At 54.1% G+C, this 125,553-nt stretch overlaps 23 protein-coding genes across 23 annotated transcripts; 12 read left to right on the forward strand and 11 right to left on the reverse strand.

The window, feature by feature from the left end:
* Positions 1-12,722: 12,722 nt before the first annotated feature.
* HRG_11293 (uncharacterized protein) lies at positions 12,723-13,442 on the forward strand (the record flags this gene model as incomplete). Its single annotated transcript, XM_044869763.1, has 1 exon — positions 12,723-13,442. One exon carries the CDS (start codon positions 12,723-12,725, stop codon positions 13,440-13,442), a length of 720 nt encoding a protein of 239 aa, XP_044715025.1.
* A 2,544-nt stretch (positions 13,443-15,986) lies between these two features.
* HRG_11294 (reverse transcriptase (RNA-dependent DNA polymerase) domain-containing protein) lies at positions 15,987-16,484 on the forward strand (the record flags this gene model as incomplete). The annotated part of the gene is made up of 3 exons (XM_044869764.1): positions 15,987-16,052; positions 16,230-16,350; positions 16,402-16,484. The coding sequence occupies 3 exons, from the start codon at positions 15,987-15,989 to the stop codon at positions 16,482-16,484; spliced, it is 270 nt and encodes an 89-aa protein (XP_044715026.1).
* A 4,455-nt stretch (positions 16,485-20,939) lies between these two features.
* HRG_11295 (uncharacterized protein) lies at positions 20,940-23,738 on the reverse strand (the record flags this gene model as incomplete). Its single annotated transcript, XM_044869765.1, has 7 exons — positions 20,940-20,982; positions 21,033-21,769; positions 21,830-22,470; positions 22,806-22,914; positions 22,963-23,267; positions 23,313-23,430; positions 23,655-23,738. The coding sequence occupies 7 exons, from the start codon at positions 23,736-23,738 to the stop codon at positions 20,940-20,942; spliced, it is 2,037 nt and encodes a 678-aa protein (XP_044715027.1).
* Positions 23,739-24,104: 366 nt separating this feature from the next.
* HRG_11296 (kinase) lies at positions 24,105-25,000 on the forward strand (the record flags this gene model as incomplete). Its single annotated transcript, XM_044869766.1, has 4 exons — positions 24,105-24,434; positions 24,489-24,588; positions 24,643-24,839; positions 24,890-25,000. The coding sequence occupies 4 exons, from the start codon at positions 24,105-24,107 to the stop codon at positions 24,998-25,000; spliced, it is 738 nt and encodes a 245-aa protein (XP_044715028.1).
* A 67-nt stretch (positions 25,001-25,067) lies between these two features.
* HRG_11297 (uncharacterized protein) lies at positions 25,068-26,441 on the reverse strand (the record flags this gene model as incomplete). Its single annotated transcript, XM_044869767.1, has 7 exons — positions 25,068-25,171; positions 25,217-25,400; positions 25,444-25,517; positions 25,566-25,597; positions 26,208-26,263; positions 26,329-26,382; positions 26,430-26,441. 7 exons carry the CDS (start codon positions 26,439-26,441, stop codon positions 25,068-25,070), a joined length of 516 nt encoding a protein of 171 aa, XP_044715029.1.
* Positions 26,442-27,970: 1,529 nt separating this feature from the next.
* On the forward strand, positions 27,971-28,378 carry HRG_11298 (PIF1-like helicase domain-containing protein; the record flags this gene model as incomplete). The annotated part of the gene is made up of 1 exon (XM_044869768.1): positions 27,971-28,378. The coding sequence occupies one exon, from the start codon at positions 27,971-27,973 to the stop codon at positions 28,376-28,378; it is 408 nt and encodes a 135-aa protein (XP_044715030.1).
* An 812-nt stretch (positions 28,379-29,190) lies between these two features.
* Positions 29,191-30,594, forward strand: HRG_11299 (reverse transcriptase (RNA-dependent DNA polymerase) domain-containing protein; the record flags this gene model as incomplete). Its single annotated transcript, XM_044869769.1, has 4 exons — positions 29,191-29,272; positions 29,354-29,865; positions 29,932-30,220; positions 30,374-30,594. 4 exons carry the CDS (start codon positions 29,191-29,193, stop codon positions 30,592-30,594), a joined length of 1,104 nt encoding a protein of 367 aa, XP_044715031.1.
* Positions 30,595-33,641: 3,047 nt separating this feature from the next.
* HRG_11300 (PIF1-like helicase domain-containing protein) lies at positions 33,642-35,899 on the forward strand (the record flags this gene model as incomplete). The annotated part of the gene is made up of 6 exons (XM_044869770.1): positions 33,642-33,778; positions 33,831-33,851; positions 34,131-34,270; positions 34,349-34,536; positions 34,617-35,774; positions 35,837-35,899. 6 exons carry the CDS (start codon positions 33,642-33,644, stop codon positions 35,897-35,899), a joined length of 1,707 nt encoding a protein of 568 aa, XP_044715032.1.
* Positions 35,900-48,460: 12,561 nt separating this feature from the next.
* On the reverse strand, positions 48,461-53,752 carry HRG_11301 (AAA domain-containing protein; the record flags this gene model as incomplete). The annotated part of the gene is made up of 11 exons (XM_044869771.1): positions 48,461-48,724; positions 48,799-49,347; positions 49,406-49,537; positions 49,605-49,895; positions 49,937-50,204; positions 50,252-50,665; positions 50,738-50,832; positions 51,032-51,826; positions 51,915-52,053; positions 52,106-52,740; positions 52,811-53,752. 11 exons carry the CDS (start codon positions 53,750-53,752, stop codon positions 48,461-48,463), a joined length of 4,524 nt encoding a protein of 1,507 aa, XP_044715033.1.
* A 5,094-nt stretch (positions 53,753-58,846) lies between these two features.
* HRG_11302 (PIF1 protein) lies at positions 58,847-59,817 on the reverse strand (the record flags this gene model as incomplete). The annotated part of the gene is made up of 2 exons (XM_044869772.1): positions 58,847-59,659; positions 59,746-59,817. The coding sequence occupies 2 exons, from the start codon at positions 59,815-59,817 to the stop codon at positions 58,847-58,849; spliced, it is 885 nt and encodes a 294-aa protein (XP_044715034.1).
* Positions 59,818-59,981: 164 nt separating this feature from the next.
* On the reverse strand, positions 59,982-64,536 carry HRG_11303 (ATP-dependent DNA helicase PIF1; the record flags this gene model as incomplete). Its single annotated transcript, XM_044869773.1, has 6 exons — positions 59,982-60,434; positions 60,517-60,958; positions 61,030-61,071; positions 61,124-62,118; positions 62,201-62,873; positions 62,930-64,536. The coding sequence occupies 6 exons, from the start codon at positions 64,534-64,536 to the stop codon at positions 59,982-59,984; spliced, it is 4,212 nt and encodes a 1,403-aa protein (XP_044715035.1).
* Positions 64,537-67,460: 2,924 nt separating this feature from the next.
* Positions 67,461-68,181, reverse strand: HRG_11304 (uncharacterized protein; the record flags this gene model as incomplete). The annotated part of the gene is made up of 2 exons (XM_044869774.1): positions 67,461-67,654; positions 67,737-68,181. 2 exons carry the CDS (start codon positions 68,179-68,181, stop codon positions 67,461-67,463), a joined length of 639 nt encoding a protein of 212 aa, XP_044715036.1.
* Positions 68,182-69,173: 992 nt separating this feature from the next.
* On the reverse strand, positions 69,174-70,496 carry HRG_11305 (DDE superfamily endonuclease domain-containing protein; the record flags this gene model as incomplete). The annotated part of the gene is made up of 3 exons (XM_044869775.1): positions 69,174-69,560; positions 69,636-70,243; positions 70,343-70,496. The coding sequence occupies 3 exons, from the start codon at positions 70,494-70,496 to the stop codon at positions 69,174-69,176; spliced, it is 1,149 nt and encodes a 382-aa protein (XP_044715037.1).
* Positions 70,497-71,004: 508 nt separating this feature from the next.
* HRG_11306 (kinase) lies at positions 71,005-73,299 on the forward strand (the record flags this gene model as incomplete). The annotated part of the gene is made up of 1 exon (XM_044869776.1): positions 71,005-73,299. The coding sequence occupies one exon, from the start codon at positions 71,005-71,007 to the stop codon at positions 73,297-73,299; it is 2,295 nt and encodes a 764-aa protein (XP_044715038.1).
* A 9,020-nt stretch (positions 73,300-82,319) lies between these two features.
* On the reverse strand, positions 82,320-82,974 carry HRG_11307 (uncharacterized protein; the record flags this gene model as incomplete). The annotated part of the gene is made up of 2 exons (XM_044869777.1): positions 82,320-82,458; positions 82,544-82,974. The coding sequence occupies 2 exons, from the start codon at positions 82,972-82,974 to the stop codon at positions 82,320-82,322; spliced, it is 570 nt and encodes a 189-aa protein (XP_044715039.1).
* Positions 82,975-84,192: 1,218 nt separating this feature from the next.
* Positions 84,193-85,048, forward strand: HRG_11308 (uncharacterized protein; the record flags this gene model as incomplete). Its single annotated transcript, XM_044869778.1, has 2 exons — positions 84,193-84,207; positions 84,290-85,048. The coding sequence occupies 2 exons, from the start codon at positions 84,193-84,195 to the stop codon at positions 85,046-85,048; spliced, it is 774 nt and encodes a 257-aa protein (XP_044715040.1).
* A 1,793-nt stretch (positions 85,049-86,841) lies between these two features.
* Positions 86,842-87,823, reverse strand: HRG_11309 (uncharacterized protein; the record flags this gene model as incomplete). Its single annotated transcript, XM_044869779.1, has 3 exons — positions 86,842-87,152; positions 87,208-87,737; positions 87,795-87,823. 3 exons carry the CDS (start codon positions 87,821-87,823, stop codon positions 86,842-86,844), a joined length of 870 nt encoding a protein of 289 aa, XP_044715041.1.
* Positions 87,824-89,646: 1,823 nt separating this feature from the next.
* On the reverse strand, positions 89,647-90,419 carry HRG_11310 (polyprotein; the record flags this gene model as incomplete). Its single annotated transcript, XM_044869780.1, has 2 exons — positions 89,647-89,863; positions 89,899-90,419. The coding sequence occupies 2 exons, from the start codon at positions 90,417-90,419 to the stop codon at positions 89,647-89,649; spliced, it is 738 nt and encodes a 245-aa protein (XP_044715042.1).
* A 5,545-nt stretch (positions 90,420-95,964) lies between these two features.
* Positions 95,965-96,378, forward strand: HRG_11311 (uncharacterized protein; the record flags this gene model as incomplete). Its single annotated transcript, XM_044869781.1, has 1 exon — positions 95,965-96,378. One exon carries the CDS (start codon positions 95,965-95,967, stop codon positions 96,376-96,378), a length of 414 nt encoding a protein of 137 aa, XP_044715043.1.
* Positions 96,379-107,614: 11,236 nt separating this feature from the next.
* Positions 107,615-109,860, forward strand: HRG_11312 (ATP dependent DNA ligase domain-containing protein; the record flags this gene model as incomplete). The annotated part of the gene is made up of 3 exons (XM_044869782.1): positions 107,615-108,202; positions 108,254-108,273; positions 108,936-109,860. 3 exons carry the CDS (start codon positions 107,615-107,617, stop codon positions 109,858-109,860), a joined length of 1,533 nt encoding a protein of 510 aa, XP_044715044.1.
* A 1,305-nt stretch (positions 109,861-111,165) lies between these two features.
* Positions 111,166-111,957, forward strand: HRG_11313 (Integrase, catalytic core; the record flags this gene model as incomplete). The annotated part of the gene is made up of 1 exon (XM_044869783.1): positions 111,166-111,957. One exon carries the CDS (start codon positions 111,166-111,168, stop codon positions 111,955-111,957), a length of 792 nt encoding a protein of 263 aa, XP_044715045.1.
* Positions 111,958-114,389: 2,432 nt separating this feature from the next.
* On the reverse strand, positions 114,390-115,635 carry HRG_11314 (PIF1 protein; the record flags this gene model as incomplete). The annotated part of the gene is made up of 2 exons (XM_044869784.1): positions 114,390-114,522; positions 114,671-115,635. 2 exons carry the CDS (start codon positions 115,633-115,635, stop codon positions 114,390-114,392), a joined length of 1,098 nt encoding a protein of 365 aa, XP_044715046.1.
* A 1,291-nt stretch (positions 115,636-116,926) lies between these two features.
* On the forward strand, positions 116,927-117,628 carry HRG_11315 (MYND finger domain-containing protein; the record flags this gene model as incomplete). Its single annotated transcript, XM_044869785.1, has 1 exon — positions 116,927-117,628. The coding sequence occupies one exon, from the start codon at positions 116,927-116,929 to the stop codon at positions 117,626-117,628; it is 702 nt and encodes a 233-aa protein (XP_044715047.1).
* Positions 117,629-125,553: the final 7,925 nt, after the last annotated feature.

The raw sequence follows: 125,553 nt of genomic DNA on the forward strand, positions 1-125,553 counted from the left end.
CCCTGCTAAAGACTCTGCTACGCGGGCTATATATTCCTTAGGGTATAGATGCCCCCGTTAAACTCCTCTATAATAAAGAATAAACGCCCTTATTTACTAGGTAAGTAAGTAGGTAGGTAATAGCTAAGGAATAAAGAAATAGATAAGTAGCTAAGCAGCTAAGTAGCTAAGCAGCTAAGCAGCTAAGCAGCTAAGCAGCTAAGCAGCTAAGCAGCTAAGTAGGTAAGAAATAGCGTAACGGGAGACTAAGGAATAAACTAAGCAGCGGGCTAAGAAATAGGCTAACTAAAGACTAACGGTAAGAAATAGTAATAGAGGGAAGAAAAAGAGATCCTTATAGGCAAAGGAAAGAAGAAGCTAACGAGGAAGGTAGAAGAAAGAAATCTTAAAGGAAAAGGGGAAAAAGTCCTTAGAGAAATACCTAGAAAAATCATTTAAAATTTAAAAATTATACCCTCTTTTCCCCTAGCGACTTTTACGTCTAGCTAGCTTTACCTAGGTAAATACCTATGCCTAGGAGGAGAATACTAAAGATTGCTATTCTTATCTTATTTATTTTAGGTATTTCGAAAAGGGGGGATTTTTTATACTTTCGTTAAGACTGCTTAAAGGTGCCTACCGCGTCGGCTACTACGGACCGTGCTAGGAAGTGCGGAAGGAAGGATCTCTTATATACTATTATTACTATCGGAAAAATATCCGCTGCTGCTACTTACGTAGGTGTCTTCCCTCTATAATAAAGACTAGACGTCCCCGTCTATAACTAAAGCAGCTACTATAGATAGAGCCTACCGGAGAGCTCTATCGAAAAAGAAAGCTCTACTTAGGAGGAAAGTTCGGTTCGTTAAAAAAAGAAAGTTCTATCTAGTATAAGGGACTCCGGCTAGGGCAAGGGACTTCGGCCGGGCAGGGGACTTCGGCTAGGATAGGGGCAGGGGATAGGGGCAGGGGCTATAGTCTAGGCTAACGGCTAGGCCACGGTCTAGGCTAACGGCTAGGCCAACGGCTAGGGGAAAAGAAAAAAAGTCGGTAAAATCTTTCCCTGCCTAGCGCTTATCTTAACGGGAAAGGTACGGTAGTACCGGCGTAGTTCGTTTAGCTCTGCCCTTTTTATATCTTCTTCCTCTTCTCGAGAGAAAGAGGGAGAGAGGGAAAGGGAAATAGAAGCTTTACGCCCTAAAGACTAGTTTTAATAGTAACTATAGTATATACCTAAAGATATACCTACGCTAACGGTAATAGTAGTAGCTAGATACCGAAGGACGAGGGGGTCTAAGGGGAACAAAGGAAACGAGAAAGCACTAAGTAAGGTAAGGCAAAGGTAAAGAGGGCTAAAAAGGTATATTAGCAGAGAAAAGATATAGAAGAAGATAATGCTAATCCTATTTACTAGCTAAGGAGGAAAAGAGACCTCTTTTATAGACCGAATTTTCCCTCTTTCTTCCTTAGATAAATAGGGGCTAAGGGATTATCTAATTAAGAAGAGGGCTAGCTAGAGACTCTACTAAAGATCCTACTAAGGACCCTGCTAAGGACCCTACTAAAGACTCTACTACGCGGGCTATATATTCCTTAGGGTATAGATGCCCCCGTTAAAATATATTCTTTGTCTGATCATTTGTACGATAGAGCGCACATCGCAGGAGGGTATCACGTGCGTCAGCAGGGAACAACGTTTACCCGACACGCGCACAACCTATCAAACCTCACAGCATGGTCTAGATAGCGAAGAATAACAAGAACAACACGATCATCGATCAAAGACCCAACTGAGCCTCAGTTAACCTATCCACACTGATCAGTTGTTACCTTGGCTGGTAACCTCAGAGCAGCAAGATAGAAGAGACTTCCTCAACGCATCCTCACGATCTGTGGCGCTCTGCGAAGAAAGAAGTGCTACAACGCGAGACTGACTACGAAGACCCGACCGGCGCCCACTCTATTCAGTCAACCGTGCCTAGTTGTTTGCCTCAGCCGCTGACCTCTTAGGCGTGCCCTATCGCACATACAAATCTCTGGTATCCCGCTTGATTATCAGCTTCATTGATCACTCTCGATCAATTTGACCTCTCTTGACACCTTCTTGCCCTATTCCTCGCAGATTTTCCTGTCAAGCCCCATCCGACATCATGAGCAGCAGCGCAAGCGGCACCAGCGCGAACGCGAACGCACCGGCGCTCGACATCAACGAATTCCTCGATATTGCTGAATTCAACCGTGGCCTCGCCACAATCTTCAACATGGACCTCTTCAACACCCCAGTCAACGAGACTTCCGATGAGATCCACTATAATACCTTCGTTCTCGCCCGCATCGTTGATTATAAAGTCTCCTCAACATGTCAAGGTCTCGAGCTGCTTGGATCATTCCAAGAAGACTTTGAGGATTGGGAGAAGACGACTCCGAGGGTCCGTAAGGTCCTACGGAATACCCTAAGGTTCAGAGGAATCTATACAGGAAAGCTGAACGCAAAGATCACGGCATTCCTAGTAAATCTGAAGAACCGTGACCGACTTCCTGAGTGGGATGAAGACGATCTTCGTGATGCCATCTTATACGAGAAAACGGCCGCCTACCGACGCCAACAAGAACTCCTCAGACGATCGCCATCGCTAGCAACAACCCCAGCACCAACCCCAGCACCAACCCCAGCACCAGTCACTCCCGATCTAAACCTCCCGCAAGACCCCCCCAATGACCAATCCCTACCCCTGTCACGATCGAATCAACAGCAGCAGGAACTTATGATCAGACCAGCTATCGACCGCGAAGCTTACCGGACCGTGCCCCCAGTCCAGGTCCCCAATGAAGACCTCGATCCTGCCATCGCCAACCAGTTTTCTAAGCTATGGGATCAAAGCTCAACTATTCAGGTGACGCCTACGATATCCTAGATGATAAGATCCGTTACTTTCTCGATGCCTGCCTCACAGCTAGCATCAAACCGTCACAATTCCACGCTTTGTTCTCAAATATCCTCACGAAGAGAGCAAAGAACTTCTTCGTGCATCAAGTCAGCCGCGATTCAACGTTCGCGGAGATGTATCAGAAGATGAAGCAGCACTTTGATACGGAAGTCAATAGGCAACAGTATCACACTGACTGGACCTCGATCAATTTCACACAGCTTCGGAAGGAATCTCCGAGAAGCCTCTCTGTGAAATCCTCCAGGCTCTTCTTGACAAATTGCAGCTATGCCAGAGAGCTCTTGGGAATAGCTATGGCGGCGAAGACCAGCTAATTTCAACGACAATTCGAGCATGCCGTGGCGTGCCTGAATTAGAATTCGCCCTCTTCGTGCCGGCTAAGACCTTCGAGGGACTATCTTCACAGCTAAGATCGTCACTCACAACCGTCAGCCAAAGACAGCCCGGACAGCCCAGTCAATATCTTCAAGATCAAGACCAATTCTTTACTGACCGCCGCTATCAGCACCCCGCTGACAAAAGGAAGAAGTGGACGAAGCGCTGCTACGTCTGCGGCAAAGAAGGCTGTTTTTCAACGAAGCATCCGGATGACGAGAGAAGAGGGCCAGGAAAGATATCTTCGAGAACGAGGATTTCACGGCCAGAAGTCATCTTCCCGTCCATTTACTACGTTCCTTGCCGATTACGAAGGGGACCCAGATGAAGATCAGACCTCTGATTCTGCTGACGATGACTCTGACGATCAAAGCGATAGCTTCTTTGCAGCTGCCTTCCTATCTAATAGAGCTTTTCGCCACCGCATTCACACCGTCGAGGAGAATCGATATGCGAGGAATCACAGCATTTCTTGCTCGATCGCTACAACCGGACCTCTTTCAAGGGATCCTGCCTGACACGGGTGCAGCGAAGATATCTACAGCTGGGATCGACCAATTCCGCGCGCTCCAACGAGAGATGCCGACGGTCCAGCTACGGAAGAATGCGACGATCGCAACGGTCAGATTCGGTGGAAACGAGCCGACGAACACGATCGGGATCACAACAGTCATTACCCCGATTGGAGAAGTCGTTTTCCACGTTATCAATATGTCAACGCCCTTCTTGCTATGCCTCAAGGATATGGACCGTCTCGGTGCCTATCTCAACAACGTCACGAACGAATTGATCTGCGGCGATAAGAGGATTCCGATCGTACGCAAATGGGGTCATCCGTGGTTCTTCCTACGGAAGGATGAAGCCGCTATTGCCTTCCTATCCGAAGCCGAGCTTCGGCGCCTACACACTCGCTTTGGCCACCCGTCAGTACACAAGCTACATAAGCTACTGACAAGCGCTGGGCATGATGTTGAATTCGAAGCAATCGCGATGATCCGAAAATTCTGTCATTTTGCCAGATCAAGGCAGACGCACCGCGCAGGTTCAAATTCACGTTAAAGGATAACTGCGATTTCAACTACGAATTGATCGTCGATGTAATGCATCTTGACAGCCGGCCAGTCCTTCATGCCGTTGACCTAGCAACCTCTTTCCAAGCCGGACGATTTCTTCAGAATATATCGGCTAAAGAGACGTGGGAAGCACTCAAATTGTGTTGGATTGACACATACCTAGGCCCTCCAGATGTTATCACGCACGACGCTGGTACGAATTTTGCCTCCTCTGAGTTCCAAGCAGAAGCGAAGCTGCTAGAATAACCTGTCACCAAGTGCCCGTCGAAGCCCACTGGTCAATTGGCAAGGTGGAGAGATATCACGCCCCGATTCGAAGGGCATACGAGATCTTGAAAGCCGAGCTAAAAACAGCATCAGCTGAGTCGTTGCTTCAAATGGCCTTCAAATCCGTCAATGATACCGCCGGACCTGACGGTCTAGTGCCCACACTACTAGTCTTTGGTACCTACCCTCGGATAACGATGGATTCGCCGCCTTCTGCTTCCGCGATCACACGTGCGAAAGCCGTGACGAAAGCTATGGCAGAGCTACGCAAGCTTGTAGCTAAAAGGAAGGTCAATGACGCCCTCAATGCCCGTAATGGGCCCAACACGATTGAGAAGATGCCACTATCATTGCCGCTTGGTAGTGAAGTTCGAGTATTTCGTGAGAAAGGAGGATGGAAAGGCCCATACAAGGTCCTAGCTGTGACAGACACAGAGGTCACAGTTGAGCTGACAACGGGCCAGCTAAATTTCGCAGCACGGCTGTCCAGCCCTACTTTCGCCACCCGGATTCGCAGCAGCAACGAAGTCACAATGTTCTACAGCAGCCACACGCTGACAATCAGACTGCTGACAATCAGGCTGATAGCATCAACGTTGAGACCGAAGTGCCTAAGCCATTCGAATATCCCGAGCCGGAGAGACCACGCAGACGCGGCAGACCAAGAAAAGTCCCTCGAGATCAGCAGCAATACGATACCTTCGTTCCTTCTAGTTATTTCCTTAGTCTTAGCCCTTTTTCGTTACCTCGATCTCAATTTTCACCCGCTAATATGTTTCTATCGCATAAGGAGTGCGCCGCCCTCGACCTTGCCGTAAAGTTACGTGCAGAGAAGAAAATCACTACCGCCGGACGACCGTTTGAAGCCTCTGATGACCTCGAAATCACGAACCTGCTAGGCGCAGGCGTCATCGTGCCCGAACGATACGATATGAATAAGCATGGAAAACACAGGCTATTCAAGTCACGAATGGTCCGGGAGGTCAAAGGCAAGAACACTGCTACACCGTACGAGAAGTCTCGTCTTGTGGTACAAGGATATGGTGACGACGAGAGCGTGAGATCCTCACGCAGGCTCCAACAATCTCCCGTCCTGCCCAGCGGGTAGTACTCGCTCTTTCCCCTTTCCTTTGCTCTTTGAAGATGTCTCTTGCTATCCGAGACATTACGATGGCCTATACGCAGGCATCGACCACTTTGAATCGCACTATCCTCATCTCTTTGCCACACGAATTAAAGAGAGATACCCAGGGGAACCATCCTTCGTGTGGTCAAGCCATTGTACGGAATCGCTGAAGCAGGCGCTCATTGGTTCAATACGTATCATGAGCATCACCGCATCAAGCTACAGATGGAGCCGTCAACGTTTGATCCATGTTTAATGATAACGACCGCAGAGATCAACGTCACGACCGCAGAGACCAACGCGGATACCGCACTTCAGGTTAATGCCTTCGGCGTTGCCGCGCTTCAGACTGATGATACGTTATTGGTAGGCACAACAACATTCCTGCAACGTGAAGACCGCGAGCTATGCTTCCAAGCCAAGCCAAAGAAGACCCTACGAGAAGGCGATACCTGTGATTTCAACGGCAGCCTCATTGCTCTAGAGAAGGGCTATCTTCTAGTCATGCAGAAAGGTCAGGTCAACAACCTCAAAATTATCGATCTATCCACGGAAGATCGGGCCCAACGATACGTGGAACAACGTGCCCGTGGCGCCTATATAGCCTCAATTTGTCAACCAGAGGCTAGCTTCGATTATTCAATCGCGGCACAATCACAAGATCCAACCGCGGAGGATTTTCAGGCGTTGAATAAACGGATCCAATGGCAGATCGACAATCCACAAAGAGGCCTTCGATTCGTCCCAATAGGTCTAGAAGCAGCAAAGGTCTTCGTCTTCACAGACGGATCATTCGCCAACAACAAGGACTTAAGCTCTCAGATCGGATTCGTTATAATCATTGCAACCGAGACTAAGTCAGATGAGTCATTCACGATCCACGGAAACCTGATCCATTGGAGCTCGACGAAGTGCAAGAGAGTCACCCGCAGCGTCTTGGCTTCTGAGATATATGGATTAGCTTCAGGCTTCGATTTGGCATATGTGGTTGCAGGGACGATCAACCAGATTACAAGCCGCCTTGGATTACCGCAAATCCCGCTCGTTGTGTGTACAGATTCGTACAGCCTGTACGAGTGCCTAGTGAAGCTTGGCACCACCACGGAGAAACGTCTGATGATCGATATCATGGCGTTGAGACAGGCCTACGAACAACGCGAAATCACCAACATCCGCTGGATCAACGGAGCGGATAACCCGGCCGATGCAATGACGAAGCTATCTCCAAACGGGGCCTTAACCCGATTCGTTAACGACAACGAGATCACGATCCGGCTCGAAGGCTGGGTTCAAAGGAAGGAAGATATGACCGCATGATTGACGATTTTGATTTAAGCTTGCTATCGATTGTTCCTTTGTGTTGAGATACCCGTTTTTACATGTTGTTTGGGTGTTACGTTTAGTGCGTTTTGTTCGATTCTTAAAGAGATGCCAGTGTCTGATCATTTGTACGATAGAGCGCACATCGCAGGAGGGTATCACGTGCGTCAGCAGGGAACAACGTTTACCCGACACGCGCACAACCTATCAAACCTCACAGCATGGTCTAGATAGCGAAGAATAACAAGAACAACACGATCATCGATCAAAGACCCAACTGAGCCTCAGTTAACCTATCCACATTCTTAGTCTTTTAAGCGTACTTAATATAGCCTTATATTCCCTCTTTATCGTATTATATTTAGTTCCTATTAATAACTATATTTTACTTTCGAACCTTATAAGGCGCTTCTTTTTATCGACGATTTATATTAAGACTACCCCTTAGTAAAGTAAACTAGTATTATATATTAAAGTAATATCTCTTCTTCCTAAGCTAATATTAAGGGATACTAGAAAAACTAGATTAATAATAGCTTCCTTAAGGGCAGCTATTGCTTTTACTTATTTATCTCCTTATTCTTAATAGACTTCTTTCTTTAGTAGGTCTATAAGGGGTTTTACTAAAATAGTAAACTATTTAATCTAGATTTAATATTATCTTATAATACTAAGGAAAGCTCTAATATATATTATATTAAGGTATCTTATTTATTCCTTAATTTTAATAACTTTAGCTTTTATAAAGTACTTTTTATTTATTTTATAGATATAACTAATAACTTTAGTTACTTACTAGTAGAATTTCGATTTAGCCCTTATAATTATATAACTAAAGAGTTTAACGTTAACTAGGACTTTATCGAGGTTAATAAGGTATTTAAAGATAAATCTCCTTACTTTTAGTACTACCTCTTTATTATTATATATTATATTAGGCCCCTTAATACCTATATTATTAAGGAAATTCTTATAGATATTTAATATAATGTCTTATAGGATTCTTTATATTATCCTTATAAATTAGCCGACTAAGTTTATAGCCTTTTAAAGGAGTATATATATATATAAGAGGCTAATAAGTATCGCGAATATTATTAAGTTATAGCTTTTAATATTAAAAGGGATCTAATTATAGCTTAAAAAAAGGTCTAGGAAGGAAAGGATCTTATATATTAAGAAGTAGTTACTAAACTTATCTATATTTAATAGTAGGTTTATATCTCTTATTATAATAGTAAAAGTCAAGACGGCTTGTCCGCCTCCGGAAATGGTGGTCTTGGCCCACCATATTCGGTGGTTGCCCCATCGGGCAATCTTCGGCCCCTCCGTCCCCCGCCGCTTCTGCGTCACCCATAAAAGCCCAGGTCCTGCCCAGGTATTCCTCATGTACCATTGATGTTCTTCCCTTTTTCATGTTGACTTAGTCATCCTTTTCAACTACTTTGTCCTTCGCCCATTCAGTCATTGCCACACGACGAGAATTACCCTCGCAACTACACTTGGGGAGGTTTTGTTCTTCATCCTCGCCATATCTGCCACAAAGCCACCAGCGACTCGAAACTTTTTCGCCCTATGGGCTTGCACGATGTCGGCTGCGCGACCGGCTCGCCCACCATCCTCCTTCTTGGCCGTACAACCAACGCCCCGACATCTCGCCAAAGGAAGAGCGCGGCGGATGTGATGCAACTAGACGCGCATTGGTTCGGCTGTTCAAAATTACTGGATCAGGCAAAACCATGCCACATGCAATGGCCAATTTCCTATGCGGATAAGAGTGGCTAGACACCGCGGACGCTGACTTCATGCTTCGATGTTAACGTTCCTCTACATATCGATTTTGCCTCTCTTGGAAATACGGGAGATACTCTTAAGAAGTCGAGAAGGTCCATCAATGCGAACGGACCCTGGAATAGGAAATGAGGGCGGAGTCTTGCTCACCCGCTGATGCTTGGTGCAGGAGTAGGGAGGCCTTATCGACATTTACATCAATCGTGGTGCGCAACCGCAAGGATTCTCCGAGAGAAATCGAGAGAGCGGGAACGCAGCCGGCCCCTAACGCCGACCCGAAATCACATAATCAACAGTTGACCGGGGTTTTTGGGAGACACCAGCGTCCCATCTCTTCTCGCCTCTCCCGATCGGCGTCTTGGGGCGGCACAGAAGCCTGCGCTGGGCAAGGTTTCTCCCGAATGGCAGGGATCTTCGTCAGTCCTACACCGAGTGACGTGTTCTGACGCATTGATGAATGGATCGTCTCTCCGAGCTTGATTCTCATTATGCAGCGGGGGAACCATCGGCTCGCCGGTTGTGCGGCAGGGATAAATCCCTACGGACTTTTGAGCGAACGCGTTGTTGACGGTGAGTATGACGAGGCAGAACTGAAAGAGGCTGGACTCGCAGTAGCCTACGTCCAAGCACGAGGCCCTGACTAACAATCTTGCTCATCAGGCCAAAACACCAACAGGACTTTCCGTTCGAGGGCGCGAGCCCACCACCGTGGGACAGACTCCCGAATCCTCCTAGCTATGAACTAAGATACAGCAACTTCGCAGCGCTGAGCCGATCACGTTTAACCCCAAATGTGGAAACTGTACCGAGGAGGATCTGGGTAGGACGCATATCATATCACATGCCCACCATCGGCGGGCTGGCAGTTTTCCACGGCACAAATCACCTTGAAGCGTCCTGCACAGCCTGCTTTGTTGGTACTGGACCGGACCGGGTCCTAGACGATCCTCCCGCCGCTAACCCGTCGTAAAGGGGGCCAGGATGGCACTGCAAAACCTGATCGGAGTGTGACTCAACCAGGCCTTCTATGGGTAAGCCCCCAGGATGCAATGGCCCTGCCCTGCGAGGGTGATATTCATGTTCGCACCATTGTGAAAGTGTTGGGACGTGAGCGGTCAGGGGTCCCAAGAGGTGCAACCAGCGGCGCCCATGGATTCTGCCTTGCGAATCGGTCGGCCCGAATCTCTCGTTTCGCCGGTCCTGCCAGTCCAAGTAGCTGCAGCGCTGCAGACTCCGCCGTTGGTCGTGCGTTGCAGCTGGAATCAGGCGGGAACGGGAGGTCGATTTAGTCCCCTGTCGTTCGAGCTGACCATCGTCGGAGCCAAATTGAGTAACCTTCAGGGACAGTGACAGAGGGGGATGACTGATATGGAACGGTCTCGATTCTGCGGCTCCTACCTCTCGGCGATGGAATTGTTTGCAGAACGACTTGTCCGACCTCAGCTCAAAGTCCCTTGCCGCTGGGTATCTGGTTGACCCGCCGCGAGAGGGTAACTGCCCCCCTCGATAAATAGGGAAGGCTTCCCACCTCAGCTTTCCTCTCCCCATTTCTCATACCTTTAGTACAGACTACGCACGCATCTGGTCTCCAAACATCATGGCCACTCCCCTGAAGTTCAAACCATATGTGCCCCTGCCGCAAAGGCAGCGAAAGAAAAACACCGGATCTCGCGCCCAAGGAACGTCGTCATGATGCCACGTTACTAGAAACTTGCGGTGAAGGCCAATATTCACAGCATAATGCAGAAGGCTTGTTGAAGATGAACGGTATGCCGCTGAAGGGAAATCGCACTGGAGATAAATTACTGCTGACATTTCAAAGACCAGGAAGTCGTGATGGCGCTCGATTGGTCCGGCCACGATTGGTCCGATGACATGCAGTTTGTCTCGCACCCCATGGACAGGTGTTACGCTTCCAATGCTGGTGGCGAAGAAGTCGATGAACACCTCGGCAGTGCGTTGAAGCCTGCGGCGGCTCAGCTTGCAGCGGACAATCCTCAGGCAATATCAGGTAGTCACCCCCTGCCACACTGTTCATTTCGCGGGACTGACAGAATTTTATTCAGGTTCCATCGTACGGGTGGAAGATATCCAGGAGGGGAATAGCAAGGCCACTGAGAAGTCTCCAACGCTGATGGACCCAGCCGCTCCGGCAGCGGTGATGGGCCCTACGGTAGATGTTGCCGATGACAATTTGATCCAGACAGCGTTGACCTGGCCCAAAGCCGGTACCGCCAAGCAGTCGGTGGATCTTTCAAGGCTCGGTATAGACCAACTCAGAGGTCCTCACTACCCCTTCCCTCTTTCCTTGCCGGGCTCGAGCGCATCTGCTCCTGCACCCGCCAATGCTGAGAGCCTCCCTCTGAAGAGCCCCCTTGATGACGATGCGGGCTTTCAGCATTGGCTGAATGCAGGTCAACAGCACGTCATCGCACCGATATCTAACAGGACGAAGCGATTACTGGGGGATAGCCATCATGGCAGTGGCGCTGATGATCAACAGGAAACAAAAGGTCTAAAGTTACCCTCCGCGGCTGAACGTCGCATTTTGTTGCATCAATCAGGTGTTTACGATATTGCCTCGATCCCAGTCGACGATGGGATTCATTCTCAAGACCAGGGCCCTCGACTATTGGAGACTCGTCGCATCAATGGCAGTCACGACGACAATCTCGATGACAATCGATCGGCTGTGAGGGCACTTGCCCGCTATCCCACGAGCGGCTCCCATCCAACCGCGGCTCATCAGGGCGGCCTTATCAGTTCTCCTGCAAGCTTTGGCTCTGACCCTATTGCTTTCTCTTCTGTAACGACGAGTCAACCTCCCCTAGACGGCACACAGCGGTCGCTGCAAAATGGGCCCCATTCGGCAATATCGTTCCGTGGAACGCAAGAGATGGAACAATCTGGACAATGTAAATCATGCGCGATTTTCGTGCAGCTCTCTTTGAAGCACTGTCCTTACTACCCAACCCATTGCTCAAGGATGTTTCGGGCAAGGCAAGGCATAGCCAACCCGTGAGCAACACCCTGAAGCGGCAGTACAACTTGCGCGGAAGGTCTACGGCTCCAGAGAGCAGTCGCAGAGTACCTGCCAACGCAGAGTCTCTGAGTCCTATCGACGAGAATCGCAATGGGAGTGATGATAGCATTTCTGGTAGCGACGACGAGGACGGTCCTCTAATCGTCAAAAGCGGTAAAAGGAAGGTGCTTGCCAAGCGCCGCCGGTGGTCAGCGCTAGAGGAACGTCGGCTAAGAGCATGGAAGAGGGAGAACAAGTCGGAGTCCTGGATCGCTTCCAAGCTCAATCGGACGGCGTCGGCGGTCAAACAACAGTGGCGCAAAATGAGTGAGGAATAATAGTGTACCGCATTTGTAACTATTGAGGGTCAACTCGCTCCTCCTACTTACAGCATGATGGGATTGTCGTGAAAACGGGTTAACGATCTAGGTCCGAAGGTTACCTAATCGGGCTGACTCTAGCAAAGGTGACTGAGAAGGATGAATAATGTTGTTGTTAAGCGGTGGTATCGAACCTTCTAGATGACAACGTCATCTAGGCGGCCTGGGTGGCGACATCGCCACCACAAGGCAGCCACAGGTGACAGAACTATAAGAAGTCACTTTTTGTTAGGGAGGAGGAAGGAAAAAAAGGACAAGCAACTTAATCAATTCATCACTTGCACCCTCTCTTCGCGAGAGTTATGAGCCCGGAGAAACAGTGTTTCTGTAACTTCCGGCTGCTGCATTCTTCCACAGCCGTTCTCGATTGAACTTATCGTCGATTAAGACACCTTATGCCCCCTTTCTCACTCCTTAATCCTTCTTTCTGCTTCAACCAAGATGTCGAAGGACACCATCCAGCGCACGATTCTTACGGAGCCTCAGGATTGGGATAAGTGGCTAAAGGAGCTTCGGGCCCGTGTGGACAAGACCATCCACAAGCTCATCTTCGAACATGACAAGACCCCCCTTGAACTACCTGAACGCCCCGAATTCAGTGATTTCAACGCTGAGGCTGAAAGATTTGCTGATCTGAATGCAGGCCAGCAGAAGGCTTATTCTGAAGCATCGAGGGATTACGAAGGTCGCCGAAAGGAATACCTCTACGAGACGAGGCTCGTCACAGCAGCCCGTACGACGATTACGGAAACGATTAGCAAAGCGAAGCTGACCTCCCTTCACGACGATGAGACTCTTCGCGAGTGGTTTGTAAAGCTCGAGGCCTCGACAGCCCCAACGAGGGGCTATATGATGGAACGTATCCGAGCCCAGTATACGATCCATCTTCGAGCTTTTCCGACGAAGAATATCTCTACCTGGCTCGCTAGATGGGAGGAAATCATGGGAGAAGCTGAACAGTACTTCCTCGTGGAGGCTGTGACTGGCCAATGGCTGCGAGACATAGCTAGCCTGATTAAGCCCCTTTCCGACGGCTTTTCGGCTATATTTATCCGCGGAAGCAAGAGGCTGACGAAGCCGCCGCCATCCAGTTCAAGATCTATCAAGCACATAGGCCAGGGCTTCATCGAGAACCTCCAAAGCGACAAAAACAATACCTAGAAGAAAGATGGACCTATCAGGAAGCAGCTCGCCAGATCAGGAAATCGTCGAATTGAACCAATAACGGCCCCTGGAACGGTCAAAGAGGAGCCGGCTTTCAGGCCAGTCCGAAAGAAGATTCCACGCCACGGAAGAAGAGGAAGGAAGCATCTGACAAAGACCGTTGCCCAGCGTGTGGTCTTGACAGTCACGAGCTTGAGGGTTGCTGGCAAGTCTTCGAGGAATTGCGGCCAGGCCATTTCAATCGATCTGAAAGGCTATGCAAGAAAGCCCAGAAAGCTGTCGAGGATAGTCCCGACCTACGGAAGAAGGTTGAAGATATCCGGGCAAGCCAGAAAGATTGGAAATAGCAACCAGCGACCCGGGTTCGAGGAAGGATGGTTGGAACGGCCAATCCGGCTTTCGTCTACCCAGCCGGGTCATCGGTGGCAGTGTCGGAATACCCGCTCCGCCTATCCGCGATCCTTGACTCAGGAGCTTCCCTTCACGTGTGTAACACACTCAGCCGATTCCGGTCATTCAGAAAGGCCCAGAAAGACTACCTAATCACAGGGAATCAGAAGTCCGGATTGAGGGGTACGGCAGGGTTAATTTCACGATGACCTTACCGGACGGATCATTCCAAATACTTCGGCTTAAAAAGGTAGCTTACTGCCCAAGCTTTTCAACGAGCCTGATTTCCTTCCAAGCCCTACGAGATGAAGGAATCTATTGGGACACCTTCTCGGAGCCTACGAGGCTAGTACGGCGGAATCAAACGATTGGGATTCTTCAAAGGAGATACCAACAATTCGTCCTGGAGTTCAGGCCAACAGCAGAAGCGGAGACCGTCAATTTCGACACAGTCTTCCAAGCAACAAAACCTCGAAGGGCCGGGACCAAAGACCCTCGCCCGGCCAGCCAAGGAGACGGCAACCTCTGGCACGCCCGCCTCGGTCACCCGGGCCCACTGGCCCTCCACAAGCTAGGCCTTCGGAACGGGGTTCGAATCAAGGGCCAAAGACTGTGGAGTGCGAATTCTGTGCTCAGGGAAGGCCAGGAAACAAATTTCCCGAGACCCCTGACCGGGAAAGAAATCGCCCTTGTCACGAGATTTGGATCGACTGGACCGACCTTTCTGCAGACCACGAAGACTTCGTCCGTGTGATGTTTATCACAGACGCCTTTACAGGAATGGTTTTCCCTATTTTATGCGGACCTACCAAGAGAAGCATAATTGGGCTGTGTTGAGGGATTTTGTCCATTGGATGAAAGACCGATACGGCTTCGAAGTGAAGATCGTACGCTCAGATGGGGAGCTCTTTACGAAGAAGATCACAGCATGGTTACGAAAGAAGGGCATTTCAGCGGAAAGATCGGCTTCAAACACCCAATCCCAGAATGGAGGGCCGAAAGATCGGGAGGCCTTTCTATAGAAAGAGGCAGGGTGATGAGAATCGCTTCAAGGCTCCTAACCTCTGGAAAGAGATCGTGGAAGCCGCATGTTATCTTCGAAATCGAACTCCAAGAGAGCCGAGGGTCCAAATCAACGCCGGGTCCGACGCTCCGGAGCCCGACGCGAAGCCAGGGGCCGAAGAAGAACTTGAATGGAAGTCCCCGATCGAGCTGTTCACAGGCAAGAATGCCCAACTGTCACATCTTCGGGCTTACGGTTGCAGGGCCTACGCGATGACTGCAAACGCCCAATTGAAAAGGGACAAACTGCGGAAGCTTGACCCGAGGGCTCACATTGGGTATCTAGTCGGTTATAATTCTACGAATATCTTCCGGATCTGGATTCCATATCTTAAGAGGGTTGTCTCGACAAGAGACGTTGTTTTCGACGAACATACCTTCTTCGACGGAAAGCTCGAGCAACAATCGCTGCTATCAGGCATCGAAGAGCTTATCCAGAAGATAGAGATCCCGGAGGATCAGAGAGGTAACCAAGAAGCTCTCGATGAAGAAACCGATGAAGAAACCGATATCGAAGACCTCGACGCAGAAAGCACTGCAGGAAGCACGATCGTCGTAATGACCCAAGAAGAAGAAGACCGAAGCGAAGAACAGGAAAAGGAAGACTACGAGAAGGCTAGAGCTCTCGAAGAAGCTGGCCTTCTTACGCCTCCCACAACAGCGGATCCAGAAGACGAACCAGAGGCAGTCTTTTCAGTCCATCTTCCTGTCGCTACCCCTGAGGGGGTGGGGGGAAAAGCCGCACTCCGTGAGGGTGGAAAAACCTCACTTTCCGGCCAATCCTACAGCGGCTGTTTTTTCGGCCCTGCTCTGCAAAGCCAAGGAAGCGTCTGATCAGACAGGGATAGGACAGGAAGACCCGTTTTCGACCGATTGGACCGATTTTCGGACTTTAATCCTACGCCCATCCAAGACGGATGCCGCGGAGCATTTACAGCAGGGAGGCTCTTCAGGCCACAAAAGAAGCCCACCAAGGTCCACAAGAGAGATCTCCCGGATCCCCCAGAAACCCAGAAACAACTCGAGAATCACCCTTATAGGGAGGAATTCGCCCAAGCCCAACAAGATCATCTTGCCTCACATGAGGAAATGGGCTCCTTTGAAGAGATTTCTTGGAAAAGGGTTGCCGGCCACCAGGTTCTCGGATGCAAGTGGGTATTCATCTATAAGACAGATAAGCACGGACTTCTTCAGAAGTGCAAAGCCCGGCTTGTCGTTTGCGGCAACCAACAGAAAAGGGGGGACCTTCCGACCCGGTCCACAACCTTAGCCGGGATGTCTTTTCGGACCCTCATGGCCATTGCCGCCGAGTATGACCTCGAGCTTGATCAGATGGATGCTGTCAACGCATTTGTCAATTGCCCCCTTGAAGAGGAAGAAATCGTCTTTATGAGGATGCCGCCGGGCTTCCAGAAACCCGGAAAGGTGCTACGGCTTCGGAAAGCTCTCTACGGTCTACGCCGATCCCCTTCTTTGGCAACAGCACCTCACAGGCTCCTCGAAGAGCTGGGGTTCAAGAAAGTCCCTCAGGAACCCTGTGTGATGATGAAGGGTGCCGTGACCGTCTTTTCTACGTGGACGACATGATCTGGGCCTACCGAAAGGAAGATGAAGGCTTAGCTAAGGAAGCCATACAAAGGCTCGAAGAACGCTATAAAATGAGCTTCCTAGGGAACCTAAATGGTTTCTAGGGATACACATCCTCCGGGATCGGCCCCATCGAACGATCTGGCTGACCCAGGATTCGTATATCGACAAGATAGCTCATAAGTACGTTCCCGAAAGCCTAGGCCCTTCGAAGCTCCCAGACACTCCGATGGTCACGAACGAAGAGCTCCTTCCGGCTTCTAGCCAAGCAAACCAAAGGGAGATACATCAATATCTCCAGAAGGTCGGATCTGTGCTCTTTTCAGCCATTTCCACGAGGCCGGATATTGCATTTGCAGTCTCCCGGCTAGCCCGCCACAACTAGAACCCGGACGAATCGCACCAACGAGCCGTAGACAGAGTCATCCTTTATCTCTACGGCACGCGTTCGTACGGCATAAGGCTTGGGGGCTCAAAGAAAGTCGAACTGTTTCTTTTGTTCGAGTGATGCATCATTTGCAGACAATTCTCTCGACAGAAAGAGCTCTCAAGGCTACGTTATGACCCTATTTAGGGGAACCATTGCGTGGAAAGCCTCGAAGCAAGCCACAGTCACAACGTCGAGCACAGAGGCAGAGCTCTAGCTCTTTCAGAAGCCTCAAAAGAAGCAATCTTCTTAAGCCGGTTGTTGACGTCTTTACGGATTCAGATCCTTGCCGTTGCTAGTAGAGTGTGATAACTCGCAGACAATCAGGCTCCTCGAAGAAGGAAGCGCGAAGCTATCTACAAGGCTAAGGCATGTCGATATCCATCAACACTGGCTACGTCAGGAATGCCAGGAAGGCCGAATCCGGGTCCGTTGGGTCCCCACGGCACATATGAGAGCCGATGGCTTGACCAAAGCTCTGCCAAAGCAGAAACTCTTCGAGTTCCAAAGGATGATTGGGCTCGAAGATCTCACGGAGCGGCTACGCCTAGAGGCCCGGTTAGAAGACCTCCGAGACCAGATCAAAGACCATAGGAAGCCTATGCCGCCCGGAAGGTAAAGCATTCGTATCTCCTATTCACACCGGTCGATCGGCCCTTCGATCGTTGCCCTTTAAAAGGCTGTTTAGCTACACCCGATCGGGATAGGCTATAGCTAAGGGGGTGTGTCGTGAAAACGGGTTAACGATCTAGGTCCGAAGGTTACCTAATCGGGCTGACTCTAGCAAAGGTGACTGAGAAGGATGAATAATGTTGTTGTTAAGCGGTGGTATCGAACCTTCTAGATGACAACGTCATCTAGGCGGCCTGGTGGCGACATCGCCACCACAAGGCAGCCACAGGTGACAGAACTATAAGAAGTCACTTTTGTTAGGGAGGAGGAAGGAAAAAGGACAAGCAACTTAATCAATTCATCACTTGCACCCTCTCTTCGCGAGAGGATAACATGGACAAATATTCATAGGGCGAACCAAGTAGTATTTTATAAAGCTACTTAAAGCACGCTCCTATCTTACCTCTTCCCGACAAAGCCGTCGTGCAGCCAATCTCGAGCACGAAAAGAGCTGGCAGCGAGAATCCCCCGAAGCTTCAGCATCATCCTTCGATATATCTCACCTACACAACACAGCAACCAGAATCTACCCCTCGGACCTCGGAAATTCACCTGCACATGCATTTTCCTGAGCACAGCCTGGGCTCCCTCGAAGCACCCTGAGCCGCCCTGAGCCGGTCCTGAGCCGGTCCTGAGCCGCCCTGGGCTGCCCTGATGACCTGAGCTGCCCTGAGCTGCCCTGAGCTGCCCTGAGCTGCCCTGAGCTGCCGGATCAGCACCTGAGGCCCTGGGCTGCCCTGAGTTGCCAGTAAACAGCGACAGGCTTTACCCAGCTTGCGTGCAGGGTATCGACTAAACCATTTATGACTAAGTTGCCACCATTTCTAGGACACTGATTTCACTCGTTCCCACGCCCAGTACTGAGCGGCTGAACATTATTGTTGCACTCAGGATACGTACCATTTGTACTTGACACATCACGGATCCTGTAACAGGACTATTTCCCTTTGCTTAAGCCACTACCCCTTTTCTTATGCATATCTGCAATCTGTCCTCATTAGTTTATGCGTCGTTCCCTGAACTCTTCTACTCTCCTTGAGTCATAAATAGGGTTCTTGCTCACTCCTTCTTAGATAGAACAGACGAACCTCAATTTACATGTTGACCCTTACCTTTCCAAATTACTTCCCTGCGAGAATCTGGGTCGGGGAGTTCGCGGCGGCTGGGTTGCCGGGGCCTGGTGTGTGTTTACTGTACATACTCACAAAGTTGCAGCATCGCTGACCAGAGACCATCATCCTTGGCGCGAGGCGCAGCAAACGGCGCCTATCAATTCTCCTTCTTCGATAGATTACCGGAGCTACGCTACTATATCATGCCCAAATACGTCCTAGGTGTGCAGCCATATTATCCCTGCAGTATAATATCTTGCGGAACGAGGCTAGGGAAGTAGAAGTGCATTTTGGCTGCAGTGTCGCGACTTGCAGAACGATGACATCTAAGCTGCCTGTGATGCAGGGGCGTGTCACGCTGCCATACATACTAGGGGGGGCTCAAAGTCCGCCAATCCCCGTGACTGTGGATGGCCGACTTTGAGGCCCCCGTAGTATGTACCACGGTATACCATAGAGTCTGACGGTCCGCCTGGAGTATGGCGCAGGGCAAGGCTCTGGGAGCTGCGCAGCGCCAATCGGCCGCAGCGTCCAAGCCCAGGAGTTGTGTGGTCGTGGATAAACTGTGCGAAATAGGGGCCAGACTGTTGGAGGCCGGTATTCCCTGTGTGTGACAAACCTCATTGGGCCCCCTGGCTACACGCGGCCGGTTGCGCACGTGAAGCTGCGTATGCAGCTCTCGATGTGTGCAGCAGCGAGTACGAGACTGGCCGCCTGCGGCGACACGCAGGTGCCAGCATGTGAGGAAGATCTCCAGCACACACACCGAAGGACACAGACAAATTCGCACTCGCCAGCAAAATCGCACACCAACATTCCTACGTTCAACTGCTAATGCAGAAGCTCCCATTGAGCAATTTTGCGCAGTGGAAGCGGCACCTAGGGACAGGACCGTCCGGACGAAGTCGGGGCTGGCCCTGCGCGAAGCAGAGATTCTGCGGACGATCCTAGGATGCCAGATGTATTGTTATGTGGGTGTGAGAATCACAAAGAAACATAGGGGCATGTATGTTAGGAGTCTGGTGATGCCCTCATGGGGCTCGTCGTGCTCGCGGTGTTGTGATGGGCTCGGCCCGTTATTAGTCCGACCCATTTGGTTAGTCAGCCTTCTCTGCGCCCTAGCCCTTAAGGCTAGGGACGCACACACAGCTCCTGCTGTGATTATTCTTATGCTTTCCTCCCATTTTTCCACAGTTGTAAAGCGTGCAAAGCTTACCTATCTTGTTCGAATGATTTAGTATCATCTCTGTAGCACCGCATAACCTTAGATTGCTCGTCTGCCAACTCACAACCAAAAGTTTTCAACATGGGACAGACGTTTAAGGTTAAGCTTCTGGCCCTCACGCCAGGCTAGCCAAGGAATATTGGAGGCAATGGAGAAATACTTTTTCACGGCTCCGCCAAGGCCCTCGTCAAGCTGCTCGCCGTCCCCGTTAGGCACACGATTGACCTGAAGCAAGCCCCAGTTGAGCCTCGGGCTGCATCACAAGGTGGCCTTTCCCCTGCCAGCGAGGTGACGGCAACCGTAGCCGTCAAACGCAAAGCTGACGCCGAACCATCGAAAAGCCCTCCGCGACTTCGGAAGAAGACAAAGTGCGGAAGCCACGCGCCGAATTCTCAACCGGCCACCTTGTCTGGCCTCCCTACCGAACTCCATCAACTCATATTCTTTCATATTGAGTACATTGAAGATGTTGTCAGCCTCGGATTTGTTAATCAGCGCCTCTACGATATCGCTCGAGAAGAGACCGAACAAGATACTGACCGCGAGGCCGAGGCAAAAGCACCATGGCGACATCAGCGCATTATTGCAACGCATCTGCTGGTGACTAGGGCGGGACAAGAACGGCGTGACGTTGTGGAATTTCTTCCACACCCAGTGCACCAGTGAACTGTATCGTTGAGCCCCCCCCTGGATACACGCAGCCGGTTGCGCACGTGAAGCTGCGTATGCAGCTCTCGAAGTGTGCAGCAGCGAGTGCGAGACTGGCCGCCTGCGACGACACGCAGGTGCCAGCATGTGAGGAAGATCTCCAGCACACACACCGAAGGACACAAACGAATTCGCACTCGCCAGCATAATCGCACACCAACATTCCTATGTCCGATTGCTGAAGCAGAAGCTCCCATGCCCATACTAACCCTTTCTTCTGTACTTTCTCGTTTGCTCTTCCTCGACGCCCATAATCCTCACTTTCCTGGCTGTGGTAGCAGCCTGGGATACGTCCCCTCAACACAATTGTGTTAGCCCCGCCCATCGTAGCCTTTTCGAAGCAGTTCTTGGGCGCTAGATTATTTCCATGCACATCATACAGGCAGAAGTTCTTCCTTACATACTTCCCCGCGAGCCGACGCACTGGTGATGGATCAGCAGGATCAACATCTAGAGTATCGACAACTTTCAACATGCCGCTCTGCTCGAGCAACTTGAACTCGATGCGAATGGTCTCTGGCAGGATGCCCCCGTCTTCTGCGCTTGCCATTCCCGTCCAAAGGCCGGACGGCGCGTCCTCAAGGAGCCTCCCGAAGGAAAACCGCGTTCGTCTGTTGGCCCGTCTTGATGCCACATTCATTCCCTTGGGGACTTGCTGGTTCTCGGTCCGTAACCTTTCATTCCCCCCGAGTTCCTCGGCCTCAGAGACGGGGTCATCCCGTAGCGCAAGAGCCATTTCTGTGCGCTGTCTCTCTTCTTCCTCCTGCACCCTTTTTGTCAAGCGATCCAGTTTGTTCTGTTGCTCCTGCTGCGTTTCTTCCAACTGTCGCAGCTTTGCGTGGTGTTCCTCCTCTCGTCTAGCGAGTAGTCCCAACAATGCTTCCTCCTCCTCGATCTTGGCGTGTAGTTCGTCCTCTTTCCCTGCGAGTAGTCCCAACAATGTTTCCTTGTCCTCGATCCTGGCGTGTTGTTCCTCATCTTGTCTAGCGAGCAGTCTCAGCAGCCTTTCCTTCTCCTCGATCTTGCTCTGCTCTGCGGCAAGCAGAATTTTGAGCTGAGCTAACTTTGTCTGCTCATTCTCAATGTCTCGCTGTAACTGTTGCAGCTTGGACCTATGGTCATCTACTCGATGCGAGTCGTCCTGTGGCGCGTCCAGCTCCATGTCAAGGGCACGTACAATAAGGGCCCTGCTCAACTCCACACGATTTGAGATCTCCAACGGTGAGGATGGCTGGTCAGGCATGGACAGATCTAGATTTGTCGTTTCGCGGACTGCAAGGCAGCCCTCGGTCGATGGAGGTAGTCCAAAGTAGGCCCAATACACCGACCTTCTGATGAACAACGAGCCCAGCTCTGTTTGATTCGATTCTGCTGCTTCGCCCAGCTTCGAAAGGAACAGCCGGGCTTTATCGCGTTCGTGATCCAGATGGTGGGGTATTCCGTATCGGTTTGGAGGTTGCACACGCACGGTAGTAGTATCCGCATGCTCCGATGCTTCAGCGTCAGACATTGGAACGGCCGTTGCGAATACGTCAACCACTTGTTGGATGCGCTGCTCGCGATTTGCGTACTGGAATCGCCCTGGCTTCCGAGCCGCGAGCAGTGCGTGTTCGGCGATGGCCCTGTCCGGTGACGCCTGCAATATCTTTCTCACTTTTTCCGACTCGAATCCAAGTCGCGAAGCAAGCGAGGCGAGGTCATAAAGTGCGCTTTCGTCTGGTTTCATTCGCGCTTTCGCCAAGCGTTCTTTCTTTCGCGCGTCGGTCGGCAGGTCTTGGTACATGCGGAATGCGGCCAGCCAGAGCTGCCGCATCCCCAAGTCAATTCTCAGCGCGACGTCTCCTGCAACAGTTCCAAAGCTCCCGTCCGAGATCTGAATCACGCATCGCTCCGCTCTCTTGGTTGACGTCTGTAAACATGTCTTCCAGGCGGCCTGCAATCGTATCTCGTGGTCCTGTATCCACGATTTTCTTCATGCACTCCGCAGCACATGCAAGAAACTTGCGGTCTTCGAAAAAAGGTGAACAATGACGGGATCAACTGTGTGCGAGATGTGCTGCAGACTTTGGGCCACATCGCCTCGCGCTGCAGCTCTGAAAAGTTGCCAAATATTTGCCCGCTTTTCAATCTCGCAACCAAGTCATCGTGATCTGTCCTGCAGGCTCCAGGAGCCCTACCCTGCAGAGCCTCGACGGTCGCACTGTCAATTTGGCACATGGTCTCGTGGCTGCCGCCGCAAAGTCCGCTCCACCATTTGCGGATATTCCTAAGGTAGACAATATTTGGCTATGTAGTGTTAGCTCCAATCCGATGAATGGTTCGTTGCTGTATCACCTCGTCACATTTCATCGGGATCATCTGGTGCACTACGCTAAGTCGCATCCCTCCCATCAGCGCCGGGATTTCCAGCAAGTCATCGAAGGCTGCGGCATACTTGCGGTGCCGACAAAGTTGGTCAAAGTTTTTCCGGCGGTTTTCCGACACCGCCAGCCGTCCCAGCCACAACCTCTCGAAGAAGTCGTTCTCTTGGCCGCCAATGCCTTGGTACTCCCGGATTTTGCGATACAACTCGCCATCGCTAGGGGCTTTCTGGTGGTCGTAGTCTTCAAGGAGCATCCGCTTCAGGTCGTCACTTAGGTCTGCTCCACGTCAGCATGGCACACGTCATCCACTTGATGACGAACCGTCGAGGAAGAGGTCCACCACCCAACGCTTGTTCGCGCCATCGAGGACGTCATCAGCCGCCGTAAGACGGTCACAACCCTGCACACATTCCAACTTGACTTCAGGGGGTAAATCAAGCTGCGGATAGGCAAAGTGTCAGCCCCCAGTCTCGCGACCGTAAGTTCCGTGCCAGCCAATGCCGCTTCTAGGTCTCGCTGGCTAATGATAGCCTTCGCATGATGGCGGATATCCTCCTGACGACAGCCACGTTCCTCCCGGAATATTCTCTTGAGCGAATCGGCATTTTTTTTGTGCGAACCCGCTTCCGTCTGCATCCGATTCCGGAACTGCAAAGAGGATACCCTGATGCTGGCCGTTCCGCAGTATTTTGCTCGTCGTTCGTCCTCGAGACGACGGTTCGCCTCTACGAAGGTGTTCCTGGCCATTGCGATTATGAGAAAAGGGAACTGCGGGGCGTCGAGCTCGCTGGCCTTGTGAGAGCCAAGAACGTTAAATGCTCTGAGTCACAGGCAAAAGACGGACGAAGAGGATAGCAACAGCCATTTGTGGCCCTCCAAGCCTGGCGCGCATCTCCGCCTTTAATCGCCCCCAACATCTTCACTTCCGAGCTCGACAGCCTCCATCAAATACTGTATTTTCATCAACTGCGCATGGAAATGGATAGCAGAAACATGGCTTCGAAGCCGCCCAACCGGCTACACAAACCACGTCCCCAGGGACACGCAGTAGATCCATCGGCCCGGGTCGAATATCTGAGGACTGTGGAGGCAATTCGAGACAGCAAGCGAGCGATGGAGACGATACCAATAAAGACGTGCCCGCCATGGGACACCTATGAGATCATCTACGCTCTGCACCTTGGAGACAACGGCCCCGTGGTCGTTGCAGAAAGAATTGGAATATCGTTCGACGTCGTCGACATTGGGTGCTTTGCGGCACTTGGGGACGATCAGATAGGAATGCTGAAGACCATTCAACATCCGAATTTCGTCACGGTGCACGAGATATACCGCATGGAAGACAACTGTTATGTAGCGTACGAGCATATGCCCCGATCTCTGGAAGAAGTAGCGGGAAACCCTTATCTCAACAGTGACAGGCTTGCCGCTATTGTAGGACAAGTATAACAACCGGTCTCAGCTTCGAGTACAGTAAAGGCCGCTAACTCGCAGCAGATCGTTACAGCATTGGGATATCTCGAACAGAAAGGACTGCAACACGGGCATCTGACTACTTCTCGAATCCTTCTGCACCCCAGTGGCAAAGTCAAGCTCGGTAGTGCATCCTTGTCCCTGGATGCGAAACACGACGCTAATGAGAACGCTCCAGGCAACCAGGAAGATTGCACGGTGAAGGTTTCGACCAAAGACATTAGAGATGTCGGATTCATTATGATGGAGTTAATGGAAGGCGACGCCAAGGATGGCACGACCATCGGTCTCGATAATCCTGATCGCTGGCACGAGAATGCCGTCGGGTTTCTCAGCGCAACAACATCGGCGTCGTCCGTCCGAGAGCTGCTCGAGGTACCGTACGCCCTTTGAGTTTCCTTAATTCAAGTACTGACTTGCTTCAGCACCCATTCCTTCGTTCATGGCAGAAGGAGAGGCTCAAAGGATTAACGTCGTTCGTGATGGCTTGGACCAGACCAGACTACGAGTATCTAGGGTGGCGAAACAAGCAGTAGCGCCTTTACAAGTGGATATGCCATATAAGAAAATAGGTTGCTTGTGATCTCTTTGTTACTGCTATAGCTATTCGTCTGGCTGGTAGTCCAGCTCTACCATCTCCACCTCTTTGGCTATATACCCTTGCACGACATCTTGCATTTTGATCCTGATTCCCGACGATGCAGAAACTACGCGTGTTAGCGGCGCCATCGTGGGAAACACTGAATTCTTACCTGTTACGATCATATTCTCTCTAGTCTTGGCTTCTTCTTGAACCCTCTTGATATGCTTTCCTGCTACCTCCTCCCTGACGATGGTGTCCCAATCCGGGACACCTTTGATGACGTTGGCGCGGGGACTTATTTTGTCATCTCGTTTCGCGTGCTCGACGTAAACCGATATCTGCAGTATCTTTGTCTACGGTGAGCAGACACTCCATTAGCGACGCACGTACACTCACATAACCATCATCCAGGGTGTCATCATCCAGAGCATTGTTGAGCAGCCGCTCGATTGCGAGGGGTAGTTCTAGATCTGTGAGAAGGCACGCTTGCACGCTCTAGTGCATAGTTCTCTACTCACCAAATGTCTTCAGTTTCCACACCAGATGGATCCTGCGCGTGCGTATTCTGCGACTATTGTACCCATGTAAGAGTTGTTTCAGATACGGCAGCTGGGCCGCTATGCCAAACCCGCTCGCAATCATCAAAACGACTCCGTACTCGCCAACCGGAACACTTATTCCGTACGGCCCGGTGAACATGGCTGGACAAGTAGAGTGCGGGTCTTTGCTGCTGCGAGCGAGAAGCTGCTGCGTGAGTCCCCGTCGAGGTTCAATAAGGAGGTCCAGGGAGGACTGAGGAGCGTCAGACCAAGATGCTATTACAAAAGGGTGGCTCTGAAACAGGGATCGAAAGCTCGTCGCTGGCATAAAAAGGCAGAGATTTATCTGCTGTCCGGCCTTTACAAGAAGCGGCCGTGACAAGGCTACAGTCACGATTATGGCGCCACGGGACTGCGTAATTGTAGCCCTGGGGAAGCCGCGGGACAAGACTGCATTTCGACGGAGCATCAGGAAGCCAATCCAGAGACCGGACAATCCACAGATGCCCAGGAGAGTAGAGATAGATGCGTGGGAGCAGCGGTTCATTGGTTAGATGCGTCCAGAGCCCGTAAACTAGCAGGATCGCCAGACCTTGGTGAAGACGCAGGAACAATTCGTACCACTTCCTCTTGAAGAATGGACCAGACAAGAGAAGTGCGCCCAGTGAAGACGAAGACTTGAATTCAACCAGTCAGAATATATGCAACGCGCCAGACATGGTTCTTCAACCAGATCACTCACTACAAGACCCCAGAGATTCTCCGGCTTATCCAAAGGAAACGGGTGACGATCAACCTGGACGCAAACTATGTGAAATACAAGTAGCAGCGAGGCCATCACACCAACTGAAGCATGCAGACGACGCACAGAGCGCCATCTCAGTCCCAGTGCATTTGACAGGAGTCAAGGTGCGGCGACGCGAACAGGAGCACCATGTGTATCAGGGAAAGGTTGGCTGCGCGCAGTCCTGCCGAGGCGATATCGTGACTATTGAAGCAAAGGCAGAAGATCGTCGCGGTCAGGTAGACAAGCCGTGTCAATATGTCCGCGCGGCTCCAATCTACGAGGATTCGGCTTCCGAGAGCCGGACGGTAGACAAGATGCTTTAAAACGGGGACGCGGATGAGGTCTCGAACCTTGCTCAGCTCTGAGCGGAAATGGACACAGGCAATGAATAATAACGCTGCACACAAAGCGAGCGAATACGCCACGACAATATTGGAACCGATGTCATGCATTGCGGCGTGATATGCGGAAGGAATGGCGGCCAGAGGAGAGAGGGGCACAGGGTTCTATTTATGCAACAGCGCTCGGCAGGCCTAACTATTGGCCGGACTCTGCTAAACCTAAAGTGGTGGCTGCTTGCAGCAAGCGATCGCAAGCCGCAACATGACAATTGCTACGGTATGTCGCCTCTCGCAACGAGTGGGCATGGAAGCGATCACAAAGGTCACCGGGGAAGATCCTCAGATAGAGCCGTGAACGATCAAGCTGAGCCATGAAACTTGATTCCTGAGGTTCAGATTGTCAGTGTTTAATGATCGAACTGTCCTCCGAGCTGGTCCAAATTCACAGTCCGGTCCGTAGAACGTCCTCCAATTCCGCTGGCAGCTTTTCCAGTCGAAATCGAGAGTTCTAGCGAAGTGTCGGCTTAGGGCTACTCCAGCCCTTCCGATCATCGATGGCGCTTTGCTGTAAAGTCGACAAACAGTCGAGTCCGGAGGGTGAGCCCAGGTGGCTTGCGTTCCATAACATGACACCAGGGTGAGCATAGACTAGACCTCCAAAATTGAGCCAATCATGTGGTGGGGATGACACTCCGCTAAATGAGTTGGCGTAATTGGGCGTGCTGAGCTGGACACCCTGGCAAATAGTGAACGCGCTACCTAGCGCCTTGTGGGGCTCAAAGTGTACACGAGTGCTACTGCAGATTTTTGCAAGGCAGAACAGGCTTACAAAAAACCGCGGCCTATTTGACACATGATTGCCAATAAACAGCCATTTCCAGCTAAGCGCCAAGTAGCTTGAGGTACCCTCCCACTCATGACAGGGTAGCCCGTGATGGGTCATTGATCATCTCTATCAGACCAGGTGTGGAAGATGCGACTTTTGGCTTTGTCTCCTACAGTCAAATGATGGCCATATGGTCCCCGTTGCACGCGTGGAAGAGTTGGTAAGTTAGAGCTAGAGCCAGATTGAGGCGACGACGGCCTGACCTTACAATCTGGCGCAGACAGCATCCATGAACTGTCAGCGTATGTGAATGTTAGACGCTGACCCCTGGTGAGTCCAAGCTTGAGAAGTCACTGCAATCTTATCGATGTGGAAGATAGCAGCGAACGATGACTGAGCGTGCTGCCAGGCAGGCGACGCAGAGGCGGGAATGCAGGTCCGATTTGGCCTATCAACCTCTTATTCTGCGGCGGGCAGAGAGTGGGCAACACGGCTGACGCTGAACAAAACGCAGTCGATCGCTTTCTCAATTATATGCCGCCAGCTCGATTTGATGCGACAAACCGACGGAGGCGATGTCGGCCAGCTCTGCCAGTTCGTCGGCGGCGAGGGCGGGACCGGCAAGTCGCAAATCATCGAGGCACTCGTCGAGTTGTTCAGTAGGAGGAGCCTTTCGAATCGCCTGCTGATCACGGCGACGTCGGGGACTGCCGCAGCGCGGATCAACAGTAGCACGATCCACTCCACCTGCAGGTTCTCCAAAGACCAAGGGGCGGCCGTGAACACGGCCAGAGATCTGGACGAGGACTGCCAAGCAAGCGGATCGGTTCGCCCATGACCAATTTCGGATAGATTGGCAGGAGAAAGACGCGCTGGTCATACCATGCGGAATCTTCGTCAGAACGTGTTTCCATGTTATACCGGTACGCTGGTCTGTGTGCGGAAAATTGTTGCAACCCCGCGGTAGAGTGATGGTGAAGTCAAGTGGTTGGCGGAGGGCTGGCATGACCAGATTACCAAGTGTTGTAGAGACGAGTTGCGGGGAACGGGCTGGGCGAGGAAACTCGGGTGTCACTCCTAGACCCTTCCGCTGCTGCCTGGTGGGGACAGCAATGTTACCAGACGGAAGCTCACTTTCTGGCCGCAGTAAAGACGATTTTGCTTATCATGAAGGGTTGCAGCCCATGCAGCCCAGTACTACCAAGCAGCCAGAAGCGAGGGTGCTGTCAGTCTCCCAAGACGAGGACTTGCTGCACTGTTGTGAAGCCAGAATCGGCCGCAGGTACGGTTTAACGGGAACCCAGGCACCCATGATGGGCGGAAGGGTCTAGGAGCGACACCCCGCGTTTTCTGTACCCAACCTTCTCCCCCGAACTTCTCTTGTGCGACAGCTGGTAATTTGACACGTTCAAAGGCTCGTACCGGCGGCACAATCACAACCACGGCCAGCCATGCCCCGGCGAGCAGAGTCCCCCTACCTGGCCGACCCTGCCAGAAGTATCGCTTCCCAGAAAATGAGGCAATAAACAACGACAATAACGACAACTTCGAAAGCGGTGTCGATACTAAGGCTGACAACCTGATGGCTCGGCCCCGTCTAACCTTGAAAGCACTCGCAGGGCGACGGCCTCGAACCGGCAAGCGGCAAAAATGGCCACTTACGAGGAGGTGTCAGACACTGACAGCCTCAGTGGCGCCGAAGGTGCAAACCCCTACATTATCCGACCAGCCAGTCACCCACAGCACTAAAGAAACTCTAGACGACGCTTCAAACGTCAACGAACGAGCTAAACGAGGCATTCATCTGCGAAAGCAAGGAATCGCGACAAGGTTTTTAGAATACGAAAGGAGGAGATCAGACAGGTTCGGGAGCGAGTCGAAGCCTTGACCACAGCGGCGACCTCGACTCAGAGCATCCCCGAGACTTCTTATGAACACATCGCCCAGACACTGCCCTCGAGTTCACCAACCAAGACGTGCAACGTGATCTCGATACAGGCAATAAGCTTGTCGGATATACAGAAGGTGCTTCGGCCGAAGCCGCCAGTCGATCCGAGAGAGAAGGTCCCGGCAGAAGTGTTGAAAGAATTCCGCGATCTATTCTCACCAGAAGAAGTAATGAAGCTGCCGCCACGTCGACCGGGTATGGACCATGAAGTCAATCTGCAGCCTGACAAGAACGGCAACAAGCCACCCCTTCCATGGGGCCCACTATACAACATGTCACGAGAAGAGCCGTTGGCCTTGCGAAAGACCCTGAAGGACCTGTTGGACAGAGGATTCATCCGAGCGAGTAGCTCAGCGACTGCCACACCGGTGCTGTTTGTGCGGAAGCCGAATGGAGGGCTGTGATTTTGTTGCAGCTATCGAGCGCTGAATGCAATCGCCAAGCGCGACCGATATCCACTGCCCCTCATCGCGGAGACCCTGCAGAATCTGGCCAAGGCCAAGTGGTTTACCAAATTGGACGTAGTAGCCGCTTTCCATAGGATCCGTATGGCTCCGAGACTTGAGTGGAAGATCGCATTTCGCACGAGGTTTGGGCTGTACGAGTGGCTCGTGTGCCCTTTCGGCCTGAGCGGCGCCCCGGCATCGTTCCAACGGTACATGAACGTACTGAGCTGCAACTACCGCAACCTACTTCTCCGGAAGCAAAATCGTCTTCACTGCAAGTCAGAAAGTAACTTACGCCTAGTGGCATCGCTGCGTCCCTCCAGGCAGCGGCGGAAAGGTCTAGGAGCGACACCCCGAGTTTCCTGCCCCCAACTTGTTCCTCTGTATCGCGTCTCTGCAACGGTTGGTAGTCTAGTCGTGCCAACCCTCCGCCAACGAGCTGATACGGCGCCGCACTCCGGCCGGCACGCACCTGAGTGCTATCGCTATCGCCTCGAGCTCGGCCGTGTAGAATTTCTCTTGCCGCCTCCCTATTGTAACGGAACATCTGGCTTCACATTCGTCGACGCCGTTCATTGCCGTGTTCCGAACGCAACCTCCCACGCCGACAAGGCCTCTTCTCTGCGACGAAGACGTGGCGATCAATATCCTCCATTCTGACCACCGCCTCCATGGCCTTTTCAGATTCTAGGCCATGCAATACGCGCATTCGGCTTTCACATGGCGCCAAAGGTGTACTGTTTAACCACCTCCAATTGATCGGTTACCAGGCCACCTTGCGTCTGCTCTTTTGCATGGGCGACACAAATCGCCGTTTCGCTCTGAAGAGGGCACACGGATCTACAGCCGAGGGCAGGGCGGAACAGGCCGAGGAGCTGCTGGTCACTTTCTTTCTGCCGCTGCCAACCAGTATCGGAATCGATGCTGAAGGGGAATGTCCAAGGCGGGTAGCAGTGCCCATGCCGGATCTGTTGAGTGCATAATCCTACAAATATATGACCGCATTCCAACAATATCCGATAAAGAGATCGCGGCGTCACGTTCTTGTGGGTGCCTACAAAGGACGAGTGCTTTGCACTGAGTCCGATAGCCAACCGGCTGCACAGAGAGCCACCGATCATGGACAGATTGCGGAAACAGCGACATATGTCTATAACCGTAAATCACCTAACGCAGGGGATCCTAGAGGGGATTCCCTCCGGGCATAATACAAAATTTTGCTATTTTAACAATAGTAATCGACGTCGTGATGTATATGACGTACTGGTCAGCTTTTGTCATCTGGCAAGCAATCCCTCCCTGCTGTATGCAAAGTCAGTGTGCGTCGCACTATTGTCGCAAATATTGAATCACCATCTGGGCTCATGGCAGCCAGTGTTGCAAGACAACTAGTTAGCCGCGAGATGTTTGAGTGCTGAAGTTAGATATCGGCAGCCATATCCAGCCTCAGATGCGTGACGAATAGCAGACGCGGGGAAGCGGCCGTAAGTCGTCAACGATCATCGCCCTCGAATTGGCCGCGGCATCACCACATCAGCCATCCACCACCCACCAATGAAATCACCCTTATCGGTGCTTTCTGGGAACTAATGCAAGCGAGTGATTGGTTGTTAAAGGCCATTCATTGTCGTCCATATCTAGACGACCTCAAGCTTGCGCCTTGTCGTCTTGCAAAGTTCTGCCACGGGTATTTCATTGCCAGCTGCCCGAATTCCAGCCAGATTCTACCTTTCGACAAATGTTCCACGAAGACCTAACCTCCCAATGCAACTCAGCCAGAAAAGGCTATCGAACGCCTCAGTCGATTCTTGCGCTATTTCGACCTGTGGCACAGCTCTCATTACTTACGCTGCACGCCGGTCGACAACCCGCCATAAAGCCCAAACGTGCTTTTACATTCGATTTACGCCTACGATATATATTTGAATGAAGGAAATCGGCTTACTTACAACGTAGGCGCAAACCTAGTAGTCTTATCTTTCCTCTATGCGTGGCACCATGAGCGACAGTATGGGCGACTCTACCACCGGTGACGGCATCTTGTGCTCGATATCAGACCAAGAGGGGATAAATATCATTGGTAAAGATATCGATGGCGGTATAGTGGTGGAAATCTTATCATCCGGCCGCATCTACCGCAGCATGAAGGTTATGCGTTATTTCACTGGGACGAATCAGGCAGAGAAATTGTCTTTTCTCCGACGCATTCGGCACCAGAGCTTCGTTAATGTCTACGCCATCCTCCCCCTCGGAGAAGTAGACGAGGCAATCGTCTATTTTGATATTATGCCCATAAAGGTTATTGACGTGTGTGCGCAAGCGTACGCCGAACTCAGCGAGCTAAACGTCGCAGCAATCCTGGGTCAGGTAGACTTCAGCATTCTAGCTGGCAAGGGACTTCGTTGACGGCCACAGGTGTTGCAAGGCGTAGTATTTCTCGAAAACAATGGGCTTCGGCATACAAGGTTCGACAAGTTCCAAGTGCTAGCCGACCTGGCTGGCAACATCAAGATTCGTACGTCCCGCGATGATGCAGCGTAGGCTTTTCTAACGTGCAACTAGGTGGCCAAGAATGGTGCAGTGTCGGTACCATCTATCCCGTCCTGAACGGCCTGATGTCTTTCACCTGCCACGTAATGTTTCCTTGGCGCTTCAATCATCAAGTGGAAAGCACCAGAAAATGGGGGAACCAGTCGCAGGTTATGAATTTCTTGAGTGAGCTGACTGCCGCTGCATCAACGAAGAACCTTGTCACGGTAACTGCACCCAATGCCCTCAAATGCATACATTCATTTTGACGGTATACAGCACCCGTTGTTACAGCTTCCTTGGAAAAAGGATCATGTGAAAGACTTGATTGTGGTTGCGGTGTGGAAAGCAAACATGGCCGCAGGTAGACTTTCGCGATCAGTGCAATCTGATGATGATGTTTCTTTTCCGCCCATGACGGAAGTCGGAGGCACTACATAAGAGTCGCTAAGCCTATTCTAGAATTGCCCAAAGCTTGGTTCCGAGCTAAAGGAAGCTGTCATCTGATGCCTGAATTCCTCTTATATCCTTCTGTCGGTGGACCGGGTAGCCCTGTTAGGAGGGACCCGGAGAAGGGATTCCTGGCCTATATAGCAGGAACGCATGAGGACTTCCTGAGTAAGGAAGGCAACCCCTTTTATGCGTGGGCACAGCCACGTATGCGTGGGTAGAGCCCATTACTCAGGAGGTCCCCAGAAGTCCGTAAGACCTCCTGTATAAATAGCCCCTTCAGACTGCCCCTTTAGACATAGAACATGCATCTTGAACCTTCGTGTGTGACCCCCTTCTTATTCCGATGTGTATTGGCATAACGTTCCACCAACAGATCCGATGGGAGTCTGACCCGCATCGCAAGGGCCATCTAATCGCGCAAGAAACCATTCAATCCTGTGGGAGAACATAAACTTTTTTGGTTCTTTTACCGCTTTCTTCCTACCTCCTCACCTCTAACCCCGGCTACCCTGCCGTCTCTTACCACCACGGGATCAAAGGTCTGCCTTCGTGGGTGCTCTAGACTTCTTCGGCCGACTTTTCCGTCCATAAGCATTCGAAACCATTATTAGATGTAACGACTAGATGTCATGATCGACTTCTTGCTCCCGGACCCCGGCGACAGACCGTTTGCCTCTTTCTCTTGCTTCCTCCTAGCACTCGTCCTCCCACCATCTCCGTTTACCATGCCACGAGAACAGGCAGCCACGGTCTCACCTGAAGCGCTTCGTCGCACCTCGGAGGGCCACCAGTACGCCGTCCCGATCTTCCAAGGATACATCAGCGACGACCATGAGGACGATCACCCAGTCTATATTAAGCGGTACGCTCTAACCCCCCGGCACCGTTTTGGCTCCGTCTGACACTCTCTGTAGAAACTCTGTCCTACATTTGGCGTTATTCGTCCCTTGGGAAAACTTCATTTCTGAGAGCCTAGGTGATATAACCGACATATGGACGACTCATCGGGCGGGCCTTTGTCCCCGTATCCGTTTCTACGTCTCTAACATTTGTCTTTTGAGAAAGTCTTGTCGAAGACGCGCGTAAGGACGCGAAGCTCTGGGCCAGTCGATCGGAGGGCGACGAGTCGACGACACAATTGACGTTGAGTACCCACTTGACGATGGCCGATACGAAGAAGAGTCTCCAGCACTGGCTCATCGTCAGGCCTACAGAGCTCTACTCCAGATTTTGCGAAATGCCGTGCAGGACACGGACGCCACAAAAGACTCCACCGTCCTTGGAGGTTTAATACACGATCTGTGCGAAGAGAACCTGACTGAGGAAGAGCAACCTTTTGTCCAACGTCAAGAGGGTCTGTACCGGAATATAGCCCATGATCAAGGTGACGGCTTGTGCCAATTCCCAATATCTCGAGACGATGTCCAAGCAGCGACCAAGGCCCAACAACTATTGCATCTTCGGATGCTAGACGACATTGAGAGTGGTTCTCAGGGGACCATGCTTTCCGCGGATGGCGCCGACATCGACGATACCCTAGCTCGCTACGGCGATACGGAACCCACCATTGCGCCGCCGGGAAGTGACCTCAATCAACAAGGGCCTCGAATGCTTGTCGACGTCAGTCCGATGGGCCGGTGGCTAGCTTCGCGGAGATGGGACACGCCACTGCGGCCACCTTCACTCTGAACTATCTACAGGCCATGGCCCTTCAACTTGTTTGCGCATTTCTGGACAGGTATACCGCTAATCAGGACTCAGCTGGTCAACATCTCCAGTATACCGGCGGGCCAGGCGGCACGGGAAAGTCGAGGATCATCGATGCCCTGAAGGACGTGTTCGCGGCGAGAAATCAGCCACACCTTCTGCAGATAACCGGCACATCAGGCAGTTCGGCGGCCCAGATTGGCGGCACGACCATCCACTCAGCGTGTGGGTTGGATTCCCATCGCGATCCAAACAAACCGCCTCCCCCTTTCAGGCCTTTCTCGGAGGCGAAGAAGTGGATATGGAAACAGAAGCTGGTACTCGTGATTGACGAGGTCAGCATGCTGGGAGGAGCCACTCTGCACAACGTCAGTCGTCACCTGCAGGTACTCCGTGACTGTCCGGACGAGCCGTTTGGTGGGATGCCTGTCGTTCTACTGATGGGAGACTTCTACCAGTTCGCCCCCGTGCGGGAAACAAGCCTACTGATCATCAGACCGCCGGACCGAACAGAGACCCCCCTGCGACAAGCGAGAATCTCTCACCACAGCGGCTGCAGATTGTGGCATCTGTTCAAAACCGTGGTGCTCCTCGAAGACCAAGTCCGCGCACGCAACGATCCCCAGCTCCGCGCACTCCTAGATCGAGTTCGTAACGGGCGCCAGACCCAGCAAGACCTCGACTTGCTCAACGCCAACATCGTAGGACGCTCCCAAATCACCTTCCACGATGGTTTGCGTGCTATAACGCCACTGAACCGCACCCGGTGGGCCCTCAACATGGAAGCTGTCGTGGGTTGGGCGCGCTTCAACAAGCAGCATATCCGTATCTTTGTCTCGACTCACACCTGGCGCAACGGCTCGCTTTCTCCAAACATCGTAGCGCGAACCATGGGAAAAGGTGACGACTCCGCCTGCAAGGTCCCCGGCGTCTTCTTCTATGCCCAGGGCATGCCTGTGGTTGTGAACAAGAACATCTACACTGGCTTGAAAGTTGTGAATGGGGCCGACTTTACTGCCGTTGACGTAATACTCGATCCCAATCACCCAGGATACTGCTTGGCAGATGACGTGACCATCCACTTCGGGCCGCCGCTCGGCATTCTTCTGCAGTCCGAGGAGACGAAGGCTTTGGCGATACCGTCCCTCCCGGTGGGGACGGTGCTCATCCGACCCATGTCACATACGCTCGATTCGACTAACTCTCACTTCAGATTCTTGTCCGCAAGATGCACGCGACGTGGATTGCCCGTTGTACCAGCGTTCGTTCTCACTGATTACAAAGCCCAGGGTAAAACGTTCGTGGAAGTACTGTTGGAGCTGCGTGGAAATTGTGTGACCAATGGTGAACCCTCCAAGTGCGATTTTACGAGCCTCTATGTGCAACTGTCCAGGTGCACCTCGCTTGGGGCATCAAGCTTCTTGGTCCCGTGAGGTACCATGATTTCATTGGCAATGGGCTGGATCAGGCCATACTTGATGGAATGCAGAGACTCAAGAACTTGGCCGCGGAAACGAGACGGTTATACGAGGACCAAGGTTTCGAAAAGTAGTGGCAGTATACTAGGTAGCCATCCTGATTGTTTGACCTTTCGTATGTCGAGCCACGATCGGCCAGCTTCTACTCGATCTGCGGTGCTGTCGACCAATCAAGCCTATCCCTTCACCGACCAAGCATGGCTGCTGACATGTCCATCATGTGCGACTCCATCCCCTCTGCTTTACCCTGCTCCATTGCGACCATCATTTGCCTCATCGCCGTCCCACTTGTCCCGCCCGGAGCTCGACCATACACGGACTCAGCAAACATCCGAAGCTGCATCGGGAATCGGGAATCCCCATATTGCTCGATGATATCGCTCTTTTCCACCGCGCTTCGTAGGTCGTGCCATTGCGATGGGGTCATACCGAGTGTCTCACACTCTTTCTTCTTCATTGCATCCCACCATGGCGGCAGTAAACCGGGACAACGCTCGACGCGCTCCAGGAAGCGCTTGAAGCCACGCAGCCCGTTGCCGGCACCACCATATATGCTATCCGCGTCTGCTTCGCCTTCAATGTTGTACATGTCCTCAGCGCGCAGTCGGTAAGCGTCGATCAGCAACCCGTAGACATCTCTTTCCGATCGATCATGGAGCCAAGTGCGATTTTCAAGACGCGTGAAGGGCCGGGCGACGCCCTGTTCCAACCCCTTCGGAGGCGACAAATTTGCCGTTGTAGGCCCATCTTGAAACGATGTCGTGGCATCGGCCTGTTTGCCACAAACCTTCTTATGGACCTTCCAGTCTGTCTTCTGGCAATCCCTGGAGCAGTACGGCGTGGTGGAACATTTCGCGCACCTCTTGAGGGCGACTTCAGGCGGCGACTTCTTGCAGCTATTGCACTCAAGGGCCATGGTGACCTAATTCCCATGACCAAATCGTGAAGATTGCGTTCTGAAAAAATGTCGAATCAATTTGAAGCTCATTTATGCCGCAGGGAGAAGATGAGGGGTAGCTTAGGCTTAAACGGATAGGTGCTGTAATGGGTCCAAGCAGCCGCACTCCCACCTCTCTTCTCCAACAGAACTTGTCTAAGAACCAACCCGAATTCTCGCGCTCGGTTATGCCCAACTCTCGTCCCGTTCCTCAAGGCATTGGCGGACCCTGAAAGGGGCCGGTCTCCTGTCTCCTGTGCCTTTCGTGCCTTGAGGAACGAAAGGCTCCTTCTTCCGCCCCCTCCGTAAGCTCGGACCACTTAGCGCCCCGTGCATTTTCCTGCCACTGCACCGCCACTGATGCCCGAGTCGTCAAGGCACAACGCCTTCTTCCCTCCCCGCACCGCAAAAAGCGCTGACCGCCCCGGCCCCACTACCCGGCCGACTGACCCTTCCGACTGACCCCCCCTCCGCCAGCTCCAGAGACCTATCGACAGCGCCTGGGAGGCAGCTCTTTCAACACCCCAAAGTCCTTTCCTTTCCTTCTTGCTGACGAACCTGACTGGGACTGAATTCTTCTTGTCTTTCTTCTTGAACAGAACCGGTTTTTCCTCCTCCGGGCACTCGATCTTAGTCATCCTCGATCGCAATGCCGCGAGAACAGACGGCCAGGGTTTCCCCCGAAGAGGTTCGCCGCACCCTGAAGGATCTTCAGTCGCAGCGCCGGCCACAGCCTGTCAGAGTTCCCAACGACGAGATTCTTCGTGTGTTACAGGATATGGACCGCCAGCGCGCTGAAGACCGAACCCGCCGCCGTGAGGCCCAATACCGATATACCGCACACACGCAGCCGCCAACCACTCCATCACCGAAACGACCTGGGCAAGAGCAAGCGCCTCCCACTCCACCGCCGACGGAGCCAAAGCGCTCCCCCAAAAGACCCCGGCCGATGCGAGAAACCGTTCAACTTCAACGAGACTCTGTCGAATCCATACTGCATCACTATAACGCCACTTTCCGCGTCAAGGAGCAGGCATCATCAACAAGATCCTGGTGCAACGATGTCCCCGTTGCCCTCCAGGTAGAGGCTGCTAAATCTTTCTACCAAGCGTTTACCGAAGAACGGACGTTGCCGATTTCCCACTGCGTCTTCTGCTATAGGAAGACACCGCCTTGCGAACTCGCCACCATGCAGTGGAGGGGTTTCTTGTCGCCCTCCATGCTGCGGGCGACCAGGACTATCCAAGAGTGTAGCGCGTGCCTTCCGTCACCAGAGGGCGCCAGAGTTGACGTGTGCCGTGAGTGTCGCGTCAGCTTCGACAGTGGACGGCTGCCTAAAGCCTGCTCGGTCAACAACATGGCCATCGGTTGCGAACATCGGTACCCCGACGAGCTTGATGACCTCTCTCCGGTTGAAGAGAGACTCATTGCCCTGCACGCACCTTTTGGCTATATCACCAAGTTCACGGTCGACAACAAGACCCGTTCGGGAATCAGCTACCGCAAGCACGTGAAAGGGCATATCGTCGTCTTTCCGAACAAGGTGGACGATCTTGTGGCCACGGTTCTTCCCTATCCTCTACTGCAGGCCATTGAAAACATTCACATCTCTTGGGATGTCGGCGCAATGGAAAGGCGCCATGTATTTGGTTAAGGAGCACCCCCGCCTATTTTCGTTCTCCTGCGTGTATGCGAGTCGCTATGGGCAGCCCCGGAAACGGTGTGATACGAGACGCAAATCCAGAAGCCCAAGCCATTCTCCGTCCGGCGTATCTGGCTACCATCTAGAGGCTAGCTCTAGACCGCGCCGTCACGTCGCAATTCATCACCGAGCAGACTTTTGAGCTGGCAGCCCTCCACCCGCGGCACTGACCGTTGTCCACGACCGGCTCGCCGCCATGCCGCCGTAGGCTCCGCCTAGCAAGCCTCCGGGCCGAGAGATGTACGATGAGGTGACAATGTGCTCAAGTCAGAAGCGTCTACGGCTTTGTAAAGCGGTATCAATCTGACTGACGACGGATCAGTGGATGAAGTCGTTTCCCAGACGTGGTGGCCGGTCCGCCTCAACATACACAGCTCGCGTGTGTTTGCCAGGTACCGGTATCGCTTTGTCTACCTTTTTCGAATATTTGCCAACTTTTGTGCTCAAATCATCCTCCGAGAAGCGCCTGCGGCTTTGTGAAGCTGTATCAATCTGACTGATGACGGATCAGTGGATGATGTCGTTTTCCAGACGTGGCGGCCGGTCCGGCTCAATGTCCGGTGGCGCCCACCTGGTGGTCCAATGGCCTGCGTGCTCCTCTGCACCCATGCCAGTATCGACAGATACTTACCGGTACCCCATTAGGGCCAACAGGCGTAATGAAGAGGCGATCATTCAGTGCGAGATGGCACGTATAATGGAACTTGTAAAGGCAAATATTGCTCCCGCTGATCGGTTGGAAAGCTCTATAGCCCCGCCAGGCAGTCGTCGTAACGCCTCCCATGTCTCCGCTTGTATTGGAAACGCAGCTGGGCTCGCGCGAGGTGTCATCGTCGTTCACCGGTGAATACAACTGCCTAACGCTTGCTGGTTCGTGCGAGGCTGTCGTCCTGCGAGAGCTTTCAAGCTTAGATGGGGTCGTGCCCTCGGGTTGTCAGCCTGAGTATCGACACCGCTTTCGAGGTCGTCGTTATTGTCGTTGTCATTGCCTCATTCTCTGGGAAGCAATACTTTTGGCAGGGGGCGGCCAGGCAGGGGGACTCTGCTCGCAGGGGCTTGGCTGGCCGCGGTTGTGATTGTGCCGCCGGTATGAGCCTTTGAACATGTGCCTTTGGACATCTAGTAGCGGTTCTATCCTATGGCGGAATAATGGTGAACTCAAGTGAGTGGTTGGCGGATGATTGGTACTGTAGGACAAAATTACCAGCTGTCGCACAGGAGAAGTTCGGGGGAGAAGGTTGGGTACAGAAAACGCGGGGTGTCACTCCTAGACCCTTCCGCTCATCATGGGTGCCTGTGATTCCCGTTACCGTACCTGCGGCCGATTCTGGCTTCACAACAGTGCAGCAAGTCCTCGTCTTGGGCGATTGACAACACCCTAGCTTCTGGCTGCTTGGTAGTACTGAGCTGCAAGGGCTGCAACCCCTTCATGATAAGGAAAATCGTCTTTACTGCGGCCAGAGTGAGCTGGCGTCGAGTAGCATTGCTGTCCCCACCAGGCAGCAGCGGAAGGGTCTAGGAGCGACACCCCGAGTTTCCTCGCCCAACCCGTTCCCCCGCAACTCGTCTCTACAACAGTTGGTAAGGTAGTCATGCCAGCCCGCCGCCAACAACTTAACTTCACCATCACTCTACCGCGGGGTTGCAACAATTCTCTGCTCACAGACCAGCGTACCGGTATATCATGGAGACACATTTTGATGAAGATAGCGCATGGTATGGCCAGCATGTCTTCCTCCTGCCAACCCATCCGAGATTGGCCATGGACGAGCCGATCCGCTTGCTTGGCAGTCGCACCTCGTCAAGATCTCTAGCCGTGTTCGCGGCTGGATCGTGCTACTATTAATCCGCGCTGCGGCAGTCCCTGACGTCGCCGTGATCAGCAGGCAATTCGAAAGCCTCCTCCAACGGAAAACTGGACGAGTGCCTCGATAATTCGCGACTTGCCGGTCCCGCCGTCGCCGCCGACGCCGTGGAGAGCTCCTGCGAGGCCTATGCCTGTACAACTACGTATCGCTCGTCAGACTCAAACGCAACAGCAACGACGGGATCTGTATGGCTTGTGGGGAGGTGCCTTTCGATGATGGGCGGGGAGCCAGGAAGACGCTGGGTTCAGGTGCTCAGGCGGCTGGGAACTTCTTGATCGTTTGGAAACTTCCCTGATGTGAAGCCAGTTACGTAACACTTTGTTTAACAGACTGGGCCCTCTCTTGCGAGCTGCCTCTTTCTGTATTCTGTTATGTCTTTTGCGCGACATTTCTTTTAATCGCGTGAACTTTGAGCTGTTCCAGTGAGATTCTTGTGATGCAGCCTGATATGGGCGCACTCGGCTTCCTAGAATTCAGGTACTTCCTCTTTGCCGAGGAAAAAGAGGAAATGTGAATCTTCGAGAGGTCGCGAGGCAGTGCAGCAACCTCGCGGCTCGTCCCGTGGTGACTGTGGTAAGGAGTAAAACATCAAAGCATTGGAGACAATCAATTCAATGCTCCCTTTTGCCGCATTTCCTAGCCAACATGAGTGTCCTCGTCGCATTTGACCATCAAGCACCAAAGTAGGCTGCGTCACACCATCCACATCATCACACCTGGCAAGCTAGCTCGCTCAGTCTTTCTTCACACCACCTTACCCAGGCATGATGCACCACCTAGTAAGGATTCTGAGGCATCGCTTCGCAAGCCGCCACATCCGTCCCAAACACTGTCCTCCTTCACACCCTCTGCCGAAGATGGCTGCCACACTTGAACGATTGAGGTTATGTCGAGAAAGCTCAGGACAGCAGGAGCGCATTCCGACTGAAGCGTGGCTGGAGCGTGCTTCGGCGGCTTCAAGTGGTGTGAAGCATAAGCAATATAAGCAATAAGTCTAGACCCTTGTCAGGTACGTATTACACCACTTGCCGGTATAGTGCGGGAGCAGTCAGGGGCATGTTTTGGCCGCTCTGGGTGTCACGAAGGGGAATCACATTTTTTTTGAGCGGTTGAGCGGTTGCAGAGCTTTCTTGTCCAAATGTCTAATTGCGCCTACACGAGCATCAGGCTCTCGACAATGCAGCAAATCCAAGACGGAGCTTCTTGGTGGCGAATGGTTCTTCCATTTTCACACTCTTCAGTACAAAAACAAAGGACGAGCAGATCGCGTGCCCTCGTTGAGCCGTATCAAAGTCTATGGCCCCCGCTTTTGGCCTTTTCTTGCTCTCTGCCGCTCTTTTCTTTCTTACATACCATATTTACTCCGAATTTGCTATGTCAGAATCGCGTCGAACTCAATTACCCCCTAACATGTTAGGTACTAGCGGTGTCAACTTCCCCCCCCAGCAATCGGGAAATTTTGCCTCGCAACAAACTGCCAACCCTCCTCCGCAACAGCCGTCTAATTGGCAACTTCAGGTACCTTCCAGCTATTCTCAACAGCATCTTCCGTACATGTCGCAGCAGCAACCGATTTTTCCTATTCAACAGCCTTCCAATTGGCCATACCAAACATACCAAACTCACCAGCCTCCTTCATTCGACCCGAATCCAAACCCTAGCTTTCAGTAATCTCTCGTCTTCTCCTGCAATTCTCTTTCATCACTAACAACCACATGAAAGGCACCAAGCTGTGAATTGTCTTAGCCGACCTCATGGCCCGACGGACCCTCTGCTCGGTCCTCAAGATGACCCGCAAGAGGAGCCTCGAGACAACTATCGAGAATCCAAGATGGTTAGTCAAACCCAGGGCAAACCACTGGGTCCTGCTCCCACGACTGGACATTCGCGCCGCGATAAGGGCAAGGCCGGGCTTCCAAGTATGAGACAATCAGCACAAGCCGGTCCACTGCGAGGACGATCCAGGTCCCCGTCTCTTGAGATAGAAGAAGATTCTGTTCACCCAGAAAATCCAAATATACTTACTCGGAGGCAGCGAACAAGGTACCAAACGCGAAACAGTGAAGCTGCTGGAGCATTGAGCCGCAATCCGATCAGATGTAAGCAAACTCGCGCAGTCGACTAAAATAGCTGCGCCATGGCTGATCACATCCAGATCGAGGCTCCTCCAGAGTATTCACGATACGCTAAAGTCTCAACACGAGGATTATATGAGAAAGTTCGCCGAGCTTCGAGAAAAGCAAATTGAGTTTGGGGAACATAACCGGTCGGTAAGAGACTAGTAAGGTTGAAAGAGCACATCAGATTGAGACATGGCTGACTTCTCGGATAGTGCAAGTGCCATGAAAGAAGGGTAAGCCATTACTGTTGCTTCTCATCAATGCTTTGACCGCCGCGTGGCTGATGGTTTCTGAAGCTTTGAAGCTCTGAAAAAGACGTGCGAATCCCACTATCCACTACATGCAAATTTGAGATATCTAAACGTCGTGGTAGATTCCGAGACCATCCAGAGAAATTTCGCGAGGCGTTAAATATAATGCAAGAGCCGGTTGCGGAAGAGGCACAAAATATCTGCTCGGTCGTCTGACTCGGCGAATTACCCTTTTCCTCAAATCTAATTGACTTGAGTGGGCGCAACTGTGGAGATGAGGTGTTCCGTCGAGAGGATATCAGATAGCATCTGTTACGGGGTCAGCACTGTTGGCATTGGCACAGGTGCTGGGCGTAATTGATGTAAATTGAGCTAAAATACTACGTCACACCTTGCACTTTAGGGCAGGGCTCTATTCGCGACATCGCTAAAACACGCGTTTCAACTTCAACTGGCCATAACTTTACCAATTTAGCCCGCAATGGGCCAACGACAGAATTATTCGCCTCATAAACGAACGAGGATTGTAATGATGTATAACTCGGGTACCCCAGCCCGCCTTATTGCCCTAAAAGAGGGTATATCCCCCGGAAGCGTCTCTGGCATCGCGTCGCGCTACGCGTCACAGATCAGTGCGAAGGATAACCCTCGCTCTGGACGTCCAAAGAAGCTATCAGACCGCGATAAAAGAGCTATCTTTCGATGCATCGCGAATGACCCTTTCATATCAGCCCGTCAGATTGTTATAGACACCGGGATTGACTGCGCACCGGTCACTTTAGTACGATACCTCAAACAAGAGGGCGTCATGCACTTCAAAGCACTCGGACGGCCTAAATTGACCCCAGAAGTGGCTGAAAAGAGGCTCCTCTTCGCGATACGCCATATCAACTTGCCCCTAGGGGCGTGGAAAAGCTGGGTCTTCTCAGATGAGACTTCAATTGCCCAAGGGGAAGGAGAGCGTCAAGCGTGGGTGTTCTGCAAATACGTACGCAATGCGCCAACCTTCCTCACACACCAGCTGATTAAGCCTAGGGGGAGAGACTTCAAGAGGCTAATGTACAGCCTCGGGGCAAGCCTAAGAGGAACACTCAAATGTTCTGGGGCGCTTTTTGCTACCACACGCGCACTTCTCTTATAGCCCTCCCGGGCGACCCGGCGGCAGCTCGTGGAGGCGTTACGGGCCGCGTTATCCAAGTCTGCCTGGAAGAGACCCTCCCAACGATTCTCGAGCCCGGTTATACCTTCATCCAAGATAATGCCCCTGTGCACACGAGCCGTGCGGTACAGAATTGGCTGCGTGACTTCCTTCGAGAAAACGGGGTCGCGCCCGTGGACTGGCCTCCGTACTCACCCGATCTTAATCCCATCGAAAATCTATGGAAATTGCTCAAAGAGCGGATCTGTAAGCAACACCCGATTCTCACATCATTGCCCTGCAATTTCCACACAAAAGAATTGCTTTGCCATGCCGCGATGGAGGTGTGGGAAGAGCTTGAAGTTGATGTGTTGAAAAGCCTTGTTCTGTCGATGCCCCGTAGGCTTCGGGCGGTGATTGACGCGAATGCCTTGTGCCTTGCCTTGAGGAACGTTAGTGCCTTGAGGAACGAAAGGACTTGCCTTGCCTTGAGGAACGAGGAACGAGTGACGAAAGGATTTTCTTGCCCTGCGAGCCACAACCCCCTTGCCTTGAGGAACGACGAAAGGCTCTTGCCTTGAGGAACGAAAGGACTTTATGCCTTGAGGAACGAAAGGACTTTATGCCTTGAGGAACGAAAGGACTTTATGCCCCCGGATTTTTTGTCCCCCCGGATTCGCGCCCCTGATTCGGTCCCCCGTCCGTTGCACTTCGGCTCGCGTCCGCGGTACTACTCGTTGTAGCGGCGACCGCTGCCCCGACGCACGACCCGCCCTCGCCAAAGGGGGGGATGTGCCCGGCCGCGTCCCTGATCTCTTTGGGCTGGATGGGTTGCGGCGAGTGCTGACTTGGCTCTCCCAGCGGATATCTCATCCTCTTTCTACTTGTCGGTCTCCCCCTCCCGTGTTTCCCCCCGGCGCCAGTTGTCCGCTCAACAAGACCCTTCAGAGTCAGCTGCATGCCACCGCTAGGTTGCCTAGGCCGAACGGTCTCGGGGCCATCTCCGGCCACAACGGAAGATCCCCTGACGCCTAGGCCTTCGTTTCGCCTGACCAAGACCCCTGGGGCGGATGGTGCTTGTAGAGCAACCCTTCTCCTCCAACACTGCGCCAACGGACGGCACAAAACCCCCCATGGCCGGCTCAGCACTTACCGGCCCTAATCTGACAGCGTCCGCTTCTATGATTAGAGGCATATCCCGCACGTTTGTCGATGCTGAGCGTCGCGCTCGCCCTCCCTTTGAGGAGGCACCATTGACATGCGTCGTCCTTCTCCGCGGCCGGCCGCCTCGCCGACTTCCTTGGGCAACGCTCTTTGAGCGCCTCTGCCTGCTCTCTTCGTGAGGCCTCGTCGGCCGCGGCGGCCGGCTTGGCCTCAATAGGCCGGAACGTGGGTGCCGCGTTTGCTTGACTTTTGTGGCCCGACGCCCGCTTCGGCCCTTCGTCCATTGCGCTCGATCTCGCCGCCGCAATCCTCCTCGTCGCGGCAGCGGCCGCTGCTGCTGCCCCTGTTTCGCACTCTCCTGCCACCGACCTTACCTCGCGGCTACGATTCTCCCCCATGATGGTGCTGTCTTATCGGCAGGGCTCTGCAAACGAACGATAGATTGGGAAGCCTTCGCCCGGGATATGCCCCGAAATTGTCTCGCTCCCTGGCAATGGCGTTCTGCCGTGTTGGCATTCTTCCTACTAACGGTTATATCCTTCCTTGTTGATATCCCCTTTCTGCATTAGACCTCTCCTCTCGGACCTGCCGGGCTTCCTTTGGAACCTATCGACAGGCCTATCTGCCGACGGCCCTAGTTTTCGGCATCCTATGCCGGTAGCCCTGCCGGACACCTTAATCCGCGTCGCCCTTGGTGCCCGATCAGTACCCAGCTCCGCAACACCACGACGCATCTCTTTGACGTCTGCTTACTTACAGCGGCAAGGCTCCTCGCTCTTCCCGGCGAATCCATACCACTATTGATCTACTATAAGTGCGTTTACGCTCGACTTCTTCCCTACTCCTTTCTTGACGCCGAGAACCCGTCCTTTAGTGCGTGCGACTGGCCTATCGACCTGCGCAGATACACTATGTCTTCCTCTCTACTTCCTACCGATATGCCCGCACCGCACCTTCGAAAGCCGCTCGATAGCCAAAGGGCGCCGGCGGTGAGATGTCTATGATGTCTTTTGTCCAGCCGGACTGTCCTGCTAGATTTTCCCACCAGGACGACCACCGCATTAGGGGTCTTAACGCCGAGGCCATGGCCCGCGTCTTCCTGCCTCCGCCCGCCTGGCTGCTCGCGACGGAATATGCGCCCCTCCGATCGGATGCCGCTGATTCCCGACATCCGTCTTTTTTAGCCTCAACCTCTCCATCTACGGCCAGCCTATTGATCCCTCCGACTGGACCGAAGAGTGGTTTTTCATGCATGCCCGCGTCCACCCCTACGCGCTCGCATGGGAGGTTGAGCAACGCGACGGCCTGGAGTCTGGCACGGGCCGCACCCTTCTCTATACGATGCCCGCCCTTGCCGTCCGCGATCAGGGCTACCAGCCGTAAGCCGTGCCCTGACCCTTCGCGAGTGCCGACGGAACGGTATATGGCTAAGATGGGCCTGAAGCGTTCTCCTAGGCTCTTTGCCTCTATGGGCGACTTCCCCTGCATCCCGCCTATTGTTTCCTTTACCGGCCTTGTCGTCGGCACCGGCCACTCCTCGCTGCGGCGGGACCTACTGCCCGGTCTAGACGCCGCCCAACTTAACTGTTGCGGCTTTGTCCGCCTTTCTACCTATGTCGCTCCTGGGATGCCCAATAAGGTCCCCTTCAAGGGCTTCCACCCGTTCCAGGTCTTCGTTATCTTCCCTATTCACGCTAACCCCTGGGCCGTCTTGTGTAGGAAGATGGCCGAGAGGCAGGACTCTCAATTTCAGCCTAACGTCCCCTTTACCTGCACAGGCAAGGTCGCTGGCCTGCTCCGGCATGACGTTATGCTCTACCCCCCGGGCTCTTACCGGGACAACGTCTTTATCGTCGTCCCAGATTCCTGGACTTTTCTCGACAAGGCCGCCGCCGCCGTCACCACGATGGCACCGCTTCTCTCTACGCCACAGAGGCAACAAGCTTCCTCCGCTTCCGCGGCCTTCCAGGACATGCGCGCTGCCTCTTTGTCTTTGATCACCCCTGGCACCCTCCCGCCCAGTCCTCCACCTTTGGCTTCGGCTTCGCCCTCGACCGGCCACCTTACGCCGCCCGGGAAACGATATTGCCCTGAGCCTGCCGATACGGCGACGAAGCGACCGTGTCTGCTGCATAAGGCCCCGGTGATCTCGTCTTCCCCTAAGCCCGCCTCCTCTGCCACCCAGTCGTTCTCTGTTTCGGCTGCCTCCGCCGCTCATGAGCCGGACAACCCTAAACCGGGTCCTGACCTACGGGACTCTTCCCTCGATTCCATTGTCGCCCATGGCTTGGGCTCGCCGGCCCGTCCCCTTCGAAACCGCCACCTATGCCTTGAGGAACGAGGAACGAGTGACGAAAGGTTCTTAGGGTGCCTTGAGGAACGAGGAACGAGTGACGAAAGGTTCTTAGGGTTCCTCCCCGGGGAGAAAAAAAATTCGCCATGCCTTGAGGAACGAGTGAGGAACGAGGAACGAGTGAGGAACGAGGAACGAGTGAGGAACGAGGAACGAGTGAGGAACGAGGAACGAGTGAGGAACGAGGAACGAGTGACGAAAGGTTCTTAGGGTTCCTCCCCGGGGAGAAAAAAAATTCGCCATCGATTTCCCCCCCGCAAATGCCGCCCTCTGATTCGCTGGCGTTCTCGCTTTTGATTCGTCGGTTGTTCTTTTCTCGCTTTTGATTCGTCGATGTTCTCGCTTTTCATTCGTTAATAAATAAAAATAAATAATGCCCTGCCCCCTTGCTGCCCCTTTTAGTTCCAGCTGCGCAGTTCGCTTCCAACGCCTCCGTAGACCATACGCCGCCGCAGACCACATAGAGGAAGGTGCCCAAGCCGGCCCGGCTTCTAACCCCGCCATAGACCACACGCCTCCACAGACCACCCCCTTCGCCCGTCCTCCTGGCCCTTAACCTACACTCCTTTTACGTCGGAAGTGTGGAAAATGCAGGGCGCCTGCGTTACCTGCGGAGCCAGTCGGCCGCCTCCTGTGTTGTCTGCCTGCTAAGCTCCTCTAGCCGGGCCTGCGCTGCCGTCATCTCCTCAGGCACCCGGTTCCCCACTAGGTCCCGCTCCGCACCTCTGATACGAGCATGATGCCGTCGAGCGTCGGGCACCGCGACAGCTGCACGTATAGGCTATACGGGTCGCACGACGACGGCACCGCCCTCCCTCGACCGTCGTCATCCTCGCCCCCGCAGCTCCAGCGCCACGCGCTCTAGCGTCCCGCCCTGCACCTTATAGTCGGTGCAGGCGAAGGCCGCGGCGCACGGCAGGCCCCTCCGGCTGACGTCGTTGCGCTGCCATGGCCGCTTCCGCTGCGCTGTGATCTTGACGCTGATGGGCGTTAGCAGGATCGTCCCGGCAGGCATCCCGACGAAGTGGAAGTCCTTGGTCGTCTCCGAGGCCAGCACGATGCCCGCCGGCGGCCCGAAGTGCATGATGAGCTCCGCCGAGACGCGGTGGCCGGGAAGGCGCGGTCGGGGATGACGTCCACCGCCGTGTACCCGGCCCCGTTCACAAGCTTCAGCCCCTGGTGCGTGTTCTGGTTCACGACGACCGGCATGCCTGGCACGAAGAGGAAGACGGCCGGCACCGGGGTCGCGCTGTCGTCGCCCTGGCCTAGCATTAGCACCGCCTCCTCTTCCGTCGGCACGCCGTCCCTCCACTTATGCTCGGAGAGGAAGACGCGCGCCGCCGTCCGCCGCCTCTCCCGGAACGCGAGCGCCGCCTCTAGGTTGAGGTTCCAGCGGTTCCGGTTGAGCGGCGTCACCACCGTCAGGCCCGTCTCCCACGGGATCCGCCTGCCCGGCCGGTAGCATCTCGAGTTGAGCAGCTCTAGGTCCGACCGGTCCTGCTCGCCCCGGCGGATCCGCCCGAGCAGCCGCCGCAGCTCCGGGTCGCCGGCGGCCCGCATCTGCTCGTCTAGCATGACGACCGTCGTGAAGCGCCGCCACAGCGCGTGCGCCTTGTCGTGCTGCCGCCGCTGCTCGGCCGCGAACGCCCCGTCCTCGTCCCACGCCACCGCCGCGCTCGGCAGCAGGATCGACCGTTCCTGCACCGGCCGGAACTGGTGGAAGTCGCCGCAGAGGATCACTACCGGGATGCCGCCGAAGTCCCGCGCCGACCCCCCGCAGCCGGCAGAGCTGCTCGTTGGCGGCGTGCAGCGTCCGCGCCCCGAGCATGCTGACCTCGTCGATCACCAGCACCTCCTTCTCCTGCCAGTCCATCCGCGACCGGCCGTCGACGAAGCGCTCGCCCTGGCCCGCCAGCCGTACGCCGTCAATGTCCCCTCGTCGCCCCTCCCGCCCGGCCGCCCTGGCCGACCGTAAGGCCGCAGGCCGAGTGCAGCGTGATGCCGTTGATCCGCGCTGCCGCCGTCCCCGACGTCGCCGTAACCAGTACCCGGCTCGATAGGTCCCTCCGGGCGAGCAGCTCGACGAGCGCCTCGATGACGCGCGACTTGCCGGTGCCGCCCTCGCCGCCGATGAATAGGCAGAGCTGGCCACCACCGTCGCCGCCTGCGTCGTCGCCCTGCCGGATTCGGTCGAGTTGCCGGCACACGATTAGGAGGGCGATGGCCTGCTTCTCGTTGAGCGTGAGCTGGCCCGCCAGCTCCTGCCGGCGGCGACGAACGAGCTCGACGGGCCGAGCCGCACGCGCATCCCCGCCGCCGTGCCTGCGTCTGCGTCGCCGTCGGCCGCCGTTACGTCGATGTCGTCCTCGCCGAAGCCCCCCATCACCCCGCGAAGGGCCGCGCCGCGGTCGGCCCCGACGCCCGCCGCCGCCCCGCCGCCCTGGATGCCCTGGATCGCCCGCTCCCGCTCCCGCGCCGCGCTCCTCTGCTGCGACTTGATGGCCCGCACCTCTTCTTGCCGCGGCAGTGCCGCCCCGACAGCGCCGAGCCCGGTAGGTTCACCCGCCTGCCTGCCCTCTCGTCCGCCACCACCGTCGCCGCGAGCTCGGCCGCCGACCCGAGCGCCGACTGCTGGAACCGGCAGAGCTGCTGCGTCATCGCTAGCAGCTCTGTTGACTGCGCCGTGACTTGTCCCGCGCTGGCGGCGTTCGGGACGACGTCGATGAGCCGAGCCGCGTCGCCCGCCCCGCCGGCGCGGTATGCCTCCTCGCCCCCTTCGGCCGCCCCCCTGCCTTCGTCGTCGGCCTGCGGCGCCGTCATACCGCCCTCCTCGGCCGTGGCGGCCCACTGCTTGGCGTCGCGCTTCGCGTCCTCCGCCGACCGCCGGAGGAGCTGCACGTTGTCTGCGAGCCGCGCGACCCTCGGCGCCAGCGACTCCCGCGCCCGTGCCCAGATGTTGTTAATGTCGCCTGCCTCCTCGCCGAGGAAGGACTCCCACGGCACGAATAGGGCCAGGTGCTGCACCGCCGCCCTAGATGCTGTTAGCCGATGCCCCTAGCTGCTCTGCCTTCCTCTTAGGCGCCCCCCGTCTTATAGTACGCACCTCCGGTGGCACGACTCGTCGTCTTCCTCGCTGAACTCCTTGCTGAGGTATCCGTCGACGCATACAGTCGCCCCGCAACCCGGCCGCCTAAGCGCCTGCACCCAGCCCTTCCCCGACGCCCAGCTCTCCGCGAAGGGTACCTCACCCCAGCCCGCCATACCGTCGGCGCCGCTGCCGTTTTGCTTTAACCTTACAAGCGATGCGTAGTCATAAAGGCAGAGGCCCGCAGGAGCTCGCCCCGGTGCCGGTAGGCCTCGATGAGAGGATCCTCAGGCCAGCCTCCTCGACGACGACCGTCTCGTCCGGCGCGTCGCCCGTCGCCTCGGCGCCGCTCGCCCGTCGGAGGTGCCGCCACCGGCGGAAGACGGCCCAGTAGAGCTGGTTTGCGTTTATATACGCCCACGCTGAGCCGCTGCTAAACTCCGCCGGGTACCCTAGGAGGTGCGCGATCACCTCGACCTGCGACAGCGGCCGCTCCGTAAAGACTCGATTCGCCGCCTTAAGCAGGAACGTTCTCGTCTTATTCCCCCCTACGGGGTCCGCCGCCGTCGCTACCCCTTCGGCCCCGCCCTCCCGGCCGGCGTCGCGGTCGGCGCCACTTCTGTTGCCCTCTCCCGTCGGCTCTAGCACAGGAAGGAACTCGGCCGCGGCGGCCACACGCTTCCACACGGGGTCCTCTACCTTCGTCGCATAGTTAGTAATATAGTAGATTAGGGCCATGGTCTTGCGCTGCGTCGCGATGAACGAGATGTCGTGGTTGTGTCGTAGCCCCACTGCCATCGCCCTGTTCCACCGGTTCACCATGCTATGCGTCCGCCGGATCTCGAGCACCCCGTCCGCCGTCAGCGCCGTCCTCTCCACCAACCTCCACGGCGCCTTAAACCGGCAGAGGTCCCCTTCCGCGCCCCCGCCGAGCGAGTATTTTACGCAGGTCGCGCTATGCGTATGGATCTGCGTCGCGCCCGCGCAGAAGTTGGCCTCCTCGTCGAAGGTGTCCGTGAAGCGCGCGACGTCGTCGAGCCGCGACGACATGTGCGCCGTGGCCGACCGCTCCGCCTGCATGGCACAGTAACCTTCTGCGTCTAGCTCCTGCGGCCTCGGTTCAGCTTAGGCCCCTCAGCCTGCCCCAGATAGGGGGCATCGGGGGGGGGGGTTTGTGTTAAGGCGGCCGCCTTACCTCAGAGAAGACGCTATCTACGTAGCGGACGATGCGCTCCCGGTACGCCGCCTGCTCCTCCGCGTCCGGGCCGGCGAGCGCGTCGCCAATGCCCGCGTTGCCCCAGCCAGAGGAGCCCGTGGATGTGGAGGGCGCCTCGCTCGTTGGTCTCTACCGCCCCGTAGTATGCGCCGACGTGGCCGAACACCGACTCCTCCCCGACGTTGACGTAGTGCTCGAAGAAGAGCGTCATCTCCCGGTGGAAGAAGACGGCCGAGCTCATCGGGTCCGATATGGCCAGCCGCGTCCGCTTATACGCGGTCCCTAGGTCACTTAGGAAGGCCTCGGCCTCGTCGGGGTCGCGGCCGCGGTGCGCCGCTAGCCGTAACTTTACTAGGTTCGTAATGTCGTTCGGGTTCAGCGTGAACCAGATAGCCGGCACCCCGTACCTAACGATGAGGGATAGTATCTTCTTCCGCATACTAAGGCGGCTCTCCCTCGACATTGGCTGCCGGTAGCCGAACACGGAGAGGGACCGGAGGAGCTCTTTTACCCCGTCGTCGCTAGTCTTACCTGTGGCCTCGAGCTCGGCCCTGGCCGCCTCGAGCCTCTGCGCCGTTAACGACTTTAGTAGGCCCTCGACCCTTGCGAAGTTCTTCCTCGCTACGCCTAGCATGCTGGCCTGGCGGTTCTTAGACCGCACGCCCATGTTAAAGACAAGGAAGGCGAAGATAGGGTGCGTCGCGAACCGGCCGCCGTGACGCCGCAGCACGACGTCGGCCCATGCCTGGAGCTTCATGTTCCGCGTCGACATAAGGCCCTCTGCAACCCGCTCCGCCTGGGCGCCCTGGTTCCCGACGCTAGGGCCCGCGCTCTCTCCGCGGCGTCCTCGTCGGCGAGCCTCGGCCCGCCTAAGCCAATGGGAACAGGGTCGGAAAGGCCTTTGCAAAGAAGGAGGCGTCCGCCGAGTCGGCGAAATCCTCGCCGCGTCGCACCTGTATGTACGGCTCGCCGTCGCCGCCGTCGCCCGCCGCCCCTCTGGCCGCCGTCCCTACCCACGTCCTCGGGCTGGCGCGCGCTCCCTCGGGCCCGACCGCGTCGCGGGCGAAGCGAATCTTCTCGGCGTCGGCCACATCTGGCGCCCCATCTAACGGGAACATGCCGGAAGACGTTACCTCATTGATTACGTCCCCGTCCTCTTCGGGCCTAGCGCCGTCCCTGTCGTCGTCCTCGCACGTGAGCCCGACGTCGCGGCTCCCCTCGGCGGGGTCCTGGCCCTGCCTTAGCATCGCGAGGACCTCCTCGATCTCGGCCGCGCCTCCGTCGTCCATGGCCCGCTCCGACGGCGGCACCACCTGCGCCGTCTGCGTCCTCTCCCGCGCCGACGGCTCGTTTCGCTCCAGCCGCTCGCACACCACCGGCGGCACCGTGCGGCGGCGCCCCCAGCTGGCTATCTCCGCCGCGTCGATCTCGACCTCGCCGTAGAGCGGGTTGTTCTCCTTGAGCCAGGCCAGCGCCCTCTCGACCGCCGACCGCCTTACCGACAGCAGGCCTGATAGGTCCCGCGGCCCGGGCCTCTCAGCGCCCTGCCACGAGACGTGGATCTCGTCCATGACCCGGACCAGCGGGTGCGGGAGCACCTTGGCAGCCAGGCCCTGCACGTCGTTCGGGAACACCGTGATATGGCCCTTGACGTGCCTCGGGTACCTCACGCTCTGCCTCTGGCCGCCGGGGATGCTATACTTCGTCACGAAGCCGTAGCACGAGTTGAGCGAGATGAGCTTCTCCTCGACCGGCGTGAGGTCCTTTAGCTCGTCGGGGTACGCGTGCTCGCAGCCGAGCCGCCCATGGAGGTGCATGGCCGGCGACGCCCCCCCTCAGCTCCCCCTTGGCCCGCTTCCGGTAGCATAGCGTGCAGGTCGCGATCGGCAGCGTGCCAGCGTCGTGGAACGCCCGGTAGAACTTCCGCACCGTCCTCACCTGCCTCTCGCGCGGCACCGGCGCACACCACGTCTGCTCGTGAGCCAGCCTCTCGCCCGCCTCGAACTCCTCGTCGAGGTGCCGCAGCGCGCTGGCTAGGTCCTCGGCCTGCAGCTCCCTTGGTCTCGGCACCCTTTCACCGACCCGGGCGCGTTTCCGCTCGGCCTGCCCACTACTAAGATGGCGTTTCCTCTTCTGCTCTTCCCTCGCCTGCCGTCTTATCGCCGATCTACCTGCGTCCGGTTAGCCATCACCGCTACACGCCTTTACCTCGCTCTACGACCGTACCTGCCGAGGCGCTATCTCTGCCGCCAACAAGCAGCCCGGCTGCGGCCGGAGTTGTGGCGGGGATCTCGGCCCTGCTGGCCGGCCGGGACTGGATGGCTCGCGGCGAGTGCTGGCTTCCGATCGAGACTACGGCCGAGCTAGTCCCGCTTGACGGCGGCGAAGGGCCGGCGGCCCTCCAAGTCGGTTGTGGCCGAATATCCCGCGGAACGTCCGAACTTCTCGTCGGCGGCGGCGAGGCCCGGCGGCCTCCACCGTCGGCAGAGGCCGGATTTCCCTCGGTGCGCGCTGGCTTTTCCTGAGGCCGAGACGGCGCTAGGCCCGCCTTGCGGCAGCCGGCGCCCTGCCGCCGTCGGTGTCGACAGAGCCTGGATATCCCGCGGCGCGTCCGAACTTCTCGTCGGCGGCGAAGGGCCGGCGGCCCTCCATGTCGGCTGTGGCCGAATGTCCCGCGGAACGTCCGAACTTCTCGTCGGCGGCGGCGAAGGACCGGCGGCCTCTACTGTCGGCAGAGGCCGGATTTCTCTTGGTGCGCGCTGGCTTTTCCCTGAGGCCGAGACGGCGCTGGGCACGCCTTGCGGCAGCCAGTGCCCTGCCGCCCTCGGTGTCGGCGGCAGCCAAGTTGCCGCCGCGCTTGGTGTCGGCCGAGGCTGGATATCCCGCGGCATGACTCGGCCTGCGCTGATCCTCCACCTCCCTAGTCCTGGCGGTCTTCCCCGCCCTCGCCTCGGAGGCGCCTCCCTTGACGCCTCTTCTTGCTCTCTCCGAGGGGCGCCGCTAGCAAGTGCCGGCGCTGCTGTGGTCGGCTGGAACTCTGGTCCTGTGTACGGCGCTGCGCAGGCTTCTGGCGCCGGGCTTGCCCCGTCCCCCGCTCCGGACTGGTCCCTTCCGTTGGCTGGCTTCATTGCGACACCGGTCTACCAAAGCCCCACGGACGTCTTGTCTTCCTCTTTGCACCTGCCCTCTTTGGCCCTGCCTACTTATGGTGCCACTAGGCCCTGGCGTAAATCCTCGTAAGTGTAATAACAGCGTATAAATCCTTGCCTCGATTATTCGCCCTGCACTTATCTTGCTGACTGGCACCCTCTTGCGCATATAGGATCCTCTACAAAAGTCTATATATCTTACTCGTAGCTCTCTACTATGTCTATATGCGTGCTGCTGCTCTTTGCATTATACCGGCGCCGCCTTTCTATTAAGCCCGCCCGCCATTGCCTGCTGCTATATGCGATAGGCTAGACGGCCTCGGCCGATCCTTATATGTACGTCGCCGCGACGGCTTCTTCTTGCCTATGCTTTGCATGCTACGCTTTTCCTTCTTGTCATCCAGCTCTTATCAGTCAAAGCTTCCGTATGCCCCTAGACACTTGCCCGCTGAAGTTTAAAACCATGTCTTACACGTGTTGCGAATAGGGCTGCCTGCTTCTCCTCAAATATAGCTTCGCGCGTCCTGCTTGTCTTAAAACTCTCAACATCTTACTAGACCGCCTTTTAAAGTTCTCCTTTTCTTATTGCACTCTCCTCTATACGCATCTTATAACCCTCTTTTACAAAGGCTCCTTATATAACCTACCACTAACGCCATGTTGCGTCTTTGTTTAGAATCCTTTGACTTCTCTTACACACCATCGCCACTGGCCCTTCTCTTTTACACTAAACTCGTAAGACGGTATATAGGTAGGGAGCACTCCTGCCTATCTTTCTCGCCGCTTTTAGCTTTGCCCCAGCAACGTTGCTCTTTTACTACACGGCCGAGCCATGTCTTCGTCTCCGTCGGCGGACAGCTCTGCCCCGCACCTCCGCAAGCCCCTTGGCTCTAGCAAGGGCGCGGGCAGCGATATGTCCATGATGTTCTTCGCCCAGCCCGACTGCCCCGCGAGGTTCGCCCACCACGACGAGCACCGCATTAGGGGCCTCAACGCTGAGGCAATCGCCCGCGTCCTCCTGCCGGTGCCCTCGTGGCTGCTCGAGGCCGACTACGCACCCCTCCGGGCCGAGGGCGACGACCTGGGCCCCTCTCTCTTCTTTAGCCTAAACCTCTCTATCTACGGCCAGCCAATCGTCGACACGGACTGGTCCGAGCAATGGTTCTTTATGAGCGGCCGCGTTCACCCCTACGCCCTCGCCTGGGAGGTGGAGCGCCGCGACGGTCTTGAGGCCGGCCCAGACGATACCGTCCTCTACACAGTGCCCGCCCTTATCGTCCGCGACCAAGGCTACCAGCCGTGCGCCCCCTTTTTTTTTGCCCTTCACCGGCCGCCTCGCTGACTTCTCTCCTAGCGTCCTCCCACGCTCCTTGGCCTCTGGCGGCCAGTTCCCGTCTACGCCTCCTGTTGTCTCCTTCCATGGCGTCATCGCCGGGCCTGGCCTTGACCTCCTGCGTGGAGACTTCCTGCCAGGTCTCGGGCCCGACCAGCTCCGCTGCTGCGGCTTCGTCCGGCTCACTACCTACATCACCCCTGGCCTGCCGGACCGGATTCCTTTAAGGGCTACCACCCCTTCCAGGTCTTTGTTATCTTTCCCATCTATGCTAACCCTTGGGCCGTGCTATGCAAGAAAATTGCTGAAAGGCCTAACTCTTCCTTCCTGCCCGGCGTCCCTTTACCTGCACTGGAAAGGTCGTCGGCCTTCTCGACCACCGTCTTATGCTCTGCCCCGGGCTCAGAGCGCGATTACGTCTTTATCGTCGTCCCGGACAGCTGGAACTTTGTCGACAGGCCCTCGGCGGCCGCCTCCGCCTCGGCTTCCCCTTGCTACGCCCCTTAAACGTCAGACCCTATCCGCCTCCTCTACCTTTGATTCCGTCCGCGCCGCCTTGTACTCCGTTGCTGCGCCGGCCTCGGCTGCGTCGGCTCCCCTTCCTTGGCCTCGGCCCCGACCGCCCTCGACCCCGTCACACCACCGCCTAAGCGCTCCCACCCGGCCCTTGCCGATACGCCCATGAAGAGGGCGCGCTTGCTGCAGCAGCAGAATTCGCCGCCTTCCTCGTCTTCGGACACCGTCAGCTCCGCCGCCCCCTCCTCTCCCCCGCCGGCCGCTTCTTCGTCTCGACCGAGCGGCGTCCCGCCCGTTCCCGCTCCGGCAGCCAAGCCGGGTTCCCTTCTTGACTCTATTGTCGCGAGCACCTCCGACCCGCCCGCTCGACCTATCCGCTATCGCATGCAGAAATGAGCTGCCTACTATAAACCTATCGCTCTCTTACGCCTCTTGCCTTTACTAAAATAAACCGTTCTCCCTCTCGAGATGCTATTCCTAACGAAATTTATCGCTGCAAAATTGCCATTACTCTACACATTACAACGTTTATCTCTTTTTTTGAAACAACAACTTTAGCTTGCGACCTATTTCTTACGATAGTGCCTGCCTCTATACGTTCTCTGTGACCTTGTTTATGTCCTGTGCGTTATGCCTTGTCCCTTTTATTTTCCTTCCCTCCCTTTCCCTCCTCTCCCTAGCTCCCTAGCTTGCCTTTGGCTTGCATCCCTTCTTGTGCACCTTCCAGTCCTCTTTTTGGTGTTGCCTGCTGCAGTACGCGACCGCCAGGCATCGGCTGCACCTCTTCGCCCCCACCATCTCTCCACAAACCCGGACCTTCCCTCTGTGCTCTGCAAATCCTGCCCTTGCATTTGCTTTGCGCCTATGCTTTCGTTCGCCTGCCCCGCCTCTGCCATCGTGTCCTGCATTTCCTGCCTCGCCCTAATTTCGCATCCTTCTTTGCCGCAGAACGACGAGACAACCACGAGGACATATGGCCTCTCTGCGTGTAGAAACGATATCGGGCTCTGTAGAATGTCCTTTGCGAGTCCGCCGCAGCTCTCGCAGCGCGCCCCTGCTGCCTTCCGACACACTGCCTCGTGCTCCTGTAGGATTGGCCTTATCCACTGTAGGAACTGTGCGCTGGCTTCGTTGTTTGGCCTCGCTGCCTGCATCACGAGCGTCTTCGGGATGGTATGCATGTACTTAAGCTCCCTGGCCCCGAATTCGCACCAGAACTCAGTAGTTGCTTCTGCTCTTCTCTCCTATTTATGCCTTAGTGCCTCTCTTATACTCCCTTCCTTTCTCTTACCACGCAAATGTTTATCGCCGCTCCACTTGCCTTCTTGCTTTTTTTGTCTCCTCCCCGCTGCGGGTTGGTACCCGAATGGCCGATTTCTTTGCCTACCTTTTTGCACGCTTTAGTTCCTAGCGCTACCGCCTGCTTGCGTTCTTTCTCTCGCCCTGTCTTTGTCTTGTCTTTGTCTTGATTGTCTCTCCAATCTTCAGTCTTCGTTCCTCAAGGCCCTTTGCGCAACCCGTGAGGGGTTGCCTTACCCGTATATGAAGTTTGCCTTGAGGAACGAAAGGCCTCTTCTTATCGCGCGACCACCCAACCCAATTTTTTCCCCCCCCAAACTCCCGTCCTCTGATTGGTCGGGTTCCTCCCTTTTGATTGGTCGGAAAGGAAATTATCATGGTTTGAAAGCTTCCCCGCAACCTCGACTGCTTACCGCTCCTTCCTCCGGCCTCCTTTTTTTCTGATGGAACGGCCCTGTTTCGTCCGCCCTCTCGGCCGCCTATCACTCCTAGCCGGGCCCTTTGCCTTTCTTTTGGGGTGTCTTGGAAGAAGACGTATAGAACTTGCCCCCGCCGAGGTTTTGTGAGAACGGTGGTTCTGCGGCTCGGGCCTAATGAGGAAATAGTTGGGCGTTCTATCTATTTATCCCCCCCCAGTCTCGTCTTGTCCCTCCCCGCGGCCCCGGCCGCTTCCGCTGGGCCTGGATCTTGACGCTGATGGGCGTCAGCAGGATCGTCCCGGACGGCATCCCCACGAAGTGGAAATCCTTGGTCGTCTCCGAGGCCAGCACCATGCCGACCGGCGGCCCGAAGTGCATTGTCAGCTCCGCCGAGACCCGGTGGCCGGGGAAGGCCCGGTCGGGTATGACGTCGACCGCCGTGTACCCGGCCCCGTTCACTAGCTTCAGCCCCTGGTGCGTGTTCTGGTTCACGACGACCGGCATGCCGGGCACGAAGAGGAAGACGGCCGGCACCGGAGTCGCGCTGTCGTCGCCCTGGCCTAGCATCAGCACCGCCTCCTCCTCCGTCGGCGTGCCGTCCCTCCACTTATGCTCGGAGACGAAGATGCGCGCCGCCGTCCGTTGCCGGGCCCGGAACGCGAGGGCCGCCTCTAGGTTGAGGTTCCAGCGATTCCTGTTAAGCGGCGTCACCACCGTCACCCCAGTCTCCCACGGTATCCGCCTGCCCGCCCGGTAGCACCTCGAGTTGAGGAGGTCTAGGTCCGACCGGTCCTGCTCCCCCCGCCGGATCCGCCCGAGCAGCCGCCGTAGCTCCGGGTCGCCGGCGGCGCGCATCTGCTCGTCGAGCATGACGACCGTCGTAAACTTCCTCCATAGCGCGTGCGCCTTATCGTGCTGCCGCCGCTGCTCGGCCGCGAACGCGCCGTCCGCGTCCCACGGCACCGCCGCGCTCGGCAGCAGGATCGACCGCTCCTGCACCGGCCGGAACTGATGGAAGTCGCCGCAGAGGATGACTACCGGGATGCCGCCGAAGTCCCGCGGCGAGCCCGCAGCCGGCAGAGCTGCTCGTTCGCCGCGTGCAGCGTGCGCGCCCCGAGCATGCTGACCTCGTCGATCACCAGCACCTCCTTCTCCTGCCAGTCCATCCGCGACCGGCCGTCGACGAAGCGTTCGCCCTGTCCCGGCAGCCGCACCGTCTACCTCCTCGCCGACCCCCCCGCCTGGCCGCCCTGGCCGACCAAGAGGCCGCAGGCCGAGTGCAGGGTGATGCCGTTGATCCGCGCCGCCGCCGTCCCCGATGTCGCCGTGATTAGTAGCTGGCTCGATAGGTCCTCTGGGCGAACAGCTCGACGAGCGCCTCAATGACGCGCGACTTGCCGGTACCGCCCTCGCCGCCGACGAATAGACAGAGCTGGCCGGCGTCGCCGCTGTCGCCGGCGTCGCCGCCCTGCCGGGCCTGATCGAGCTGGCGGCATATGATGCGGAGGGCGATCGACTGCTTCTCGTTAAGCGTTAGCCGGCCCGCTAGCTCCCTGCCGGCGGCGACAAACGAGCTCGACGGGCCGAGCCGCACACGCATCCCCGCGTCGGCGTCCGCTGCCGTCACCTCGACGTCGTCCTCGCCGAAGCCGCCCATCACCCCGCGTAGCGCCGCACCTCGGTCGGCCCCGGGCGCCGACGCCGCCGCGCCGCCCTGGATTCCTTGGATCGCCCGCTCCCGCTCCCGCGCGGCGCTCCTCTGCTGCGACTTGATGGCTCTTACCTGCTCTTGCCGCGGCAGCGCCGCCCCGGAGAGGTCGACCCGCGAGGATTACCCGCCTCGGCCCCGCCTCGCCCGCCACCACCGTCGCATCGAGCTCGGCCGCCGACGAGAGCGCCGACTGCTGAAACCGGCAGAGCTGCTGCGTCATCGCCAGCAGCTCCGCCGACCGCGCCGTTACCTGGCCCGCGCCGGCGGCGTTCCGGACAACGTCGATGAGCCGCGCCGCGTCGCCTGCGCCGCCGGCGCGGTACACCTGCCCGCCCCCCTCGGCCGCCTCCTCCGCGCCCTCGTTGGCGCGTGCCGCCGCCGCCGGCTCGCCCTCCTCGGTCGTAGCGGCCCATTGCCTGGCGTCGCGCTTGGCGTCCTCCGCCGACCGCCGGAGCAGCTGTACGTTGTCCGCGAGCCGCGCGATCCTCGGCGCCAGCGCCGCCCGCTCCCGCGCCCAGATATCGTTGATGTCGCCCGTCTCCTCGCAGACGAATGCCTCCCACGGCACGAACAGCGCTAGATGCTGCACCGCCGCCCTTTGCACCGTTAGCCGGGCCACGGGCCGCGTCGCCGTCCGACGGTACGCCCTCGGCTTTGCTATACGTACCTCCGATGACATGACTCCTCGTCTTCCTCGCCGAACTCCTTACTGAGGTACCCGTCTAGGCGTACGCTCGCCCCTTACCCGGCCGTCTGAGCACTTGCGCCCAGTCCTTCCCGGAGCCCAGCTCTCGTTAAAGGGTATCTCGCCCCAGGCCGCGCAGCCCTCGGCGCCTCCGCCATTCCGTTTCAGCCTTACGAGCGACGCGTAGTCGTAGAGACAGAGGCCCTGTAGGAGCCCGCCTCTATGCCGGTAGGCCTCGATGAAGGAGATCCTCGGCCCCGCCTCCTCGACGACGACCGTCTCGTCCGGCGCGTCGCTCGCCGTCGCCTCTACCCCGCTCGCCAGTCGGAGGTGCCGCCACTGGCGGAAGACGGCCCAGTAGAGCTGGTTCGTGTTCACGTACGCCCACGCCGCGCCGCTGCAAAACTCCGCGGGATACCCCAGGAGGTCGGCGATCACCTCGACCTGGGATAGCGGGCGCTCCGTGAAGATTCGGTTCGCCGCCTTTAGTAGGAATACCCTCGTCTTGTTCCCCATAGGGTCCGCCGCGGCCTCCTCTCCGGCTCCGTTCCCCCCGCTATCGTTGCGGTCGGCGCTGGGGATACTGCTCTCTGCTGTCGGCTCTAAGGTCGGGAGTAACTCGGCCGCGGCGGCCACCCGCTTCCACGTAGGGTCCTCTACCTTAGTCGCATAGTTGGTGATGTAGTAGATCAGGGCCATGGTCTTGCGCTGCGTCGCGATGAACGAGATGTCGTGGTTGTGCCACAGCCCTACCGCCATCGCCTTGTTCCACCGGTTCACCATGCTATGTGTCCGCCGGATCTCCAGCACGCCGTCCGCCGTGAGCGCCGTCCTCTCTACTAGCCTCCAGGGCGCCTTAAAACGGCAGAGGTCGCCCTTACGACCGGCCCCCGCGAGCGAGTACTTGACGCAGGTCGCGCTATGCGTGTGGACCTGCGTCGCGCCGGCGCAGAAGTTGGCCTCCTCGTCGAACGCGTCCGTAAAGCGCTCGACGTCGTCAAGCCACGACGACATGTGCGCCGTGATCGACCGCTCCGCCTGCACAGCGTGGTGCCCTTCTGCGTCTAGCTCCTACGGCCTAGGGTTAGTTTCGGCCCCTTTAGTCTGCGTTCGACGGAGCCGGAGGCTACGCCTCTGACGTCGTCCGCCTTACCTCGGAGAAGACGCTGTCTACGTAGCGGATTATTCGCTCCCGGTACGCTGCCTGCTCCTCGCCGCCGGCGCCGGCCAGCGCCTCGCCGAGGCGCGCATTGCCCTTTAGCCAGAGAAGCCCGTGGAGGTGGAGAGCACCTCGTTCGTTCGTCTCTACCGCCCCGTAGTACGCCCCGACGTGCCCGAACACCGACTCGTCCCCGACGTCGACGTAATGCTCGAAGAAGAGCTTTATCTCCCGGTGAAAGAAGACGGCCGCGCTCATCGGGTCCGCTATCGCCAGCCGCACCCGCTTATACGCAGTCCCTAGCTCTCTTAGGAAGGCCTCGGCCGCTTCGGGGTCGCGGGCGCGGTACGCCGCCAGCCGTAGCTTTACCGGGTTCGTAATATCGTTCGGGTTTAGCGTGAACCAAATGGCCGGCACCCCGTATCTGACGATGAGAGATAGTATCTTCTTCCGCATACTTAGGCGGCTCTCCCTCGACATCGGCTGCCGGTGGCCAAACACCGATAGGGACCGGAGGAGCTCCTTTACCCCGTCGTCGCCGGTCTTGCCCGTGGCCTCGAGCTCGACCCTCGCCGCCTCGAGCCTCTGCGTCGTTAACGACTTTAGTAGACCCTCGACCTTTGCGAAGTTCTTCCTCGTTACGCCTAGCATACTGGCCTGGCGGTTCCTAGACCGCACCCCATATTAAACACTAGGAAGGCGAAGATGGGATGCGTCGCGAACCGGCCGCCGTGGCGCCGTAGCACGACGTCGGCCCATGCTTGGAGGTTCATGTTCCGGGTCGACGTGAGGCCCTCCGCGACCCGCTCCGCCTCGGCAGCCCGGCCCCGCCACCCGGTAGTCTCGCTTCCACGGGTAGCGGCCTCGTCGGCGAGCCTCGGCCCCCCCACGCCAAAGGGAAATAGCGTCGGGAAGGTCTTGGCGAAGAAGGAGGCGTCCGCCGAGTCGGCGAACTCGTTGCCGCGCCGTACCTGGATATAGGGCTCGTACTTGTCGCCATCGCCGCCGCGCGCCGCCCCTCCGGCCGCCGCCCCCACCCACGTCCTCGGGCCTGCGCGGGCGCGCGCTCCGTCGGGCCCGACGGCGTCGCGGGCGAAGCGAATCTTCTCGGCGTCCGCCACCCCTGGCGGCTCGAGCGGGAACATGCCGGACGACGTCACCTCGTTGATTACTTCCCCGCCCTCTTCGGGCCTAGCGCCGTCCTCTTCGTCGTCGCACGTGGGCCTGACGTCGCGACTCCTCTCCGCGGGATCCCGCCCCTGGCTTAACATGACGAGGATCTCCTCGATCTCGACCGCGCCCTCGTCGTCCATGGCCCGCTCCGTCGGCGGCACCACCTGCGCGGTCCGCGTCCTCTCCCGCGCTGACGGCTCGTTTCGCTCCAGGCGCTCGCATACCACCGACGGCACCCCGTGCGGCGGCGCCCCCCAGCTCTCCATCTCCGCCACGTCGATCTCGACCTCGCCGTAGAGCGGGTTGTTCTCCTTAAGCCAGACGAGCGCCCTCTCGACCGCCCGCCGCCTTACCGACAGGAGGCCCGACAGGTCGCGTGGCCCCGGCTTCTCGGCCCCCTGCCACGAGACATGGATCTCGTCCATAACCCGGACTAGCGGGTGCGGGAGCACCTTGGTCACCAGCCCCTGCACGTCATTCGGGAATACCGTGATATGGCCCTTGACGTGCCTCGGATACCTCACGCTCTGCCTCTGCCCGCCGGGGATGCTATACCTCGTCACGAAGCCGTAGCACGAGTTGAGCGAGATCAGCTTCTCCTCGACCGGCGTGAGGCCCTTGAGCTCGTCGGGGTACGCGTGCTCGCAGCCGAGCCGGCCGTGGAGGTGCATGCCAGGCGAAGCCCTCTCACGCCCGAGGCACCGCGCGCACTCTGCGCATACCGGCACCGCCCGGCCCTCGGGGAAGCAGCTTCGGCACGCGAATAGAGACCGGCCGCCCTCCGTGACGGGGCTCCGCCATGGCCACCTCCCCCACGCCATTTCCCTTAGCTCCTCTCTTGACCGCTTCCGGTAACATACCTTGCAGGTCGAGACCGGTAGCGTGCCGGCGTCGTGGAACGCCCGGTAGAACCTCTGCACCGTTCGCACCTGCCTCGCGCGCGGCACCGGCATGCACCACGTCTGCTCGTCTGCGAGCCTCTCGCCCGCCGCGAACTCCTCCTCGAGGTGCTGCAGTACGCTGGCTAGGTCCTCGGCCTGCAGCTCCCTCCGTCTTGGGGTTTTCTGGCCCACCCGGACCCGGGAGCATTTCCCTTCGGCCTGCCCGCCGGGGGTGCGGCCCTTCCTCTTCCGCTCTCCCCCGGGCTGCCGATTCATTGTCCTGCCTGCGCCCCGTTAGCCGTCTTCATGCGCCTTGGCCTCGCTCTGCGACCGTACCGGCTTGTTGGCTGTCCGTGCTTCCGACGCTCGGTCCCGCCTCGGTGGGGGGCGCCGCGTGGACTCCCGCCCTCAGAACCGGCCGAGCCCGGATGTGCCGCGGCGCCTGCTGGCCTCTAGGCGGGCCGCCCTCGCTCGGCGGCGGTGTGAGACCGGCTGCGATCGGTGTCGGCCGGGGCTGGATACGCCGCAACACCTGCTGCCTTGCGTCGGCTTGGAGTCTCTGCTGCCTCGGTGGTCTTCCCGCCTGCGCTTCGCGCCCTCGTCGACACTCGGCTGCGGCGTGGTGTGGCCGTTCCACCCTATTCCCATGTCCGCTTCGCCCTGCCTAGGCTGGGCGATGTCGCCGCCGTTGGCAGTCGCACCTATCGGTCTCCAAGCGTCCCCGCCCGGACCGTCCTCGACCGGCGTCTCCAAGGCGCCACGCGGTCCGTGGGCTTCCTGCGCCGGGCTCGCGCCCCCCCCTGCTCCGCGCGGTCCCCCTCCAGCAGCTGACTCCATCGCGATACTGGCTGCCACTACCTTTATAAACCTCTCATCTACCTCGTGCTGCTATGCCCCTGACGTGGAGCCTCGTGAGTCGGACGTCGACGTATACGTCCTTTCCTGGGCTGCTCGTCTTGCGCTTATGTTGCTACTCGGCATGCAGCTTATGCGTAACGGACACTTTACATTTACAATGACCTATGTACTCTATATAGAGCTCCGTAGTACGTCTATAAGCATGCTGCTGCTCTTCACATTATACCGGCGCCGACTTTCCATTAAGCCTACCGGGAACTGCCTGCTGCTATCGCATGCAACGGCCTAGGCCGGTCTTTACATGTAAGTCGCTACGGCACCTTCCTCTTACTCGTGCTTTACATTCTACGCTCTCCTTGTTATCTGGAGCTATGTCGCTAAGCGCCTTGGTTCGAGGTTAGATGCTTGCATACTGGCTTTTAACCCCATGTCTTAAACGTGTCGCCAATGAAGCTGCCCTATTCTGTGACAATATGGCTTCCCGTATGTCGGTTGTCTTAAAAAACCCCTCTATCCCTAAGCAGACCGCCTTTTTGCCCTTTTCCCCTCGCTTCTCATAGCATTCTCTAGACAACGCTCTTTCCATGTTCTCCTAACCGCTAAAAATTTTCCCGTGTTTCCGTTAATATCTATGCTCGTGTTCTGTAAGGCGGCCCTGGCCCTTCACTTCCCCGCCGGTTTCTTCCAACGATACAAAAATAGGAAGAGTTCCTGCTCCTATTCTGCCCCGCTTAAACGATTCAAAACGGCAGCGTCGCTCTTACGCTATACAACCTCGCCATGTCTTCGTCCCCGTCTTCGGCCGCCTCTCCGCCGCATCTGAAGAGGCCCCTTAGTACTGGCAAGAGCGTCGACGGTGACATGTCTATGATGTTCTTCGCCCAGCCCGACTGCCCCTCGAGGTTCGCCCACTAAGACGAGCACCGCATCAAGAACCTTAACGCCGAAGGCTATCGCCCGTGTCTTCCTGCCCGTCCCCTCGTAGCTGCTCCCGGCCGAGTACGCGCCCCTCCGCGCGGAGCCGGATGCCGCCGACCCGGCTGTCTCTCTCTTCTTTAGCCTAGGTAAACCTCTCGATTTACGGCCAGCCGGTCGTCGACCCCGACCGGTCCGAGCATCGGTTCTTCGTTAACAGCCACGTCCACTCCCATGCCCTCCCCTTGGGGGTTCGAGTGCCGCGACGGTCTCCACGCCGGCCCGGGCGATACCGTCGTCTACAATTCCACGCTCGTCGTCCGCGACCACGGCTACCATCCATGCCCCCGCCCTGTATGCGTCTCCTCCCCTGCCGCGTCGCTGACTTCTCCTTGTGGCGTCCTCCCGCGCTCCTTGGCCTCCCGACGGCCACTTCCCCTCGGCCCCTCCCGTCGTCTCCTTCCACGGCGTCGTCGCCGGCGCCGGCCTCTCCCTCTTGCGACGGGACCTCCAGCCCGGTCTCGACGCCGTCCGTCTCCGCTGCCGGCCGGGTAGTCGACCGTGTCTTCGTTCCTCAAGGCTTTTGTGCGCAACCCAGGGGGTTGCCTTACCTCGTCGCCATTCATTCACAATTTGTATGAATGAATTGAATGAAGACTCCAGATTTTCTATTCGTCGAATTTGAAGACCTTACCCGATTCGGCTTCATTCAATTCAAGGGTCCTGAGGCCGATTCGACTTCAAAATCTTCAAATATCAGCCCTACCTCTTTTTAACCTAAACCTAAACTCCTTCACAGTCCGCGTGCGGGCAACAGCAAGTATCCCGGAGATCGTGCATGAGGGCGGCTCCGTCGCTCAAACGGGCGTAGGGATTAAGGCCGCTCAGCTCCACGGAGCCGCTGGTCACGCCGAAAAAAGCCCGTCGGATGGCAATGCCCTCGGCAGACGGTAGCAGATATGTCTGCCTGACCGCCTGATCCACATCGATGAACAGCCGTTCGTCAGTTCCCTCAGCACAGTCCGCCGAACCATGGTCGGGCCCGACAACAACATGTCGCCAAATACGGTCGACCAGACGGCTCAGCGTATGTGTCGTCGAATGAGGTACAGACCTGCCCGTCGATACACCTGCCAAGACAGTTTCAAATAGGTAACACCATTTTGCAGATAATGCCCGGAGGCTCTCTTGACTGACGAATGTGTCACAATCTGTCAGGACTGAACTGGCAACGGTAATGGAGCGGTGCATGACCTCCTGTCCCGCGCCATCAACCAGGCTTCTTCTTACGATCCTACGGGAGAGCCCATAGACCAAGCCTTGTTGATGGATATCGCGGCTCCGTGTATTGGTCCCTTCCCAGAGGGGTTGCCATGTCGTTGCATGCAGAGTATTCCCTGGTTTGAGGGAGATGTCCGCAACAGCCCTCAACCGTGTGCCTGGAGCAGGCCATGTGTAAGCTTCCCGCACCACGTCCACTGCGGCTGCGTAGCGTTGCAACTGCCTTCGTGCCATGTTTCGCGGTGCCAGCAAGTACCATAGACAGCAGCCCATAGCCAGTTCTGCAGCCTCGTCATGACCGTCAGCACCACAGGGGCACGCGAGCGTATCATCGGGAACTCTGGCAACAGCGTTTGCATAGCCACGGGCACCATTGCTGCCGCCCACCGCAATAGCCACGAGTAGCTCGTTGAAGCACTCACGATTGGTGTAGTCGGATACTATGTCAGCGATCTCGTTGTATCGAATTATGCTGTCGACTGCGCGTTTGATATTTCCACATGTATCGGCGATGCTGAACGTGCCGAGGTTGTCTGTCAGGTGCTTGTAGTGGCTGGTGCCCATGACGAGGCGGTGGTAAGGCACCATGGCGGCGTCCCACCAACGCGCGCGAAGGAACTCAATTGGGGTCACCCCACCGCCCCCCAGTCGGATGAATTCGTCGGTATTGGATATATCTCTGGCAGCTTCCGTCATCTCATCCTTGGCCACCATGAAGGAGTCTGCTATCACCATATCTCTCAGGGCTTGAGTTGCCGCCTTCCCGGCGAGACATGCGACTCCTTCGCTTGCTGCAGCCATGTAGGCATCGTGGCCGCCGCCGATGGGGTCGTCTCCGGCCCCGACGTAATCGATGGCAGTCGTCATGCACAATGCAGAACCACATAAGTCAAGAAGGCGCCCGTCGGTGCACCGGATGAACTGCCAGGCATATATGCTTGCAAAAAAGTCGCGCAATACCATAGGCACAGCAGAGTCTTGTACCTTCTCCTGACGCCGACGATATTCTCTAATCAGCAGAACGGCTTCACCTCCTTTCTTTGGGGCAATCGCTGCCACAACGGCCAATCCCCGCTCAACTTCACTCCCACGCCCAGGCCAAAGGCCCTCTCGCAGGGAAGCTGCTGTTATTAGTGCGGTAGCAGCCAGCGGACTCGCTTTCACACTTGAAGTGACCTCTTGGCAGAATACCAAGTCAAAAGCCTGGCGGCACATATCGTCGCCCGATCGGCAGCGTTTTACTTCAAAGGATTTGTAAGGCACGTATGATGGCTCTTGTTGCAGGTATGTGGCGGCGTTACCAGACACCCTTTGGCAGGAGCTGGAATATTTTGGATGTCCGACATTCTCGTCTGGGGCGTCCTCGGATCCCATCCAAAGTCCCGTCAGCCGACTGAGACTACGCTCATCTGTGAGTCCACAAGCACTGGCGTCCCACACGTTCGTCATGTGCAGTCCGCTCGTTCGAGCGACGCGTACTTGGTCGGAGTCGGTTTTAACGGATTCCTGCGGTGAGGCCATGAAAGCGGTTCCTAAGCCAAACAGCATCATTGTGTGCGTGAATGTCGTGCCAACCTTTTCACAATAGCTTGAGGTACTTCAGTGTTTCTGTAACAAGGCAGGCATGGGCGGCCATTGGGCGCCGCTCGTCTTTACTTATAGGTTCCCCAGGGGATAGCGTGCAGAGAATCTCACGGATCGGGGTGAATATTTCCCTATTAAGAACAGCATATACAATCCCCTGTTCTCAGCTAGATAAAAGCGGTATACTCGGGGTTCCGGAGAGGGGGGGCTAAGTCCCTTAGTCAACCCCCCGAGTAAGTCTTTGTCCTGCTGACAGAAAGAAATGTAAGGTAACGTTACCATATTGTGCCAGCGCACAAATGTGACGGAATGCCTTTGTGTAGTCGCCAGCGATACCTCGCAGCAAAGCCCTCAGTAAATGTCTCCCAGAACGACTCGAGGAAGTCTAGCCGTGTAAAGTGAAGTTCGCCAGTATTGACGAAGCGACGAAGAGCTTTCTGCTGGGTGTGCTTAAGGGGTTGGAAGACGCCGACGTCAAGGGGTTGGAGGAGGTGCGTTGAGTGTGGAGGGAACACAGCTATGAGGATATCGAATTTGATGCAATATTGTATGAAGTCGAGGCTTGTGTGGCCCGTGAAACCGTCGATGACGAGAAGACAATAGATTCGCTCGCTTTCTGGGATGACTCGCGGCTCGGCCTCACCTCCCTGCACTTCATACCACTGGTCAACGCCAAACCACTCTATAGGCGTCTTTCCGCTGCGTTGAGCGCGGGCAGAGTGCTTCCAAGACCATACGTTAAACTGATGGACCCAGTCTAGCGTTATCTCGGCGTTGCTAAAGCCCGTGTCAGAGCGGGCGAACCGAACGTCGGCAGGAGCATCAACCGCGGCCCAAGACTCGCTAGGGAACGTGTGGAATATAAGCCATGGAGGTATCGTGTCACCAGTAGCGTTGGCAGCAGCAATAAGCGTACAGAACTCGCGATTCCCAGGATCAGAGACCTCAGGGCGTTGATGGCGCGTTGTTCGTACGACGATAACGTGGACTCGATCGCGGAGGCTTCCAATACGGATACCGCACTCGTCTTCGTTCCATACCTCTGACGGCCCGATGCTATAGGTGGTGATGATCTCAGAGAGCCTCTTGAAGAAGTTCTCGACGTGGCAAACGTCGCTAGCCTCGAACGTTTTTCGTGACCGCTCTACCGCCTTAAGGTATGTGACCCGAAGCTCTGGGTGATCCTTAAGCCAGCGAGAATACCAGTGGTTTGACGGCGGCTGGCGGTAAGGATCACGGCGGTAGATGAACTTAAGGGCGGCAGCTTCAATCTGGTGCTTGCTTGCTGGGAAGCCGCTTTTCTGGAGCCAGAGAACATATGCGACGAGAGCGTCGTCTTCGTCGTCTGATAGTAGCCTCGGTCGACCGTTACGGCCAATATCGCCACCCCCACGATGCCTCGTAACGGCAGCCTGGACTGTTGATTTAGGCACGTCGAACATACGCGCTGCCTCACGTATAGATACGGGCTTCGGGGGCGGCCCGCGGGTCTGGCGGCGCCGCCCTTCCTCGAGGTCATCGTGAGACTCAATAACTAGCCTCGCCGCCTGGTCTGCGGCAGCTAGGCTAGCCATGGCATATTTGCGTCGTTGCGACATCGTTGCGACAGTGGAACCCTCTCTGACCACTAGGCGGGATGGCATTTAGGTAGGAATGCACACCAAATACGCGCCTGCCGTGGTAGTAAGGGCGTGTTCAGCCGTCCACGGGGCGGCTTTACGCGACACTTAAACGCCGCGCTATGACGCATAACGCGCGTTATTTCGTGTCTTTAGACGCTTCAATTTATTGCTTTAATCTGCCATACACGCTGGGTATCATAAAATGCGTTTAGACGCCTGTGGAATAGGTGCAGGCATATTTGGCTGCGTAGCACACCAAAATTAGTGTCCAGCGGTTTTGGCCCTGTCCAGAGGTTTTGGCGCCAACTTAGGGGTAGGGGCCCCAAGTTGGCTTACGGAGGTACGAAGGAACATGCCAACGGGTAAGCATGGTAACGTCGCTGCCCGCGACACGCACGTGATCGGTCGCGTGAATGATTTTTTTGTTTACCTCTCCCTTTCTTTCGCTTTACAGACAATTAGCAGAGCTCTACCCGACACCAGAATGACTCTTACGAAGCAACAAATCAAGGCTATCTCAGACCGCCCGTTTAACGATACACTTAATCACATTCGAGACAAGCTACGCAACTTCAATGAGTCCGACGACCTGCGGCAAGAAGATATTGCAAGCCTCTTGGGCGCTTTGGTCGCCTCTCCAGCCGCGTTCACCCTTCCGTCCCCAGACGGAAGCGGCAGCGTGGCAGTCAGGCTGCTCTCCATATTACAGCATGTTCGAGGAGACGGAGTAAAATCTGACCTATTCCGCCCTCTCGTTCGTCGCGTCATCGCCAGAGCTCCCGACATCGACACTTGGGAAGCTGTTTTCAATGTCATCGAATCTCTCAGCGCCCTCACTCCCCCGTCGAGCATCGCCCCAACCTACAAGGGAACACCCGTCAAGACCAGCTCGAGCCGACTTTCCGATAGCGAAACACGCGACATTGTCGAAGGGGAGCTCTTCTTCGAGATAAAAGATTGCACCTTTCGCAATGTGGGCGGATTCTGCGACAAGTTCTTTGACTCCAAGAGCTGGCGCAAAGAACAGAAAAATATGCTGAAGAGGATGATGGCAGCGCACGACGGAAAGGAATGGACGGACTTCCCGTCCAATCCCGACGAAAACCCGGTCTGGGCATGGCTCTGTGCGCTTGAAGAACGCTTCTTGATTGATGCACCACACAAATTGTACACCACACGAACCGCCAACCAGTTCAAGGAACGGAAAGGCCAGATGGACCTTTTCTTTCAGATGCCAGACAGGGAAGCTAACAGCACCTTTACCTACAAGGACGTCCTTGTCGTTGGAGAGCAAAAGAAGTCATACGATACAAGCAGGTTCAAGGCGGATATCCTCCAACTTACGCGCTATGTGCGAGGTGTCTTCGCCGACCAGCCGACTCGCCGATTTGTCCACGCGTTCTCCCTCTGCTCTTCAAAGATGGAGCTCTGGGTCTTCGATCGGTCTGGGCCGTATAGCTCGGGGTCATTCGATATTCACGACGAGCCGGACAAGTTCGCGCGAGCTCTTGTTGGATACGCTACGATGAGTGACGATGCGATGGGCCTGGATACGTTCATCGAACGAGAGGAGGGCCATCGCTATGCCACTCTGGAGGACGCAAGCAGCAACGAAACAAGAGTCAGGTTGGAGGAGCTGATAGTCAGGCAGTGCGCTATCGTGTGTCGTGGAACTACGTGCTATAAGACCCGAAATAGCCAGGTCGCGAAGTTCTCGTGGGTATCGGATAAGCGGAAGCTAGAGGTGGAGCAACTGAAGCTAGCGGAAGAACGGGGCGTCAAAGGAGTGGCCAGAATGGTGGCACATCGTCGAATCACCACCATTGGAGAGATGCGGGAGGGTCTGGAATTTCCGAAGCATCACCGGTTCCGGGATGAGGCCGTTCACTTTGAAGATCCGCCGTCGGCCGCAGGAACGTCGGGCCACAAACGCAACTCATCGTCCGATAACACGTCTGACAACATGTCTGGATCCAAGAGGCGGCGGTCCAACAGTCAGAAGTCGAAGTTGGCCACGGAGTTCAACGACCAGCTGTCGATCGGCAAGGCTAAGCCGAGCCTGTACAACCCTGGCGAGGACCTGTGGGAGAGCAGGATATATTCCTGTCTTGTCGTCTCACCAGCCGGCCGTGTCATCGGCGACTTCAAGACGATCAAGGAACTGCTGCAGTCGATGCGAGATGCAATCAGGGCGCACCAGTCTCTCTATGTGACTGGCAAGATTCTCCACCGCGACATCTCTTCAAATAACATCATAATTACGAAACCTGAGATGGCGGATGGCTTCAAGGGCATGCTCATCGACCTTGACCTGGCCAAAGTGAGAGACAGTGGCCCGAGCGGAGCGCGGCACCAAACCGGCACGATGCAGTTTATGGCAGTGGAGGTGCTGCGCAAGGCCGATCACACCTACCGCCATGATCTCGAGTCGTTCTTCTACGTTTTGCTTTGGATGTGTGCGCGCGAATCATGGACCAAGAAAAATTTTAGCCGCGGGGAGGAGCCGCCTAAGGAGAGCCTTCTTCGGAAATGGGAGATCGGAAGCTTCAAAGACATTGCTCGGATCAAAGCAGGTGACATGGCCATGGATGGGCTTGAAGGGATAATGAGCGAATTTCCAGAGGCGTTGGATGTTGTTAAGCCGCTCTGTCTCAGGATCAGGTCGATAATGTTTGGAGACATAGCGAGGTTGAGTTTTGGAACACCTGCAGGAGACCCAGACCAACTTTACAGGCCCATTATAGCCGCCTATGATGAGGCTGTAGGTAAGCTGAATTGAGATGTTTGAGATACGGGCGCTACAGTAGCGTCCCTGAGGGTTATCGGCTGAGGGTTAAAACTAATGACCTCCAAGCGAATGGAGAGAATCAGGTCGTCCGGATGCAGTGGCATGTACCGCATGCCGCCTGCCGTTGGATTTTGCCGCTGAAAGTTCAGCTCCCTGTACGACGCCCATGCGAGACATTTCGCGGCAGAGACATGCTCTTATCCTTCTCTTTGTCGCAAACTGTCACGAAAAATCAAGGTGACAAGCTCAATTGAACATCAAATCTCACAAGCAACGCTCCAATCGACTACCACCCTTTGAACAAGGGATCGCGTTGCGCCTTGTCATAACCTCGGCTATTCTTTGGGCCGCAAACAGCCGGAGTGGTGCCTAAACTCGACTTATCGCGGGATTGCTATCACATGCTCCCCCACTTCTCGTTTATCTCCAACAAGAGAGCCAGCAATCACCTCGCTTTCGTAAAGCTCAAGACACTTCGGGCCAATGTGCTCGTGTTGACAACCAAGTCGGGCAGATCAGTCCGCCTCGCTCCATACTCGAGCGAAACGCAGGCGGCCATATCACACATGCAGCCGGTGATTACCTGCTGAACTCCGTTGTAATGCCCGAGGTACGATTAGTCGTTGAGTGTCGCTTGGCAGTTGTTAATATCATGGCAGGCCGAGCAAACGGTTAATGGTGCCTACGAAATCATCGCATATTATTACTTCCCGCCGGTAGACTATCCAAGGATCATGTACTGGCGTGCTGGTGGCAGCAGCATCGCTGTAGGTCCCCCAGACGGTGTTGTACCTGAAAAGACGGCCACAGAGAATTCCAAGGGCAGGGATCTTCAAAGCGGAATGGGTGTATATGTCATAGACACGGAATTTAAGTTGATACGGGCTTCAAGTTAGTAGTATAGTGCATCGAAAAGTGGCTTTCCAACTTCAAAGCCAACATATAACAAGACGACATAGTCCTCCCCGTCGCGGAGGATCGTCATAGCGTCCGTGCAAGTAGACTTTCCCGTCGCCTTTTCTTGCTGCCTTAAGAGGCTAGACTTCACGCCACCGAACAATACATCCCCCAACATGTCAACCAATTCATCAAATGGTCCAGTCCGAGTAGCCGAAATGTGCCTGCCAACTTCGGCACAAACCCATATCTGCAACACGAAATCTGCTCCACCCCATGGAGCCATCCGTAAATTCACCGCCGCCGTGTGCTGCAGCATGTTCTCGGCCTTCTCGCGACTCCTTTTGTCGCTCCGGTTCAACCCTACGAAAAGATAGTTCTGAACAACAGATTTTGCCCCACTCACAGTTGCTAGCACTCTCACCTTGTTCCCGTAAGCCACAAGCGGCGGCTCATGCGGTCCACCGCTGGCTGATGAAATAAGCGGGCGAGAGATGGATTGTACGACGGCAGAAGTCTGCAGTTTACTTCCATAGAGATGAACAAAAACCTCTTGGTCCAGTCAGCATAGCCAACGACACGGATGGTTGACTTACCAGAAAGGTACAAATGCCCTAGCCTTGAGTCCTCTTTGGCGACGTCGTCATGATAATCTTGCCAAAACTTGGGGAGTTGGAATTCTTGAGTCATCTCCCGAACGCTATCTGGGATTCCGTTGTTGTCGAGAGACTTCAGGAGTCCCATGGACAGAAAACGGACGAGAACTGTGAACCCGACCACATCGACAGATTGGGTACTGAGACCAGAGGTTCCGGAGCCATCAGTATAGCGAATCCGTGCCGTTGCGATGGCGTTTTTTGAGGCAAAGCGGTACCGAAAGCCAGCGCCTTTATCACGTGAATTTTGTAGCATGAAAGTGACGTCGCTTTGCAGTTTGTCCAACAACGCCCCTGCCTTTCTCTTCACGCCCTTCGCGACTGATGATATCTCAGTACCCATAAGTTCGTGCAGGGTCGTTTTGCGATTGGTTGACAACTCAAGTCTTTGTGCATGAGGTTGAGGGATGAAAGACGTTAAGGAGTGCAAGTGATTGCAAAAGTACTAGTCGTGCAATTGCGAGCGATTATTGCAAGTGGTTGCAGAGTGCGAGCGGTTGCGGTATTTATGTGTCTTCATATGCATGTGTAACCCTGCCAGATAAGGTATATGACCAGGGGTCGGCGGGGCGCTCAAACCAGCAATATAGCACGAATCTGAAAGAGTGTTCCCCCGTTCCCTTCCCTCCTGCAGCACCTGCCCGATGAGGAATTACTAGCAGTCTTCAAGGACCTGTGCACCGTCGACCTGCAGCGCGATTTTCGTTATCGAACGGAATGGTATCATGCGTCAGCCCCCAACGTGAGAACGCCGAACAGGTTCATCCGCTCCCCGTCTTCGGTGCAATGGTCAACCCTCGTTCAAGTAGAATGCAAGCCGCTATGGAGTGCAAACCGTTGCAGAATGCAAGCCGTTGCAGAGTGCAAGCCGTTGCAGAGTGCAAGCCGTTGCAGAATGCAAGCCAGTGCAGAATGCAAGCCAGTGCAGAATGCAAGCCAGTGCAGAATGTAAGCTAGTGCAGAGTGCTACCCTTGAAGCCATTGGCTCCGCAGCCCTCTGGACGCCAGCTTAGTGTATGGCAGGTAACCTTATTGCTCAGGGAGGATCTCGACCACTTAAAGCCCAAAGCTAATCAGTACATGAGTTGCCAGCTGTCTTGTGTGATATGAATTGTACCGCCATCCCCGTCCCCTACATCAGAGTACATTGCCCGCGTAACATTTTACACTGCTTTCTAAGCCGATAGAGGTGATAGAAAGCAGGGGGCAGCTTAAGACCTTTGAAGGGATGTACGAAATGCGCAAGCCATCGTTTCTCATGATGCAGGTGGGGGTAGGCTGAACTTCCTTAGAGATACAGAGCAAGTGCGCAGCACTTCTGTCAACCTACCAATGGGCGCCTTAATCCATGGTTGGTGGCTTGTCCGAACCGAATCGGTGTGGGAGCTTGCAGTAGTCTCTCCGCGGCAGCGCGTAACTAGTCTTGACTGATCAATCTAGTACCGGGCTGCCGCTCTGCATGTGCGCCGCAGGTGACACGGCCAAACGACGTAGCATTACTAGCATAGTTCTGCGACAGCTTCTTGTCGAAGTCATAGCTCTTCTTCACAACTTAGGTGTAGAAAAGGTGCTGGCAGCCATGGGGCTGGATTTCTGACATATAAGGCATTGAATGGCGCATACATGGACAAATTCATCACCATCACGAGTCTTCCGCGACCCAAAAAGGCACTGTCAAACTACCGGCAGAAATAAAAGATGGCATCACATATTGCCACACAAGGCTCGATTAGGTGCGGCCACCTCAACGAGGTTGATCAGAAGAAATGCACCCATCACCAGCCGTGCCGACTTGGAGTCCAACCCTTTCAGATCATCACCGAAACGTGCAAGACGTGCGTGCAGGACAAAGGACTCCGCGAAAATTTCCACAACCTCAAAGATGAACTATCTTTACTCCGCTACTGGTACTGCCGAAGGCTCAGTGAAGATAGAAACTTTTGGGGGCCTTTCAGGTTGGGTGCGGGAGTGCGCATCCCTGTTCCGAAGAGCATCAGCGCCGAGATGGAAAGAAGTATGCGCGGAATATGGCAGGAAGACTTCAGAAGATTTGTCAAATTAACAAGTTGCGGTGCGAGCGTGGTTTTCATTGAAGGTCAGGGAACTTCCGACCTCCCTAGTCAAGGCGAGCATAAACGCATGCAAGCCAAAGTGCATGAACCAGGTTGTATGCAGTGCTAGTGATGCCGATCTACTGGATGGCCTCATAACCGGGGGCCGACCACATTGACCAGTTGAAGACGTGCCGTTCCGCCCACCCTACTTTGACCAGGCCGCTTCAATGTGGAGGAAGCTCACCCGCCTCATGTATGTAAATCATATCAACTATAGCCCAGTCTCAAGGCAATGACAATATAACCTTACTATGACAAAGTACCCATTACCACCTCACTTTGAGTATGCATGCTCATTTGCAAAGCGGCTAGACAACGTCCTGCGGCTCTCTTCATCTAAGCGTTACTTTCCAAGTACCAAAATTCGCTTTTATGACTTAGCCTTAAAGCACGTCTCGTTCCGAGTAAACCCCGTGCTCATATTCTCATTACTTTACGTCCGAATTCCGCTCTCTTCATCATTCAAGATTGCTGCATTTCGACATGGATGACGAGATTACCGTCAAGGAGATCATCGAGGCTGGTGTCGTGTTTGCCGTGACCACGGTCTTTCTGGCCCCTTACCTGTACTGGATGATTAGAGTCAAGCCACGAGAAGCTTCGCGTAAGCGAACTTGGGCGTTGATTCCCACAGCATGTCTCTTCTTGGGTGCCGGACTAATAGTCGCCGTTTTGTTCGGCAGTGCGAAAAATGCACTCCTACCAGGCGCCCTTGCCTACCCCTTCTTCATGGCCTGGAAAGGGGTCACCATGTTGTGCGTCGACATCATCGAGGTACTACCCATTCAGGCCCGCCTAGTTATCTCCCCAATATACTCATTGGTTTACAGCTTATTCAAGTTGTCGATCCCTTGATTGACGCCTATTTTTCTCACGCCGTCAATCGGGCGAGAATCATCATTTTTGGACTGGTATTGGTCTTTCACCTTCCCTTTATTGGGGCGATCGTCTGGCAATTCAGGCGACCTGACGTCGAATACTGGTGGGCTGCTCCAATGGTGTCTCACTTGACTACCGTTATTATGGTTATGGCGATATGGAGGAAGACACAGTGTTTCCGTCGTTTTGACCGGTGCTCTAACCAGCCTCAGCCAGAGCAGCCGACGGCAAACCAGGGGATGCCGTGGCTTGGAGCAGTAAGCGGATTGGTATTCTTAGCGTCATCTGTGCTCCTAGTATGTTCTGTAACTGGTTGGGTGAGACACCAGTTTGGAGGTCAGTGTGGGCTTTGTTTGGCGATTTTATTTATGCCAGCAGTACCTCTAGACAGTATGATAAGAGATCACCAGAGGAAACGGGTAGATAGAGAGATGGAGATGCAACTGTCTGTAGTGGTAAAATCTGGCACGGAACGGTCGACAGAGCACCTGGTATCATTCTGAGGGCACTCAATCAGAGCGACAGTAATTTACACCACTGTCACCCTCTGCCTACGACTACTTCCTTTAATTCGAGCATCCCAAGTTTGGGCAGCGCGCAGATGCCGCGTTCAGGTCGACGCGACCGCTCTACGTAATCTTTTGTCAGACATTTGGCTCCACACGGGTCAGAGATGGCATCAGGCAATTGATGAGAATTATCTAAAGAACAAGAAGTGAATGAACGAAAGCACGGAGTTGTGCAGCTCTTTATACACAAATGAAAGGTCCGTCGCGTGATTACGCAGTAGCGGTTGCCTAGCAGGCAACAGCGGCGTTGCGAGTAACATCGCCACTTCATGAATAATCATCCTAGGCAGGCTTGATATGCGACATCTTTCCATATTTGAAAGTGCGACGCAAAGGTGCCTCCCAAAGTATTAAAGGAACCCTTGTCCTCCGCATATATTATCTCATATATATGACCTTCAGTTCGGCGACAATCTCCTTGACCGACGTGCCCAATTAGTTCACGCAAATTCCCACCAGTCGTCTGAGAAACATGCCCCAGAGAAGGACTTCCTTTGACTCGAAGAAGGGCTTGCTCAAGAGAAGCGGCTCGCCTGGCTCCGGCCTCCACGTTATAGAAAATGTTCAGGAGTCCAGCTGTGCCCTGCCCACATGCCCGAATGAAGCATCAATTCTATCTGAAAATGGGGGGGACGACGAGTGGACTGCCGGCGACTACAGTTCTGATGAGAGTGGCGAGCCGACCATGGATTGGCAGCTGTTCCAGCGTACTGTACCCCATCCTGGGACAAGGCAGCGACAATCACTCATCACACTTATGCTGGAGAGTGAAAGAACGCACAGGCAATCTCTGACAAGCGCAGCAGCGAGGCGCCTCGGTCCAACGTTTAAAACACTCTAGCTACATGCGACCGTGGGAAGGCCACGACACCTCCATCGCCACGAGCGATTGTCGTGGCATGCTCAGTTGCTCACGGCCGAGTTGAGTGACACTCTCCGAATTGGGCTTCGTCCGGGGAAGGCAGCAAGGAACATTCGCAACCGACACCGCGATCAATCATCAGCACGTACCGGAATCGCAAGATTCGCTGAATTCAAGACAATTTCCAAAAAGTCTTACATGAAGGCAAGCGAAGTTAACGCTGGCTCGTGGAACACATATCTATTGGAGGAGGCATTTGGGACGATTACCATTCCAGGGGCTGGTGAAGACTCACAATTAGAAATCAATACGTTCATCTTGCAAGGCCCCTTCATTGTTCCTTCGAGACCTATAGACTCGTTGCCTTTTGCGCCCCTATCCAGGAGATTGCCATCTTCGCTCAGGCGCTTGAAATTCCGCACACATCCTCCGGGAGATTTGGTCATGGAACTTCTGCTCGCGTTGCCTGGTGTGTCGTGAAGACCCTCGAGGAGAATACTGACAGAATCTCATGGTGATATTGACTGAACTGCGATGAGGGAGAGTGAAATCCAGTTCAACTTTTTCGTCCTGTCCGCCATCGATGGAGCCGTGGGCCTCTACTCGATGGCAGGCACTGAACAAAGTGACCTGGAATGCAAGCCCAGGAGAACAGTTCTCCTTCCCGTCGCTACGAGAGGAAGAGTGATCAGCCTCTCGAAGATCGCTTGGTGCCAGTGTCAGCTGCGTGTCGGTTGTAGGTGACTCTGCAATCTCATCTTGCGCACGTTTGTCGCCACGGCTCGTGTCTTTATATTGGGTCACGGTCTCTAAAACCTCTGGTGTTGGCGATTCAGAACATAGAAGCCTGCCGAGAGCACGCAGTTGGCCAGTTTGTCCACATGCAATCGACTCCGTATCCGTATACTCCTGGATCGTCGAGAGGGAGTCAGTCGACATGGCAGGCAGGAGGTTCTTCGTGGGATTCTTGCCGTTCATTGGCCTTCTGAGATTGCAAGAATACGAGAATGATGGGGGACCGGAGAAACGGGGTGGACCGGTGCTTAAGTGTCTCTATCCTCCACGCGACTGCGAACGAGCTGTCTTAGTTGAGCTTTTCCGTGACTCCTAATGTAGGCTCCAGCAAATCGTCCCGTACATTCTCTGCAGTGCAACTTTGGCCACCCCATGGCATCTTTCGGCTAGCTGTCCTTTGAGCCTTATTACTCTTTCGGGACGGTAGTTCGCTGTTGCTTGGCTGATGCCTGTGAGCCACCCCTGGAATGAATGTCTACCGTAACAGTCAGCCCGAGTACTTGCCTAGGCAGGACGCCTCCAGCTTCTGCATCTACGCGCCGATAATATCCGCGGTTTCTTCACATCCATCAGCAGCCGACCTCCGAATAGGCACTAGGACGAAGAGTGACTGGGCGGACCGTCTCATCCGCATGATGCAGACCGGCCCGCAGCTCTCCTGCAGCGGGGGTCAGGGAGTGAGCGTGACGCAGGACTCTGCCTGTTGATTTCTCTTCCCTTGGCTGGCCCCAAGTGGCAATATGTATTCATATGCATGGGAAGGTCGGGAGGTGGCAAAGCTTTCAGCGTACGAAGCCTCAGGACAAGGGACGGTTGCCCTCCTCGGCATCAGCTCTGGAAGAAGAAGGTAACCTCTGTAAGACCTGCATCGGAGTGAGCAGCTCCCAGGACGTGGTACAACTCACCAACCAACTCGCCACCCCTCCTGTTGGGAAAACTTGGTACGGTGGCATAAGGTCAATTTGCTTTGCAGGCTTGGACCCGTTACATGGGCTGTTGGTGATGCTTCCGCCCGTAGCAAGGGTACAAGGAGAGCCTTCTGGTTCACACCATAGGATGGGAAATGCGAAATGTCGCGATACTTCCAAGCTCCTTTCAAGTAACTCGATTCATCAATTATGTCAACTTGCAATCGATATTTTGTCCCCATACCTCGTCTCCGAGAAACCACAAAATGTATGGACTCGGTGAAGGCGATTCGGTTCCATCACGGCGGTTCCTGGTTTCAACGATGTCCTATCTCGACGTTGCGGCCTCCTGCGCAAGGGGCAATTGACCACTTATCAACGGCGACTACTGGGAGAAGTGGGCTGGTGGATGGGAATACAACCTAGGCGTCCCAAGCTTTGCTACAGCTTCCGAATCGACAGATCGCATCATGGCCCAACTTCGCAGCTCACGGTCTAACCGTCTAAGGTCATGTCTATCCTCGCAAAGATCAGTCTTTTTGCGACATCAGTCCGCTCTGGACTTGACGACCAGCGAAAGGCAATCACGTACGGGGACCTTAAGTATGAGATTGCAAATTGGCATCAAGTCGTACCTCCTATATGCCTCAGTCTGGAAAAGCTGAACCACATGCCGGGATATGAGACTGATGAAAACGATGAGGCCATCGAAGCTCTAACGGCAGCAGCATGCGTACAGTGTTATGGTCCAGCATGCACCATCTATCTCGAAAGAATTACCACAAAAAGGATTGGAAGCGCTGCCTTTAACACTGAAGTAAAGACCGCTGCCGATCGAATCATCACATTGATGGGCCGCTTTACGACGGGTATCGACCAACTGGCAACGTTGTGGCCACTCCTCACTGTACGCATTGCTACCGTCGACCCATACCAGCAAAATGCCTTGCGTCAGCGGCTGGTTGGAATGGAATGCTTCGGATTAACGGTAAGGACGATTTACCTTACGCTGTGGCCTTTGCTTACCGAATGTCCAGTATGTAAGCCGTGTCCTAGAGGCACTACAGTATTCGTGGAGTGATGGGGCATGTTATGCGGAGCTTGAGCCGATGCTGTTATCGAACCTTGTTCCTTGAATGCACGGTAACTGTAAATAAAGGCAGCAGGGGGCATTTACAGGTTACGACGGATTGAACTATCAGCACACATCGCATGAATCGCCAATACAAGGCAGTTCCCCGACAAGTCTTGTATGAAGACGACCGAGGATGTTGATACTAGCTTGTGGAATCAATGTTTCATGGAGGAGGCATCAAGGGACCACCCCCATTCTAAGGCTGGTAAAGATACTCAAATTCAACACTCTTCCACGGCCGGTCGCCTGCTCCTTCGAAATTTCTGAGCGCGCTGCCTCTTGTGCCTTTGCCTAGGAGCTTGCCATCTTTGCTCAGGCGATCGAAGCCATGCATCCTTCCTCCCGGTGATTTCATCATGGCTCCTCCGCTCGCGCTGTCTGGTGCATCGTGACGAGCCTGGAGGAGAACACTGGGAGAACCTCAAGGTGATTTGAACAGGCTTGCGAAGAGGGAAGCCGAACTTCAGTTCAATTTGTTCGTCTTGTCCGCTATCGATGGATCCGTTGGCCTCTACTCGATGGCAAGTGTCGGATACGGCGACCTGAAATACAAGTCCAGGAGGACGATTCTCCTTCCCGTCGCTGCAGGAGGAAGAGTCATGAAGATGGCTAGGTGCGAGCACCGGATGTGCCTCTGCTGTAGGTGACTCTGCAATCTCGCCTTGCGCCTGTTCATCGCGACGTCCTGCGCCGTTGTATTGAGTTTCGGTGTCCCAAATCTCCGAGGTTGGCGAGGCAGGACGTAGAAGCCTATCAAGGGCACGGAGATGACCAGTTTGTCCACAGGAAACCGACTTAGTGTCAAGGGGACTCTCATCCTCCTGAGTCGTCGAGGCAGAGTCAGTCGACATGGCGGGCAGAAGGGCCTTCGTTAGATCGTCCGCCGCTCGTTGGCCCTAGGAGAGGTGCAATAACAAGAAGAGTGATAGAGAAGAAGAATATCTGCTTTCCGCACGAGTGTGGAATGGGCTTCCCGGGTCGAGCTTGTCTGTAACCCCTGATGCAAGCTCCAGCAAATTATCCCGCAAGTCCTCCGCAATGTGACCTTGGCCACTTCGTGCCAGCTTTCAGCCGGGTTGGCTCATGCACCTTCCTCATGTTTCGGGGTTGTGGTCCGCTGTTGCTTGGCTGATGCCTGTGAGCCACCCTTTGGGGGGACGTCTACCAGTCAGCCTAAGTCTTCAACCATCCCTTGCATCAAATGGTCCGTGTATCCCTGACCAGGACACCTCCAGCTTCTGCATCTACGCGTCGATCACATCCCAAATCCACCAGCAGCCAACTTCCAAATAGGCACCGGGACGAATCTCTAGAGTCTAGGGTGACTGGGCGGACCGCCTCTTCCGAACCATGCATGCAGACTGGCCCTTAGCTCTCCTGCAGTGGGAGTCAGGGGGTGAGCGTGACGCAGGATTCTGCCTGTTGATTTCTCTTCCCTCGTCCTGGCATGGGAAGTGCTGGGTGGCGAAGCTCGCAGGGATGGAAGCCTCGTGACAAGGGAAGGGCTGCCCACGTCGGCATCCACCTCGGAAGAAGAAGGTAGCCTCTGTGAGACCTGCGTCCGCGGCTGCCGAGGTACGGATGTTCTGCAATACTGGTTGGATATGACAGTTATGAAATATTGGCAAACAGGCAGGGGCTCTAAAGCGAGCGGCTCCCAAGACTCGGTCCAGCTAACCAACCGACTCATCACGTTTACCCAGGGGGGAGTGTTCCATTTCCCACCAACACGGGGCAAATGTGACCCGTAAAATGCAAATCAGACTGTCCTTTGTCCCAGCCCCTGGGAAGACTGCAAGGGCTACGCCATGACCAGCACGCGGCCAGGCAAAGAAGGTGTGAAGCTGCTGTAGCTATCTTACTTGTTCTTTCCCCAAGTACCTCCCTTGCCAGAGATCTAACAAGTTTTGTCCATTTCCTCGTTTTTCCTTTTGCCAACCCCCATTCTTTCGCGACACCCAGCATTGGGCCGATACTCTACTTACGGGACTATTCGCCTGATTTTTATTTTTATTTTACTTTCCTCCTTCACTGGCCAAAAAGAGTCTATAGACAAGTCTACAAGCTAAATGTCAGCCCCCGCAGTAAGTGACATAAACCCAGGTGATGCCATCGACAGGAATGGCCATTTCTAACACGAAACTCCGTCTCTCTTCTCTGCTCTAGCAGAAGAACAGCTTAGTCCGAATTCGAGACAACCAAAGGAGATCGCGCGCCCGACGGAGAGAGTATGTCCAGGAGCTCGAACAGCGACTGAGGGTATGCGAGCTCCAGGGCATCGAGGCTTCGACCGAGATCCAGATGGCCGCAAGGACAGTTGCCGAGGAGAACAAGAAGCTACGGGAGTTTCTCAACAAGCATGGCTTTAGTGACGGCCATGTTGCCCATTTCTTGCAGTCGGGCACTTTCGTGCCACTTGATGCCGACCAAGACCATCCTTTTCCCGCCGGCGACCCTGGGGCCGCCGTCCAGTCGCTGGAACAGCTCCTGGTGCCGCGTCGACTAGCCATTCTAGATCAAGACTTCTACCTCTCTTTGCCGAGACAGTCATGTCGGGATCCCTCCACTGCCAGCGGGTCGACGACAAGGTCGTCCATCTTGGAGTCGTCGCAGCTTACGACGTCCTCCTACGGCTATCAACATCACATGGCCATGGCTACCGCAGTCAGGGGCTTGGAGGTTCAATCCAAATACCCACTAATAACCCCGTTAAGTCGTGCGAGCACCACGCGACAAGGCAGTGTTCATTGTGAGCATCCGTCTCCGTCGATGCTGGACAGTCCCGGCCAACCCATGGCCACAACACAGGCTATGTTTATGGGCGACCGTTCGGCAATTCACTTGCAACGCTCTCTACCGACATATACATATTCAGACTCGACGATACCACATTACGGTCCTCCAGGGAGCACCTCCGACGGTTGATTCCCATGCTCGTCCAGCGGTGACAGCAGAAATGTACATGTTGATGGTGGGAATTGCCTGTAAATACAAACATTCCCTTCAAAGCTGTCACCTGTTCTATGACTGTATTTCATAGAAGCCCAGAGATCAAGGTGGTAGTCATTGGCTCCACAAGCCTGTAGTTGATCAGAAACTGCAAATCCGTTATCGTAGCGAACGTCAGCCGAGTGCGCGTAAGCGAACATGATATGGCGAGGCATTCAAGCGTACAGGGCCCAGATCTGTCTTGCAACCCGCAGTCTCAGTGGTTACGCGAACGTAAGACTCCGACCATTGCCTGTTGGTTCCGCTGCTGCCTTGAGAGGTCCAGCTGCCTGGTCCAGAGGGAAGAGCTACTTCAGGAGCCATAGTCTTTCTAGGGGTGATATACGAAGGTGAATTTTTTGAAGATTTTGAATGAAGGATGAATCAAATGAATTGAATTTTTGGGATCTCGATTCAAAATCTTCAAGCTCCAATTTTCGCGATTCAAGTTGGGTTTGGGCCAATTCAGGCCATTCATGAATGGTTTGAAGGGATCCCCTAAACGAAGTGAATTTGGTGTGTACCTAAGCGATTGCAAAAATACCTCAAAACTCCAATAAGTAGTATATAGTTTTATAGCCCTCTGAGAAGTGTCTTGATAATCCCGAATACCACAAAAATTAACTTACATAAATACTGATCCGCATGTCCTAGGCAAATCGCTGAAAATATGCACTTTCAAAAGCTCTGCCGAATCCTCAAAATGCGTCGGTACAACGCGTTCGAATCGCCATTGTGCACGGTTACACACTCGTAGAGCCTCAATCCTCCGAAGCCTCCATTGTACCTAGACAAGGGGTTGATATCGCAGACTTATTGGCTTGGGAAGCAAGAGGTTTGGGGGTGGGAGGTTCGGTGGGAGCCTCGGTAGGACCCTCGGTGGGAACTTCCGCCGGAGCAGGGGGTTTAGGAGGAGGATTCTCGCCTGAACGCAGATTAGCATTATACACAAACAATGAGGGTATATTCATACCATTTACCAGCATTCCCGGAATGTGGTCTGGTCTCCAAATAATACTATTAGCGAAGGGCAAGATGTCATACTCCATGGCCGCCTTGATCAACGCCTGATCGATCTTATCTTCCTGAGTATAAGCACTCCGTAGAAGTGTTAGTACTCGCGCTGTATCTGCCTTCAAAGCGTGACGGCGGATACCGAATTCGTCTCTACAACCACTGAAGAGGCGTTCCACGTCAACTTCAGAGCCAGGGACAGAGAGGAGATCACGCGCCGCCGCAGCCAAAGTGGCCACTCCTCCTTGTGTTCTTTCCACCACTTCCGTAAGAAGTCTGGAGACTTTGCAATAGACTCGTCGAACTCTATTCGGGAAGTTGCAAACCACCGTTCAAGCTCCGAAATAGGGATCGCCGCGCCCGCCTCCGCCTCCTTCGCCTTCTTCATTTGGATGGCTCTCCACTGCGCAATGGAGACTCCTTGAGGACGCTCAGCTGGTCTGGATTGGCTCATAGATGAGTTTGTGGCATCCAATGTTGCTAGCTCCGGCCACTCCGTTCTGAAATACTTCTTGACTTTAGCCATAATCTCAGAGTATTGATCCGGTATCATCATTTCTAGTTGGTGAGCTTTATACCGCGGATCCAGGATGTGAGCTGCGAATAGCATCATTTGATCGTCAAGCTTCTTCATATATGTAACGTGTTTTGCTTTGCCCTTCGAGAAGGCGTTTCGAATGGACATATCAAGGTCTGAAAAGTCGCCAACCCTTCGACTACATCATCAAGAGAGCTTCCAAATCCCAATAGATATCGAGACTTTGTGAGATCTGCGGCATAGCTTCGGAGACTTTCAGAGTGTGGTCTTTAAACGGCTTCAGAACCTTCCGTAGTTGATAGAGCGCGACAATCTCTTCCGATAAGGGCAGGAGGCACTTGACTTGCTGGTGAGTATCAACGAACTCGGTATATTCTGCCTCAAGCTCCAGGAATTGGTCAATCATGTCGTAGGTCGAATTCCAACGAGTGTCGACATCGTAGGTTGGCTTCCGATGGTGCGTGCGGGCATGCTTTTGAAGTCTTGCTCCTAGGCCCGGATCTCAGCATCCAGAGATTGAGGAGGCGGATTTTGGCAATCCCACTTCGACTAGAGTCTCCCGGAACGGTGTAGTTGTTGCTTTTATTCTCTTCGTCCCACTTATCCAGCATCTTCTTGGCTTCCTTCGCTGTGCCTGCCTTGAGATCTTGCAGGACGCCCTCGCAAATGAGTGAGGTAATGTGAGCTAGACAGCGGATCCAACTCTTCCTGCCGTGAAAGCGCATGCGGGGCCTCCCTATTGGGCTCACCTTGTCGTCGAACTTGATCTTGAGAGAATCGTACAGAGACTGACAGAGCGTGCCGTTGTTGGCGGCGTTGTCTCCCGTAATGGCGAGAAGCTTGGGCTTGAGCCTGAGCTCCTCAAGTGTCTTCTCAACTATCTCAGCTAGTTGTTTGCCAGTGTGCGATCCTTTGAGCTCGATAAACTCAATAACCTCTTCTCTCTCCTCAAACTCCGGCGTAATCCAGTGCGCAATAATGGCGAAAATAGGCACCCGATTCGGTGCTGTCCAGATATCAAGGGTGAGCGAGATGGTAGCACAATTGTACTCAAGCTCAATCTTCAGCTTCTCTCTGCGTTCGACAAAGTCTGTGTAGATATGATTGCGTAAAGTTATACGACTCCTGTACACACAGGTTGTATTGTGAGCCAAGAACATCTCTTGGAAAGCAGGGGTCTCAACAACAGAGAAGGGTTGTCGGTGTTTTACAAACCACTGGCGGATAGACTCCTTTGCCGTGAGCCTTGCTCTTTGCCGGGGTCGACCGCTCCATGCATCTGCCTCTGTATAATCTCCTCCGCCAATGGCGCGGCCGTATCCATTGATTCGAGCGTGGTGAGACTCCTTCGTAATATTGTGGGATTTTAAATGGTCTCCCATGCCAGAGGTAACCCCTCGGCGGTTCGATTCAAGGACCTGGAATATCTTCCGAAGAGTAGAAGGATTTTGAAGGCACTCTATACAAGTCCACCGGAACTCTTGGAATATCTTCGGTCCATACTTGTACTCCGAGTAAAAGCTCCTGTCAATGGCTTCCCTCTGCATGTACCAATAAACGTGGCTGTTCTTGTCTCTCTTCTTGCGAACATGCTTCTGTTTGTTGTCGGCCCACTTCTTGATAAGTCCGGCTTTCTCTGCGAGCGTCATATGACTACCGGTACTGTTCAATGGCGGCTCTGGTGTATCCGCGTCGGGCATGTCATCATCTGACTCACAGTCAGGATGGCCCGGAGGGGCGCAGACAATTGTATCTTCGCCAGTCGGAAGAGGGGACGAAGGAGCCGGAGCTGTGCTAGGATCAGGGCGCGCGCGCGGATTCTGAGGTTGAATTGAGGACGTTCGATGCGGGCATAGTTCTGCGTTGGCAATTTACGCCGGGTCCTAGGAGCAAAGAAACTTGCTGCGGCAGATGTTTTCGATTCAGCAAGGGCCATACTATGTATCATGTTATAATTAGCTATTCACTCGTAAAGTGATTAAATAAGAGGGGGAGGTTGGAGGGTCATGAAGTTTTACCCGGTCTTGGCTAAAGGGCTCGAGAATACCAAATAAACCACAATAGAGTATAAAGGAGTCGAGGTTGAACGGGTAGGATAGGTCGTCGGGCAGGGCGTTGATTCGGGGGTCGACCCGAAGCCGCTGTCGGAAATATCGAAGCAGGAATTAGGCGAGATCGTCGTAAAATAATGTCGTGGAAGTTGTCGCGAAGACCGTTGCTCAATGCAGGCAAAAAAAGGTGGGATGGGCTGGCCGTGTCTTTCCGACAGCAGTAGGATTAACAGGTGGTCAATTGAGCGCGAATAACGCGTCTAAACCCAGCTGGTTGGCACAATATATCCTTATCATGCAGATGTTTCGGTACTTTCTCATCGGGCTAGCTTGTGTGGACAAACAAGTAGCAGTCATATTGGGCTCGAGGAGTAGATAAGTCCCTAGCAGCCTCTTAATCGCGAGATGACGCAATTCGTGTCACCTCCAATTGTTCGCGCAGTATTGAGATGTTGAGGGATCTGAACGCGTTTTTCGAATTAGCTTGCCGGAGGCTGTTTAGCGGTATAAGTCCTGTATTGTGGGTAGGCACCTGCGGCAGCTGCTGCAATGAGACGGTACTAGGGTTAACCTGTGATGTTGTATTCGTCTTGTTCTCTATCTAAGGAGGCAGAGGCCAGCGTGGAGAAAGGGGGCACGCTGCCCTCAGCCGCACACGTGACCGTACGGGTCACGTGCCAACCATGGTTGGTCACACCACTAGATAGATACATTCCTACACAGGCAACTCTTCTTTTGCTGAGAAGCACAGCAACACCTTGAACAGGTCTAAAGGATAGTAGCGTTAAGGCCGTGAAGGAATGTGCCGTGAGGGCGTGTGTCATTATTGCGAAAAAGTGGGTCCGACGTCTTGTTCTTAGCTGTAGATATCGGGAAGAAGTGAAGGGTCTTCCTGATAGGAGCAATCATTTGATCATAGGGATAAGGAGCGGTTAGGAACGTTGTACGTATCCTTCGACTCGAATTGTCAGACTATTGGTATCGATGAAGCGTTCCAGGGCTCGGTTTGGTGATGCTTTCGTCATTGCATCTGCTGGGTTGTCTGCGCCGTTGATCCAACGAATATCTGTTATCTCTCTCTTCTCGTATGACTGGCGAAGGGCCATGATATCAATCATCAATCGTTTTCCTTCGTCGTACCGAGCTTGACTAGGCATTCGTAGAGAGTACGAATCCGTACAGACGATGAGAGGATAGGAGGAAGGTTGAGTCGTTCCGTAATTATCTTCATAGTCATCGCAAGGGAGATGCCTATGTCGAATCCGTTGGCCATACCGTAGATCTCTGATGCTAGGACGCTACGGGTAACACGTTTGCACTTTGTTGAACTCCAGTGTACGATGTTACCACTAATCTCGAACTGTTTTTCTTTGTGGTTTGTCTCGTTAACGAGGGCAATGACGAATCCTAGTTGGGAGGATAAGTCCTTGTTGTTTGCGAAAGAACCATCGGTGAAAACCATCAGCTTTGCAGTAGCTAGATCAATTGGTTTGTACGTGAGGCCACGTAGTTGGTGATCCATTTGCCATTGCAGTCGCTTGTTCAAAATTGCGTAATCTTTATCCTCAGGGGTCTGTACTTGGGCGGCGACTGAAACATCGAAAGAAGCTTCCGGTTGAGCAATTGAAGCAATGTATGAGGCTCGCGCTCGTTCCTCAACGTAGCGCTGGTGACGATCAATTGCTTTAGGGTCAATGGTGGTCATTTTGCTGCTTGTCCCTTCTGTTGAAGTAAAGGGATCCTTTCTTAAGGGGTTATTATTCAGCAACGTCAGTCTTGCACCATTAAAGTCAACCGTTGTTCCGTATGTGATGTCAGTCTTGGGCTTGGAACGAAATTCTGCCTTTGTAGCTCTTCTTCTTCACGGGTAGAAAAGTTGTTCGTTCCAAGGATGAGGGTGTCATCAGTTTGCATTCCAACAATACCGAGCGTGTCAGGGCCAGTATTCGAAATCAGTAGGCAGGAGTCATAGGTGGAGGTAGACATATCCAGCTTTTCGAGGTGATGCTGCTGATATGTGCGGAACCAATGGACTCCGGCTTCTGCGATACCGTACAGGGCTTAATAACACGAATAATTGTTCCGTTAGGGTATTTGCCTTGTAGTTCCGTGGGCAAATACGTAAGAATGGTCCGGAAAGCTTGGTCTGGGATTGCGGGTATGCCTGAGTGATATCACGGAGGAGAGGGTTATGCCGTAGTTTTGAAGAAGTCCGGGGCAATAGCGAGGATGAGTCTCTGGCTAACGCGTTGAATTGTCGGAGATTGCGTCAGGAGGGTGGTCTTCTCAAAGTCGTTATGTCCTTGAATAACAAGTCGAGACTTTTCGTAGGGCTTAGTGTTGATTCCTTTGACTTCACGAACCATTCGAGAGCGAAAGATTCTATAGTTTCCATGACTCATTTGATCGTATCGTTCAAATTGGAATACACCGCGGCCAACGAGGTCAGTAATCTCTTTGTTATCGGATTCTTCGAAGGGTCACCAGGAGAGGTGATTATGCCATCAGACCGTAGCTTGAGGGAAAGAGCTTGTGCATCTTCCTCCTTTTGGGTCAAGAAGCTCTGGTCTACGGCAGGCCATCATGATCAAATCCTTTGGCTTGTTCTTTGATCCTGGTGGGCGTCCTCTCTGCGGGGGCGGGGTTCGGGTCGGGCAGGCAGGTCCGTTAGGGTCTTAACGGGGTCTTGAGCCGGTTGTTCATTAAGATCTGAACGAATGCCTGAGGGTCTGTGTCGTGTGTAGGGTCGGAAAGAGTGGTATCATCACGCAGATACGGTTGTACAAGGGTCGATCGAAAGACTTGGGGCCGTTGACTGTGTCAATGGTGATGTTATGGGTATCAATCGATGCAATCTTGAAGGGTCCTTGCCAACCGTCTTTCTCTCTCAAACGCGAACTTCACTTTGCAGCGGGAGGATAGCACTTCTGTCGTGCTCGGGCCGTTGCGTGCATGGAGGGCATCCTTAACTCGTCTTTCTGCCGAGAGTTGGCGGAGCATTTTCATCGCTTTCTGCATAGCTTCCGATCTTTTGAGGGTAGAAGCGGAAGGGGCGAGTCTGTAGATACGCGAGGGTATGCGCCGAAAACAAGCAACGTAGGCACAAGACCGTCAGGTCCTGCCGTATCATTGATTGCTTTAACAGCCATTTGAAGGACTGTTTCGGCGGAAGTGGTGTGGCCAATCTCAGCATGGAGGATGTTAAAGGCGCGTCGGAGGGTGCGTGATAGCGTTCAATCTTTCCAATGGACCAATGCGTCTCAACAGGTACTTGAGAGCATTTGATTCCCATAATCTTTGCTTCGTTCCGGAATTCGAGAGAAGCAAAGTTAGTTCCTGCATCATGACGGAGGGTATCAGGAGGTCCAAGATACGTGTCGATCCAGAGGGTCCGGAGGGTCTCCCATGTATCTTTAGCTGACATTGACGGTAAAAATCTGGCTCCTTGGAAAGCAGTAGCTGAGTCCACAACGTGTAGAACAGGGCGTTGTGGTGTTCCTAGGTGCATCACATCAACGATGATTTCGTAGTTGAACTCTTGATCATCGTTAAGGGTGAACTTGAAGCGGCGTGGGGCTTGTGAGTGCATTTGACAGTGGTGACAGAACTTAGAGATAGTCTCTAATGTGTCTATCGAGACGTCACTGTGCCCGGCTTGCTTCAAGAGGTGATGGAGCCTAGGGACTGCTGGGTGTCCAAAGCGTCGGTGAAGTGTACGAATCTCTGTTTCCGTAAGAAACGAGATGGACTCTTCATCTTTCGTAAGGAAGAACCAGGGATGTCCCCATTTGCGTACGACTGGAATGCTTGTAGGGCGATTAGTACAATGATTAGTACAATTGATGGTATCTGTGATGTTGTTGAAATAGATACCAAGCCGGTCCATATCAGCAAGGCAGAGCAAAAGGAGTTGGGGTTTGAAGGACGTGGAACGTGATCCTTCCGAGGGGTGTGTTAAGGGCGACTGTGCCGAGGAGTGGATGGCGTCGCTGTTGCCGAATTTGATGGAGGCCTGGCCGGATGTGGAGCTGTCGAGAGCTACAGAAGGGTCTTCTCGTTGTAGGGCGATGTACTGAGAGTATCCTGCTGTGGAAAATGTTGCTGCACCTGTGTCGATCATGATACCTTGGAATCTATCCCTTGAATAGCGATCTTCAATAATAAATTGCGAGGCTGGAACAACGGTTTGATCCGTCTGATAGACGTCTTCTCCTGTGATCAAATGATTGAATGCCTGTTGACAGAGCATTTGGCTTGCTTGCCATTGTTCCGGGTGATCGTTGGTGCTATTGTCATGTTCTTCCCATGTATCTTCAGTGTCATCAAAGCTGCTCATCTCATGACCTTCGTAGTCTAGAATATAGCCTCCGATGTCCGTGAGTTGTACACCTATGAAGTGACATTGAGTGATATGTTGGTCCTTGGCCTTTGCCGTTCATCCGTAGAGTGTTTAGTTGACCAACAGCCTTCTTGTCCACAAACAAAACACTTCTTCGTCCAGTTTCGGTTACTGTAGCTATGATTGTAGTTACTACGGCTTTGAGGCCGGTAGTTTCCACGGTTGTAGCTTTGTCTGTATCCGCGGCTGGGTCGTTGACCTGAATATCCGTATCTACCTCGAGAGCGGTTGTTATTGTATCGACGGTCGAGGTAGTACTGATGGTGTGGATCGTTATGATCAAATGATCCAGCAAAGTCAAGGGAAATTGAGAAGTTGTTATGAGGGCAAGATGGGTTTCAACGGATGCACGAAGATCTGCAAGAAGGTGCTCGACGTTATCGGCGGATTTGAAAGAGCGTATTGGAGTTCGGGTACTCCACGGCATGCTTTCATAAGCGTTGTACGCAGTTGGAGGTCTCCTGCGTACTCCTGCCAAGGGCTCGTTGGCAGAGCTGAAGCTTATCAAAGAGGATTTGAAGCACTTCGTGGGGTCTTCGAAGCATCTTGGGCACGGATGGAGTTGAAGGTTATTGTTGTCCAGTCAGTATGGTAGTGGACATGGTTGACTTCCGTGTCAAAGTGTTGTTTGAAGATATCATACGCTTGTCGGAACGTCGTAGCCCATGTGATCTTATCAAGATAGAATCTTTGGGCTCTTCCATCAAGGATCCGGGAAAGAGTGCGTGAAATTGTGATGGTTTCACTGGGATATGAGAGCAGTTGCTTAAGAAGAGGCGGAGCTTATCATCAAGGAGATCGTACGGCTCTCCTGTGTAGTTCCGATCTTTGTTCCAGGTCTTCATAAACTTCTGCTGGATGTCGCTATCGACGATAGCGTTCGGGATGTTATCCGGGGGGAGTTTCATGTATTCTCCAAAGGTTGCAGGGCCGGATAAGTGTTCGGGGATGGAGTTGGTGACGGGTTGGACGAGATCGGGGTTCTGGAAGCGGTAGGAAGTCGGATGAATAGTAAGAGAGGTCGGAGCAGGTTTATCTTGGATAGTCGGAGCAGGAGTAGGTGCGTTAGGAGGGCTCGTTAGGGTCTTAATAGGTTGTGGTTCGTTAAGACCTTGATGAGGTGCTGCTAAGGGCGTAACTGATGGTGAAGGAGGTTGAGACGGATGGGGATTAGTGGAAGCATTTGATCCTAGTAATGCTGTCTGCCTCCTGAAGGCAGCAGTCCTCTCATCAAACACCATCTCCGTAAACTCCTGCTCTGGCCAGGTTTGTGGGTTCTCGATAGTTTGTAATATGAGAAATTGTGTTGCGAATTTCCCCCTTTGTGAACCTGTGTAGATACCTCTTTTCCTTAGTAGTTTCCTGAGGGCTCTCTTGTATTCATTCGGGGCGCGGTCCCATGTGTCTTCGGTCCATTCTTCAAAATGCTGTTGGAAGTAACCAAGGAGGTCGTATCCTTGATCACTGCCAGATTGAACGATGAATATGAACTTTGCCACATATGTCGTTACTGCGATCTTGTCCTTTTCGTCGTGTGTGATATCGTTGTCCCAAAGGTCGATATTAATTTGTCGGAATGCGGATGCTTGGATGTCTAGTGCCTGCATCTGGTCGCATATTTCTTCGAGCTGGGCTTCTGGGGACATAGCTCGGGCGGTCGGGGCTATCGTGATCAAATGAATGAGACGATGTGGGGTTCGTATTGGTCTCTTCGTATACGAGTTGTCGCTAATAGGAGGTCGAGCGTCGCGTACTAAGTAGGTCGTTCGCGGCCAGACTGAACTGACGGGGATCTTGCTGCTTAACGTCAAGGGTCGAACGTTCTTACTAGTTGTTTGCGATGTGGTCGCCTGTCGATTCCGGTGCTCACGGCTAGGCAAACTAGCGGGCGATCGTAATCAACAGTTGGAAGGACTCTCGCGCGGCTGGGCAAACCAGCGGGAGATTCCTTGTTCTTAGCACAAATAACCTTCTTCTGAGCGCTACTCAGGGCCACAGTAAAGTGACGCGGACTATAGCACCTTCGAAGGTTGAGGAATTTGTCTCTTCTACTTAGCTGTCTGTGACGGGCGTGGGCCGGTCACTGATCAGTGTGGTAGGCACCTGCGGCAGCTGCTGCAATGAGACGGTACTAGGGTTAACCTGTGATGTTGTATTCGTCTTGTTCTCTATCTAAGGAGGCAGAGGCCAGCGTGGAGAAAGGGGGCACGCTGCCCTCAGCCGCACACGTGACCGTACGGGTCACGTGCCAACCATGGTTGGTCACACCACTAGATAGATACATTCCTACATGTATTCTATTTTAAAAATTTGGACTGCCGAGCTTAATATGTGCTTGAAATGTAGTTTTGCAACTACTCGTCCCACAGACCCACGTAAAGTGGGTCCTCACCACCTGTCTGTGTCAACCACCTGGCTGTGTCACTTCACCGCTTCAAGCCTCTATCTTGACCTCAACAACGGCACATTATGAAGAATAAAGAGCTTACGCTTGAAATGCGCGTAGCCGAGGCTATTAAAGCCATTGAGGCAAATCCCAATATGTCCCTTCGCGCTGCGGCTAAGGAATTTGGGGTTCCACGCGAACGACTCCGCTTGCGATTTCACGGCATCCAACCTCGCAGCGGCCATAAAGCAACGCATACGAGGCTATCGCCAGCTCAAGAGGACTCAATCGATCTGTATATCGATCGTCTTGAGCGTATAGGACTTGCGGTGCGGAAGGACTTATTACGCGATGCAGCAAATCGGGTTCGGCCCTGATGGTACCCGCAACGAACCCTTCGACTCCCAATGCTTTGTTGGCAAAAACTGAATATCCCGTTTTATTAAACGCAAGGGATATCATATTATGAAGCAAAAGGTACTCGATAACCAACGCAAGCTTGCCGAATCAGTCCCGCACGTTACCGAGTACTTCAAGAAGCTCCACGAGACGATTGCCTCGTACGGGATTAACCCGGCTGATATCTGGAATATGGACGAGACGGGCTTCCGTATTGGTATTGGCAGGGACCAAGTTGTCGTCACGAAATCAAGGCGATCGCAATACTTTGGTATTGAGGAAAACAGGGAGTCGGCAACAGCCGTTGAAGCGATTTCTGCCGATGGTCGATACATCCCTGCGTTTTTGATCCTATCCGGCAAGGTCCACCTCGAACAGTGGTACGGCATCAAGGAGCTAGATGGCGATACCCTTATTGGTGTTACGGAAAGGATTTACGAACGATCAGCTCAATCTAGCGTGGATTCAACATTTCGATAAGCATGCAAAGAGCAAAGGTGCTTGGAGGCTATTGCTCCTGACGGCCACGGCTCCCACCATACCCTTGACCTTATCGAGTACGCTGAAGCCCATAATATTGTGCTCTTTGCATTGCCTCCGCATCTTACGCATCTCCTTCAACCGCTTGACGTCGTGGTATTTCAGCCGTATAAACATTACCACAGTCGGGCAGTCGATTTTGCTATTCGCAGTGGTGCGAGTAAAATCACCAAGCTGGAGTTCCTCGCTATGATCCAATCAATCCGCGTCAAAGCTTTCAAGGAGTCTACAATCCTCTCGGCATTCAAAAAAACAGGAATCCACCCATTCAATCCAAAGCCAATCCTCTAGAGACTCAAAGAGAGGGCAGGACCAGACGCCGCCGACAGAGCTACCTGCAGAGCCGTATTCATCCCCTTTGGTACCCCATACCGTACGGAAGTTTGAATCAGTTGGCCAACGTCTCCTTGAGTTTGACCCAATTGATGATATTGAGAAGGAGGTCTTCGTACATAACCTTCAACGCTACGTTAAAGGTGCAATCTCCCAAGGCCACGAGTTAAAGCAAACGATGGTCGATCTGTACAATACCAAGCTTGCCGAGCAGCAACGCCAAGGCCGGAAGAAATACAAGAACCGCCACCTTCAAAGCGGTGGAGTACTGACTGTAGACGAAGGGAGGCTATTGCGAAGTCAAAGGAAGATATTCGCATTGCAAAAGCAGAAAAGTTGGTACTGGCGAAGCAAAGGGGAGAAAAGGGCGATTGAGCTCGAGGAGCGACGGGCAGCCCGGGCGGCTAAGAAAGCTGAAAAAGAAGCCCAACGATCAGCTTTATAAGCTACAAAAGTCAAAAATAGGTAGACTATTGCGGCCAGTATTCAATTATCGTATGCATCAATTTTTAACTTTTTTTGCCGTTTTATTATTAAATTAAGTTGGCGTTGAAGCCGTAAAGTGACACAGCCAGGTGGTTGACACAGACAGGTGGTGAGGACCCACTTTACGTGGGTCTGTGGGACGAGTAGAAAATGATTGATCTAGGGACTAGTTATATGCACAACAGGTTACGCTATGTGCACAGCAAAAAGTGGAGTGGTGTGGCTTGGTGGCGCAGGAGCGCCGATACCGCAAATTTGAACTGGCTCTTCCACCTCTGCGAAGTACGTATCGCATCTTAGTGCGATTTTTGCCCTCAAAACACCACGTGTTGCAACCGGCGTCGCTTCCACCGCCAGTATTATGGAGTCGGTTTATTACCGCGAATTCGATACCAAAGAGGCTGCCCAAGCTGCCTGCCACGCCGTCGCCAAGGCCCAAGGCTTCGCCTTAGTCATACGATCGGGGGAGGGCCAGCGCCTGCTATATGACTTGCTCAAAGGCAGGCGAGTATCGCGATAACACTGACCCGGGCGCCCACAAGACGAAAAGCCGGCCTAATCAGTCTACGCAGAGGTCAGGATGCCCCTTCCGCCTAACCGTTAAGAAGCGCCGTACTAGTGGCGCCTGGACCCCAGTGCCGTCTCCCTCCTCACGCGACCACGACCACCCTTTTACGCCTGCTGTCACGCACAGTGGTTATCGCGCAGAGCTCATCGCCGAGCATCACGGTCATATCGTTGGCCTCTATAATACTGGTCTCAAGCCGTTCCAAATTGCTACCCACCTGCGCGGCCTAGCCCTCATCAAGAACCCCGACCTTAAGTTCATAACGGGGCAGCATATCCGCAACGCTATTGCTGCCTACCGCGTCAGGGAGCTCGCTGGCCGCACGCCCCTTCAATTCCTCTACGATCAGCTCAAGGACTTATCCCTCGGCTTCTTCTTCCGCGATACACGCGACCAGGAAGGGCGGCTGACCGGCCTCTTCATCGCACCGCGCACCGGCATTGAGCTTTGGCGGCGTTTTCCAAATATTCTCCTTTTGGACTGCACGTACAAGACCAATAGGTTCAAGATGCCTCTTCTCAATACGTGTGGACCAACAGCATCAGTCAGACGAGATCCTCAATTTACAGCAGGCGGCTATACATAAGGTATCAACTTCTACCCTTCAGCCGATCTTTGCGAAAATCCGGCCAAATCTCTCTTCCTGGGCGGTACGGAAAATAGGGATCGAATTCCGTGCTGTGGGCAGAAACGTTGCTACAGATGACCGGGCACAGCAGCCGCCGCCTGGCAGTTGTGATCCTCTCCATCACTGTAGCTTTAAGTCCAGCCTTGGCTTGCCATGCCGTCACGATATCTTCAAGCGGCTCAAGGATGCCCGTGGCGCCGGCGTTGGTGCCCGTGGCGCTATTCCTTTCGAAATGACCGACGTTGACGAGTTCTGGCATCGCGAGCGGCAGCTTCGGGGCTCGAGCCCTAACGACGCTCCACTCGATCCACTACCCGTACGCGGTAAAGGCCGGCCAAAGGGTTCATCCAACCTCGAGAAAGGTGCCTGCAGCACAAGGCGTAAACCCTCTGCACATGAGATCGTTGAGAGGATCGAGCGTGCCGAGGCTATAAGGCTACCGCTGTCAACAGCGCCGGCGGCACTCACAAGCACGAAAAAACACGAGGCTGACAGCAAGGCTGGCGGCAAAGGCAGGGGCAGGGGCAGCAGCACCGCTGTTAACGCCGCCGATGTGACGAGGCAGGCGTTGGAATACATTTACGCTAATGGCGACTCATACGAGCCAGGCACAGAGATGCCACGGGCATATCAGCGGCACCGCACGCCTGACTCTGACAATGAGCTTGCCGGCGCAGGCGAGACGCAGGGCACAATTCACTGTTATCAGGCCACGCAGCAGGCTACGCAGTGGAATACGCAGCGGATTACGATGCCTTCAACCCATCGCGGTCACAAAGAAGAGGATACAGAGGATGAAGATGACCCGCTAGCCGATTTTGATATGATGGACGAGGAGATGGAGGAAGAGGAGTGTTTAAGGGAGGAATTACATAAGGAAGGCCTCTTATAGCTACCGTCATTGCCATCGCCTTTTAATTGACGAAAGGACGCTCCGTACGACTCTAAGAATGTGCCTCTACTGTATGTATTGATGCATCTCGGCCAGCTTCAATTTGCCGCATCAACTTACAGCTGGCCTTGCTTGAGCGCGCCTTTAGGTCACGGTTGGGAATTTGCGGTATCGGCGCTCCTGCGCCACCAAGCCACACCACTCCACTTTTTGCTGTGCACATAGCGTAACCTGTTGTGCATATAACTAGTCCCTTGATCTATTGATTGACTTGAGGATGATGTGGCATTTATGGAGCAAATGTTAAGCACAGATATCGAGAGTTATATCACCCGAACGAGAAAATCCAGAACATTCGAGTGGCACTACATTTAAATGGTGTGCATTATAAAATGTCACTGTTCACGAGCTTCATGGTGTTTTTGATACTCCGTATAGGGTGGCAAGATTGCTGAAACGGCGGGCGTATCACTCACTGTTAGGGTCGTTATACCAACATATATGGACGCCAACTACCCCACTTCCAACCCACTGGGATTTTGCCAGTGGAGTGTCGACGACGGAATCCAACTGAAACACGCACAACATAATTTTAAATACGCAGAATGTCATCGCAAGGGCGGCCGATTTCGAAGTTACCATGTCCGCGCGGGGCGAACCCCTGCTCCTGTCAGAACGGTGGTTCTGTGGCGTGCCTAATGGGGAAAGTGCATTGTGGAATATATTGGTATGATGGGGTCAAAGCAGCTCGTTTCTGTTGCGAAGACCATTGCGCCATGCAGGCAAAAGTGGAACGCGCTCCTACAGGTGCGCTGCAATTGACACATATCTGATGTCTGTCTTTCTTCCCGATAGTTTCTTGATGTGTACGTGTGTGTCTGCTCCGAAAGAAAAGGGAGGCCCTTGGTGGGTGGCTTTGGGCATTAGCCTTTTCCTCCCCTGCATGCCCCTTGGCTGGCAGCTGCGAAGCGGGGTGATCCTTTTTTTTCACCGTATATTTCGACCATATCGCCATTCATTCAAGATTTGATGAATGAATTGAATAAAGACTCCTGATTTTCGATTCGTCGAATTTGAAGACCTTACCCGATTCCGCTTCATTCAATTCAAGGGTCCCGAGGCCGATTCGACTTCAAAATCTTCAAATATCAGCCCTAGCTTCGAGGAGGTCGATGTCGAAATGGCGATGGCCGACTTCGACGAGACCGCAGACGACGTAGAGGCGGGAATGCAGGCTTGGCGGGCAGAGAGTTGGCAACACGGCCGACGCTGAACAAAACGCAGTCGATCGCTTTCCCAATCATATGCTGCCAGCTCGATTTGATGCGACAAAACGACGGAGGCGAAGTCGGCCAACTCTGCCAGTTCGTCGGTGGCGAGGGCAGGACTGGCAAGTCGCGAATCATCGAGGCATTCGTCGAGTTGTTCAGTAGGAGGAGCCTTTCGAATCGCCTGCTGATCACGGCGACATCAGGGACTGCCGCAGCGCTCATCAACAGTATCACGATCCACTTCCACCTGCGGGTTCTCCAAAGACTAAGGGGCGGCCGCGAACACGGCCAGAGATCTTGTCGAGGTGTGACTGCCAACCAAGCGGACCGGCTCGTCCATGGCCAGTCTCGGATGGATTGGCGGGAGAAAGACGCACTGGTCCTACCATGCGCCATCTTCGTCAGAACATATTTCCATGTTATACCGGGACGCTGATCTATGAGCGGAGAATTGTTGCAACGCCGTGGTAGAGTGATGGTGAAGTCAAGAGGTTGGCGGAGGACTGGCATGACTAGATCACCAACTGTTGTAGAGGCGAGTGGCGGGGAACGGGTTGGTCGAGGAAACTCGGGGTGTCGCTCCTAGACCCTTCCGCTGCTGCCTGGTGCTCGGCGCCAGCTCACTTTCTGGCTGCAGTGAAGACGATTTTGCTTACCAAGAAGGGGTTGCAGTCCTTACAGCTCAGTACTACCAAGCAGCCAGAAGCTAGGATGCTGTCAATCGCCCAAGACGAGGACTTGCTGCACTGTTGTGAAGCCAGAATCGGCCGCAGGTACGGTAACGGGAATCCAGGCACCCATGATGGGCGGAAGGGTCTAGGAGCGACACCCCGCGTTTTCTGTACCCAGCCTTCTCCCCCGAACTTCTCTTTTGCGACAGCTGGTAATTTTGTCCTACAGTACCAATCATCCGCCAACCACTCACTTGAGTTCACCATTATTCCGCCATAGGATAGAGCCGCTACTAGATGTCCAAAGGCACATGTTCAAAGGCTCATACCGGCGGCACAATCACAACCGCGGCCAGCCAAGTCCCTGCGAGCAGAGTCCCCCTGCCTGGCCGACCCCTGCCAGAAGTATCGCTTCCCAGAAAATGAGGCAATGACAATGACAATAACGACGACTTCGAAAGCGGTGTCGATACTCAGGCTGACAACCCGAGGGCACGACCCCATCTAAGCTTGAAAGCTCTCACAGGACGACAGCCTCGCACAAACCAGCAAGCGTCAGGCAGTTGTATTCACCGGCGAACGACGATGACACCTCGCGCGAGCCCAGCTGCGTTTCCACTACAAGCGGAGACATGGGAGGCGTTACAATGACTGCCTGGCGGGGCTATAGAGCTTTCCAACCGATCAGCGGGAGCAATATTTGCCTTTACAAGTTCCATTATACGTGCTATCTCGCACTGAATGATCGCCTCTTCATTACGCCTGTTGGCCCTAACGGGGCAAGTATCTCTCGATACTGGCATGGGTGCAGAGGAGCACGCAGGCCATTGGACCATAGACCGGCCGCCACGTCTGGGAAACGACTTCATCCACTGATCCATCATCAGTCAGATTGATACCGCTTCACAAAGCCGCAGACGCTTCTGATTGGAGCACATTGTCACCTCATCGTACATCTCTCGGCCCGGAGGCTTGCTAGGCGGAGCCTACGGCGGTATGGCGGCGAGCCAGTCGTGGACAGCAGTCAGTGCGGCGGGTGGAGGGCTGCCAGCTCAAAGGTCTGCTCGGCGATGAATTGCGACGTGACGGCGCGGTCTAGAGCTAGCCTCTAGATGGTAGCCAGATACCCCGGACGGAGAATGGCTTGGGCTTCTGGATTTGCGTCTCGTATCACACCGTTTCCGGGCTGCCCACAGCGACTCGCATACCCGCAGGAGAACGAAAATAGGCGGAGGTGCCCCCTAACCACATACATGGCGAAGTTCCATTGCGCCGACATCACAGGAACGACATCCGTGTAGGAGAAGATCACGAGATGTCCTTAGGCGAGGGTTTGCCTATAAAGACCATACATTCCGACTCCATGTGTCTTCGTCTCCTCATCCTACCTCTACACTATCCTCGTCACGTATTTCCATCCTTCTCCACTCTCTCCCCGTCCACAGCGCCATGGCAAGTAAAGAAGCAAATAGCGACAAACTCACCGGCTGGTCAGCCTGGGGCGGAGAGGGTCAATCCGGGCCGAAATATATTCGCGAATACAATGTCGACGACTCCAGTTGTGATCCCGTTTTCGAAGGTCACATCGAATTGGAAGAACTTACCTATGTGAACGAGGCACTTAAATCCTGCCACATGCCAGCAGACAGTGGAATCGATCATGTCGGCTGTAATGAAACTGTCGCTGCGAGCACTACTTGTACCATGCCCCACCCCCCTTTCGGTAACACCCACCTTTCGGTAGCGCAATTGAAAAAAACTCCACCAAAAGTCTACCATTTCACTTACACCGATTGCAGCCAACTTTAAAGATATTCGCAAGCAGTCACTTGGAGCGGATAGAGAATTGACCGAATTCCAGTTTTTGGTAGTTAAATATTTCTACAGGGCGCTGTGTTCTGTGTGAATGTTGCGCGCGAAATTACCATTCAGCCGCGTAATCTTCCTCTCCCTCCCGACGATGATTATTCTCATTATTCCTCCACCACATGTCCAAAAAGACCTCAAAACGGCCTTGACGTGTCTACGTTGAGGCTAAAAACGCAACTGTCATATAGTAAATCACAAACAACGTCTTGTCACAGTATCGCGCCGCTCAAAAAGTACGACATACCTCGGCAGCATGATTCTGACTGACAAAAGTCCAAGCAGCCCTGGTTGATCAGATCCAGGCTCGCAAACACTTGAGAAAGAATCATAAGGCTCGGTTTGTCTCCTATATCATCTGTCAAGAGTCTCTTGGCTCTGCTCCCTCCAATAGACCGATCCACGCCTGCGTGGAGACTCTAAAACGCAACTGAACAACAAGCGGACAGCAGGCCGCAGCCGGTCCACCAAATTCATCAATCGCCATCCGGAGATCAAAAACAAGCGTGAAAGACGTCAGGAAGCTAACAGGTTTAACACTTTCACGCCTCGGGCGGTTCACTGGTACTGCGATATCAGGGACAAGGGGTATGGGCGGATTAAACCGGAGAATATCGTGAATGTCGCCGAGGGCGGTATGATGTTGGCTTTGGTGAGCGTTTGACTTGCCGTTCATTATTCCAACTAACCAGCGTCTTTTCTCCAGGTTTGGAAAGTCTTGTGGTTTGCAGTACAGACCCAAAACGGAAGGCCCTGCTGAAGGGACCACAGTCCCGCAACTAGACCTCATTTATCGAAGCCATCACTGCGGATGGCCGTGCCCTTACTCCTGGTATCATTTTCAAGGGCAAAGAACTCCAGAAAGAGTGGTTCGTGACGGAATTCGGCAAAATTGCCGACCGGAATTACATTACCTCGCCGAACGGATGGATGGACCACCTGTCGCTATTGAGTGGCTTGAGAGAGTCTATTTGCCTGAGACGCAGCCTGCCGATGAGTCGGTGCTAGGCTGATCATATTAAATGGACATGAAAGCCATGAAACGGTGCGTTTCCGTATTTATCTCCTAGAAATCACTATTAACCGGGACCAGGATGCATGGATGGCCACGTGCGTTTTGAACAACGTCTACTGCTGTTACCTTCCTTCCCACTGCTCTCATGGCCTTCAGCCACTGAATAACGGTGTTTTCAAGGCTTTCAAAGCGGCGCATCGGAAATAACTTCAGAATTTAACTTGTCTGACGGATTCTGCCCCCGTTGATAAGGTCAAGTTTATATGCGCCCATGCCAAAGCACGTGAGGTCGGAATGACAGCAAAGAATATGTTGTCCAGCTGGAGGGTCACTGGAAATTGGCCAATCTCACGATCCGAGGCATTCCGGCATGCAGATATTCACGCAGATCCGGTAGAGACATCTACAAATTCTGCGCCGCTTTGGCTCCTGATGATACACCCAAGAACCAGCCGCCAGATTCGCGATTTCGAAAGAACAAGGCTCCTAGCACTCGGATGAGTTACGCTGTGATCACTAGAGGCTCTGAAGCCCAAGAACAAACGGTTGCTGAGCACAGCAACAGAATTGCGAAGCTGGAGGCAGAAGTGGCCCGGCTGCAGAGAAGCAAGAAGAGGAGAGCGAATCAGAACGCGAACAGACGTTTTATGACTCTTAGTGAAGCTTTTGTGGCCCAGGAAGCCATTCCCCAAAGTAGAAGTCAAGAGATGCCCGTTGTGCCGAATTCTGCGATCGAGGAGGAGGTGGTCTCGGAGGTGGAGTCAGCTTCAGTGATGGAAGTCAGGACGGCACCTGAGGCCCTTTGTCACCACCAGATCCGGGAGAGTGGTAAAAAAAGCGCGGTGCAGATAGGAGCGTCCATTTATCTACGGAATGATATATTTTTGGTGTTTATAATCTCGAGTTCTGGTCATATTTCATGTAGTTCAAATGGTAGACTTTTGGTGGAGTTTTTTTCAATTGCGCTACCGAAAGGTGGGTGTTACCGAAAGGGGGGTGGGGCATGGTACATGTGGCAGCCTCTTTGCTGTGACGGACCGCAAGATCAGAGACCTTTGCTACAACGAGCACTGCGAAATTCGAAATCAGCTGGCCGACATCAGCTCTCGTCTCGGCGCCTTAGAAGCTCAACTTGCCAATACCAATCCCGTCTGTCAGGAGTGCCACAGCACCAAGGATCGCAAACAGCATGCCAAACAGGACCCGCAGCAGCAGCGAGACCAGCCACCTCATGGGCCCGCAGAGCAGGCGCTGGATGACGAACCACGCGCGCGTCGCCGAAGCGGTGGAAGGCATCGGAAGACTTGCCCAGAGGGGGCGAGCGGAGCCGCGAAAACAGTGAACAAAGTCAAGCTCTCACGGGTCTGGCTCGGAAATAACCAAGGGAGTGCCCGCCATGAGTATACGTTGAAAGGCCCAAGAGAGCATGGTGGAGGGGCCGGAGGGCTCTGGAGGTCTGAAACAATCGGGGCCGATACCACGCTGGAAGGAGTACATTTTGCGCTGATGACGGACGTTCTTTTCTTGAAGTCGAGATTAACGGCGGCAGCCACTTTCCCATAACACTGCAATGGAATGACGAGACCGAAGCCTTCGAGGGCAGGATATGCTGAGGAAATGAATCTCCTCATCGGTTACGACGAGATGTTTGAGATGCTCTGCAACCCCTATCAGGCGTGTAGGGATTGGCGGGTTTGTCAAGTATGAGTACAACGGATCACAATAGTCTGCTAGAGCCTAGTCGTACTGTACGGTTTGCAACGAGACGCAGCATTTGTTGCAGGTACGAGTGGGATACTACTTTCTGGAAATAGCGCTGGGGCAGAGATCAAGTGACAATATACATGCGCCGGTTGCCGTGAAGCCGTTTTGGGTTGGCACAGGATGCCAAGGAGGTCGCATTCGAGCGTCCAGCCGTGAACATGTTTTGCCGTTCATGGCTATTGCGCTGCGAGGTCAGTAGTCCCACCCTAACCTTCGAACTAGAGGTGCCGAATCCAGTCACGACAAATAACTTGGCAAGGCAGAATGGGTACTTATGTCGCAAGGGCTGTCAGCCGCAGCGACGAGATTCACGACGTCGTCATTAGACGGAGCAACCCACCCGCATGCTACAAGTCTGAGTTCGCCTCGAGGGCCATAGATTCAGTGGAAATGGAGCAGGGGAGGACATCGTTTATAAGTTGGATTACGACTCCCCTCCGCTCATCCCAGAGCTTGTGCTAAGACTCATTCCGTCATACATTCGCCATCCTCTGGTTGAACAGCCCTGGACTACAAATATTCAGCCAATATGCCATTTCCGTTGCATCTCTTATGTGAACTCCTCAGTGAACTCGAAAGAAATCACACGAGGTCTTTCAGTATTCAGAAGACCCAGGACTTCGATGTGCGCAGTCTTGTTGGCTGGTTCGACAAACATGATACAGCCATCCCACGTCTAGGGTCAGAAGCCGTGGCATTCTTGTCATGCCTCTTTCCCGAACGCAGGCCGGACCGAGTTTTTGGCTTGTCAAAATTTCAGCTTGAAAGGATTGTCCAACAAGCACAATGTCTTGGATCGTCCCGAATGAAGGAGCTACAGATATGGCAAACCAGGAACGGCCCGGACTTCGCAACTTGTGTTGAGCGCGTTATGGCTATAACGGACTGCGAACCAAGGATGGGTCGAAAGTGACTCTGCAAGAACTTGACGACGTGCTCGATCGGATTGCAGCCTTCTCACCTTTCTCGTCCGCTGATCTGCGAGAAGAAACTGAGCGGAAATACCGTCAACCCTGCAGCAGCTCGGACGATCTGCTCATCAGTTTGTTCCGAAGATTGAACAGCTTTGAGGCCAAATGGCTGGTTCGCATGCTATCCAAAACTACAATCCGGCCTCTGTCCCAGAAAGACTGGCGATGGGCAGATTTCATCCGTTTTGTGGAATCTCCTCCGTTTTCAGAATTCAATCCAAGTTGCCGTAAGTATCCTAGGGGACTTGAGATCCGGAATACACCCTACAGGCCGTGGTAAATCCCTGGGAAGAGTTGAGGAAAGTCCTACAGCCGCAGGTTGGAGTCATGATTGAACGGCCAGCTTATGCGAAAGCAAGGAGCATCAAGCATTGCTGCCACTTGGCTGGCTCAAGACTAATGAGCGTGGGCGGAAATACGATGGAGAATACTGTCAACTTCATGTTGACTTAAGCAAACCGGAGCCTGCATCAAAATATTCTCCAAGAGTGGGAGGACTCTACCATCGACCGCATTGGCCTTCATCGCGCGTTACGAGAAAGCCTCGACCTTGGCACGGCAGGCTGCAGGATCAAGAAACAATGCATACTGGAGGGCGAGCTGCTGGTATGGAACGACGACAGTAGGGTAATCGAGCCCTTCCACAAAATTCGTAAACACGTCAGACGATCAGGACGGCTCCTTGGAGCGGCCCAAGACCCCCCATTCAATATGAATGAACATCTCATGATTATGTTCTACGATCTTCTGTTGCTGGACGACACGGTCTGCGCTAGAAAAAGCCATGCTAAGCGGCGACGACTACTTCGGTCTCTGGTTCGCCGGATCCCTGGTCTTGCCGAGGTCGGGTTCCGCGAAGTGGTTGCATTCTCCTCAGCCAATGCTGCTGAGCGGCTCACTGAACTATTCGCACGAGCCATTACACAACGGTGGGAGGGACTGGTGCTGAAAGGTTGCAACGACCCTTACTTCACCTCCGATTGCGACAAGTCATCCATCAAACTCAAGAAAGACTACATTCCAGGCCTCGGTGACTCTGCCGACTTCACTATTGTCGGTGGCAACCATAGCGCGGAGGACGAACAAGAGATTGGAATTGGCAAGCTCTGGTGGACGTCGTTTTTTATCGGATGCATGGAAAATAAAGATGAGGTCTGCCGTTATAATTCTAAGCCAAGACTTCGCATCATCGACATCATCGACAAACATGGCATCCCGAAAGACCATATGCAATATCTCAACCGACATGGATATTTCACACAAATACCCTTCATTGAGTCCACGCCAAATTTTGACGTGGTCTTGTCGAGAAGAAGGTCCGAACGAGTTGAGGTCTCTAGGTCTCTCTAGGTAATACAGCTTGAAACCAGGTAAGAAGGGAAGTCTGCAGACTGTTGTTTCTTCTTCCTAGACCACTGAGGGGTCCGGAGGATCTCCTATTCGAACAGGGACCCTTTGAGGAGTCCGGCATAACTATTACTGGCTCAGGGACCTCGAGAGACTGAACTATCGATTTCATAGCTAGAAGAGCTATTTGATCGGGAGATGGAGCTGATGTTGCTGACGTAGATGACTTACGTGGCCTTCAGTAAGTGGCAAGAAGTGCCCTCTTCCTGATAGAATGTATACTATACCTGAAAACGGGATATCAACTTGGGAGAAGCCTGATCTGATACACTCGAGTCCCTTGGAGGCTTAGAGATAGAAGGGAAAGATACTAAAAATTGGGAAATTTTACCCTTCGATTTATGTTTCTTTTTTGCCCTGCCAAAAGCCCGCTTTGGCCATCTGCCTGGTTTTATTCGATAGATGCCCCTATCCTGAGCCATGCAAATCGGTGATTTTGATGAAAGAAGTTGCTTCTGTTACACATTCTCTATCACCAGATACATTATCCGGCTCACTGTATATGTCCTATATATATCTAATATTAGGTGTTGGGGCCCGACGGTACGCTGGCTTGTATCTGACAGGCTGTCTGACAGTGGAGCCCAGAAACAGCTGTTCCGGTGGTGTTGCAACCTTGAGAAAGGCACTTCACACCTTCTCCCTCACTCGGCTATGGCGACGAAGCGAACGATCTAGGAGCCCCAGGACTGGGAACAATATTAGAGCCCGTGTGGATAGAACTATTGATTATTACCCCTATCCACAAGTTGATCTTTCGAGACGGATCAAATGCTCTGGAGCCCCCTAACCGACCTAGCTTCACTGACTTTGCTGAAGAAGCTACCCACTATGTCGACCTTAACTCCATAAATCAGAGAGCTTATTCTGTTGCTACTGCTGACTATGAAAGCAGGCGTAGGGAATACCTTTACGAGACTAAGCTAATCACTGCAGCCCGTACAGCTATTACGGAGTCTATCAGCACTGCTAAACTTACCTCCCTTCGAGAGGGGGATACGCTTCGGCAGTGGCTGCAGAAGCTGGAAGCATCGACTGCTCCTTCACGCGGCTTTATGACTGACCGAATTAGGAAGCAGTATTCTAGTCACCTTCATGCTAGTACTAAGACTAACATACTAGACTGGCTGACTAAGTGGGAAGAGATTATAGAAGAAGCTGACCTTTACTTCCTATCTGAGGCACTAACAGGCCAGTGGCTACGAGATATAGCTAGCGTCATCCGACCTCTTAGCGACGGATACGCTACTATCTTCTACGAAGATAGCCGAAGAATCGATGAAGAAGCAGCAACTGCTCAATATAGGGTCTATCAAGCTCTTCGACCAGACTCTATAGGAAGCACGCCTACTTTGGCAGCAGTACCACCTTCTTCGACTCACTGGACCTTTCAGCTTGTTGCTAGAAAAATCAGAGAAATTGCAGAGCAACAGCCGCACCAGCAGAAAGGAGGAATCAAGAGAGGTGCCGGCTTTCTAGCTGATAAAGAAACTGATGAAAACAACCCTTCTGAAGAAAGACCGAAAAGAAGAGAAAGGGAAGAAACCTGACACAACCAAAAACACTGAGAAAACCGATAAAACCGATAAAAACCGATGCCCTGCGTGTGGACGGATAAGTCATGTTCTTTCTGACTGCTGGGCTCTCTTCGAGGATAAACGCCCTCATGGTGTGATTCGAATCCTCGAATAGAAGAAAGGTGCAAAAGGCCCTTGAAAAGACCCAGATTTAAGAAAGAAGGTGGAAAAATCCGTCATGAGAAGGAGGCCTAGCAACTACCGAAGAGTCGGATAGTCGGAAGAATCGTTGGGCACGCAAACCCTGCCTTTGTCTTTAAGGCTAGCCAAACGACCGCCTCTAACGACTACCCTCTTCGAAAGTCGACTCTGCTAGACTCAGCAGCTTCTTTACATATTTGCAATAACCTATCGAAATTCCGATCTTTTAGAAAAGCAAGAAACGAATACCTAGTCACAGGGATTCAGAAGTCCGGATCAAAGGTTACGGCAGAGTCAACGTTACGGTCACGGCCCTAGACGGGTCATTACGGTCTTTACGATTAAAGAACGTTGCTTATTGTCCGAAATTTTCAGCAAGCCTGGTATCTTTTCAGGCTCTTCGAGACGAAGGAATCTACTGGGATACCTTCACAGAGCCCACAAGGCTAGTCTACCGAGACAAGAGACCGATTTGTATTTTATTTCGGAAATATCGCCAGTTTGTTCTCGATTTCCAGCCTATTCAGAAGGAGGATATTGAAGAAGCGGTTTTCAAGCCTCTAAGCCGAGAAGAAGAGGCTCCCGGGACCCAAGACCGACAGCGACAGCAGAAGCTAGCCTTTGGCATGCCAGACTAGGTCACCCGGGACCCCTAGCTCTTTATAAGCTAGGATTACGAAAAGGAGTGCATATTCGAGGCCCAAAAACCTACGAATGCCAGCACTGTGCTCAAGGGAGGGCAATACGACAGGTTTCTCGAAGAACCCTATTCGAGACGAACGTCAAGAGCCCTGCCAAGAGATTTGGATCGACTGGACCGAGCTTACCCTGATTTCGAGGGCTATGTCCGTGTGATGTTCATCACAGACGCATATTCGGGCATGGTTTTCCCTACTTCCTTAAGACTTATCATTCAAAGCACCACCTAGCCGCACTTCGAGATTTCGTTAGCTGGATGAAGCTTCGTTTTGACTACACGGTGAAAATTGTACGGTCTGACGGAGAGCTATTCACTAATAAGATTAAGAAGTGGCTACGAAAGAAGGGAATTTCAGCAGAAAAATCAGCCTCGAATACACAAGCCCAAAACGGAGGGCAGAACGGTCCGGTGGAATTGTTATTGAAAGGGCTCGCAAGATGAGGATCGCAGCAGGCCTTCCTCACGACCTTTGGAAAGAGACCGTGGAAGCATCCTGCTATCTACGGAATCGAACCCCTCGAGCCCCTAGGACTACGAATTCAACTCCGAATTCGTCAGAAGACTGGAAAACACCTCTTGAGCTCTTTACGAAGAAGGATCAACCTCAACAGCATGCCCAGCTCAAGGCCTACGGCTGTAGGGCCTACGCTATGACTTCTAACGCACAGCTAGGCAAGAAAAAGAGGCAGAAGCTTGATCCACGGTCACATATAGGATACCTGGTTGGATATAATTCGACTAATATCTTCCGGATCTGGATTCCGCAACGAAGAAAGGTTATTTCGACAAGGGATGTTATTTTTGACGAATTTACCTATTTTGATGGGAAATTCGAGCAGCCGCAGCTGCTTCCTAGCATCAATGATCTTATTCAACGCGTTGAGATACCGGAGGACCAGAAAATCAACCAGGAAATCCTTGACGAAGAATCGGAGCTTGAGAGCGTGTTCGACGAAGACTCAGACGAGGAAGACGAAGAGGAACAGACCGACCCAGACGAAGAAGACTATAAGAGGGTTAAGGCGCTTGAAGAAGCTTCTCTTATAACACCTCCACTGACAGAAGAAGATCCTGAGGCAGGCTTCTTGGTCTCTCTTCCGGTTGCTACCCCTAAGGGGGTGGGGCGGTTTGACAACTCCTGGCAAGCTTCCTTTTTATCAATCAACGAGTCAAACAGACCTCTTTCTACATTGTCTACCAAGGAATCGTCTGATCAGATGATAGGGTAGACCGGAACTCAAACCACTGCCGATTTTGGACAGATTTAATGACTTTTATCCTACTCCTATAGAGGACGGGGTGCATGGAGCCTTTACTGCTGGAAGACTATTTAAACCAAAGACTAAGGTACACAAGAAGGACCTACCAGGCCCACCAGAAAACACCAAGCAGCTAGAAAAGCACCCTTTTAAAGAGGAATTCGTTAAAGCCCAAAAGGACCATCTAGCCTCGCACGAAGAGATGGGGTCCTTTATCGAAGTTCCGTGGAAAAGGGCTGCTGGCAAACAAGTTCTATACTGCAAATGGGTCTTTATCTATAAGACTGACAAGCATGGGTACCTTCAAAGTGCAAAGCTCGACTTGTGGTCTGCGGCAACCAGCAGGAAAGGGGATCTACCGACTCGAGCAACGACCCTAGCAGGGATGTCTTTCCGGGCACTCATGGCTATTGCAGCAGAATTCGACCTCGAACTTGATCAAATGGATGCAGTAAACGCCTTCGTTAACTGTCCACTCGAGGAAGAGGTAGTCTTTATGAGGATGCCTCCCGGATTCTGCAAGCCAGGCAGAATTCTTTTACTCCGGAAAGCCCTATACGGTCTACGAAGATCCTCTACTTTGGCAACAGCACCTTACCCGATCCTAGAGGAATTAGGATTCGAAAAGGTCCCACAAGAACCTTGTGTGATGAAGAAGGGGCAGTCATTGTCTTCTTCTACGTTGACGATATTGTCTGGGCCTATAAGAAAGAAGATCAAGGAATAGCTATGGAGGCTATGCGAGGACTGCAAGAACGATATAAAATGACATTGCTTGGGAGCCCCGCTGGTTCCTAGGCATACACATCCTTCGGGACCGGACTAAGAAGACGATTTGGCTAACGCAAGATGCCTATATCGAGAAAATAGCCCACAAGCTATTAGGACCGGACCGACTTTCCTCAAAGCTTCCAGACACACCAATGACAACAGAAGAGCTACTCCCTTCTATTAGCCAAGCAAGCGAACAGGAAATTCATAGGTACCTACAGAAGGTAGGATCTATCCTCTTTGCTGCTATTTCAACGAGACCAGATATCGCCTTTGCGGTCTCTCGGCTAGCTAGACACAACCAGAACCCCGACGAAACACACCAGAAGGCAGCAGACCGGGTTATTCTTTACCTCTATAATACCCGTTCCTTTGGAATTCGCCTAGGAGGATCAATCGATAAGAGAGCCGATATATTCCTTTGCTCTAGTGATTCATCCTTTGCCGATAATTCCTCGACAGAAAGAGCTCTCAGGGTATATCATGACCCTGTTTGGCGGATCTATTGCGTGGAGAGCTTCGAAACAAGCAACAGTCACTACTTCTAGCACCGAGGCTGAATTGCTAGCTATTTCAGAAGCAGCAAAGAAGCTATATTCCTTAGCCGGATGCTACGGTCCTTATACCTTCAGATTCCGGACCCGCTACAGCTAGAATGTGATAATAGTCAAACGATACGACTGCTTGCAGAGACTAACGCGAAGCTATCAACGAGACTACGGCATGTTGATATCCACCGGCATTGGTTACGCCAAGAGACTCAAGAAGGAAGAATTCAAGTCCGTTGGGTTCCTACGGCACAGATGAAAGCAGACGGCCTAACCAAGGCACTCCCTCGTCAGAAACTACAGAAATTCCAAGAGATGATTGGAATAGTTGACTTAAAAACCCGGCTTCAGCTTGAGACCCGGATGGAAGACCTACGAGACCGGATTCTAGTAAGACGGTTAGGAGAGAGGCCCTTGACCGCATAGGAATATTAGGGGAGGTCTCCCGGCCACGACTACACGGTAACCTCGTTGAGGACCTATAACCCTTTGGCTGTAGCTTTGACCCGTTGGGACGGCTCATAGCTAAGGGGGTGTGTCGAGAAGAAGGTCCGAACGAGTTGAGGTCTCTAGGTCTCTCTAGGTAATACAGCTTGAAACCAGGTAAGGGAAGTCTGCAGACTATTGTTTCTTCTTCCTAGACCACTGAGGGGTCCGGAGGATCTCCTATTCGATCGGGATCCTCCAAGGAGTCCGGTATATCTTTTACTGGCTCGGGGACCTCGAGAGACTGAACTATCGATTTCATAGCTAGAAGAGCTATTTGATCGGGGAGATGGAGCTGATGTTGCTGACGTAGATGACTTACGTGGCCTTCAGTAAGTGGCAAGAAGTGCCCTCTTCCTGATAGAATGTATACTATACCTGAAAACGGGATATCAACTTGGGAGAAGCGTGGAGGGATATAAAAGGGGCTGCTTGAACGGGGGAGGGAGAAAAAAAAAAGAAAAAAAAAACATCTGATCGGGTGACACTCGACCTTCAAAAAGTCCCTTTATCCACGTTTATGCCCGCTTTTGCTCTCTCCTTCGCGAGAGACCATGCTGATGCGGCGGTTGGTGGAGCGAAGGAGGGTGTTGAATACTAAGAAACAAAACACAGGATGGGTGGCGAATCGGCCTCCATGCCGTTGCAATACGTATCTGGTCCAGTATTGAAGAGAGTGATTCGGACGACGGTCGGCAGCGTCGCTTTGTCGGCCATGACTCGAGTCGCCCTTCGATTTCGGGCCGCCCCTTCCCCACGGGAAAAGCTTCGGAAATGTTCGAGGGAAGAAATCTTCGTGCAGGTTGTCTGCAAAATCCGCACCACGCTCTACTCGGACAAACGGCTGGTCTCCTGTAGTTCGGACCTGCATAACGCACGGCACAGAGTTGCCATGTCGGTCCGGATTGGCGTTGACGATGTCGGCCAGAAACGACAGTTTATCGGTCTCGGCGAAGGCAGCCGGACCATCGAGAGGAAACATGCCGGACGAAGACGTCTCGTAGACAGGATCAACTTCCTGGCCGATGGCGGCCGAGCCGGCGACTCTTGTCGCCGGCTCACCAGGGGAAGGTTGAGTCTGCTCAGTCGACAGAGTACGGTCCAAATCGCAAGATTCAGCGATGAGGGTAGGATCGATGGAGTTTACGAGTTCATCGATGCTTGTAAAGCTGTTTTCCGCCAAGCCTCGGTCAGTGTCCGGGACTATATGGTCCGTTTGTGTCCTCTCAACGGTCGACGGTTCCTCTCTTTGCATGCGGTCCATGATGACGGTCGGAACAGTGGAGCCATCGGCATACCGCCAGCCGTCCATCTCTGCTTGGTTGATCGCGATATTCTCGTAAAGCGGGTTGTTGCTCTGGAGCCATGCCAGGGCGGCTGCCACTCGAGATTTGCGCACCCGAAGCAGGTGTCCGACGTCTGCGGAGCCAGGCTTAGCCGAACCGCTCCAAGAGACGTGAATGTTCTCAATAGCCTGCAGCAAGGGATGGGGAAGAACGGTGGCAACAAGATCGTCCACCTTGTTTGGAAATACGACGATGTGTCCTTTCACGTGCTTGCGGTAGCTGATTCCCGAACGGGTCTTGTTGTCGACTGTGAACTTGGTGATGTAGCCAAAAGGCGTGTGCAGGGCAATGAGTCTCTCTTCGACGGGGGAGAGGTCATCAAGCTCGTCGGGGTATCGATGTTCGCAGCCGATGGCCATGTTATTGACCGAGCAAGCTTTAGGCAGCCGTCCGCTATCGAAGCCGGCGCGACACTCGCGACACACGTCAACTCTGGCGCCCTCATGTGACGGAAGGCACGCGCCACACTCTCGGATAGTCCTGGTCGCCTGCAGCATGGAGGGCGACAAGCGATCCCTCCACTGTATGGTGGCGAGTTCGAAAGGCGGTGTCTTCCTGTAGCAGAAGACGCAGTGGGAAACCGGCAACGTCCATTCCTCGGTAAACGCTTGGTAGAAAGATTTCGCAGCCTCTACCTGGAGGGCAACTGGAACTTCGTTGCACCAGGATCTTGTCGATGATGCCTGCTCTTTGACGCGGAAAGTGGCGTTATAGTGACGCAGTATGGATTCGACAGAGTCTCGTTGAAGCTGAACGGTTTCTTGCGTGGTGTTATAGTGATGCAGTATAGATTCGATGGAGTCTCGTTGAAGTTGAACCGTTTCTCGCGTCGGCCGGGGTCTTTTAGGGGAGCGCCTTGGCTGCGTCGGCGGTGGAGTAGGAGGCGCTTGCTCTTGTCTAGGTCGTTTCGGTGACGGAGTGGCAGGCGGCGGCGTCTGCGCAGCGAATCGGGATTGAGCAATAAATCGGGATTGAGCTTCACGGCGGCGGGTTCGGTCTTCGGCGCGCTGGCGATCCATATCTCGCAAGACACGGAGGATCTCATCATGGGGGACTCTGGCCAGTGGCGAAGGGTGTTGAAAGGACCGGCGCCGATAGGACGCCTGCGACTCAAGATCCCTCAAGGTGCGGCGAACCTCTTCGGGTGCGACAGTGGCTGGGTGTTCTCGCGGCATGATGCTGGGAAACAAGTGCTGGGAGGAAGTGGGAGGGGGATAATCTGTTACGGAGTGCTTAGGTCAAGGTCAAGACCCTTTGGTGGTCCTGTTGGTAGGAAATGGCGGTCACGACACACACGAAGTGAGGGGCGAGCCGCCGGCCGGTCGGAGCGGTCAGGCGGGCCCAGGGAGAGGGGCCGGAGCGGGCCGGAGCGGCGGAGCGGGTAGCCGGAAGCTATGAAGTAGGTGGCGGTGAAGAGTGGCTGGAGAGCGCACGGGGCATCATGCGGTCCGTGTTTTAGGAGGGGGAAGGGCGCGGAAGAAGGATCCTTTCGTCTCTTCGTTCCTCAAGGCATTGTTACAGGAGACCGGCCCCTTCCAGGGTCCGCCAATGCCTTGAGGAACGGGACGAGAGTTGGGCATAGCCGAGCGCGAGCATTCGGGTTGTTTTTATAAAAACAAGTCTGTTGGAGAAGAGAGGTGGTAGTGCGGCTGCTTGGACCCGCTACAGCACCTTACCTGTTTAAGCCTACCCCTCATCTCCACCCCTGCGGCACAAATGAGCTTCAAATTGATTCAGCCTCTTCACACAAGCAACCTTCAACGATTTGGTCATCGGAATTAGGTCATCATGGCCCTTGAGTGCAATAGCTGCAAGAAGTCGCCGCCTGAAGTTGCCCTCCTCAAGAGGTGCGCGAAATGTTCCACCACGCCGTACTGCTCCAGGGATTGCCAGAAGGCAGACTGGAAGGTCCATAAGAAGGTTTGTGGCAAACAGGCCGACGCCACGACATCGTTCCAAGATGGGCCTACAACGGGAAATTCATCGCCTCCGAAGGGGTTGGAACAGGGCGTCATCCGCCCCTTCACGCGTCTTGAAAATCGCACTTGGCTGCATGATCGATCGGAAAGAGATGTCTACGGGCTGCTGATCGACGCCTACCGACTGCGCGTTGAGGACATGTACAACATTGAAGGCGAAGCAGACGCGGATAGCATATATGGTGGTGCCGCCAACGGGTTGCGTGGCTTCAAGCGTTTCCTGGAGCGCGTCGAGCGTTGTCCCGGTATACTGCCGCCGTGGTGGGATGCAAAGAAGAAGAAAGAGTGTGAGACACTCGGTATGACCCCATCGCAATGGCACGACCTACGAAGCGCGGTGGAAAAGAGCGACATCATCGAGCAATATGGGGATTCCCGATTCCCGATGCAGCTTCGGATGTTTGCCGAGTCCGTGTACGGTCGAGCTCCGGGCGGGACAAGTGGGACGGCGATGAGTCAAATGATGGTCGCGATGGAGCAGGGTAAAGCAGAGGGATGGAGTCGCATATGATGGACATGTCAGCAGCCATGCTTGGTCGGCGGTGAAGGGATACGCTTGGTTAGTCGACAGCACCGCAGATCGAGTAGAAGCTGGCCGATCGTGGCTACGACGTACGAAAGGGTCAAACTATCGGGATGGTTAGTATACTGCCACTACTTTTCGAAACCTTGGCCTCGTATAACCGTCTCGTTTCCGCGGCCAAGTTCTTGAGTCTCTGCATTCCATCAAGTATGGCCTGATCCAGCCCATTGCCAATGAAATCATGGTACCTCACGGGACCAAGAAGCTTGATGCCCCGAAGCGAGGTGCACCTGGACAGTTGCACATAGAGGCTCGTAAAATCGCACTTGGAGGGTTCACCATTGGTCACACGATTTCCACGCAGCTCCAACAGTACCTCCACGAAGGTTTTACCCTGGGCTTTGTAATCAGTGAGAACGAACGCCGGTACGACGGGCAATCCACGTCGCGTGCATCTTGCCGACAAGAATTTGAAGTGAGAGTTAGTCGAATCAAGTGTATGTGACATGGGGCGGATGAGAACCGTCCCCACCGGGAGGGAGGGTATCGCCAAGGTTTTCGTCTCCTCGGACTGCAGAAGAATGCCGAGCGGCGGCCCGAAGTGGATGGTCACGTCATCCGCCAAGTGGTATCCTGGGTGATTGGGATCGAGTATTACGTCCACGGCAGTAAAGTCCGCCCCATTCACCACTTTCAAACCCGTGTAGATGTTTTTGTTCACAACCACAGGCATGCCCTGAGCGTAGAAGAAGACGCCGGGGACTTTGCAGGCGGAGTCGTCACCTTGTCCTATGGTTCGCGCTACGATGTTTGGAGAAAGCGTGCCGTTGCGCCAGGTGTGAGTCGAGACAAAGATACGGATATGCTGCCTGTTGAAGCGCGCCCAGCCCACGACGGCTTCCATGTTGAGGGCCCAGCGGGTGCGGTTCAGCGGCGTTATAGCACGCAAACCGTCATGGAAGGTGATTTGGGAGCGTCCTACAATGTTGGCATTGAGCAAGCTCAGATCTTGCTGGGTCTGCCGGCCGTTACGGACTCGATCCAGGAGTGCGCGGAGTTGGGGATCGTTGCGTGCGCGGACTTGGTCTTCGAGGAGCACAACGGTTTTGAACATGTACCACAATCTGCAGCCGCTGTGGTGAGAGATGGTGGCTTGTCGCAGGGGGGGGTCTGTGTTCGGTCCGGCGGTCTGTTGATCAGGAGGCTTGTTTCCCGCACGGGGGGCGAACTGGTAGAAGTCTCCCATCAGTAGAACGACAGGCATCCCACCAAACGGCTCGTCCGGACAGTCACGGAGTGCCTGCAGGTGACGACTGACGTTGTGCAGAGTGGCTCCTCCCAGCATACTGACCTCGTCAATCACGAGTACCAGCTTCAGTTTCCATATCCATTTCTTCGCCTCCGAGAAGGGGGGAGGCGGTTTGTTTGGATCGCGATGGGAATCCAACCCACAGGCCGAGTGGATTGTCGTGCCACCAATCTGGGCCGCGGTGAACGGCGCCGACGGGACCTGTGCGATTCAAGATCCCCCAAGGTGCGCCGAACCTCTTCGGGCGAAACCGTGACTGGCTGTTCTCGCGGCATCGTGCACGGGGACAAAAAAAAAGGAGCAGTTACCGGCGGCCGGCCGGGAGTAAGAATCCGGCGAGGAAGATATGGACCGGAGCGGGCAGCAGGAAGAAGGTGGGCCCGGAGCGGGCCGCAGGTGGCGGTGAAAGTGGCTGGTGGGCACGGAGCGGCATGCGGTCCGTGCGTAGGGGGGTGGAAGGTTTGCGGGGGAAAGAGGCGGAAGAAAGATCCTTTCGTCACGTCGTTCCTCGTTCCTCAAGGCATTGAAGCCGGCCGTGATACCCTTTTACCTATGGAAGGGAGTCGATTTTAGAGTCATACGAAGCGCACCACCGTCAATTTAAACACAATCGCAAAGGAAGTAGCTACAGCGGGTCATCTGTATCCAAAACTCGCCGCGCACGAGCTTCTTCATCCACCCGCCGTTCCATCTCATCGAAATCGGCCAAAGGGTCATCCTCATCTTCTATATCCTCCTCTTCTCGACGATTTGAGGGCATCGTGACCCGCTGTGAAGTCCACTGTGTAGCTGGCTGCGTGGCCTGATAACAGTGGATCGTGCCCTGCGTCTCGCCAGCAAGCTCGTTATCAGAGTCATCAGCAGCAGCGGCGCGCTGATACGCCCGTGGCATCTCTGTGCCCGGCTCGTACGAGTCGCCGTGTGTATGAAGGTATTCCAACGCCTGCCTCGTCATATTAGCGCCGCTGGCAGTGGTGTTGACAGCGACAGCCTTGCCCCTGCGTGTGTTGCGTGTAGAATTTGTGCCCGTCAGCGCTGCCGGCGCTGTTGACGGCGGCGGCCTTGTGGCCTCAGCTCGCTCGATGCCCTCAACGACCTCAAATTCCGACTGGTCGCGACGTGTGCTTTTTTTTGAAGGTTCAACGAGCCCTGTGGCCGGCCTTTGCCGTGTATAGGGAGCGGATCTTGTGGGGCGTCGTCAGGGCTCATGCCCTGAGGCTTTTCGCGATGCCAGAACACGTCAACTTCATTCATTTCGAACGGAACGGCGGCGACAGCAGCAGTATTTTTTGAGCCGTTTGAAGATATCGTGACGGCACGGCAAACCAAGGCTGCTCTTAAAGCTACAATAAAAGTAGGTATCACAGCAGCCCAGCGGCGGATTTGCCCGATCATTAGTAGCCACGTCAAGCGGCACAGCGCGATATTCAACCCCTATTTTCTGAAGGGCCCAGGCAGAGAGGTTCGGTCGGATTTTTGCGAAGACCGGCTTGAGAGTAGACGTTGATACCTTATATACCGCAATTTGCTGCAAATTGAGTATTTCGTCTGACTGGGAACGCCAAAAGGCCCGAAGACGCTGGAAAACAGAGGTCAAGTCGCCCATCGAGGACCATAGGAACCGCTTCATCGTAGAATGCATGCCCTCTATAATAGAGGTTGTTGTATGCCCGAGGTGCCAGTGCCGGTCAACGAAGCACATCACGAACTTCTCCTTCCAGGGGTCTAGCCACGTATTGATAGCGTAATCCACGGCGGCCTGCGGATGGCCGGCTGCTTCGAACGCGGGGACCAGTGTGTTATAGATAGCCTCATTAGGGGCGTTAACGATGCCTGCCCACTCTTTGAGGAAGGCTGTGAACGTAGGGGCTCGGATTGTGCGATCTCCTTCCTTTGTTGCAGCAGGGAAGTGCTTTTTGCACTTGGTAAGAACGTTTTTGTTGATATGCCAGCGGCAGAGCAGGTGAACTACGTGGTGTAATTCTGGGAAAGCAACAACTGCATTCATTAGGGCAAGCTCACGATCTGTGACCATGATCCGCGGCGCCGGAATGCCCTCTTCGGCTGCCAATTGGAGTAGGCATTGCAGAGCCCAGCGGTATTGTGATTCGGCCTCCCCGTTGAGGAAGATAGTGGCCACAGAGAAGGTTTTCCGCTCTGCGGTTGACCCACACACGTTGAGAAGCGGCATCTTGAACCGGTTGGTCTTATACGTACAATCCAAAAGCAGGATATTCGGAAAACGCCGCCAAAGCTCGATACCGCTGCGTGGTGCGATGAAGAGGCCGGTCAGCCGGCCATCTTGGTCACGTGTATCCCGGAAAAAGAAGCCGCAAGACGAATCCCGTAGCTGGTCATAGAGGAATTGCAGGGGCGTACGGCCAGCGAGTTCTGCGGTGCGGTATGCGGCGAGGGCGTTGCGGATGTGTTGGCTCGAGATATGCTTGAGGTCGGGGCTCTTGACGGGGGCGAGGCTGCGGAGGTGGGCGGCAATTTGGAATGGCTTGAGGCCTGTATTGTAGAGCCGGATAATGTGGTCGTGATGCTCGCTGAGAAGCTCGGCGCGATACTTGGAGTGTAATATCGCGGGCACAGGAGGGTGGTTGTGGTCTGTAGAGGACGGCGATGGCTTCGGAAACCAGGCGCCCTCGCTGCTCCTCTTAATAATAAGGCGGAAGCCGCAGTCGCATTTGTATGTGGCCTAGTTCGCCCGGCGTTTTGATCTATGGGCGCTGGGGTCAGTAGAATCGCGATGCCCGCCAGCCCGCGAGCAGGTCATGTAGGCGTCGTTATCCCTCCCCGATCGTACAATCAGGGCGTGGCCTTGTGCCTTGGCGACTGTATGACAGGCATCTTGGGCGGCCTTCTTTGAATCGAATTCGCGGTGGTACGGATAATCCATTGCGGCGGCGGCGGTAAGTAGTAGGTGTGGAGAGATATCGCGAAAAGCTTCACTTCTAATGCAGATGCGTTAGGTTGATGCGACGTTGTGACGCTCTGTGGGCATGGCATGCCAAAATCCTGCTGAGGTGCGATATTAGACTAGGGGGCGCCCGCATACAAACTTTGCGGTATCGGCGCTACGGCGCGCTACCAAGCCACACAGAGCCACATTTTGTTGTACGTTCAGCAAAATGTGTTGTACGGATAACTACCCCCTATATGTGGACTTCCATAAGTCGGAGGATTGGGCACAGTGGGGGCGGGCACGACTAGGGCATTGGAAATAACTTCACCGATTGCTGACGTAATGGAATCATGCACTAATCCACTACATCCACACCATCCATTCCACTTCACGGTGGTTTCAAATGGATCCACGGCACTGACGAGCTCCGTGGGTCAAGGTCCACCCACTCCACTGGCTCCGCCAGTGGATTTAGTGGAGTGGATTGCAACTCTGCGCCCTCGAGATCGCCCTGGAGATAGAGTTCAAGAACAGCGTGAACCTAGCAAGCTACTGGTACTAAATAGCGTTGCCACATCAACCCGCTACAAGCCAAAGGTTTTCTCGATTCCATTAAAGCTCCACAGCCTGTGCGATGTTATTTGTGCCACGAGACAGTATGCTGCACTCCCACTAAATGCAACAGCGTTGCCCGTCCTGGCAGCCAGTATCCCAGAAAACAGACCTCCATCCACCTGGACAACCGCCCCAAACGCATATCGCTCCTCTTGCGTTCCCTTGAGCTTGGCACGATAGTGCCTCGCTTCCTGCCCATGGATTTAGTAGCGGAATTCAGTGGCTCACAATGAGTACGAACCGCAGACGGAGAGACTGAGAATGTCATTAGCGTTTATGTAAACGTAGCTCAACTCCTCTAGGATCACCCTTGCTTACCCGAGTATAGTGAATACGATGGTAAATCTCATATTTAGCAGCGTATATGATGCAGAAGAATATTAGTAGTATGGTTCAGGAACTATGTTGCGATATTCTGGAGGTTCCGGTCTCGCGAAGGAGAGATCAAAAGTGGGCATAAAAGTGAATAAAGGGACTTTTCGTAGGTAGATTCTCCTCAGATGATCTGATAGTCGGTGATGTGCATGTGTTGATTGCTCTCTTGTCTTGCCCTGTATCCGTCTAGCCCTCCCCTTTTATATCCCTCTGTGCCTTCCCTATGTTCATATCCCGTGTTCAGGTATAATATACATTCTATCAGGAAGAGGGCACTCCTTGTCTCTCACTGAAGGCCGCGTAAGCCATCTATCTACGTCAGCACATTCAGCTCGATCTCCCCGATCAATAGCTTTCCAAGCTATTAGGTCGATAGTTCAATCTCTTGAGGTCCCCGAGCCAGTAAAAGATATACCGGACTCCTTGGAGGATCCCGTTCGAATAGGAGATCCTCCGGACCCCTCAGTGGACCACAAACCTCCCTCCTTACCTGGTTTCGAGCTGTATTACCTAGAGAGACTTAGAGGCTTCACTCTGTTCGGACCTTCTTCTCGACATCCGGCAGCCAATATATAATTAATGGTTTTGCGAGTGTACTGCCCCGTGCAGTGCAACATGTACGTACCTAAATACCCTCACGAGCAAACGCATTGAGGTGATACGTCATCAGCAATACGGGGCGGGAACTTTTGATGCGACGATCGCGGCTCGGCGTTGCCTTGGCCTGGCGCTTTCCGGCCGCTTGCGTCGTCAGCAATGGCGTGATCGCGACCAGCCGTGGTCTTTTGCGGAGATCCGTGTCGATCAAGCGAATCCTTGGCTCGGTCTCGACCCAGAAGCTGAGACAGACTTGCATCAGAGATCAACCCCGGCAACGCTCTCGACAGGTTGGAATCCACTCCACTCAATCCCACTGGGATCTTCATAACAACTTGTGTACTTGGCTCCTACCTCTTCCAATGTGTATTGGCGTAATCGTCGTTAAACATTAATTCTGTCTTTCGCTTGAACGGCCGTCGGGCCACCTAAAAATCCACACCTAGATAAAAGGCGTGCATGATCGAGCGTCCAGCGTCCTTTGCAACAAACCAATTGTCAAGGACAACCACGTGGGCGGCATCGTATCGGCTCTCAGTCGCGGGAAGTGCATCGATCGTCAATGTGACTAGAACACAACGTAACTAAGGAACGAGCATTCTTGAAAAACGTCAATTTGCTCCTCGAATGTTTGCCTGCTCATTACTTCTTACGGCATGATGGAGGTCAATTGGGCTATCGTGGTGCCTTTAACAGTTACCTAGGGGAGGCACGCAGCTATCTTACTTTTTCCCAGCAAGCTAGCGAGCAACCAGTTCTGCCATGAAGGGCTGGCCGCGAGAATCCTCCCGAAGCTTCAGGATACACGCTCCTCAGATCTATTCCAGCCGCGCGACAAAGCAATCATGGTCTACCCTTGAAAGTCCACACTCTATTGTATTTCCATTAGCACCACCTGATCCACCTTGAGTAAGTACGTGCCGAACCTGAGCAGGGACTGAGCTACCTGAGCAGGGGCTGAGCTACCCTGATCTGCCCTGAGCTGCCTGAGCCGCCTGAGCCTGTCCTGAGCTGCCCTGAGCTGCCCTGGGTTGCCCGCTCCGGCGTGTGGAGCATCGAATAAGCCACTGCCAAGCGGTTGAACGAACATTGTACAGCCGCTGCATTTTTCGCTGCCGCAATACTTGTGATATCCTGGCTTACACGCGTCGCCAAGTTGTAGCGTATTTAGGAATCTGGTGTACCAGTCTACGCTTCACAGTCTTCGATGCTGCGCGAAATACATATCGTGTAATTTTTCCGGCCCTTCCATAATCTGCAGATACTCCTCTCATGCTCTTTGAACTCTTCAAATAACAAAAATTCGAGATGCGAAATTACAGTATCACGCATCGAGGAGAAAATTAACTTACCAGTTGGCAGTTGCTTGCCGTAGGTACATCTCAAGGCTTTGACCGTACCGTACTTGCGTTCTGGCGAAAGGTTTCTACCGCCCTGTCAAGATCAAGACGCTCATTCACGGTGCTGCCTAAAGGCAGCAAGCAGTTCGTAATGCCATATTAGTGATGGATTCGAACCTTCTAGGTGACATCGTCATCTATGCTGTGTGATGGGTTCTAATAGTGTAAATTACAGCTATGTAGTCCTCGTGCGTTTTACATTCGAGCTGAGGAAAGAAGAAGGAAAGGAAAATAGAAGGACAGAAATCCTCCAACAAAATAGACTAAGCCGTTACTGGAGCAACAGTGCTTAGACCGACAAGGCACTGCCATGTCCAGCAGGGCCTAGCCCGTTACATGCTGCCTAGGTGGCGACATCGCCACTCAGCCCAAAATTCCAAGTATAAGAAGCCAACTTTTCACCATCACTTAGATAGAGAATCAAGAGTCTTTCGTTGCCCGATACACAGGGGATCTTCTTCCCGATCGTTGTTCAGTCATCCACACCAACCGTGCCCCTTGTTGTGTGACCCCTGTCTCTTACGATCGATCTGTGACTGACTGACTCACTCTGTTCCGTCCCGCAGGTCCTAACGGCCATCAGGTGCACAGCCTCTGATGCAGCTTGGCGTCACTTGACCAATCATACGCGCAGCCCAGAGTTATTGATGTTCTAAGCTCCAGTTCTCATTGGTCAAAATCGCTTCTACTAAGAGGACAAGATGACGCC

Source organism: Hirsutella rhossiliensis (genome assembly GCF_020360975.1).
Source record: "Hirsutella rhossiliensis strain HR02 chromosome Unknown scaffold00020, whole genome shotgun sequence".
Taxonomy (NCBI): domain Eukaryota; kingdom Fungi; phylum Ascomycota; class Sordariomycetes; order Hypocreales; family Ophiocordycipitaceae; genus Hirsutella; species Hirsutella rhossiliensis.